The 125,392-nt window shown below is 50.5% G+C and overlaps 3 protein-coding genes across 5 annotated transcripts in view; 1 reads left to right on the forward strand and 2 right to left on the reverse strand.

Moving 5' to 3' along the window:
• ATP5F1D (ATP synthase F1 subunit delta) overlaps positions 1-4,312 on the reverse strand; it is a 5,874-nt gene extending 1,562 nt beyond the window's left edge. The window contains exons 1-3 of the mRNA XM_030540641.1: positions 4,160-4,312; positions 1,577-1,730; positions 755-843 (exon numbers count right to left, since the gene is read on the reverse strand). Of these exons, the coding sequence (XP_030396501.1) occupies positions 755-843; positions 1,577-1,730; positions 4,160-4,297 (381 nt within the window). The 5' untranslated portion in view covers positions 4,298-4,312. The remainder of the gene's footprint in view (positions 1-754; positions 844-1,576; positions 1,731-4,159) is intronic.
• A 9,762-nt stretch (positions 4,313-14,074) lies between these two features.
• Positions 14,075-41,482, forward strand: CBARP (CACN subunit beta associated regulatory protein). Of its 3 annotated transcripts, none has more exons than XM_030540692.1 (10): positions 14,075-14,162; positions 24,495-24,567; positions 29,350-29,495; positions 31,323-31,384; positions 32,053-32,218; positions 32,531-32,705; positions 33,128-33,280; positions 34,119-34,326; positions 34,937-35,120; positions 36,534-41,482. In XM_030540692.1, the coding sequence occupies exons 1-10, from the start codon at positions 14,158-14,160 to the stop codon at positions 37,660-37,662; spliced, it is 2,301 nt and encodes a 766-aa protein (XP_030396552.1). In that variant the 5' UTR covers positions 14,075-14,157; the 3' UTR covers positions 37,663-41,482. The 3 variants fall into 3 exon arrangements, with proteins under 3 accessions (XP_030396552.1, XP_030396554.1, XP_030396553.1); XM_030540694.1 differs by having other exon boundaries at positions 32,612-32,705; XM_030540693.1 differs by lacking the exon at positions 14,075-14,162 and adding an exon at positions 23,978-24,082.
• Positions 41,483-42,149: 667 nt separating this feature from the next.
• On the reverse strand, positions 42,150-117,323 carry STK11 (serine/threonine kinase 11). Its single transcript, XM_030540871.1, has 10 exons — positions 115,660-117,323; positions 92,856-92,939; positions 86,623-86,712; positions 84,512-84,644; positions 83,581-83,717; positions 82,952-83,079; positions 68,883-68,940; positions 58,281-58,474; positions 46,489-46,723; positions 42,150-42,821 (listed from the first exon to the last, which is right to left on the reverse strand). Exons 1-9 carry the CDS (start codon positions 115,947-115,949, stop codon positions 46,515-46,517), a joined length of 1,323 nt encoding a protein of 440 aa, XP_030396731.1. The 5' UTR covers positions 115,950-117,323; the 3' UTR covers positions 42,150-42,821; positions 46,489-46,514.
• Between the last annotated feature and the right edge of the window lie 8,069 nt (positions 117,324-125,392).

Raw genomic sequence — 125,392 nt, forward strand, 5'->3', positions numbered from 1 at the left:
CTCAGCCAGGGGCATTGTCTGGGGTGTCCCAGGGCAGAGAATAGACAGGACCTGCTGCCCCAGGTCAGCCAGCCAGGCCCCTTTCCCCAGGGCAGCTGTCACTTTAAAAGAGTCGGTAGAGCTGCAGTAACAAACAGCTCTTAGAGGGTAAGGGCGTACTCAGCAACGCCACAATAGGCAACTGCTGAGCCAGCAGCACTAAAAGCCTTCGTGTGAGGGCACCAGAGAGGCTTGTCCTTGGAAGCTGGAGCAACCCCCAGCAGCCCAATTTTGCAGCCTTTGCAGTGTAGGCCAGTCCTGCACATTGGCACTCATCCATATGCAGGGTGCGTAGAGAGGCTTGTTCTGTGGGTCTGAGGCCAGCCTGAGCATTTGGACAGCCTATTGAAGGGCCCCATGGTTAAAAGAGGGGCCCCCAAGACTTCGACGCAGGTGTGGAGTAGCAAAAGATCACTAAACACTCCAGGACAAAGGGATGCAGCCTGCAGGGAGGGCTTAACTCAGCTTCTTTCCCCTGTATCCTTTAAAGGAAGGTTTAACTCTATGATCGTGGGCAGTGGGTGGAAAGCTCAGGGTCAGGAAACAGACCTTGATCTGGGAAAGCCTTCCTCAGCCACAGGAAGCTCCTGAGACAGGCAGCCCACACAGGAGGAATAAGGAGTGAATCTCCCACAGAAGATCTCAGCTATGCCCTGCTAGCAAGCGGGGCCCAGCCCTGCCACCCAGCGCAGGCAGGTGACCGCAGGGTACTCACAGCGAGATCCAGCATGTCCAAAGTGGCCACCTCTTCTGCCAGCAGCTGTACCGAGCAGTCAGCATTGACTGTGATGGAGCCACTGCTCACTGCAAACACAACAGCAGGGGGACTGAGTCAGTGGGTGCGGTGGGCAGCCCACGGGCCCCGGTCCAGGGCAGGGCTGTGAGCTAAGCCTGGTTTGTGGGGCCAGGTCACAGGATAACAGTGGTGGGAAGGAGTCACAATGGCTGGTACCCCCATCTGTATCTAGTGGAGCTTATGCATTCTTAGCCATCCCCCGCAAGCAGCATTGCGAGGTCAGGTCTGTTGTCAGCTCTCACTGCCCCAGGTGTCAGGTGCTCTAGTCACCGGACAGATGACCTGGACCTGCCAGGGGACTGGCACACGCTCCAATGGTGAATCTTCACTTGCCACTCACCCAGTTGTAAGACTCCTACAGCACCATCCAGCTGAACACCTCAATGCACTTTGCAGAGGTTTTGTAAGCCTGCCAGACTCCCTCCGCAGCCCCAGGAAGGAGGGATGATCCCCATTTTACTGACCGGAGGGCTGAGGCAGAGAGATGATGTGGCCTGCCCAGACTCACACAGTGCTAGAGCCATAAACAGGACTCAGGAGTCCAGATTCCCAATCCTCCATCCATTGGACAACAGCCCCCTCCCAGACCCACAGACAGAACCCCGGAGTCCTGGCTCCCAGGATCAAGGGTGAAGCAAAGATTCTCCCCCACCGTAACCCTGAAGGGGAGTCCTTTCCAGGCAACAATTCCTCCCTGCTGCCTCCTCTCACGCTTTCAGGGCCCCACCCAGCTTCACATACCAAAGTACTTGGTCGCTGTGCCGTCCTCGGCAAAGACTGTCACAACTCCAGGTTTCAGGACCTGCAGGGTGGGAACGTGAGATGCCAAGATGCCGAAGGAGCCGCTCAGCGTGGGGACGTCCACCTGCTTCACGGTGGCGCCATTGTACAACACCTGAGAGAGGGGAAGGGCAGTTAGGAGCAGTTCTCTACCCCGACAGCAGGAGGCAGTACCAGGCAAGGGTCCCTCCCATCCTGCAGCTCACTGGCAGAGCAAGGGCCAGAAGGGACCCAGGAAATCTGCTCTCACAACATGGGCACAACCTGCTGAGTTAACAGAATCCCTGCCCTGCCCTCCCAGGCTGAAGGGACGAGTAGGTTCAGTGTCAGCATACAGCCAGAAAGCTTCAGAAGGGTGGGACTCGGGAGGTGGGGAGGGAGTGGGCCTGGCAAACAGTGACTGTGAAAGCGCTCCAAGCACAGGGGGGTGGCCTGAGGAGTCATGGAGTCAGGAGTGGGCGAGAGAGACAAAGGGAGCGGTGTGAAGAAGCTTGGGAAGAACGTAGGGAGCCCTTAACGTGAACCCTAGCCGAGGAGGCTGATAGGAGAGAGATAGTGAGGCAGGCTCCTCACAAGCTTCCCACGCAGCTCTGCCAATGCAGCACAAGTCCTGCCTTGCAGTGCTAGTGCTCTGTTCCAGCCCTGGGCATCCCCCCGCCCCAGCGCTCTGCCCATGCAACCTCAGACCTGAACTGCAACACCCCTGCTGGCTCAACACTTGGGCTCCCACTCCCCTCCATCCATGCAGCTCAATCCTAACCTGCAGCACCCCTTGCTAGCCCAGCTCCAGGACACCCCTCCCACAACTCTGCCAGTCCACCTCAATGCCAACCCACAGCACCGCAGTTAGCCCAGTCCTGAAGCCCCATGATAACCCTGGGCACCTCCGTAGCAGGAGACGCAAGCCATGCCAACACATTCACAAAGAGGAATCTGATAGACCAAACATCTTGCCTGTGAGCCAACCCTGACCACACAGGTACAGGGGAAACAGCAGCCACAGCAGCTCCACAAAGGCAGGATGGGAGCGTCAGGAATGCTGAACATAAGGGGTGTGGCAGAGTGGAGAAGTGTGGGTGCAGAGCTGGCATAGCAGGGGGTGCTGCAGGGTCGAGAAGGTACTTAGGCTGTAAGATCCTCAGGGAGGGGCTCACCTTTTCATTGTGTGTGTGCAGTGCCCCAAATCCTGGGGTCCTGATCTATGCCTGGGGTCCCCAGTGCTACTGCAGCACAAACGAACAACAGAGCTGGGGAGCTTAGAACTGGGTGCTGCAGGGTCAGGTTAAGGTGCACTGGCTGAGCTGCACGGGGGCCCCAGGATCAGGCTAGGGGTTCAGGCTCAGGACTGAAGAGCACTAGCAAAGCAGCCTGGAAGATTAGGCCATAATCTGATAATCCAGTGTATTCTGCCTGAACTGCTGTGTCCGTCTCTTAAAATAAAAAGATTTCTAAATCCCTTCCATCCCCAATAGCTGCGCCTTTAGGGCCTGATCCCTGCCTTCCCCCCTGCTTGCGCTGGGCAGCCAGGGCAGATAGTTTGCCCAGCACCTACTCAGGCATTTCTCCCCCTTTAGCAGAGAGCTTGTGCTGGATTTAACCAGGCTGTGAACAACGTTTCTCTACCAGTTGGACACTTGTCAGGGTCTGTTATCACTATGTAACAATCCACAAACAGAGGTTAGCTGCATAAATGGCATTTCATAGCTCCCATCAGAGCCTCGGGATGCCCCCCCAAAATCTTGCAAGAGCCCCTTGCCCTCACAGGGCTGGCACCACATCGAGCTTCAGAGGGACCAGACACAAAAAAAGTTGGCATCATACAACACCAGGATATAACATTCCTGAAACCACCTGCATTTAATGGTTCTAGAGCCTCCTGCCTGCCGTGGAATGAGCTGTACCGTCAGACAGACACTGGGCCAAGGAGAGGTGCCCTGCACCATGCTCTGAAGGTCACTACACCCAGGTTCCTGATTGTGTGCGCGTGTGTCGGAATTCCACGTGTGGGGACTCTTCCTTGCCATCCCCACGTGGCACAGCCCCCGCACGCTCTAGGATGGGGCTGTATGTTCAGGCACAGATCTAACTGGCCCATATCAGCACCCTACAAAGAACACCCCTGTGCCACATCCCTGGTGCCCCCCAGGCCCGGCCTAGGACCCCCCCACCACACACACCCCTGGTGCCCCCCAGGCCCGGCCTAGGACCCCGCCCCACACCCCTGGTGCCCCCCTAGGCCCGGCCCAGGACCCCCCCCACCACACACACCCCTGGTGCCCCCCAGGCCCGGCCTAGGACCCCCCCCACCACACACACCCCTGGTGCTCCCCTAGGCCCGGCCTAGGACCCCCCCACCACACACACCCCTGGTGCCCCCCAGGCCCTGCCTAGGACCCCCCCCCCACACCCCTGGTGCCCGCCAGGCCCGGCCCAGGACCCCCTCCCCCAGACCCCTGGTGCCCCCCAGGCCCGGCCTAGGACCCCCCCCCAGGCACCCCTGGTGCCCCCCAGGCCCGGCCCGGGACCCCTCGTGTCCCCCGGCACCTGCGTGGGCGAGGCGAAGGTGAAGCACATCTGGGCCGGGCCGGCGGCCGCCTCGGCGTAGGGGCGAGCCGGGGCCCGGAGGCCGGGCAGGCGCAGAGCGCGGGGCCCGAGGGCCAGGAGGCGGCGAGCGGGCAGCATGGCGGAGCCGGGGCGGGCGCGGAGCGGGCAGGCCACCAAGGGCAACGGGGCCAGCGCGGGGCACCCTGGGAAACGAACGGACTGCAACTCCCACAATGCACCACGCGGTGGGCCGCAAGAGCTCGTGGGAATCGCAGGCCTGATCGCGCTAGAGACCACAAATCCCATAAGGCACCAGGGCAAGCTGGGAGGGGGCTGTCCCCGGGGTCTCATGGGAATTGTAGTCCTGATGGCCACGCAAACTACAAATCCCATGATGCACTAAGGAAGGGGCCTGCAGCCGCGAGGCCTCGTGGGAATTGAAGTACTTACCAAAATAAAACTGAGGCTAAGAATCCCACAATGCACTGGGGCAAGCCTCCGCGTCCTCTAGGACTCCTGGGAGTTGTAGTTTTTTCTCCTGCGTCCGACTATTTACTTCCCACCTGTTTGTTTATTGTAAGGTCTTTTTTCCTCCTATCGCCCCACAAAACCACTCCATTGTATTTATGACCAGTGCTTCTTGCCCCAGCACACCTCATCACTCGGTGGGTAGCTGCATGCATGGGGCCAGATTCATGCAGAGCACATCCCATTTTATTAATAAAAGCAGGTATTGGAGTTATGTATAAAGAAATTCTGTGACTTACAGCCATGTAACAGGACTCAGCCAGCTTGCCCTGGCCCTCCCAACTCTCTTGGGAGAGAAAGTCCTTATGCCATTGTTTTACATTCATTTTTAGACAGTGTTAATAATAATAATAATAATAATAATAATAATAATAATGTAATTAATTAATAAATATACTTAGCTCATGTCCAGTGCTTTTCATCTTTAGTTCTCAAAGCCCTTTACAGAGGAAGTCAGTCAGTATCACTATCCCCATATTATGGATGGGGAAACCAAGGCACAGGGAGACAATGACTTGCCCAAAGAAAAGTATCTCCCTCTTGTGAGGAAAGCTTTTTCGTTTTCTTTTCCCTGTAGCTTGTGTGTGTGTGCATGTCTGTAGGACACATAACATCCCTCCGGCATATTTAAACCTCACTGTTTCTGTCTCTTACATCACAACACCCTTGAAACGCAGCTCCCCATAACCAAAAAAGTGCAGCGGGGGAAAAATTGTTTAGTTTAAACTTCACCATTCCTTTGCTATTGGTCCAATATTCTCTGGAGCCACCATGCCACTAACGGTGCCTTGAGACTCAGCAGCTGCCATCTATCTGTTCAGAAACAGCCACACAGGGACTGTGCTGTGTGCATGTTATCAGCTCTTAGCATGGAGGCCTGAGAAATAGCAGTCTTTATGCCCAATTTGGAATCATGATAGAATGAATGGAGGGGAATGTGAAGAGGGCCTCACAAGGATAGTGTGTGTGTGTGTTACCTTGCAGTGTATACACAACCACCCCATGGCACCAGAAGAGGGCACTCCATGCATGGAGATATAATCCATTCAATCTTCTTGCCCAGTGCCAGGTATTTTCATACACCACAAGGAAATATTAACCGGAAAAGCTCCATCTTTAAAAGGAAACCCAGTTTACCTATGCATGACTGACTGGTGGGAGTGTTTGAGGGCATGTCTCTAGGTACGAAGGAATCATAGAAGAATCATAGAAGATTAGGGCTGGAAGAGACCTCAGGAGGTCATCTAGTCCAACCCCCTGCCCAAAGCAGGACCAACCCCAACTAAATCATCCCAGCCAAGGCTTTTGTCAAGTCAGGCCTTAAAAACCTCTAAGGGTGGAGATTCCACCACCTCCCTAGGGAAACCATTCCAGTGCTTCACCACCCTCCTAGTGAAATAGGTTTTCCTAATATCCAACCTAGATATCCCCCACTGCAACTTGAGACCATTGCTCCTTGTTCTGTTATCTGCCACCACTGAGAACAGCCTAGCTCCATCCTCTTTGGAACCCCACTTTAGGTAGTTGAAGGCTGCTGTCAAATCTCCCCTCACTCTTCTCTTCTGCAGACTAAACAAGCCTAGCTCCCCCAGCCTCTCCTCATAAGTCATGTGCCCCAGCCCCCTAATAATTTTTGTTGAACCTCATCAGATTTCTTTTGGCCCAATCCTCCAATTTGTCTAAGTTACTCTGGACCCTGTCCCTTCCTTCCAGCATATCTACTTCTCTCCCCTAGCTTAGTGTCATCCGCAAACTTTCTGAGGGTGCAATCCATCCCATCATCCAGATCATCAATGAAGATGTTGAAAAAAAAATGGCCCCAGGACTGACCATGAGGCACTCCGCTTGATACTAGCTGCCAACTAGACATCAAGACGTTGATCACTATCTGCTGAGACCAAAGATCTAGCCAGCTTTCTATCCACCTTATAGTCCATTCATCCAGCCCATACTTTTCTAACTTGCTGGCAAGAATACTGTGGGAGACCGTATCAAAAGCTTTGCTAAAATTAAGGTATATCAAGTCCACCACTTTCCCCATATCCACAGAGCCAGTTATCATAGAAGGCAATCAGGTTGGTCAGGCATGACTTGCCCTTGGTGAGTCCATGTTGACTGTTTCTGATCACTTTCCTCTCCTCCAAGTGCTTCAAAATGGATTCCTTGAGGATCTGCTCCATGATTTTTCCAAGGACTGAGGTGAGGCTGACCGGTCTGTATTTCCCCGGATTCTCCTTCTTTCCCTTTTTAAAGATGGGCACTATATTTGCCTTTTTTCAATCATCTGGGACCTCCCCCCATCGCCACAAGTTTTCAAAGATAATGGCCAACGGCTCTACAATCACATCAGCCAACTCCTTCAGCACCCTTGGCTGCATTAGATCTGTCTTCATGGACTCGTGCACATCCAGCTTTTCTAAATAGTCCTTAGCCTGTTCTTTCACCACTGAGGACTGCTCACTTCTTCCCCATATTGTGCTGCCCAGTGCAGCAGTCTGGGAGCTGACCTTGTCTGTGAAGATGGAGGCAAAAAAAGCATTGAGTACTTCAGCTTTTTCCACATCATCTGTCACTAGGTGGCCTCCCCCATTCAGTAAGGGGCCCACACTTTTCCTGACCACCTTTTTGTTGCTAACATACCTGTAGAAACCCTTCTTGTTACTCTTCACATCCCTTGCTAGCTGCAAGGACAGGCAGATGGGATGATTCCCCAGGACAGTCCCAGCCACTGGGTCAGATTTGTATGAGTACAAATTAGATTTGAGAATTTCATATGAATTTCAGATATGTGGCATAGCCTCAGAGCTGGCCCCCATGCTCCCTCCTGCCCCCCTATCCTTGACCCCAGAAAACCCCATCCAAGTCTTCATCAATTGTCATCTGCTCCTAACCTCATACCTGGGTCCCTCCAACTCCTTAGCACCCTCCCTCTGCACCTGCCAGTGCATGGGTTTCTATTGGTATTTGTTAGATACAAAGAAAATAGACGCAGTGTTTCCAGTGAGAGAGAGAGAGAGAGCGCTACAGATCCATCAAGGGAGTTTAGCTGACACCATGGAAATAAACCAAAGCCCCAGTGGCTTGCAGTGGCATCAGAATGCAGAGCTGTTTTCCTAGCCTGATTCACAGTTTTCTTCCCTTGCTGTTGCATTCTGAGGCCGTGCCCAGCCCCCAGTAGAAGTTAGAGCAGCCTCAGGGCTGCTCTAACTTGTACTCTGCTTCCCTTTGTCCCTGGGAAGCAGAGAACAGCTGTAAGGTAATGCGCTCTGGCCACACACCCTACATGCACCCCACGCCAGGGCCTGGGAGCAGGGACAGTGAAAAACCCTTGTGGCCATTCTACACTGGCTGGAGGGGCCCCTGCCTAAGAGGGCTGGTTCGGGACATTCTGTGCTGTAAAGGTACCTTAGAGTAACAGTGACTCAGGCCCTGGATGTTTAAAGGAAATCCCCAAACACCAGATTCAGAGAAACCTGCCTGGGCCCCAGCCCCCTACACCTTGACTCTCCCATGCGGACAGAGCCAGTCCCTAATGCCAGCCGCTGGTGGCCCCAGGCATCGAGGCAGTCCAAACCCAGATCCCAGTCTTTGGTGAGACTCCATTGGAGTCATTGGGGTGGCACCAGGACCAACAGGAGTAAAGGTTGCAGGGAGTTAAGTGTTTAGACCGTGCTGGGGGTGGGGGGAATTGGGGTTTCAGAGGGGACTCAGCCAAACGTGCAGTGAGACCTCAGGGTGTCTGAACAGGACTGGCCTCTCAGGGCTTGATCCTGCAAAGTGCTGAGTGCCCTCGACTCCCAATAACTGAGGGGAGTTCTCGGCGCTGAGCCCCTTGCAGGACTGACCCATGTGCCAGGCAGAGGATTCCTAACCCAGTTATAATCCAGAGGAACAAATCACTTGATCAACTCCCTCTATATTTAACTGAGTGTAGGAGGGGGGCAGGGTAAACCAACTCCTATCCCTAGAACCTCCAGGATTGTCCCTAGAACCAGCTGGGTGCTACAATGGTGACACTCAACTGGTGTCTGCCTCTGCCCTGTCCTGCCACCACTGCCTCCAGCGGGCAAGAGCCTGGATCTGTCTCCCAGGCCCCATCCTGTCCATTGCAGGGTATTCCTAGAGGTGCCCATCACCAGGGTATCTGGCCTCTAGGTCTGTGGTAGCCTGGGCCTCTCTGCAGGGGCGAGAAGATGGAGCTGAGAGAAGGGAAAGGAAAGAAGATGCCCTGGGGTCTCCTGGGAGAGGGTCTCTGCCCCACTTCTGCCAGCTCTGCCCCACCACTCATGTTCTGGCTGGTTCCCCTGAGAGCAGCAGGCTAGAGGGAAGGGGGGCTCTAGGGACAGAGACTAAATCCATTGAAGCCAATGAGAGTTTTGCCAGAGACTGCACTCAGGGGCAGGCGGGATGCTGGGGGCTGAGCAGGCTCCCCAGGGGGCCTGGGGAAGGAGGCGGCTCAGCCCAAGGAGGGGTTTATTTCCCCCGGTGGGAGGCTCAGGCTTTGCCTCCCGCCTGGGCTCCCTGCTGAAGCCAGCCTCTGGCAGCCTCTTAACATTCTCCTCAGCACCAGCTCCTCCATCAAAGGCATCTGGAGATGTCGGCATCACTGCGTGGGCACCGCACGTCAGCGGGAACCAGGGGGGAGTGGGAGCCAGGCTCAGGGCTGCCCACCCCTTCTCATTAATCCTCTCCTTCCAGCGAGCCCCTCCCACTACCATTAATCCCCTGCCACCTCCTCCTCTCTCCATTAACCCCCTCTTCTTCCCTCACCCCTTGGCTCTCCCATTAAACCTCCTTCCCGCTCTCCCCAGGCTCTCCTTCCTCCCCTCCCCCCTCCTCTCCCCTTTTCATTGAGCCAGGAAGCCAAAGACCCCCCTACTCCCTCCAGCCCCACTTGGGGGCACAAACACTCAGCCTGCTCCGTCAGGCTCCTGATTTATCAAAGGACTGGGGGGGGGGGGTGATTGTCTCCCCCCCACCCCCACATGCACTCTGCTTTGGGGGCTGGGAGCCCTGTCCCGGGGAAAGGGGCACGGCCCAGCAGGACAGCTCCAATGGCTGAGTTATGTGCTGCCTCCAGCACTCTTCGAACCTGCTGTTTTCATTCAAGAGCACATCGCCACCTAGTGGTCAAGCTCACAGAGACGATAAAGGACCTACTACGACTGCCAGTGCAGGGAGAGCTCCTTTTGCTCAAGGAGCCGACGCCTGAGTTCGGAACTGCAGATCAAGGGCTCTTGTCTCAGCTCCCATGGGGAACGGGGGGCTCAGTGGGAGGGATGACCTGGGCCACTTTAACCAGCGCTGTGCCTCACTTTCCCATCCAGTCCAGCCCTTGTTATCTCTCAAGCCAGGCCCCACACCTTGGCCAGCCGGCTGGGACAAATGGAGGAGGAGCCGGTGATGCTGTTGCTGCTCTGAGCAGGGCTGATTTATTTGATGTGGGACACAGGCTGCAGAGCTGGAGGGTGGGAGCACCCGGTTTGTGGCTGGACCATTTTTTGGCTGGGGTAAACTGCATGGCACTGTGACCCGGGCGCCAGGTGACAACGTCACTCACACTGATTTTGAAGGGGCAGGTATAGGAGCTCATAGGGTGAGACTACTGGTGGAGGGCACCTGTGAAAGGAAGAGAATGGTCAGTTGGGGGATCCCAAATCTATGGCTTCCCACTTTAAACAGTGCTCCACAGCCCCTGTGCTGGGGGCAAGCGTTCCCTGCTGAGTGCCAGGGCTCAGCTCCCATGGGCTCCCCGTCCTTCCGAACACTGAGGGTGGGCAGCGAAGGGGCTCCCAGGGACTGGAAGGCTGCTTCCGCTCCAGCTGGCTGGCAACGTATAGTGAGTGATTCCCTGAAGCAGGGCTCCTGCAAGCCCCTGGCCAAGCGGGGCTTTTCCTCCCCAGGACAAGGGCCTTGCTAGCAGCTTCCTGCCCACTGTCTCGCACTCCCTCCGGGGCAGGATTGGCTGCCTTGCCGCATGCAGGGGAGCGGAGCTGCAGCCAGTGGCTCTGGGCCGCACCAGGCTCCCTGGGGAAGGGGGGTGATGCAGTCCACGTGATTGGATTTAGCCACAGGGCTTCCAGTTGGCAAAGAGAGGTGAGCCTGGGTGGATGATGATGATGCACTCATTGAGGGGGATGCTGGAGCCCTGCCCCCTCTCCAGACTGTTCAGTTACTTGTAGGAGGAAATGTGACCTTGGGCATGCCCCCCTGGGAGTCATTCTCTTCCACCAGGGATCCTCTCAGTTCAGCCTGTAATCGCCATGTCCTGACTGCCCAGGATTGCCAGTGGGGCTAGAACTGAGGGCTGTTGGACCTGAAAGCCCAGGCCTCCCAGCCCTTGAGCTAATGTAAGTGATTTTTCTTCATCTGACCCGTCTACATTGGGTGTTTTGTGCACTGAAGTAGCTACACCCAGTGCCAACTCCCAGCATAGACAGGCTTGCACAGGTGTGAGATGGGGCTTGCACCGACACAGTGGGTCCATATGAGGGGTGTAGTAGGGAAGGCACAGTGACATAGTCACACCAAAGCCAGTTCTCCTAGTCTAGACAAACCCGGGGGTTTTCCCAGCAGCCAACACACCTCCCCTAGGGATGGAATCAAATGTCCCTGTGCTGGAGCTTAACCCCTGGGACGGGGCAAAGGGAAAAGCAGCCAGTTCATGTTACACAATTCCAGGTTGGGATACATTGCTGGAGCTGTGCCTAGGTTTGTGCCGATGTCATTCACTCTCCTTGACGCCCCTGGAAATCCCAGGATCTGTGTCCCAGGGGAGGGTTGGCTCAATGTCTCCTGGAGACAGACATATACAACCCATGCCATTATATTCCCAGCACTCACATAGAGAAATTAAATAAAACCCTACACACCTCTTGCTGGAAGGGTGGGATGTAACACAACTTTATTTCTTAGAATCCAGAATGATAACACACAAGAACCTAAAAACAGAGAGAGAGAAAGCAGGCTGCTCCCAAAAACAGAGAGGCACAACCCACCCCCACCTTACGCTAGTCTGGCTGTCTACAGACTAACTGCTGCTAGTTGAGACCCAGATCTCATGCTTCCCTACAGAGCCCCTAGCTTGTCAGCAGGACCAGGAAACCCCCTGTCACTTAAAGTGATAGCTTAAAAATGTAACAGTTTCTATACTTCCCATTCCCAGCTCTCTCTGTGTTCCCTTTTTGATTTCAGGCCTGGTCTACACCTAAACCATAGGTCAACGTAGCAATGTTGCTCAGGGATGTGAAAATTCACACCTGTAAGAGCCATCGTTAAGCCAACCTAAGTCCTGGAATAGACTCCTCTGGGATGACTGAAGAATTCCTCTGTTGAGGGGGTGGATTTACTACAGCATTTGAAAAGCCATTCCTGTCTCAGTAGTGTTTATAACAATGCTCCAGCGCTCCTCCCTTGCTGCAGCCCCCCCAAACCCCACTTCATGTCTGTATCCATGGTTATTAATGATCGCTGTAAGAGTTTGCCCTGCTGTCCTCTCCTTGCACAAGCTATGTGCCTGTTGGCTGCCGCACTCCTCCCTAGAGACAGCCACTTATCCCTGGTGCTGGAGATCCATATAGATTAGGAAACACTTTGGGATCCTTCTGGGTGACAGGTGCTTATAGAATATTGTCGCCCTACTGAGAGGGTCTTCTTCGGCCCATTGCTCAGGGGATCTCTGCAGGTTATAGACATCTAACCGGTGAGATATGGTCTGGGCAAGGAAGTTTGCAATCAAGGGGAAACAGCTTCCAGACTGCCTTGCCCCTGTTGCACTTTCAGCCCCGCTAGCTAGTGCAGCAACCACCCCAGCGCTGCCATTGCCTTTTATTTATTGGGTACCTGCAATCTCCAACACCATAGCGCAAGGCATCATCACTTGAGTTAAAGGCCAAACTCCGGGAGCCAGCAGCAGTAGAAGGCTGTTATCCTCTGTGTAGCCCACCACACCCACTCGGTGTGGTACCTCTAGCAGTGGCTGGGATGCGTATAGAGGCTGAGGGGCCTGCTACCGCCTTGGCCCACAGAGATGGCGCTTTTAGCTCAGGCAGCAAATGCTCATGCACTTAGATCCAGAGGGCCCCTGTTCTATCCTTGCTACTAGTGTTACAAGTGGCGGCCCGGACGGGGATGAAGCCATGAGCTGTAGGCACCCAGCCACTAGGGACATGGCTGCCAGGGAGTCGCATCATCCGTCACGTCCTCATAGCGTCCCCTTGCAAAGGTGATGCTATTTTTGCAAGCGGCCACCGAAAGGCCTCCTTCCCGCAGTGCTCTCTTGCGGCTGAGGAGATAAAAGCATTGGCGGCTGCTGACATCCACGAAGAGCCCTGGCAGCTGGCAGCCCCAGCCCAGCATCAGCAACTTGTCGCTGCTTATCTTGCAATAGAGGAACCAGAGTCAGCAAAGATTCCAATTAAGCTCTGGCGGCCTATGGTCCCAGCCTAGCCAGCGCTGAAAGAAAACTCAAGGCACATCTCCTAAAGGGTTACGTCACGCTGGGAACACGAAGCCTTCTTGAAGCCACCTGTGCACTCTCTATATTCAGGGGCCATGCAGAGCCCTGCCTGGCTTGTGGTGTAAATCACAGCTGCTTCAGGGCTGCTCTAGCTTATGCTGGGCTTCCCATGGCACCCTGTGGGCACTGGGATGCAGAGAACTATCCCAGTGCAACACACTCTGACCACACACCCTACACCAGGGGCTGGGCACAGGCCTAGAGCAGAGCCTTTGCGCCAGCTGGGGATGCCCCCCTGGGCAGAATGGGCCTCAGAGGCCTGTTCCACCCACAAGGCCTCTTGAGGCTGACAGAATGGCATGCAGCCGAGAACAGGACCCACGGGGGGTGAGGGTTCCCAAGGCAGCCTGTCTCTGAGCCGGGTCTCCTGACTCCGACTGGCACGACAGGACTACGAATAGCAGTGTAGAGGGTCCTGCTTGCACTCCTGGCTCTAATACCCAGCGGGGGGCGGGGAAGGGGGGCTCCAGGGGGATCCCCAACCTCACAAGCCAGAGTCAGATGCCCCATGGCTCTGAGACTCGCTGTCATGGGGTGGTTTTTTGGAGTGTAGACTTACCCTGGGCCTCCCTTGGAGTGGAGTCATGCTGGGGTGAGGGAGAGAGGAGGACCCTGGTTTACACAGCTGGGCAGCCTGGATTGTTCGCAGAGATGCAGAACATCCATCATTCTAGGCAGGTTCTTTTGCAAAACGGTTAGGCTACATGGGGCGGGGGGTGGGTATTTTATATAATTTTCTCCCCCCCCATGAGGTGCAATGCTTCAGCATCCCCCCTCCTTCACCCTCCCGCTGCTGTTGTATGAGCGTTCCATCACGTGACTCCCTCCCCGGCTCAGAGGTGGGTGGGACCCGTTTCATTCATAAATCCTCTGGCTTTTAAATCAAAATTAAGGTGCTGGGGATCGTTGGGAGCTCATTGGTTTTCCCCGTCTATGGAGCCCATGAATTGCAATGAGGTGAGTGCCTCCCTACCCCGTCCCCCCGCCGGGATTCCGGCCCGCGGCCAAAGCTGAGGCCGTGGTGGTGTCTTTGCAAACAGAGATGCCTCGAGACTGTGATTTTTCTCTCTCTTGCAACCATCGGGCGCTTTCCGTGGACGAAACAGAGTTAAAAACAATTGGAAAGGCAGCAGGATCCTCTCTTGCCCGGCTGAGGAATTTTCGGAGCCTTCTCGTGCTGGCGGGGGGGGGGGGGGAGTAACCAGACAGAGATGTTGTTTACAGAGGGGGGTGGAGGGTGCTGCATGCTATTCCTTCTGGCGATCGCGCTTTTAAAAGCTTGATTGGACTTGAGGGTGACCCTAAAAGGGGGGCGGGGGCGCGGCTGGCGCACTCAGCACGCGAACCCGGTTTCCGTGCACACTAGGGAACGCGAGCAGGTGGATCTGACTGACAATGCCCAGGCGGGGTCTTCTCGCCCACCGCCAGACAAAGCAGAGCGGCACGTTTGCAAAGATCCCGGGTGACAGCAGCGAGGGGAAAAGTATCCCACGGGAGCTGGGGTGGACAGGGAGCAACTCGGCTTGAGACAGCTTAAAGAGGGGCGAGAAACAGCAGCCGGGGGGGCGAAGGTGCAGCGGAGCCCCTGGCTGTGTTTGGTTATTACGCAGGGTGCTTCCAGGCCCGGAGCCCAGGGTGAGTTAGCTCCAGGGGTTTAACCGCTGGGCCCGAGGGACCAGACCCAGGTGCAGAAGTGTTTAGTGCCGACCGCCATCATCTTCTTCATCATCATCATCATCCTAACAGGCAGCTGGCGAGGCGTCCCTTAGACTAATACATTAAAGGGGGGGGGGAACCCTCCAAGCCCCAGTCAAAAGAGAGAGCGTGGCTGGAAGAATTAATGGATTAAGATTCTGATCAGCTGATTGTATTACTACTGGTCCCCTGCCTGGGTGATGCAGTCACTTCCCTGTGGGTGGGTGAGAGAGAGAGATGGAAGTCGATCGCTTTTCGGGGGGGGGGGAGAGAAAAAACCTCCAGGGGTCCTGCTGGGGCGAGCTGGGAGGGGGTGGGTGGGAAGCGGCCTTGTTTTCAAAAATTACCTCTTTGAAAGGAGACTGTGCACCAAGGAGGCAGCTCAACCGCCCCATCATTTCGCGATTGATTTTTGCCATCTGGTGAGAGGATGTTTCACTATCTGCTGAAATCAGGAGTACAGAGGAAGCAGCCGGGCAGGGAGTGGGCTGAATGTAGGTGCTGGAAGTAGGGGGGCTCCGCACCCCCTGGCTTGACGTGGTTTCTATCCTATACAGGGTTCACAGTTTGGTTCAATGGCTCCCAGCACCCCTCAGCGTGAGCTATTTCTTATCCCCCCTTCCCCTCTCTGAGCTAGATGCTATTTCTGAATCCTGTCCCCAGGGAGGCGAGATCGCTTTCCCTTTTGGCCATGACGCTAATAGCAGCTTATTATTTGTAATGGTCTGTGACATGAGTCTGTCCACCCCTGTCCTTATTAGCGTAATCGGTTATTTTGGGCTGGTTAAAACAAAAAACGGCAAATACGTCTTCGCCTATATTCCCCGTGTCAGCTGAGCTGGATATCTCTGTCCCAGCTGGAGAAAAACATGAAATGGCAAGTAAAAACCTATCAGGAATCATAATGTAAAAAATAAGAATAATACAGATTTGTATGTGTTGGATTCATTTGCTAACACCGAGAGAAACCCGCACACAGAGGAATACATACTCAGCTGCAGGCACAGAGGGACATATGCACTCAGATCAGCATGTGTATCACACACAATACAAAGAGTCGCTACACACACACACAGATCTGCATGCATATGACACACACAATCTCACAGTATGCACTGAAGGCCATGGAGGCAGTTCCACATTCATGTTACACACATTAACACAATACACTCAGAGGGACACACACAGATCTGCCTGCATAGTACACTTAGTATGCACGCGTATTATAGACACACCCTACACATGCTTACACACATGCATGTTGTCTCTTTACTGCCTGTCACACACACCACAAGCACGTGTCCACGTGCGCACACACACTCCTCCTTTACACACCCCTCCCCCGCCTACATTCATACTCATGTTCTCAGGAAGGAATTTTGCTCCTCTTAAGCCCTGAACTGCTCTGCTGGGAACCCCTTGCACACAGCTCTCCTACCAGACCAAGCAACCCCAGCTGCAACATGGCTGGTGGCACAAAATGGCTCAGAGCTGGCAGGATCAGCCTCCTAGCACGAAGGTGTGTGCGTGGGTATGTGTGCGTGCATTTGCATGTCTGTGACTCCCCCCCTTTGATCTGTCCATGGTTGGGGTTATTTCACACCCCTACTAGCATGTGATGCCTCTGGACAGGAACTGAGGAATCTTCCCCCCTGCCTCTGAGCACAGTCTCAGAGGCAGACTGGACAGGTGAACCAGCCTCTGGGATGAAGGAAGGCTCCCCACACCCACCTCATAGGGGGTGTTAAGTGCCCTGAGGCTGGTACAGGGTGGCGCCATTACTGAGGGAGGGCAGGCTATGAAGTGCCCCCCTGCTGCCAGACATGGGGAGCTTCGGGATATGAGTTGTGTCCCCTTTTGATCCCATTACAATGGAGGTATGGGTGCACAAGCACTGTGCTGTCCAGGCTACAAGAGTAGGTAGGTGGATCGATCCACCCATGACAGGCAGACCCCAAACTCACTGGCCTTGCGTGTCTCCTCTAAAGCCCCATTGCTGGGGATTGGCCTGGTTTTGGAGACCAGTCTCATAAACGCAGCACTGATGCTCACCTGAAGATGATGGGGAGTGAGGTTTGTGCCACCCTATGTCCTCTTAGGAACCAGACCCCAGCTGCCATGCAGTCCCCAGAGAGCCCAACTGAGGTGGCAGCTGGCTTGCTGCATACACGGTGCTTTGTGCATGAAACGGGTTTTTGTAGGCTGGCAGAGGAAGCCATCCAAGGTGCTGGCGGGGGTGGATTATAGGGAATCAAACAGTGCCAGCTGCCTGGCTGGCAGGATGCTCCCACAGCAGATGCAGCCCACCATGGCATGTTTACTTCTGTTTATCAAAACCTGGGTTAGCCTTGGAGAGAGATGGTGGGTGTGTACGAAGGCCCCAGAGTGGGATTATTATCTGCACGATGGTAGCCTCTAACTGTGGCTAGGTGCTGTACAGACAATGTTTTGAGACAGTCCCTGCCCTGAAGAACTGACATGCTCAATAAACTAGACAGAATTATCCCCATTTCATAGGTGGGGAAACTGAGGCATGGAGCTAGTAAGTGACTTTCCCACAAGTGCACAGGGTAGGAACTGAACCCACATCTCCAGAGTCTTAGTCCAGCACCAAAGCCACAGCTTCATCTCCGTACTCAATCCACCCCATCTCTTGCCAGCTGGCCTCAGCCCTATAGGAACAACCAAAAGGCTGGAGTCATGGGCTCTGCCACTGGCCAGTTGGGTAACCTTGGGCAAGTCACGGGCCCACTCCGTGCCTCAGTTTCCCCACCTGTAAAAATCAGGGTAGCGATACTGACCTCCTTTGTAAAGTGCTTTGAGAGCCACTGCCAGATAAGAGCTACTGGATCCTTGGCTGGAATTCTAGGCAGCCAGATTCAGGCTGGGCGTTAATGGCTGACATGCCTCCACGGCAGTTTGGCTCAGGAGCTGGAAGATCCTCTATCCAAAGGATACTGGGTCTGTCCAGCGGGGGACTGAGAGGAGTAGGATTTAAGCAGGATGCTGAGGCTAACACCCAAGAAACATGGGGAGAGATATTTAATTACCATGAGTGGCCAGAGCCTTGGGGCAAGGTCCCCTTTGAAAGAGGGGTGCTGGCCACTGGTGCTGTGTTCATGGAAGCTCAGAACTGATGGCACTTTGCAGAGAGAGCCTGTCGCCAAATATACCCCAACCTTGCCAGCCACAGGAAACAAAGAACCCTTCCAGTCAGTAAGCACCAGACTCCTTCATTCCTTCTACCCCATCCTCCTCCTCCCATTCCTGCAGCTCCATCCAGCCCTCTGCAAAGAGATGCCCAGAGCTGGGATATGCTGGAGGGACTTGAGGTTTGCTCAGCCCCAGGGCTTCCAGACAGGCAATGTATCCCCTGCCCCATCTTGCAGCCAGTCTTGGTGGCCTGCCCTGCTTCAGGCTGAGGGCTGCCCATGCAGCCATGTGTTGCGGGGGGAGAAAGACGCTTTGATGCCCAAAACCCTGGTGATGTGCTTGTTAAAAACACACAGTGAGAAGGAGATGGCCAGAGCTCGTTGTATGTATCATCCAAATGGGACTGGAGTCCAGCCATGCCGCACGCTGGAGTGTCTCTGAGGATCCCCACCCGCCTTGGGTTCCCCAGAGCCCAGCTTGCAGGGGGTCAGCAGCCATTTGCTCACGAAAGGCTTGCTGGGCCTGGCCCAGCCCCAGCCCCAGCCTCCTCCCTTCTTGCCCCACCAGCTCTTCCTTTCTCTCCCCGGCCCTGCAGCAGGGTTTCCATCAAATGTGAAGCGGCCTCTTGCCACGTCCCCTGCTCGGGCCCCTTTCATCTGGGGCCAAACATCTCCCGGGCAGCGCCAGCCCAGGAACCTGTCTCCTTGCAGCGCCCGGGCCAAGACAATGGCGGCCTTGTTCCCCCTTTCTGTCACCATGGAGATCAAATTCCTCCATGATGGGGGGGAAAACAGGCCTGACATTCTTCTCATCTGCCTTCACCTCCCTGGTCACCACAGCCCCCAGCCCTTCCCCAATTTGCAAAGAGAAGTGGGAGGCAGGCCAGCCCAGACCCAGCTGCCACTAGGATTGGGGTGGGAGTTTGGCACCAGCTCAAGATGCCCTGGGCAGGGTGACCTCAGGCCAGTTGAGGCAGGGAGGCCCTGTCCTAGCATGCTCCATAGGACTGGCTTTGCTGTCTCAGCCTCATCCTTCCCTCACCCTCCATTCTGTTCTCTTCCTTTCTTTCCAGCCCCTGATCTCCAGCTCCTTCTCTATCCACTTTCACTGGGGACCCCAGGTTTTGGGGAGAATCTTATTCTCCAGCATAGTCTGAAAGCCCAAATCTCACCAATCCCACTCAGTACTATGTTAACTGGAGCCCAGGGTTGGATGGGAGGGCAGCCAGCCCCTTCCCCAGAAATCTAGAGCCCTGTGCTGGGGGTACCAAAAGGGAACAGTGAGCAGATGCTCCCACTGGCACAAGCCCTCCACCCTTCCCTTGGAAGCTCCCGGCACTAACCAGGATGATGATATGGGCAGTTGGAAGCAGCTTTCAGAGCTGGGAGTGGGAAGCATCTGGGATCTTCCCTCCTAGGGGCATGGGAGGAACTTGCTGAGCTAGGCTCAGGGTGCATCTCCGGTCAGGGATGGGGAAGAAGGAGCAGCTCCCTGATCTGGGGCCTCCTGCACTGGGGCTGGACTCAAGAGGCTCAAAGGCCAGACCTTGATGCACAGCAGCCACCCTCCAGGATGGCCCATTGCTGGCTAGTCAGTGCCTGGCTGGTGGCACTGCTTGGCTAAGAGATTGGTGCTGTTTAAACTCGCTAAACTGCTGCTACCTTTATGTGCACTCCTCCTGCATGATCCCCCTTCCAGGCTAAGTGCTCTCATCCATGCTTGGGGGGAGAGGGGACAGAGGCAGATGGGAAAGACCCAACCCCTGACAGTAGAGCAGCTAGTGGAAGAAAGGTTGGTCCAGTGGCTAGAGCAGAGGGAAGCCCAGTTCAATTCTTGGCTCTGCCACAGATGCCACGTATGACCCTGGACAAGTCTCTTAGCCTCTTGTTGCCTCAGTTTCCCTATCTGTACAATGGGGATAACACCACCCTACCTTGTGAGGGCTGGGAAGGTACATTAGAGGGGGGGAAAAGCACAGGTGTGATAGTAACAGACCAGATAAGTAGCAGAGACAGATACTGATGCTGGGTTGGGGAGGCCTTTTCCCCCCTGTTCCTCATAGTGGTACACAAATAGGTGCATAACTTCTTCTGAAATATCCAGGATTGTCCGTGGGACATCACCACAGCCTAGCTGGTCCAGCTGTTCCTAAACATCTGTGCAATGATGGAGTTGTCCAAGGGGAGGTAAAGGCCTCTGTGGCAGAGAATCTCAATCTGGCTTTACCTGAAGTCAGAGATCTGCCTCTTTAACTGTTACTATTTGTATGACAGTAGCACATGGACACCCACTCAAGATGAGGGCCTCGTTGTCCCAGGTGCTTCACAGACATTCAGAGAGAGTCTGTCCCAGTAGACAGGACACACAAAAGATGTGAGGGGAAACACTGCCACCTGCTCGATGAATATTTTATTCCTGATCTGATTTCAAATGGATTTTCAAATAGCCCTGACCGTCACCAGAGGAGAGCAGAGATGAGGGGAGAATGTCCTGCGGTTTGAAAACTCCTGTGCCTGGCAACAGGCCTCATGGCCGATGAAACAGACCCGTGGCCCCAGAGAGAGGGAGTTTCAAGCCTGCGCTGATTGTTAGAAGACAGTTCTCTCTAGGGAGGAAGGCTCAGGTACAAATTTAACACCCAAAATCCAATTCAATCCCTGCCTCCCAGCAGGCATCTAAATACCCTCCTCAAGTCCCACCCCCACCATACCCACCAAATATCCCAGAGAAAAAATTAACTTTGCAGCATGCTCAGAAGTTTAACAAGAGCAGGCTCCGCTCGTGCGCTGAAATGCAGCTCATTCTGGGATAGAACGTTAACAGCACACAGCAACACTATACATCCACTTTCAAGAAACTAGAGAGGCAGAATGTAACTGCAACCACTGAACCAGGTTCTCTCACCCCTGTGCTTGTAGAAAGCATCAGCAAGTCTTTAATGACCCTGAGCAATCAGAACATCTTAGTTTCCAGTCTGATCCTAAAGAGGGCACCAATATCCCATTGACTCGAAGAAGGGCACCGCTTATTGGTACTGAGTCACTCCCACCACTCCCTTCCTCTGCTCTAGGATACAAGCAACATCCATTGACAATTACAAGCTACAGCAGGAGAAGAGGCTACTGTGTTTCTCCTCTTCCAGATCTGAACAGGCCTGATTCTCCTTAGCTTATGAGAACTCACAAGATCACAGTCAGGTGGCAGCCATGAAAGCTACTGTGCCCCTCTCCCTTCTGAAATGTTGTCTGGTTCGCTTCAGAAGCCGCCATCCAGCAATTAACTGCAATGTTCTTTCTTAACATTGGCTGCAGGCTCGGGAGAGGCCCGTGGGGTGGTGGCTAAAACACTGCCTGGGAACCTCATGGCGATGACAGCAAAAGCAAAGTGCCAGTGCTTCAGTTTAACCAGTTGCAGTGCAAGCCAGAGCAGCCTGGCTAGCTGCACTGGAGGGTGACTCTCCGGAGAGGCAGCCTATACCGCTGACCCATTGCCCCAGCTGTGACCCAGAAGGTGGAGTCCAGCTGCCACAGCTGCTCTCCACTCAGTGCTCCTTGCAGTGGGGGCTTTGGAGAGGTTATTCCTGGAGACTCTATTGTGTTAGGTGCTGTACACACACACAGACAGACACAGTGTCTAGACCAAGGGCAGCTAAGGCCCAGGGAGATTCAGTGACTCTCCGACAGTCACACAGAACTGGTGGGAATCAAACCCAGTTCTAAGTTCCAAGCTGGGACCTGAAGCACACGGACAGTTTTCCTCTCCTAGCTGGGACTCCTGAAAGCCTTTCCCTTACACTACCCACCTTTGCTGAGCCGGAATGGCTATAAACCAGGACACCTGAAAATGAAAACTCCATGGACCATCATGGATACTCTGAGCCATCCAGTTCTTTCCTTCTGAGCAGCTGACAAGAGATGGCTGGAGTGGTTCTACAATCACCCACTGTTTCAGCTTTGCTCATGGTAGTGTTGAGGGGACCCCTACTGAAGAGAGGGCTCTGGGGGCAGATGATGGGGCTCCATGCACCAGGCTAGGTTGTTTCAAATGCTAGCGCCTTGTCTACTGGAGGGCTCCTCCCAAGGCTGGTGCCACTGCAACTGGAATGGAGGCTGATTGGGGAGCATGACAAAAGTTCCTCCTCTACCTTGGTGGGTCCTGCATTTATTGGCAGATTTGCTCAACTCACAGATTCACCCTGTGGGTCACAAAACAGCCCAGACACCTTTCCCTCTGGTAGAAGCCATAGTCCAGGTCAATTCCTCCTGTGTTGGATCTGGAGTTGGGAGGTTTGGGGGGAACCCAGACCTGCCCTCTACTCTGGGTTCCAGCCCAGGGCCCTGTGGATTGCAGCTGTCTAGAGTGCCTCTTGCAACAGCTGCATGACAGCTACAACTCCCTGGGCTACTTCCCCATGGCCTCCTCCCAACACCTTCTTTGTCCTCACCACAGGACCTTCCTCCTGGTGTCTGATAACACTTGTACTTCTCAGTCCTCCAGCACTAAACCTGCTCACTCTCCACCTCCTATTCCCTACACACACTACTTCTCCTCTGGCTCCCCTTAGCCTGGGCAGAGTGAGCCCTTTTATAGCATCAGAGGGGCCTTCATTAGAGTCAGGTGCTTAACAGCTTTACCTGACTCTTAGCAGGTTAATTGGAGTCAGGTGTTCTCATTAGCCTGAAGCAGGCCCTGCTCTGGTCACTCAGGGAACAGAAAACTGCTTATTCACAGGCCAGTATATCTCCCATCGACTGCTCTGCTGGTCCCAACTGGCCTGGGTCTATCACAGGGCAAAAAGCCAAGTGCGGACAAGACTGGAGAGGGAGTTGTGTTTCCGTGTGTTGCTGTGTGTGAGCATAAGGAGGTGACCTCACCATGTGACTCATCTTAATCTTTGATCATCCATACCTGGGCTGTGGCAGGTCTACCCAGAGTGGGGGGCAAGTGGGGCAATTTGCCCCAGGCCCTGGGCCCCTCATGAGAGTTTTTTGGGGCCCCTGGAGTGGAGTCCTTCACTCACTCCGGGGGCCCCAGAAAACTCTCGTGGGGCCTGGGCCCCTGGAGCTTCTTCTGTTCTGGGTCTTCGACGGTGGGGTCCTTCTGCCCTGGGGCGGAAAGACCCCCCTACCGCTGAAGCGGGACCCGCTGCTGAAGACCGCAGGTCCCCCTGAATCCTCTGGGTGGCCCTGGGCTGTGGAGGCTGTTGTTTGTGTGAGTAGAGCAGAGTTGCAGGGACAATGTGGGGATGAAACATGAAAGAGAACTGGGAAACTTGGTATGCCCCATACAAAGGAGAGGAGGCCATGTCATCTAGTGGTTAGCACCTGGGGGGGAGGGGGGGGGCTGTGTCAGGACTCCTGGGTTCTACTCCAGCCCTGGGAAGGGCGTGTGGCCCCACCTACCTGCTATCCATGGCACATCTCGCTCCCATCCCAAAAGGAAAAAGGTGGCCCCAGGACCAGTGAGACTGGCTGAAGGAACTGCTGGCTACTAGGGACTCACCGGTGAGATGCTGCATCTCCTCTCCCTCCACAGGGCGGATTGCTCTCTGGGAGGAGCCAGGGCAGAGTGGGGGCAGATTTCCCCAAATCCATTCATTCCCATATGTCCATCCACCCCTCCCTCAACGTATACACACCATCCATTCCTCCCCCCCCCCCCCCCCCCCGTCATCCCTCGGGCTTTAACCCATCAAGCTGCCTCTGTGCCTGCCGCCCCCAGACATGCCCCCGCCCTGGCCTTGCCCTTAGGCCCTGTTTAACTCCACCCCACAAGCCCCGGGGAGGGTGCCGGGACTAAGCGCCACCTGGAGTCACTTTCACGCGTGGGCTCGAGTCAGGGCTCTCGGCTTGCAGCGGCTGGGTGGGCGGGTGAGCTCATGGAGCCGCGTGGGGAGGGGACGGCTTCATTCCCCGGGGCTGGAGGCGAAGGGGAGCCGGTGTCTGCGCCGCAGGAGCCTGCAGAGCACAGGGGCTGGCGGCTTCCCTGCCGGGCAGAGGATGAGCAAAGCCCCCAGCGGTCTGGAGCAGGCAAGAGGAACTGGGGGGCAGGGAACCGACCCCATCACACCCCAGTGTTAGGAGCCCCCTGACTCCTACCAGCCTCCGGACGATCCGCCTCGGATCCGATTCTTCCTTTTCTAATTCGATTTACCTGGGCAGGCGCTAGCCGAGAGGAAGTGAAGGAAAGGGAGGAGACGGTGTGTGTGATGGGGCGGGGGCTGGACACCGGCAGCATCCGAGCCCCCCCGCGATTGGTGCTGCCGCCCCAGCCCGTGTGAACGGGGGGCGGTGAACCGGGATCAGATCCGGAGCGAGGCGGGGACGGACCTGCCCAGCCCAGCCCCAGCGCGTTCCCTTCACTTCTCGCCTCCACGTGCGGGATTTTCATTCTTTTGTTCCCGGGGTGTCATTTCTGCCTCTTGTTCTTCCCGACTCCCAGGAGGACTTTCCAGCTGGGACAGACCATGAGCAATGACTTGACTGCCTGGGACAACACGACCGAGAGCACAACGGTACGTGCCCCAAGAGGGGGTGGGGGTGGGAGCTGGATTCCCCCCATCACTCCTGGCCCCCCCTTGCACTGGGCTCCCCATGTGAGTCTTTGCACCTGCCTCTTTCCCAAGCAGGAGATCCAGGTCTGAGCTGTTTGAGATCCATGCAATAGTGCTGGGTAGGACATCCAAAGCCCCCAGCTTAGCTCAGTCTTTCCCCGGCACCTCCTGGGAAGATTTGCTGCTCAGGAAGCTGGAGGGGATCTTCCTCTTGTGCTCAGGAATAGGGGGGAGACAGATCTTCCCATGGGCATCCCAGCAGAAATCGCTCCCTTGCAGTTCTGGCTGACATGAAGTGGGGCCGGCTGCTCAGGGTGTGGGTCTGAGAGCAATGGGAGAGAAAAGGCCCAGGGACAGCAGCAGGCTGGGAGTTTTGATACCTGTCGATATTATTCTTTGAGGGTGGGATGGGGGGAAAGGGACAGGTCATTTAACAAAGCTCCTCCGTCCGTGATAGACACACCCCTTCCTCTGGGGGTCAGTGAGTCACACACTCGGGGAGGATTATGAAAACAGGGCAAGGTCACTTGGTGATTGATAGGAACATCAGCAGCTAAGCCACCAAATGACAATCAAAGTTCATGCTCCAGGGCCTTGGATAGGCATTTGTCCACAGGGGTCAGGAACCCCTTTAACTCTTCCCCGCCCCCCCCCCCACATGTGCAATAGGCCTAGTACATTATGGGAAGTGAGGGCCTTTCTGTGATGCCCTGGGTACTGTCCTACCAGACGGAAGTGGCCAAGCAGTGGGATTCTGTCCTTCTGTCTAGCCAGGTGCAGTTCCCATGTCCCTCTATCCATAGAACTTAATAGCAAAACTCCCCCCCACTATACCAAGGCCCTGATTCAGCCTCATAAGAACGGCCAAACTGGGTCAGCCCAAAGGTCCATCTAGCCCAGTATCCTGTCTTCTGTCAGTGGCCGATGCCGGGTACTCCAGAGGGAATTAACAGAAGAGATGATCACCAAGTGATCCATCCCCTGTTGCTCATTCCCAGCTTCTGACAAACAGAGGCTAGGGACACCATCCCTCCTACCCTGTATGAGGATGGCACCAAGCTGAGGCAATCTCTACCTGCTTCTGGTACCTGCTGTTAGTCTCACTTGCACCATGGCCTGGTGCTTAGGTAAAGAGGAAAATAAGCTTAAAATCCCCCAGCCCACAATACCTCACCCAGGTACATCCCACAATCAATGGCCATTGCTGGTGAAAGGACTGCAGGGCTGAGCCTTCTACCTTCCATCCTGGGCTATGTCGGTCATCACTCTGATGAAGGACTGGGCATGCTGCCCCAATGGTTTACAGACCCCCAAGGCTGGGATCAGGGGAAGGATTGATTCTGTGCATGGTTTTGTCAGCTCTGCTGGGTCACAAAGTCACGCTGTGAATGGAAACACCCCACATCGGGTGTTCTACACCTGCTTTGCTGCTAATAATTGCTCTGTGCTCATGGAGACCAGATCCTGGTCTTTGATCAGAATAAATCCAGATTGGCTCTGATGATTTTAGTGAGGTCACTCCAGATTGACCCTGATGTAGCTGAGAGCAGAGCCTGTCTTACATGAGTGTTAGTCGAGGCAGCAGCCAGGGGTCTCCAGATGAGGGGGCTATTCCAGCTTATGCTGGAGTCCGGCCCCTGCTCAGATCTTGAGGGGGCTCCAATGTTCTGTATCCAGCCGGAGCCCCTAGGGTTTTTCCACCCTTCCCTTCCCAGGGCTGGCCCACCCACCAGGGTATTGGGCACTCCCCTGCCATGACATCAGAGCAAGCCCGAGAAAGCCAGTTGGCTGCCTGTGTCATGTCACAGAGCAGCTCCCGCCCAGCTCAGAGTGCCACCTGCAAGTGGGCATTTCCAGGGCAGGAAGAATTTGTGTAGCCAGATTGGGAGGTGGGTGGCGCATGGTACTGGGGACACTGACTGGTCTGGGAAAGAGGGAGGAGAGGCCAGACTCTGCCACTGAGAGAGAGACTTGGGGGGAGGAGTGAAAGACAGTGGAGCCAAGGCAGAGATGATGGGGGTGAAGATACCCAGGGCCAGGCGAGTGAGAGAGGGAGCCGGAGGCTGTAAGGCACAAGGGAAGCTGCAGCAGCAGCTGCCCACTCAGCAGTGGACATCTGCTCAGTGACTGCAGCGGGGAGTTTAAGAGCTTGCAAGCAAAGTCCGTGAGTCATCCACCTTCATGCTGGGCCCTGGGGAGATGACTCTGCAGGAGCCACGGAGGAGGGCTGGGCCCAGATGGGTTCCTTGAGCTTAACTAGATAGATGTGTGTCTATCACTACGGATGCATGGGTGGGTGGGGGAGGGACAGACTGAGGGAGGGAGGGGTGGGCATGCGGGGAGATGGATGGATACGCAGATGGGCAGGTGGGTAGAGGGATGATTATACAGATGGGTGTGTTGGGGAAGGGAGGGTTGGATGGATACACAGATGGGTATGTGGAGGGAGGGATGGACTGAGGGAGGGGTGGGCATGTGAGGGGAGGGACAGACCAAGGGAGGGTGGGGTGGGTATGTGAGAGGACAGAGCGAGGGAAGGAGGAGTGGGTAAGTGGGGGGAGGGAATGGACAGAGGGAGGGAGGGAGGGAGGGAGGGAGGGGTATGTGTAGGGACGTGTGGGTGAGTGGCAGGAGGAAGTGGTGCATGGATACACAGATGAGTGTGTAGGGGGAGGGAGGGGTGGATGGATAGATGGGATGAATATCCCATCATGCCTTTCCCCGTCTCTGCCAGGGCAGGGGCTTGAGCGTCAGGCTGGCTGGGCAGGAGGCCGGTGTCCCCTCACCCATACCATGTGTGATTCCTTGTCCCCCCGAGAGTCTCCCTTGCACCAGGGCAGCTGATTGAAAGCTAAGCCTGGCCCAGCTTGCGCAGAGTCCCCCGGGCAGCAGCGAAACCCTCAAATGTCAGGATTGGAAAGACAACAGGAATAGCCAGGGTCACCCTCAGCTGTCTGCTCCTGAGAGCACCGGGATTCAGTTACCGGTCCCCCTCCAACCTCCCCCCGCTGCTGCCACCAACTGCCCTCGGCCCAGGGGAGTGGCTCCCGGGGGCAGGGGGCACGCGGCTGAGGCTCTATCTGTGGCTGGTTATCATCCCATTTTCCAGCTGAATTAAAAAATAGTCACGTGACTTTGGTTTCCTTCTGACATCACGATGCGTTGCCATGGCAAATGCTCCCCTGTCACCTGACCAATGTAATGTTACATTCCTCTCCCCCACCCCCTCAGCCTCCCCTCCCCTGACAGCCCCAGCGCTCCCCCTTTTCCCACCCCCCCGCACCTCAGCTGTCACTTCCGTCCAGGAAGAGATGCCCCAACTGAGGCACGCAGCAGGGATGGGCTGAATGGGGGGAAGACCCAGTGTCCCCCTACCCCCTGGGTTTGGATTAAGGGTTAATGGCCTTGGTCTGGGATGCAGGACTCCTGGGTTCTATTCCCCGCTCTGGCTCTGTGGGAAGAGTGTGATCTAGTGGTTGCAGCAGGGGGGTGGCAGTCAGGACAGCTGAGTTCTAGCCTTTCTGCCCATGTGCCCCTCCCTACCCCACTGCATGCTGCCTGCCCTCAGTGCATGCATGTCCTTGGCTAGGGCCCAGAGGATATGGGAGGGAATCTCCTTCCAGGCAGGGCCAGCGCTATCATTTAGGCAGCCTAGGCAATCGCCTAGGGCACCAGGATTATTCGGGGGGGCGGCATTTTGCTGGGGGGGGCGGCAGGTGGCTCCGGTTGACCTGCCGCCCGCTGGTCCACGGCTCTGGTGGAGCTGCCGCAGTTATGCCTGCGGACAGTCGGCTGCTCACGTGGCTCCGGTGGACCTCCCGCAGGCATGCCTGCGGCAGCTCCACCAGAGCCACGGACCAAAGGACTCTCCGCAGGAATGACTGCGGCAGCTTCACTGGAGCCATGGGATCAGCGCGGGGGGCGGCGAAATGGCCATGCGCCTAGGGTGCGAGAAACCCTAGCGCCGGTCCTGATCCCAGATGAGGTCCAGCCAGACTCTGTTCCCAGGAGGGCACGTGGGGACAAAGGAGAGAAGGGAGGTCAGTAGGGATCATTGGGGTGAAGTCAGGTCAAGTGAATGCTCCCAGGATCGTGGCTGGGGTGAGACTTTGGCCCAGGAGGAGACACTGTTTCCTAGGAGTGTGCTGGCTGCAGCCCAGTGGTTGGGGGGCGGGGGAGACACGGAGCAGGGATCAATGGATGAGACCCCTGGGAAATAGCAGCCATTGCTCTATGGAGCAAACATGCCAGGTTCTGGGGGGGACGGTGGTGGAGCAAACTGGGCTTCTCCCAATGCAAAAGCATCAGCTTTCCAAGCGTGTGTGGGATAAAGCAGCCTCTAAGCCCCTGGGGAAAGAAGATGCCTCCAGCAAGCAGCTCAGCGCAGAATGGTCCATGCATGACCAGCAAGGACTGGACACTGTCAGAGATGGGCCCTGCTCTGCCTTCCCAGCTGCCCCCATGAACCCTTCCACGCACACTTGCACACTGCCATCTGCTCGTGCCACAGGCGTGTTTCACCCACTGCTGCCCAGCTGGGGGGGAGAGGGGGCGAGGAGCTGTCTGTGCTAGCTGTCAGAGCGTGGGCCCTGCTACCCTTGCATGCCCCAGGCCTATGAATGCCTTTCCCATGCAGCCACTGGGGAGTGCCTGCCTGAGCCCAAGGGAAAGCCCCTGTGCTGGGCTCCCCTGCACCGCCGGTGGGAGTGCGCCGGCCCCATGCTCAGTCAGCTCTGCCCACAGACCGTGCCCGGCGAGGTGAACACGCAAGATGGGTATGTGCTGCTCCTTGTGCTGCTCTCCATCTTCATTGGAGGGACCCTGGTGCTGCTGTCCGGGATCCTGATTATCTGCCGCCAGTGCTGTGAGACAGACCGCAGGCACTCCAGGTAAGGGGTTGGGGGGCTCTGCCAGGCGCTGCACCACCCACAACCCCCGGAGCCCGTCTGCTTGGTACCTACAGTGCCCCCTGCTGGGAGAGGCTGGGACTGGCGTAGCTGGGAGCTTGGTAGCTGAGATCCCATTTTCTCTATAGTGACTGGTCCAGCGCCAAACATCTGAGTTCAGCAATAGCATTACCATAAAACTGTGTGAATGAAGGGGCTTCTGATCAGGATCCATCATGGCTGCAGAGACGCCAGTGGAGCAGAGGAATTTTATTCCCATGATTAGCAGCTCCGTTTCGCCCAGTGACAAGCAGCCCTGGCCTCTGAGCGGGAGAGACAGGGAAAGCACCTCTCCCAGCTGCCAATGGCTTGAAACCAAGCCCCATACTGAGCCGTCCATTGAGCCCAGTGCCTATCCCTGCACCCAAGCTGGCACCCTTGTGCCCCTGCACTGCATCCACCCAGCCTAGCATCCCGGACCCGGGCCCTTGCACTGCATCCACCCAGCCTAGCATCCCAGACCCGGGCCCCTGCACTGCATCCACCCAGCCTAGCATGCCAGACCCGTGCCCCTGCACTGCATCCACCCAGCCTAGCATCCCGGACCCGCGCCCTTGCACTGCATCCACGCAGCCTAGCATCCCGGACCCGTGCCCCTGCACTGCATCCACCCAGCCTAGCATCCCGGACCCGTGCCCCTGCACTGCATCCACCCAGCCTAGCATCCCGGACCCGTGCCCCTGCACTGCATCCACCCAGCCTAGCATCCCGGACCCGTGCCCTTGCACTGCATCCACCCTGTCTAGCATCCCGGACCTGTGCCCTTGCACTGCATCCACCCAGCCTAGCATCCCAGATTCGTGCCCCTGCACTGCATCCACCCAGCCTAGTATCCTGGACCTGTGCCCCTGCACTGCATCCAGTTCCCAACCCAGGTGCCCCTGCATTTCTGCTCTGCACCTGACCCAGCACCCCCAGGCATGCACCCTGTACCCAGCCCAGCACTCCAGTTCTCTACATCCAACCTGATCCCCATGTCTCAGTCCCAGCCTGGTTCCCATGGACCACAGCCATCCCAGAGACAAGCGGGTTTTCCTAATACAGATTAAATCCCTGAGCAAAGGCCTGGAATCTCCCACTGGCTCCTAAAATGAGAGACCCCCAGAGTTGCCAAAGTGAGATGCCCCAGAATAGCCGCCTCTCTCAGGGACAGCTGGACTCCAGAATCCAGTCCTAAGACCCTGTGCATGGTGATGTATACATGATGTGTGTGTCCTGTATAGACCGGAGCATGGTGTGCATGTGTGTGCCATATGGGCTGGTGTGGGGTGTATGCCATACAGACCAGAATGTGCGTGCAATGTACAGACCAGCACACTGTACGGCCTGGTGTGGACCAGTCTGGGGCTGCTGTGCAGCCTGGTAGTGGGGTATGTGTGCACGGTGCAGACTGGTGGTGGTTTTGCACATGGTATGGACCAGCAGAGGTGTTGGGGTGTGCGCCGTATGGACTGGCATGGGTGTGGGAGCATGGATGTGTCCTAGAGACTGGCGTGGGAGCTGTACCAAGTGCACCAATCTGTGAATGTGCAAAACCAGCCCAAGTGCTGCACCGCACCCACTCCCCTGCCAATAGGGCACGTGGCCCGTGTCCGGCTCCCTGCCTGTGTGTGCATGCTAGAGCAGCCCCTGGCACCATTGGTTTGTGGGTTGGGGGACAATGAATAACCCGTCTCCTCTCCTTTCTGTCCATCCTTTGCCCCCTCCTCTCTCTGGGCCCTGCTTCCTCTGTCCCTCCCCATGCATGTGTCTCTCCCCTTCTCTTTGCAGAGCCAGTGATGACCCTGAGAAAACCAATACCACCTACCTGGATGACTCTCAGCCTCCGCAAGGTGAGCGCCCCCCAGCCTGCTGGCCCGGCCCCAGCCCTGCCCATGGAGATCAGCAGGAGATGGTTGCTAGGGCTGGCTATGTGTTGTCATGGTAACCGTTTCCCTACATCTCAACCCCCATCCCGTGCAAATATACCTGCTGTTCGCTGCAGGGGGTGGGGGTGTAGGAGGCTTTGGCTGCCCCCATGGCACTGAAGGACAAGGGTGTGGGGAGTCCCAGGAGCTGCCATCCGAAAGTCACTGGGGCCTCCATGCCTCCCCTTGCAGCCCAAATGCCGCGGCCAAGCCATGGGGGCTGTTCACTCCATTCAGCTGCCTAGCGCTATTACTAAATACCCGCCATGGTAGAGCAGTGCCCCTGCCGGGAGGGGCCGGACCAGGCACGTATATTCCCTGCCGACACCCCCTGCCCAAGCGCTGCCTGCTTCCATAGCCAGGGGCAGGAGATCCTGAGCCTGTCCCCTCCCGCTGCTGGCTGGGACCCGAGGGCGCTGGCTCATGGGCTGCTTGAGTGCCCTGGGTGAAGCGAGTTTGCCCAATCTCAGCCCAGGTGCCCATGTCCCACACCAGCCTCCCAGCCGTTGGCACTAGCTTGTGCTGCTTCTGCCCTGCGGGCTGGGGGCTGCCAGGCTCTCACCCCCTTCTCTCCACATCTTGCTTCTCCACAGATATCACCATCAAGGTGGACGACCCAGACTGCCTGTCGGCCTCCAGCTACCGGGATGTGGAGACGGAGCGTTTCCTCTCGTCCAGCTCCTCCACTGGGCGCCGGGTCTCCTTCAACGAGGCCGCGCTCTTTGAGCACAGCAAGAAGACCCAAGAGAAGGGGAGGAGGTATGGGTCGGGGGAGGAAAGAGGGGTGCAGTGGGGAAAGGAAGGGGGTAAAGGCTGGGGGAGGGGAGGAGTGGAAGGGGTGGGATATGGGTCAGGTTTGGGGTAAGGGAGTTTGGGGGTATGGGCATGGGAGGAAGGGGTGTGGGGGTATGGGTCAGGGTTGGGGTGAGGGGAGGGTGTGGGGATGGGATGGGGAGGAGAGGAGTGGAAGGGGTGGGACATGGGTGAGGTTTGGGGTAAGGGGGTGTGGGGGTACGGACGAGAGCAGGGGCCCGGCTCCGGCAACTCCCCGTCACCCAGTGCCCGTGGCAGGTACACGCTGACCGAGGGGGATTTCCACCATCTCAAGAACGCCCGGCTGACCCACCTCCACGTCCCGCCACCCGCCCTCAGGATCATCACCATCCACGAGTGTGAATCAAGCGAGAACAGCCTGGCCATGTCGCCCCGCCTGCCCCCGCCCAAGCCTGGCCTCGCCATCTTCCAGGTGAGCCAGGGCTGCGGGCAGCACCTGCCCCCAGGGGCAGTGAGGGCCCCTCCTGGGGGGCAGGAGAGGGGAGGTTCTAGGGGCAGTGAGGGCCCCTCCCGGTGGGGGCAGGAGAGGGAGGGTTCTAGGGGCAGTGAGGGCCCCTCCCAGTAGGGACAGGAAAGGGGGCCTCTGGGTCCAGTGGGGGCAAGAGAGGGGGGGCTCTGGAGGCAGTGAAGGCTCTTCCCACGGGGGTAGGAGAGTGGGGGCTCTAGGAGCAGTGAGGGCCCCTCCCAGGGGGTGTAGGAGAGGGGGGCTCTGGGGGCAGAGACGGCCTCTCCCGGCATGGGGTAGGAGGCACCTTGGAGACAAAGACAGCCCAGTCCCACCCCAGCTTCTGCCCTCTGACCCCTCAGTGGTTTCTCTGTGTCTCTGTCCCACAGCCTCCAGGGGGCGCCCTGCCCCAGACAGCCCTGACCGCCCACGCCATGTGCCCCAGTTCCGCCCTGCCTGGCGACACCTACAACTCCACCGTGGACACCAGCTTTGCCGAAGCCAGCCCATCCATCTCCTCCTCCTCTGGGGAGAGCCCTTCGGTGAGTGCCTCCCCTTCCCCCCCGGACTGGGAGAGAGATCACAGCACCCGTGGGTGCTGGGGGAGTGGGGGAGGAGGGTGGAAGTAGTGGAGGTGGGGACTCTCTCAGCCCCTTTGCACCCCACGCAGACTCGGCGTGCCCTGGAGGGATGGCTTAGCAGGCCCAGCATCGGGTGCCGCCCCCCTCGTTTGTGGATCCCAGGCAGGGCCAGCTCTGGCGACCGTGGAACCAGCCCAGGAAAAGCCAATGCCCCTCTGGCACCATGTGGGGGAGCCCTTGGCCAGATCCCCCCCTCCCCCTGCCTGTTGTGCTGGGCACTGTCTGGCTCCCTCCCTCCCCAGAGGTGGCTGCATTTCTATAGTTATGTACAGAGTTAAGCATTTTGATGGTCTTTGGGAGGCAGGGGCTTTAGTTGGGGTAACCCCCTCCCTCCGCAGCCTGAAGGTTGTGAGACCATCCCAGTCTTTATCGCAGTGTATGGACTCCCCCACACACACTGGGGGAGCCTCGCTCTGCAGCAGGGTGAGCTAAGACCCCTTTGCTGGCGCCGAGGGGACCTGGGAATAGACCAGTGGGCTCTGCCTCCCACTCCCCTTTGTAGGCCTGTCCGGGGTTGGAGACTCCTGCACTCAGCACACTCCGGGAGCGGGACGGGGCAGGCGGGAGCTCTGAGGGCATTGTTCACGGCTGGCTGCCCAGGCAGCCCTGGCATTGTGCGTGTCCGCTGTGCCGTGCATGGCTGCCTGCCGCCCCGTCGCCTCCAATCGCTCTCTGCGGTGCCCATCCCCAGGAGTCACTCCTCCCCCCTCCCGCTGTCCCTCCCTTCCCCTGCTCCCAGTTTGAAGGGGCCGCCAGGAGTGTGAAAGGCACCGGAGCGGGCAGCGCCGGACCCGGGGAGCCCCCACCACCCCCTCCCCAGGGCACCGTGCTGCAGTTCTTCACCCGCCTGCGGCGTCACGCCAGCCTCGAGGGCGCCAGCCCCTACTTCAAGATCAAGAAGTGGAAGATTGAGAGCAACCAGCGGGCGTCCAGCCTGGACACCAGAGGTAGGTGCCCTCCCCCCTAATCCTTGCGGGAGTGAGGGTCAGTCCTGGACCCCGGAGGTAGGGGCCACCCATCCCCCACCCAGTTGAATCCAAACTCAGTGGCCCCGCTGAGCCTTTGGCTTCTCCCCAGCGGCTGCCAGCCACAGGGGCCGGTAGTCCCAGAGGCAGGGCTGCTCGCTTCTGTGCCCATCTGCCCAGCCCCTCTGGGGACAGCAAGAGCCAGATCTCCAGTGGGTATAAATCTGCAGAGACTCCACTGAGGCCAATTCTGATCTGCCCCAGCTGGGTCCCTGGCACATTACTGAAGGTGAGTGAACAAGTGGGAGGAGATCGGCCCTGTCCAGAGGGGTCAGAGTGGTTAGCCTGGGCAGGCTCCGTTACCCAGCATGCTCAGGGCGCGAACCCCATATTTGCCACGGGAGGTGCTCGGGGTGGGGGCTGTAGGATTAGAGCAGTGAGGTGATCCCTGGAAATGGCCAACGAACGCAGCAAAAATGACCCAGAGACCATTTTGCCTTGTAATTACGTCCCCCTTGCTTCTGCCCCCAGCCCCTCCCCTCTCCTGGCGCTCCCCCCTAACATCCCCCCCTTGCGTTTGTCTGCCTTTCAGGCTCACCCAAGCGACGTCAGTTCCAGAGGCAGCGGGCGGCGAGCGAGAGCATGGAGCAGGAGGACAGAGATGCCCATCAGACGGGCATCATCCAGTACATTGCCCGGACAGACGACATAGCCTTCTGCCCCATGGCTGGGCCCTTCCTGCCATCCCCCTCCAGCCCCCCACCCTCTCTCGGCAGGTATTTTTCAATAGATAGAGGGGATAGGGATGGATGGGGTGGGGCACTAGCCCAGGGGGTGGGATGGGTGGTCTCATTCCCAGATGTCAATGTCCACCCCAAGAAAACTAGGTCATAGGTGGAGAGAGATTTCAGCCCCCATTCACAGTCTCCTTTGGAAGGGCCCTGTCATAGGGCGCTCCTGCCTCCCCCGCCCCAAACTTCAGGCACCTTCCGGCATGACAGCAGCGCCTGCCTCCCTTTTCCCTCATTTCAGCCATAACAAGCACGCAGTCTCGCAATGTCCCATGCAAAGTTGCACCCCTGGGCATATTTTATTCACAGGCACGTACAATCGTCGGAGAGTGCTCACTTTGGAATCGCTCTCCCACTTCCCACAGTAAAGCAAAGGAAGACACTGCAATTTTCCACACACCCTCTCCAGGGCCATCACTTCCAGGTTCCCCCCGCCTGAGAGTCCCCCATCGCTCAGTGCCCAGTTCCTTTCTGCCCTTGTTCCAGGGCCCCCCCCACCCCTCCCTGCAGCCCATCACCCTCAGAGTGACCAATCTCATGACTCCTTGCCAGCCCCCTGGCTCTGATTCTGCAGCTCAGGGAGGGCACAGACCACCCCCTTTGCTTTGCTCCTCCCATCTGCCCATGCCTGCCTCTGTGTCTCTCCCTTTGCATGGCCCACCTGGTGCACTGGCCTCTTATTTCTTCAAGAGCCAGTGTCGCCCCATGACAGCCACCCCCCCCATAAGTCTGAGTGAGACTCCCAATCCACCCAGGGAGACCTGGAATTCTCCCTCAGCAGCTCTGGGGCAGCAGCTGCCTGGGAGATGTCATTCTGGGTGCAGAGCAGGGGAACAGGCTTGGCAAGGAAAGGGACACTGGCCAGCACAGGGTGGGCAGCAAGAGGATGGAGCCGGACACCACCCTCCCTCCGGGGGGACTGCCCCCGGTGCTCTTAGTGCCATCAGAGCCAAGCAGGGCAGAGACGGTCACTCTTTGCCCGGCTGTAAATGTTGGCACATGAAGTTGTGTGGTGGAGAGTCAGTCCTGCCCCAGGCCAAGGCCAGGACAGATGTGGGATTGGGGATGTCTCCTGCTGCACCTAAACCCCAGGGTCAGCTGGAGAAATACCTTTATCCTCTGTCTAGGCCTGGATGGGGCAGCAGGGTCAGAGAGGGAGGGGGGAAGGTGGGGTGGGGGAGATGGGGATAGGGGCAGAGGGGAAGGGGGCTGGTAGTGGGTGTGTGAGGACCAAGAGGGGTGGGAATTTCTGGTTGCAAGGACTTGCAGTTGGATTGTAAGAAAGGAAAATGTCCCTGGAAGGTGCCAGCTCAATGCTGGTCCGGCGCCTGCCTGCTGCTTCCCAGGGCAGCCCCTCTGCCCTGCCTGTGCTATAACATTAGTGGGTTCTGCCCCCAGGTTAGAGCCAGCAGAGGCGGGCGGGGGCAGTGTCCCCGAGGCGCCCAGCACAGAGCAGCAGACCATCTACCACGACATCTGGAGCCTGCGGGCCTCCCTGGAGCTGTATGCCTCGTCCGAGCAGAGCAACGACCGGGACTCCGTGCGCAGCGACGGGGGCGACAGCGTCTGCTCGGCTGGGGGAGGCATCCCCAGCCTCCCCTCTTCCCTGGAGGAAGCCGAGGCCCTGGATGAGCAGCCATGGGCCCGGCCCAGGCAGGAGAGCGCGGAAGCAGAGCCAGGCACACGCAAGCTGCTGCAGATGGACAGTGGCTACGCCTCCATCGAGGCGCCGAGCCGGGCGGGTGAGGACGGGGGCCCCAAGGACCAGACGGCCTCAGAGAAGCGCATCTGCTTCACCAGCGCTGGGCGCAAGGGCACCATCTTCGAGAGCTTTGAGGGGCACGAGCCTGAGGAAGAGGAGCAGGAAGAGGGGGCAGTAGGGGGGCCGCTGCCCCACAGCCCCCTGGCCTGGTCCCCCTATGGGCAGATGTTCCCAGCCCGGGATGCGCTGCCCCGACGGGACTACAGCATCGATGAGAAGACGGACGCCCTCTTCAATGCCTTCGTCCGTCACGACCCGCAGTTCGACGACTCGCCCCTGCGTGCCAAGCACCGTTCCCGCACCCACCTGCGCAAGCAGTGGCAGCGCTCCAAGCAGTACAGCGACCCTGGCGTGCGCTACCCGCCCGCCCTGGAGCGCCACCGGACCCCGCTGCGCCGGGGAGACAGCCTCAACTACCCACCAGACAGTCGCTACCACGGCACCCTGCTCCGCATCGTCAGCGCCGAGGAGGCGGGCGAGGCTGGGGACGGCTCCGCCGTGGCCGACGCTGATGCCAAGATCCAGGTGATAGAGGAGGAGCCGTCCGAACTGGCTGGGGACCCCAAGCTGGCTTCCGATCCCTACGACCAAGACTGCCCTGGCAATGGCCAGGGCCCGGGCTGCGTCCCCCAGCCCCTAGGGGCTGAGCTGATGGACAAGATCATGGCGGGCCTCGAGGACAGGCTGTACGGAAACTTGAGAAAATCGAGAGAGAGTCCGGAGTGTCTGGTGGCCGTGGCCTCTCCCGACCATAGCCCCGTCTAGGGGGCCGGGGAGTAGACCTAGCTCGCTCATCCACTGAGTCAGGCTTCAGGGCTACAACCCCTTCCACAGCTGGCAGTGCCACCACGTTCAGGGCGTTCGAAGGGTGGCGGGGGGGTACGGATCTGCCTGTACAGACGTGCCCCATTCGAGGAGATCGGGCTCTGCCTGGACGTTCCCGTCATCTTAGAATGATCCAGGGCTGGGGGCAGGCTCAGCCTACCCTGTTTGAGTCTGGAGTGGGGGGGTCCACTTGGATGTACCCACTGCATTCAAGGGCTTTGAGGGGCACAGATCTGTGGAGAGGTACCCGCCATGTGGGCGGGGTCCTGGGGGGCACAGATCCACCCAGATGTACCTGCCCCAGGGTCGGGGGGGCACAGATCCACCCAGACACACTTTGCAGTGTGGGTAGGTTCCAGGGGGCACAGATCCTCCCTGACCCACCTGCCCCAGGGGTGGGGGAATCCCCCGTGAAGCAGCCCCTACCCCCAGGCAGGCCTGGCAGCCGGAAGGGGTTGTTACAGAGGCGAAGAATGTTTGCCAAAGCAGGCGACTCTTGCACGGCCAGCAGGTTGGTTTTAAGGAACCTGTACTAATAACCCCCAAACTCTTACCTCACGCCGTACAGCTGTGTAGCACATGACACCCCCCCAATCCTGGGTCACGGCCCCCTCCCCTGCACACCCCACGCCCCCCAGCCTCCTCTCTCTCTCTCTGATTTTTTACAAGCAATAACGTCTCTGTCCGGAATCATCCTCGCAAAGAAGGGACTGGGGCTGGGATCCACGGTGCTGGGAGTGGAGGGAAAGGGGAGATGGGCCAAGCCCCCCCCCGAGCTGGCAACAGAGCCACCCTGGGCAGGTGGCCTTCCCCTCCTTTTGATTTTGTCCACACTGAAAGAGGGGGAGGGCAGCTACAAAATTGCTCGTGGAGGGAGGTTGCTGGGGGCAGCAAAGCATGGGGGGGGGGGAGTTTGAGGGCTGGAAAGGTGCTGCCCCCTTGTGCCAGTCACTTCCCTCCTTCCACCCTGGGGAAACCTTGACCCAGGGCAGGGCTCATGGGCTCTAAGCTGGATGCTCTGGTGCTAGGACCTATGGGAAAGGAGGTACATGGAGCAGCTGGAGAGGGGGCCCAGGAGGTGATGGTCCATAGGGGAGGAAGGGGTGGGGGTGAAGCTGAGGCTTCCAATTGGACAGGCCCTTCAGCAACTGCTGCTAGAAAAATCTTGTTCTCCAGGTGCCAAATTGAGGGTGGGACAGACACCCATACAGTGCCATGAGGGGGCAGGAACTAGAGCCTATCCCAGATGTCACTGCTTCCTCGGAGGGGATGCTTGTTTCCCATTCCCCCCCAAAACTAACCAGCTCCCCCTCCCTATATTACTGGGTCCAAATGGGAGAAGGGCCTGGAGCTAGCATGCCTGGGGGTTAGGGGCAGGGGTGTGGTGGCAAGATGGGGCAAAGGGGAGTCAGATCTCCTAACTTCCCTTCTGCCCCCAGCAGCCTTATACCTGGAAAGTCAACCCCCCCTGCCCCTTGAACTGCTCCCCTCCATTCTCCCCCAGGGAGCAAAGCAATGGGCTTTATTTATTATTTATTGATTTTTATAGAACTGGATGGATTTGCTGCTCTGCGAGGGGCGGGTTCAGCTTTTTATTGGGTTTAGTTCATGTCTCAAAGGATGAAAAGCAAAAAGCTTTATTATCCCTAAGACTCGGTCAGCGCAGGGCAGGGTGTGTGGGGAGGAGACGCCAGCCACATGTGTATCCCCCTCATACACCTTGGTGCTCTCGTCACCCCCGTTCCCGGCTGCGCTTCGACACTTGCATGCGATCAAAGAAGCCGGGTCGTTCCTCTGCAGAGTCTGTCCAAAGCACTAACATGAAACCACAACTCAGCCTTTTTAAACCTATAAAGAAAGACCAAGTGTCAAGAGTTTGCCACGTTTTGTTATTGCCTAAGTGCCTTCCTCCAGCCCCCCAGACGCGGCCAGGGCCAGCCCCTCGTTGGGCCATTGTAAATGACATGGCCCATGCTCCAATGGCCTCCTGGGCAGCGTGAGGGGCACTCGATGGGCTCCCAGGGCAGGGAGCTGATGGCAGAGGCATTCGAGCTAGGACTGAAGAGCCAGGTTTTGACAGGAAGGAGGGTGAGTCTTGCCTGAGGCGACTTCCCCAGGGCTGGAGTCCCTGGAACTTTCCAGCCTGGAGGGTCCATTTGCTCTTGCTGTCATTTACCCCACTACCAAGTGGGGGCTGTTCTGCTGTGGAGTGAACGATGGCACAGCAACTCTGGCCCCTTAAATCTGAGGAGAGGGCTGCTTCCGCGAGACCTATTTTAGCACAACCCCAAATTCCTGGGCCAGAACCAGGGCTCTGGCCTATGCTCTGGGGTTCAGACTAGATGAGCACCCCAGGCCCTTCCAGCCAGCAGAAACTAGGGCATGCATGTCCCCTCTTCCCTGCGACCCCTTCCAGAGCAGAGAACACCAGCATCGGAAGCAATCCCTGCAATGGGGGCCTGGGCCTAGGCGCACAAGGCCTCTGTAGTGGCTGAATCTGCCTTTCTAAGGCCGACCCATCCTAGCAGAGCCCGTTTTGACTGTTGGAACGGAGCCCAGCGAGGCTCAGGGGCTGACAGCTCCTTCCAGGGCTGGAGATGAACGCAGGGCCCTCCACTGTGGGCCCAGCTCCCCTGGGCTGGGGAAGGGGCCACCCTCTCCAAGAAGCTGGTGACTGCTGAGCACCATAACAGGAGCTAGATGGGCAGGACGTGCCCAGCACCAACCCCTGGGCACTAGCAGTGTAGCTGCTGAGGGAAAGTGGAGGGTGGGGACAGGATTCAGCAAAGGCACCAGAAGCCTAAATTCAGCCATTGCATTAACACATGGAGAGAAGGGCTCTCCGCCTCCAGGAGGATGGAGGACACACAGGTGGCCAGAACTTGCAAAGGGGGGGGGAGGGGACTATTTACATTGTGCTAGACCAGGGGTTCTCTAAAGGTTATTGCACCACAACCCCCTTCTTACAACAAAAATTACTGCATGACCCCAGGCAGGGGGACTGGAGCCTGAACCCACCCAGGTCCCGCTGACAGGGCCAAAGTTGGCCCTGGGCACAGGGGCAAGCCAAAGCCAAAGCCTAGGACCAACGCCCCAGGGAGTGTGGCTCGGGCGTCAGCCCCAGTAAGTCTAAAGGCCAGCCCTGGCGACCCCCTAAAAACGGGGTCACGACCCCCAGTTTGAGAACCGCTGCGCTAGGCCCCTCATGCAAGGTGCACGATAGATGAGCAGAATTCCTGCAAAGAGCAAGTACAGGGAGGGCCAGGCCCAGCTTTTAGGGACCAGCTGCACTGCAACCCCATCCCTGATATGGGGACAGCCCTAGGCCCTCAAGGATTCAGCAGCACCACTGCCCCCTACAGCTGGCTCAGGGCAGCTTTGGCATCAAGAGCAGCCACAGGGTGTTCCCTTCGGCACCAAGTGGCCAGTGGGGTGCATTCTGCTCCAGGAGCTCGGGTTGAACGGGGAGACCCACCTGCCACAGCCACCCCCGCACAGACCCAGTCTCAGCCTTGTGCTACAGGCTTCTCCACGACGGAGGAAGCCAGAGAGGAGAGGTGTGTGTCTACTCCGGCTCAGGCCTGGACTCTCCTGGGCCTGGCAGGAAGCAGAGAGCTCCTGAGCCGGGCAGGGCTGGAGACACCATATGCATTTGGGGACCAACCGAGGGCATTGCTAGACCTTAGGGGAAAGCCAATGCTCCACCTCCTGCAGGGGCGGCTCTAGACATTTCGCCGCCCCAAGCAGGGCAGCATGCCGCGGGGGGTGCTCTGCCGGTCGCCGGGAAGGCGGCTCCGGTGGACCTCCCACAGGCATGTCTGCGGAAGGTCCGCTGGTCCCACGGTCCACTGGAGCTGCCTGCCGCCCTCCCAGCAACCGGCAGAGCGCCCCCCACAGCATGCAGCCCCAAGCACGCGCTTGGCGTGCTGGGGCCTGGAGCCGCCCCTGACCTCCCGAGCCTCTGCCTGTGCCACTCAAATGCCTTCAATCTACTCCCTCGGCCCCCTTCCTCAGCTCTGGTGGCAGCAAACTTGGCTCAGCTGCAGTAGGGGATGGAGCCCAGCTCAGCACATACATCGTTTTCAGAATTGCATCTCTATGCACTGGGGCTCGGGCTGGGCCTGGGGGAGGGAGACCCAGCCGGACAGGGAGACAGAGGTACAATCCCCTCACACCGAAGGCAGGAGAAGAAGTGGGGGGGAGGGGTTTCCTGCCATTGAGAAACACCTTCCCAAACCCAGAAGCCTTGACATCTAAGCTCTCCCTGTGCTCGGGCCCCCAGCCTTCCCTGCACAGGGAACAGAATTCAGGAGTCCCCACTCCTCCACCCGGAGATGGACCACCGAGCAGCGGCCACCCCAGCCTATGCAGGCAGGACAGCTGGGTCTGCTGTCAGCAGCTGCCTGCAGCAGGACGACCAAGAGATCCACCTCACAAGATTGGTTTATTTTCTTAAAAAAATAAAATACTAAAAGAAAAAAAGACACCACAGAGCGCAGTCCAGTCCCCCTCCCAAGCCCTCGGGCAGCATGCAGTTCTCGGATGGTCTCACTACCTGGTTCTTTTCCTCATTGGGTTTATTTTAAACACATCACGATGTGTAGGAATCTCTAAATATACCGCAAATATAAACAAAAAAAGAGGAAAAAATATATATATATATGTATATCTAGAACAGTAGTCTAAAACATAAAGTGCACAGCCATGGCTTTACACAATTCTACTCAGCGAGGGTGGGCAGGGGGGGGTCGCCCACACGCCCAGTGGGGAGGAGACCTCCACCCTGGCCCTCCCCCACGCACCTCACCCTCCAGATCCCAAATTAAAAAACAGAGGTGGTGTCTTGATTGGCAAGAGTCGATGCAGAGGAGTGGCCAGCATGGGTGTAGCTGGGGAGAGAGATGGGGGGAGGTCGAGGGCTTCTGCCAGCTTTGGGGGCCTGGCGCCGCTGAGAGAGGGATTGGGAGAGGGAGGGGCAGGCGGTTTTGTTTTCCTCCAGGGTTTCTCTTTTTGGATTGAAAGCATAGTCCGCTCCCGGGAGAGACGGAGCTGGGGCGAGGATGACGGGGCGTAGGCTGGCCCAGGCTCCAAGACAGGCTCTGGGGAAGAGAGGAGAGGAGACAATGTTAGAGGTGGATGGAACATGGGCAGGAGGATGGTGGCACATGTCTGATTTTCCCTGAGAGCAGCTTTGGCCTGGTTTCAAGCCCGGGGGGGAACTGCACCACTGGTGCCTGGGGGCTCCAGCTGACTACAGGTAGGAGAATGATGGGGGTTACACACACAAGGGTAAAGTGCCAGGCTAAGTCAATGGCCACCGCAAGGCCTGGGCAGCAGGTGGGATCTCAGCCTAATGCTCTCCCATCACCCCGGTGAGAGAGGGAGGAAGGGTCTTGGGTGGGACTTAGCAGCAGCAGCCTCCCATCCTACACCAGCCCCTGCAGCCCCTGCTTTGTCCAGCATGTCTTGGCATGGGCAAAGCCCAGCTGTTAACACAGGCACCACTAAGCCGTCAAGGGAACATGGACACAGCAAAGAAAAACCGGTGGCGCTGGGTCTCTGGCTCACACCATGTAGATGTCTGGGCTAAAAGCCAGTGAGAGTCCCAGATCTGAGAGTCCCACTGCCTACACTGCTGGTTTTAACCCCGCAGCCCCAGATAGATTTGATGTGCAGTGCAGAGGTACCCCTAGAGACTCCCTCCAGAGGCCGGCCCTCACTAAGATGGCTCCTGCAGTGCTGAGAGTGAGACCCACGCAGAGCCTGAGGGACAGGGATCAGGAGACCACAGAGCCCCTCCAGGCCAGGCAGGAGCCCCTGCCCCCAGACCTATAAAATATCCTGCCCCTCCATCACACCTTTCAGCCATCAGTTTCTCCCAGCACTTCGAGGTGGTCAGTCTCACTAACCCCTCTGGGAACGCTAAGGCACAGCAAGGGGGAGTGACATGACCAGGGTCACCCAGCAGGCCAGTGGCAGAGTTGGGACTAGCATCCAGGCACCCTGACTCTGTGGCGTGAGCATGGACAAGGCCTGTTATGGCTCTGTGCCTGGTCTGTAAAACAGGGCTAGCGGGACTTTCTGCCTCACAGCTAGGGGGTTAAATCAGATTGGGGGGGATATTTATGACCCAGAATTAGATTTTGTTAAAAAAGGACTCTATGAATACCCCCCCGTCCTGAGAAATGTCCCTGTTAAACCACCAGCAGCAGACACCTTTCCACTTGCCCCCGGCAGCGCCAGCCTGCAGGAGAACTAGAGCAAGGCAGGGAAGGAGCCTGACCACGTGATTAAGGAGCCCTCGGTTCGATTCTGCGACCAGCTCTCCCTGTGACCACTGGCACCACTCTGGCCTCAATGGGGATAACCAATCTTCCTTCCTCTCAGTAGCTGCCTTGTCTATGGAGATCGTAGGCAGGGAAGGAGCAGTGCCTGGCACATCAGGAGCCCCCATCTCAGAGGGGGCACTAGGCCCCTCCCCAATCACACTGATCCACCTCACTGCTCTAGTCTCCTTCTCCAGCACGAGCAGGAGGAGAACGAATTCAAAAAGCTCCCTTAAGGGCAAGGAACGGATGAAGTTGATTTGTTTTGTTTTTAAATGTTTCCAGGTGTTAACCGAAGTGAAAGGACAGCAGCAGCCATGTGCACTTGTAACCTGCCCGAGCCCCTTTGATTAACCCTGGAGAATTATGGTTTGAGATCTGACTGCAAGGAGCGAACCAGGCTGAAGGGTCAATCTCCAGCAAGTGGGTGGAGGGAGGGAAACGGCTTCAGCACTACGGAGAGGAAAACCAGCTGAGGTTTCTCCTCACGGTGCTAGTTCCCCCATCAGGTGACTCACTCCCAGCCATGAATTAGTCGCCTCATGGGCCTGGTACGTCGGCCTGCCAGCTGCAGGGGGAGGAACGGGCTTTTATTCCTGGCTTTCTTCACCCGCCAAAGCTGGTAAGGAGCCAGATACTAGCACCCCGGCCCCATGGAGCGTGTGTGACAAAAGCGAGCAGGGACCAGGGATGAGTCAGTGCTGCCTGCGCTTGTGAATTGGAGCGGCAGCAGAGCTGCCGGAGGGGGTGGAGGGCAGGCAGGGCTCTGCAGCTCTGTGAGTGCCACAGCCAGGAAGCAAGAGCCACGTACATGAGCCAGCTGAGATGGGCAGTGGGATGGCATGGCCGCCGGCCCGTGCACCCACCGCCTGGGATTAGAGATACAAACCCCGATGCTAAAGCTGCTTTCTCAGGGGAGCACCAGCTCACCTTGCTCAAGCAAGTCCTGCTCCACTCCGCCCTCAACCCCTTCAAACTGCCTCAAATCCCATTCAGAAGAGGCAACAGTATGGGAACTTGTGGATTAGAGTGTGAGCATGTGTTAATGGGAGCTGGCCCTGGAGTGGGGATAGGGGTTTAGCATGGCGGGACCTTAACCTGAACCCGGGAGGAGGCCTGGGGCAAATTCTGTGCTCATGCCAGCAGCTCTGGCCTGGCGTCTCAGCCTTAGGGCAAGGCTTCTTCTGACACACCAACTCTGCCGAAGCGTCCTTGTGGAACAGAGGCAAGGCCATGGGGGTGAGGGCTGAGGGTCAGGGCAATGCCCACTCTCTCCCCACAGCCACAGTGCAGCAGCTGCAGCCCCTCTCGGCTCAGCCAGACGCTGTGGGGGGTGCGTGCATTTGGCACCGTTTCCAAAGGGCAGCTCAGTGCTCAAGGCCCACGGAAAGGACAACGAGTGTCTTTGGCATTCTGCCCCGGTCCCCTTCTGCAGCAGGCGGTGGGGCTGCAGAACGCAGGGGATCCAGCACCCACCTTGTCTGAGCCGAGGAGCAGCCAGGGGATGGAGCCCTGCGCCAGGATGACTCAGCTGGGCCCCCTTGCTACACCAGCCACAAGGAGGGGGACTGACTTAACCTCTTCCCGGAAGGGGAACGTCCTGGAGGCGACAGGCACACTCAGCCTGTTCTCCTAGCATCCTGCGGGCACTGCCCATATGCCAGGGCTACACAGAGTGTGGGGACAGTGGAGGTGAATACAATGGGCCTTCCACTGCCCCCCAGGGTCTCCTGTGTACCTTGGGCAACGCTGCTCTGCAGTTGCCTTGAGGCCCATTCACCCTGAGCCTGCTAACCGCAGGCAGCTGAACTGGCCACTTCCTCAGGAAGCAAGGTGGATGGCAGCTGGGGATGTGTGCATGGATGGGATTCAGGTCTTGGGAGACCGACAGTGTGTTTTGCTTGAGTCTGACCCACTGCTCCTAGCCCAGGAGCCAGCAAGAGGCAGCAGGACAGGGAGGCAGGTGCAAATGGAGGCAGGTTCTCAGCCTGGTTCCATCACTGTGGGACCCAGGTGCTGACAGTGAGAGCAGAGTGGTACCATCCCTGCGCTCCCAGCACCCCAAGGGCAATGGATGGAAGCCAAAGGGAGGGGCAGCAACAGCTGTGACCAGCCCTGCGATGGGCAGAGCCCCCAGAGCCCTGGGCTGCCGGGACACAGCTGCAGTGACGGGGCTGGGGTGTCCCTGCCTGGGTGCAGCTTCCCTCAGAGCTTGGCCATGGCAGATGGAGACACCCGCCTGGAGAGGCCCCCCCACATCATTGGAGGAGGAAGCAAAGCAGCCAGTTCCCTCCTCCCACCAGGAGCTGTGCTGCTCGTAACCCCCAGCAGGGTTGGCCGTACTCAGATGGCTCCTCTCTTCCCTCCGAGGACGAGGGGGAGGCTGCAGGGGGGTTTGCTGGTCACCCCCCATTGCCTACGGGCGGCGCAGGCCGCGTACCTGCGAAGACCGTGCACGCGTCGGGCTCACTGCTGCTTGCAGGTGGACAGCTTGCGGATCTTGCTGCTGGCAGAGCAGGCTTTGCGCGAGGGGTTGGACGAGGCGCTCGCCCGCCGCTCTGCTTTCGATTTGGTGCTCAGCTGTCCCGACTCTGTCCCGTTCATGCACACTGGCTTGGGCAGCCCTTTGCCACGGTTCTGCCCGTTTGGCGCGGCCTCCTCATCAGGCACCTGTCCTGGAAGGGAAGCAGGAACCAAGGTCAGACAGGTGGGAGAAGGGTCAGAGGCGGGGAGGTGGCATGCTTAGCTGAACACCAGCTCTGCTCTAGTTCAGGATGGGTGTTGCTTTCTAAGTGCGCTAAGATCCACACGCTTCCTGGGATTATCTCAACATTTGCTGTTCCTCACAGGGGCATTGGGTAGGGTTAGTGGCCTGAGCCTGGGGTCATTAGAGCAAGAGATTCCCAACACACAGATGTTTGCATAACTCACATTGTGTTTTGTTTTGTTTTTTTTGCATACACCTGGAGCTCAACCGGTGCTTCTAACCCTCATAAGAATGGCCATACTGGGTCAGCCCAAAGGTCCATCTAGCCCAGCAGCCTGTCTGCCGACAGTGACCAATGCCAGATGCCCCAGAGGGAATGGACAGGTAATCATCAAGTGATCCATGTGGGATACCTTTGAGCCTGGTCCTGGTCCCCACTGCCCCCTTGGGGGAGGAACACAACAAACTTTCCCCTGAATAACTTTTGTAACTCCCGGTCAGCACAAGCTAAACCAAGGTGCCTAAGAGAGAAATGTGCATGCACAGCAAGGCTCAGGCTGTTACCAGCTGGAGGGGTTCCCTGCAGTCTGGTCTCATTGAACCTGGATGGCTCAGGGTGATCTCCTGTGGCCGCTGAACCTGGGTTACCCCCGTGCCCTGCCCTCACCAGCTTTCACATGTTCCTCCCATCCTGCAGCAGCTCCCTTTGGAAGCTCTGTGCTGAGAGCAGCATTTCGGAGCTAAGAACGCTCCCTTCACTGTGTGTCTCCTGGTGGGTCTGAGAGGAGCCGAACCCCACATCCTGGAAGCGAATGAGGCACAACCAGGCAGCCTTACCTTGCCGCAGGGGCCGGGTGGGTTGATGCACTAACAGTTCCCGCAGCGGGTTCCTTCATCTAAACTGAGCACCACTAACATGATATCTGGGACTCGGGGAGGGAAGCTGCTGACTCCCCTTCTGGAAAAGGGTCTGAGCAACCCAGATCAGGAGAGGCTCGCAGAGGGAAAACCAGTTTAAGCCAAGCAGCAGAAGAGACAGCATGAACTTGAAGCAGGAGCTACTTCAGTAAAGATGCAATTCTCCCCCACACAGCGGCCTCTGTGCCACTTATGATCCGGGGGGGGGGAGCGGGAGGGCTTGCACTGGCCCCTCTGCATGGCCGTGAACTGCCCCCCAGCTGCCTTAGAGAACCCCAACCGTGGATCACCCCCGCCAGGGCCGAGCGACCCAGCAGCAGCTCAGAGGAGTGACTCAGCACTGCAGAAAAACCGTTTCACAGCCTGGCCACATTTCAGCTCAGGAACATGTGTTTGGCAGGGAACTGGGGGAGTGACATTAAACGAGAACAGCAAACACCCACCCAGCTCAGCAGGGCCCAGGACACTGAGGTGCGTACAATGCCCGTCGGCTTAGCCTGCCATGCTGCTCACGCTACCCCCGTCGGATGCAGGGCTCAGGAGAGGAGTTGTCAGATTGCTTGTCTCTCCCTCCTCCCTGCCTCGCCACCAGCCCCATCCAAGGTAATTTCCATCTCACAGGAACGTCATGCTCCATGGCCCTTCAGTTATGACTCAGAGGCCTGAATGGAAGCGAAGGCTGTGAGGCGATTATGTGCAATTTTCTTTAAAAGGATGCGCAGATCCTCTCCCTGCCAAGGCCATGTCACGTCAGCACTATGCTTGCGCCAACCATCAGCCCATCTCTGCAGAGCCCCCCAGTAGGGAGGGGAGTGACACATGGGGGGGGAGTTGTAGTTTCCTTTTGGGGGGGGGGGGGGAGAAGGAATCTCGAAGGGTTCGTCTGGAATGGCTTCGACTCTCCAACAGGGGGCGCTGCACTACAAACCCCGGTCACTGCACGCACACCCCTCCCAGAAGGGGTGGCCCTGTCCTCACCTGGCTATAGCTCCCTCCGAGGCTGCATATCCCCTCACTGGGGCAGGCTGGACAGCTCAGGGATTTTACTACGCCGGCATAGGGCACCCACCAAAGTGTCCAAGCCCCAGAGAGAAGGGTTGCCCAAAGGTAGCACAGTGCATCCTGCCTGCGCCAACCCCAAATTTCCCACAGGGCAACATATTGCCTTATAAGCCTGCTGAGCAGCTTCCTCTACCCCAAAATGTTTGCAAATCCCTCCACCCCTTGGCTTCACTCTGATCTCCCCTGCCTGCCCCCCATTACTGCACAGGCTTTAACATGCATCCCAGTGCATTTCAAATTCTCATGGCAGGTGGAAAAAAGTCATTTAGAAAAGCTGGACATGCACAAGTCCATGGGGCTGGATCTCACGCATCCGAGGGTGCTGAGGGAGTTGGCTGATGTGACTGTAGAGCCATTGGCCATTATCTTTGAAAACTTGTGGCGATTGGAAAAAGGCAAATAATGCCCCTTAGAAAAGGAAAGAAGGAGAATCTGGGGAAATACAGACTGATCAGCCTCACCTAAGTCCCTGGAAAAATCATGGAGCAGATCCTCAAGGAATCCATTCTGAAGCACTTGGAGGAAAGGGATCAGGAACAGTCAACATGGATTCACAAAGGGCACGTCATGCCTAACCAACCTGATTGCCTCCTGTGATGAGATAACTGGCTCTGTGGATATGGGGAAAGTGGTGGACTTGATATATCTTGACTTTAGCAAAGCTTTTGATACAGTCACCCACACTTGCCAGCAAGTTAAAGTAGTATGAATTGGATGAATGGACTATAAAGGTGGATAGAAAGCTGGCTAGATTGTCAGGCTCAACTGGTAGTGATTAACGGCTCGATGTCTAGTTGGCAGCCGGTATCAAGCAGAGTGCCTCAGGGGTTGGTCCTGGGGCTGGTTTTGTTCAACATCCTCATTTAAGATCTGGATGATGGGATGGATTGCACCCTCAGCAAGTTTGCAGATGACACTAAGATGGGGGGGTGGAAGTGATATGCTGGAAGGTAGGGATTGGAGGATTGGGCTAAAAGAAATCTGATGAGGTTCGACAAGGAGAAGTGCAGAGTCCTGCACTTAGGAGGGAAGAATCCCCTGCTCCGCTACAGGCTGGGGACTGACTAAGTGGCAGTTCTGTAGGAAAGGACCTGGGGATTGCAGTGGATGAGAAGCTGGATACGAGTCAGCAGTGTGCCCTTGTTGCCAAGAAGGCTAACGGCATTTTAAGCTGCATTAGTAGGAGCACTGATGGCAGATCAAGGGAAGTGATTTCCCCCTTCTGTTCGGCACTGGAGAGGCCACAACTGGAGTACTGCATCCAGTTTTGGGCCCCCCACTACAAAAAGGATGTGGACAAATTGGAGAGAGAGTCCAGTGGAGGGCAACGAAAATGATTGGGGGACTAGGGCACATGACTTGTGAGGAGAGGCTGAGGGAACTAGGATTATTTAGCCTGCAGAAGAGAGGGGATTTGATAGCAGCCTTCAACTACCTGAAGGGAGGGGAGGGTCGAAAGAGGATGGATCTAGACTGTTCTCAGTGGTACCAGATGACAGAACAAGAAGCAATGGTCTCAAGTTGCAGGGGGGGAGGTCTAGGTTGGATATTAGGAAACACTATTTCACTAGGAGGGTGGACAAGCACTGGAATGGATTCCCTAGAGAGGTGGTGGAATCTCCATCCTTAGAGGGTTTTAAGGCCGGGCTTGACTGGGATGATTTATTTGGGGTTGGTCCTCCTTTGAGCAGGGGGTTGGACCAAATAACCTCCTGAGGTCTCTTCCTGCCCTAGTCTTCTATGATCTCAGATCATCCACTGGTAGCAATACGCCACGAAGCAGGGGAGGGGACGCTTTGCTCCGACACACACACACACACACACACACACAGTGAATTATTTTCTTTCCCTTGAACGTGCATGCAGATTAGTCTAGCTAAACGGCCACTGGCCTGCACACTGCACTGCATCGCTCTCACTGCCGCGCAGGGAACGCATCCAGCCTGCCTTCCCCCAACCCCAGCATTTGCCTTTCACATGGCACAGCATGGGACGGGGAGTGCCCATACAGCAAGGGACAGCAGAACCCACGCAGAGGCTCTGACACAGGAGAGGGAATGTGATAGCATACAAAGGCATGCCATGATCCAAGAGCTGGAAGCACATGATAGCCAAATTCAGGCTAGAAATTAGGTGCGTGTTATCAATGAGGGATATTACCCACTGGAACATCTGACCTGGGAATGTGGCAGATTCACCATCCCTTGAAGCCTTAAATCAAGATTGGACATTTCTTTTTAAGAGAGATGCTTTGAGCTCAACCCCAGGATATGGGCCTGAGGCAGGAATGACCGAGTGAAGGTCCCCGGGGTTCCTTTTGCCGGAGATCAGACTCGAACAGCCTCATGGCCTTACAAATCTACAGCTGTCAGAAGCAGGTTTAGCTCCTTGCTACGAGAGCCACAATAGCAGTTGCCAGAGAGAGTGATGTGGAAACCATAGCCCATGGCTCTGGAAGGGATGTACAGCACACTAACATGCCCTCCAGGGGTGTGTGCATTCTGATTCTGGGCTGGCTGTGGGATCCCGGTTTCAGGCCCAGGTTGACATTTTCAGGGGTAATTCACTACTTTTGGGTGCCCACCTTGACAGCCACTGGGCCCAGCGCTGGGACTCCAGCTCTCAGCTCAGCCCCCTGGGACAATCAAACCCCTAGAGATTCAGGGTGAGCACCCAATCTGAGAGGCCAATTTTGGATCACATTGATTCAAGCACCTTGCACAGGAGCACACAGGGCAGACCGTGAAACCCAGCTGTCCCAGGTCATGGTTTGTGCCAAAAGCAGCATGTGATTCTGGGAGGCCCAGCCTAACACACAACACAAAGTGCTGGGCACCACCCTCTGGCAAATGAGGCCCTTTTAGAAATGTGTCACGGTGGGACCCCCACTCCTCCCCCCCCCAAAAAAAAATCAATAGGCTTGGCCCAACCTGAGAGACAGCGTATAACAGCCGCACCTCCCCACAGAGAATGCAGGATTTTAACTCACTTCCCACCAAACCCTAGTTATGTGGCTGCAGCACCTCAAATAACCCTGCTAAAAGCAGAGCTGAGCATTTAAAGCTCCCCCTCTTCCCTGTTCATCTGAACTCGAGCCAAATCAATTAACACTTCCAAATGGAAAAAAAATCTGACTCATTCATCTGTCTTTTGTGCAACGGCTCCCTGCCCCCCAAAGGAGGATTCCAGAAAGCGTCTCTGGATTTATTTGGGGGGAATGGGGGCACGAACATCCCACAAAGCTAATTTTATCTCCTTCCTCAATAATTGAGCGTCAGCAGCTCTCAATGAAACTAAACATTTAACACTTGATGGAGTTTGAAACGTTCCGACCACACAGAAGCCTGTGACCCACTGTGCTGCGGCTGTTAGAACAAGCATTATTCTGCCTTCCCATTATCAGCAAAGCGGCGGTACAAAAAGAGAGACGACAGCCACTGAGAGCGTGTGTGTTTGTCCTTGCCACCTTGTGGGCTTGCCAATCAATCATTCGGTCCAGCTCACAGACACAAGAGCGGTTTCAAATGAAAATGCCTCTTTCGCAAAGTACTTTTGAACCGGCTGCGCGCACGCACACAAAGGATAGAAATACACTTTTGCAAACACTTGACGCTTATTTTTAGACTCTAGTCTTGGCTTCGTTTTCCAGCCCCTTCCGGGATGTCAGGGAGTGAAAAACAAACAAACATACATATATACAACGGCCATTTGTCTCTGCACGAACCGCGGATTGCAGTTCAGACTGAAGAGGGTTAACAATGGGGGATGGAAGACGCAGGGTGCATCCCTTTTAACCTGAAGTTTTGAGACAAAGCCAGCAAGCAGGATCCCTAACCTCACTTAATCTTGCCCTTGGAGCTGAAGTGATGGTTTGTGATGTGCCAGACACCATAACATGCTCTCTCCAGCAATCTCCTCCGAGGAGACGTTTAACAGATATTGAGCGAGGGACACCATGTTTAAGGCTCTCTGCAGAGCAGCATAAATCTTTAAAGAACCCTTCAAAAATACAGCACATTTTAAAGCCCCTTCTTCCTCTGATCAATATAAGGTTTAATGAGGCTCCCTCCCTCCTCCCCCAACAAAGCTCCCACCCCCGCCTATGAGTCACTTGTTCGCTCGCTCTGCTACCCGATGGGGCCACAGCTCAATTGATCAGTCTCATTTGCAAGTTTTCTATTTTAATGGAATTTCACTCTGTTAAAAAGTGAAGGCTGGCAAAGCAGAGCAGAGTTCAGGAGGCTGGGAAGGGAAGATAATCTGTTCTCTTTGCAAGCTGTCCCTTGATTTCGGGCACACACACACACCCACCCCTCCGCAGAGTTCAGCTTGTCCTCTCACTCCTGCTCCCCAAACATCCGGTGAGTGAAACCTTTCCTAGGAATGGAACTGCAATCTGCATGTTACAAGTTCACAGATGCCACTGCCGGAAGGGACCAATGTGATCATTTAATCTGACCTCCTGTGTCTGACAAAGGCCACAGAACTTCCCCAAATAACTCCCAGGCCAGATCATTTAGAACAAAACCACCCAATCTTGATTTAAAAATTCTCAGTGATGGAGACCGTGGTGAACTGTTCCAATGGCTAATTACTCACAGTTAAAAACTTACATCAAATAGCCAACTCTTTAAAGCAGCTTCCCTGTACATGCAGTTTCACCGTATCCCAGTTCACTGGTACCATTATAATTGCCTTAAGACCCTTCAAATAGGGATGGCTATTAGGGAGCCCTGTGGACTGACTATCCCTCGGACGGACTGATCAGAAGCCATGGGATAAAGTGGGTAGCAGGTCTCTTTAGTCATGTACCCAAACTTGGAGAAAACTAGCTTCTGGCAGACACACGGAGATGGTCCGTATGTACTTTGCCTTCCAATCTTTGTAGGTCACACACACAGGATGAGCCAAGCCATAGCTCAGCTGTTTAATATGGTACAGCCCCTTCTCAAGTCAATCAGGAAGGAACTGTGCCCTTGATTTCAGCAGAGGCATCTCTACAATAGCGGAGCAGTCAGGGATGGGGCGTTTCAGGCAGTCGCTCACACAGCGCTTTCCTGCGCCGGATATCCGATCAGCACTGTGCAACTGTTCTTTAGGTAACTGGGGTTCTAGGAACATCAACACTCAAGTCTTAATACAACAAAAGATGTGTTACCATACCCAGGGAATTGCAGTGAGTGCTGCTCTGTGCAGCTGCTATTAACCAGAGTGCTCTACCCCTTTGAAGATGTACAAAGCGTGCAAGAGAACTCCAAGCATCTTTCAGTAATTTGCGGGTCAGCTTGCTGAATGACAGCTCTTATTTGGGTTTAAATGCTGTTTGCATCAGAAGCACATAATAGCAGAGATGGCTGCTCCAGCTACAATCTTCCCTTGTTACAAAGCACCTGCCTGCCGAGGGCATAACATCTGCTGAGATAAGCGGATGAATGCTGCTGTCAGGACAGCTCTGAGGGAGACTCCGCCCTGCCTAGTGCAGGGTGCTGCATATGCAAGGTAAAAAGAGTGCTGAGCACAGGGACCACAGACCTGAGTCCGTGCCGCGCAGCCACTACATCTACACTTCTACCAGAGATGGAAAGCACATCTCCAGCTTGATGTCTGCATCCTAGATCTGACTGACCTTGCATGTTAAAACCAGAAGTGCAGACACAGTGGTGCGAGCGGATGCTGGGGCTACCTGTGCAAATACCTAGGGGCCTGGGAGGGCTTGTCCTCTGGGTGGCTAGCCCGTCATGCTCATGCCACAGGCTACACTCCTATTTTTAGTGCACTAGCTCGAGCAAAGCTAGGACACGTATGTCTGCTCAGGCTGGAAGTTACACCTCCAGCGCCAGTGCAGTTGTACCCGACGCAACTCCTGTCTAACAGCAGGTAGGAAGCCTAGGAGAGCAGGCAGAACTAAGGGGCAAAATTATTAGGGTGGCAGCACTTAAGACTGCATCTCCTCAGACATATTCTAGGCACGGGGGTTAAGGCTTATCACTGTTCAGTGCAGAGCCTATGCCTGGTGCTTGGCTTTACTTGCCCTGAACAGAGATGACCTTATACACACAGCTGGGTGCCACAGAAGGAATCACAGGACCATGACCTCTTTTGCCTCTGCACATAAAAGGAACTCCGCACTCCAGCCTGGTGTTGCAATGGCTCAGGGAGATTCTGCAGACTTGTGTGTGACTGGAAGCAGAGTATGGGCCATCCCTGTGAACATTTTAACGTGTGATCGCTCTCTACAGCCGCATGCGTACGCAGAGCTGTACCTTTTACAGCTCTGAACTGTAACGGAACGTAACAGCACAGAGTAAACGAGAAATTCTTCAGTACCTCAGCTGGGGTGACAACAGGGAGGGGAACTCGGAAATACTTCAGGGTTGGGCAGTAAGAATTAGTCAGCCAGGGGGCCCTGGCGGCGTGCGGGCTGTACAGAAACCAATCAAAGCAGCATAGGATGGAGTTGCCAGTCAGCGAGGGGCTTGCTCTCCCACTGTGGCCACAGATACCTGGATTAAACAAACCTTTCAGTACTCGACTCCCGATAAACTTTGTTTTTAAAAAAAGCTTCTGTATTAAAAATAAGACTCAAAATAGATAACCGCAGCATTTCACTGTAGCGACCTATCAACAGAACTAAGAGGGAGCAAGGCTGATTAGGGTATGCATCAGTCACAGCAAGCACCACTGGGACCTTCAATGTGGGTTCTCTCTCAGGTCACCTGCACTCTGGGACCTTATGGCTAATCTATGTTTAACAAAAGGAGCAGACTCCCTCCTGGAACAGGTATGTGGCTTTTTTTAAGCAATGGTGCCCTATTTGTGGTGGGAAAGATCCTGTTGGGGTGCAGAGAAGTTAGGAGATTCCAAGCCAACACTATAGTTCAAGCAGAAAACACAACTATCTGTTCTCTCCGGTAGCTGTAGCAAACTAGGCTAAACTTGGAATTCCTCTTCAATGTTCCCGTCCGCTGGCAGCTCTGCTTCTTCTCCAACTGGCTCGGCAAGATCCCTCATCTGCTCTGCTCTGTCCTCTCTAAGCCCTGCCTCAGCTTCCTCCTCTGAACCTGGGGAATGCACAGGAAAGCAACAGAATGTGGTTAGAAAGAGATGCTTATTCTCTACACTGGACCCTGGGCAGCGATGACACAAGGAGCTTGGCACTGTGGGCTCTTTGCTCAGCTGTCAGAGGTGCTAAGTACCACAGATCCATCAGGGGAAAGAAACGCTAATTTAGGGAATAAATTCACATGATTCTACTTCTCTGTTGAGGAGGAAGAGAGCTGGGTGGGAAGAGAGGAAAGTGAGGGCTCCAATTCCCACCATTCACTGCTCTAGTCCTCCAAGGGCTGCCACAGGAGCATGTGGCCCCATCAGATACAGGCAGGAGTTAGGGGGGAGAAAATATTGGCCAAGAATTTCAAACCTGGCTGCCTTGAGTCAGGCTCCTGTTGGAGCTGCTGGGTGTGCCTCAAAAAACAGGTCCCTCATGTAGGTATCTAAATATGGCTATAGGGACCCAGCTTTAGGCTTCCAGGTTTGAAAGCACTGACCGCAGCCCTCATAAGGACCCTCAGATAGACAGAGCAGATGCCAGCAGAATCCCTGTTCCAGGTCCCAGACAGTACAGGAAATATTCTGGCAAATTCTCTTCTCTCCTCCCCACCGCACCTGCTGTTAGAAAGGCTCTAGAGAGGAGGCAGTTTCAGGAACCTGCCGAGTTTTTACACAGAACTAAAGGAACCTCCATAAAGATACCCGAGGAAGCCCTGGCTTAGCGAATGGTCATCTTCCTAGACCCTAAACGTTGGCCGATGGTACGGTGGAGCATGAGGACAAAGGGAGAGAATGCAGCCTTCAGACTAATCAGAACGTCCCAAGGTGTTAAGAGATCTGCGGTTTGTCACAGGGAAACCAGCACTTGGAAAATTTCATTCTGAAGAAACTCCCTTAGTCTTGGAAAACCAGGCTCCAGCCTGCCCAAGTACACGTCCACTTGACTGGATGTTTGCATGGACACTCCTCTGGGGGGATTTTACAAGGAGATAAGACACTGCTGGCTTAGCTCACTTTGATCACTTGCCAAGACTGCAGCAAACAAAGGAAAGTCCTGGGTAGGTAGCTGCCTGAGAGGTCAACCTAAGGTTGGGTTATTACCCTAAGCCTTTAAATGCATAGGCCACTCAAAGCTAAAAGCTACCCGGATTGCCTTCATGGCACTCTGAGCTCCCAGGGATGAGTTCCCCGATCACATGAATTCAGGAAGGACCCACAGTCTGATCAGGGAGCCGAGGTACAGTTTGTCCTACGGTCTAGCTTCTGCATTGAGGACACAGATCTCACCTTTATTCATACCCTACTCACAGGCGATGTGGGAGGGGGTGCATGTAGGGTCACGTGCCCCCGGTTCGCTGCTTGGCTTGTACTGAGCATGCTCAGTAACACTGCTGAAGCCAGCTGCCCTCACTCTGTCCCCCCACTATCGGGCAGGCACAGGTTAACTCTGACCCTACTGAAGTCCATGTGGATTTGGCTCAGTCTGGCAATCCTACACCCAGGCGCTGTAAGTCTTCCCAAGATCAGAGATGACCTATCCTCAGACACTTAGGATCACCTTGTCATAGAGGAAGTCATCTCCTGTTCAGCATTAACTGAAGCCTCTCCTTGCAAAGTGACTATCAAACCATCCATACCCGGATGAAGCAGAATGAAGATGAGGGGGCCACTGACAGACATTTATGGTACATAGTTTGTAATCTATTAAGCAGGTAAAGTGGGCGCAAGGAGGTTGAGCAACTAATTTGATCGCTGCTGGTGTTAAGAATGAAAGTGATCAAGCCAAGTTTTTGTACTGTGCCCTCCCGGCACCTTGGCCTGCCGGCTGTCAACACAGCCTTCATTTCTCTCTCTCCAGCCAAGTTCCAGGATTTACATGCACACAGACGTTGACATTTCCAAAGCCAACTGAGGTATTCAGCTACACAATTCCCACTGATCAGCAGGAGTTGCATAGTTAAATTGACTACCTGGCTCTGAAGATCTCATGCTCTTTACTAATTTTTAGAATTTGAGATTTTTTTCCTGTAAGGCAATTCTGTAACTAGACAGTTTCAGAGACGGGGGCAGGGGAAAATAAACCTCAACAAAGCTGAAAGTTAAGCATAACTCTTCTCAACGTCCCCTCCCCCACCCACAAGTACACCATCTGCTAAGAATATGGAGTCATTATACCAGGTTTCAGAATAACTTAGAGATGGTCTTGTAAAATTGGCTGTGGAATGAAGCATGCTGAACAATAAAATCCAGCGGGTAGAGGCTATTACTGGATGCAATGAAGGACATTGGAAAGGGTACCCTACTTAAGAAATAAAGGACCGATGCATCCGGAGCACCATGGCTGGTTCAAAGATTGTGCATCATTTAATAATCAATAGGCTTCTCAGCTATTGAAAGCATTTGGCCATTCAAACCATGTTTTCTCCAGACGGTTTTAAAATTGGCCTGAAACGTTACCTCCCCCTCCCCGATCCCATCACCTTCCTCTTGCTTACCTGGTACTGTGAAGTCCTGAGTGTAGATGATATCATCTTCAATGTCATACAAGTCATCATCCTCTTCCTCATTGTAGCCATGGAGATCTTCCAGATAAGGCACCACCGTCATACTCCTCCATCTGTCCTTTGTCTCTGGGCTAGGAGGTATGGGGACCAGAGCCTCTGCCTGAGTGTGTTTCTTACGAAACCAGCTGCAAAGAGTCCAAGGCACAGAGTTTCAGCATGGGCCCCCTTTCGACAGGAAGCCCCAAGAGTCTGATATGCCCCCTACCAATCATATCAGAGCTATGTTGTTTTTTTTAACAAATGGAAAACATCTTGCACTGTTTGTTCCCCCTTGTAAGCTTCACCATAGGGCAGAGTCTGGAGAGGCCAGTGGCAAAAAGGTGAATCCCGGGGCCTCTTGCTTCCACTGCTCTGCGGCAGGAAATAAAGTACGAGGTGAGCACACCAGTCCTGAGGGCATCCAGGCCACCGACTGCCATTGAGCTACCGAGAACCTCTGGTGGATCTACAAAACCATCCCTAGCGTTATTGCAGCAATGGCTATACACCGCCGGATACACATGACCATGACAATACCCACAATAGGACGGCTCAGGGGACTAGAAATAGGATACGGAACTTTTCACCTCTAGCTCACAGATTCCAGCCTGGCCTGAATGAACATGGAGAATGAATTACTGCCACTGTATATATACAGGGGGCTCCTCAACACAGGGGTGGCGGTGAGCAAAGTGAGGGAAGCCAGCACTCACTGCTGCTCTCTGAGCTGTACCTGATCTGCGGACAGACAGAAGATTTGTCTTTAGTGCTGAAAATCAAGCACTTTCTCCCAGCTTTAGAGAGAGTCATAAAATAGCATAAAAGGAAGAAAAGGGAACTTGCAGCCTATGAGTTTAAGGGCTATGGATCTTGACCCCAATCTCCCCCCTTCATGGCAATATACAGTGGGATCATGGCAAAGTCACTTAATATTTTACCCTTCCACCTCACTCCTGTCTTGTTGGAATTCTACCACCATTTAATCCATCACCCATAGTGCTGTTCTAACTTGCCATCTGCCCAGAGAAGAATCTCAGCATCAAATGCCATTATGAATCAGATCAAGAGTCTAACTGTCTTGCATTACGTCAATATCTCAGGAGCCAGATGGGTGGCCTTTCCCATTTTTCACTGCCCTATAATAGACATGCTCCCGTACAGATCTCAGGGCTGTGCAGCCGAGTTAAAAAAAACATTTCCTAGAGGTACCATTGGAGCCCCTGTACACCTAATCTAGGGTACAGATCCAATGCGCTTGGGTTCTCAATTACATTCCAAATACCATTTGCCTATAACAATTCATGGAGTCTTCAGCATGCAGGTTTCTCTGACATGCCTTACCCAGCCTTCACACATTCAGCTCTCTGTAACAAGAGCCTGTTCCCCCAATCATGCACCCTGATGACCCCACCAGCCTGAAGGATCAATGCCCATGGATTAAACATTCAGAAGGTCAGGCTTTGGTCATCCAATTGCTTCTTCCCACATCCTATGTGAATCATGCTGCTGGGCGGCTTCAGATCTGGCATGCAGAGCAGCACGTCCTCCCCATTTCAACAGGCAGTTCTGTGGGCTTTGCCTAGGAGGGTGATCCCACACACAGGAAGTGACAAAGGAGTTCAAAGCATTCTCACCTAAGGAGTGTCGGTGCAGAGCAGCTGGGTCCCCTGATGGGCTGCTATCCCAGCATTAAATATTAAACCCCTGCTTTTGTGTCATCAGTTGAACTGTAATTAATCCATGAAAGCCAATCCTTCTACACTAGCTGGGAAAAGACAAGTGCGCTGTTTATCAGGGGCTGCCTGAGAATAGTAGGGAGCTGCCCCTCACTTGCTGTGAAAGGACACTTTAATCAATTTGTCATTGTAAGCGGATCCGGTCTAATGAGCCTATATGATTTCTCCTCCAGCCTATTAGCTTCACTTTAGGGCTCATGAAAGGTGTTGTTTTTAGTCAGAGACTATGTTCTCTACCCACAGGACAGGTCTAGAATGGGCAGCATGAGCCACCCTCCCCACTCCCACACTACACCCCGTTTTCCACCAACGTGCCTCAGTCCTGACGTGGAGGGTCCATGAGTTCTGGCTTCGCAGAGGCTGCTGTCCCAAGTAGTACCAGGTGCATTATGAATGCTTAGCTACTTGGTCACATATGTAGACATTAGAAACAGCTTTTGGCTACCACCAACCTGGGACAGATTTGAACTGATCACCAAAGGGGACGGGAGAGATCCAGAATGGGCTCTTGGAAACGTATGCCATCCTGTTTTGTTTTAAACTGCCCCCGCGACCCGGAATTAAGCTGGGACACAGGTCTCTACCACAACACAAAATGCAATCATGATTGTGTTAAAGACTTAAGCTGGTTAGATAGTAAGCCTAAAAATGTGATGTTTTAGCAAACTTGTCCAGTGAAAACGAGCAGTTAATTCCATTTTCACACACGTCTCTCATTCTACTAGGATGGACCAATCAGTATTCAAAGGAGCAGCAAACGTTGTTCAGAACCCACCTTTGTGAGCATGGTTGAAAATAAAGTTATGAAGCAGCCTGAAGGGGAAATGGATTCCAGTTTTAATATGATCTGTCTAGAGAGATTCTTCCCCCCCCCGCCCCCCAAAAAGGCATTTGATCTTTTTGCACCTAAGTCTGTGCTGTCATTTTAAACTGAAAAGATGACATTTGATATGTATGTACCACCACTTCTTATCCAATGGTAGAATCATTTCCTAGTCCCGTTTTTTTTTTTTAGGGGTGGACAAGGCAGACAAGCAGTTATACCAGAGACAGTAGAAACTGCCTCTTTGAAGTGTCTGGTGCACAGGTTCAGCATTTTAAGTAATTCGCACTGGCAGTTTTTCCTGCCAAGAGAGTTTGAAGATGGTTCTCAGGGGAGCAATGGCAGATGTGGGGTTTCACGGATGGGCAACGAAGTGAGCAGCACTCCGCTGCGGGAGGTACCAGCTCCATGACCTCCCAGCAGTGCTTCATGTGTGGGCTCCATACAGTTTTGAACCAATAGCACCTTGAGGGGGACTGGAGACTGGCACTGGCTGCTTAGAAAAGGTAAGTAGCAGCCTATGCTGCCGCTGCATTGTGGGAAAGATGAGATAGGAGTACCAAATGCCGCCAAAGAGTCTGAAGGAGAATTCTTGGTGATCGTGGATGGGAAAAGCCCAGGTTTCATCATTCTGGAATTCTAGATTCTAACTAAACGAGAGAGGAATGTGGAAGAGATGCTCGTGTTCCGGAAGTAAAGGCTTCAAGATCCCACAAGGGCCTGGGAAACCCATACTTCCTGTGAACCTTCAGACCTCTTGCACGGTAGGAAGATTGTTTCAAGATTTCCAGTGTTATATGGGAAGCTGGAATGTAAATACTCCCTCAGTATATTGCCGATTATCTGCTTGGAGCTCTTGGATTTAAGTTCAGCCTCTCACTCCCCCAAAATAGAATCTCATCACCAACAGAAGATACTTAAATTCACTGGCTCTTTTCTGTTCCCTAAAGTGTCGCAGGGAGACTTATCTTTGTTGAACGCTGACTTGCTCGGTGCTACGCAAGGAATAGGATTCCTGCCCTCAAAGCTTGCTATCTGAGTGGAAGAGGCCACACAATACGGACACAAAATGCCCTGGATGACAAGAAGATTAAGGTGTTCCCATTCTGTATTGATGCAGATCTCCAGGTATTTCTACCTTAGGTGGAACAAGAGTAGCAGGTTTGGTGGAAAAGGAGGGATCGAATGCCACTTTGGTTTGTCAATTACAACCATTTGGCCAAATAAACGTAATACAGCTAAAATGAACAGCGAGACTTCCGGGGTGCTGAGTCACCAAAGCAGAAGTGGGCAGGTGCACCCCAATTGCATTTTAATCAGTAGTAATGCCTAGCTCTGGGTATGGGGTCTCTTCAACGTACATGGCACACAGAACCCTGTACTGACTTGGTTGTTGGACTGCCTTTCCGTGGGAGACTGCTCTCATTAAGGAAGTGACTGTACAGATACAACTTCACTCTGGGCTGATATGTGAGGGTCATCTAGCAGAGCTACTGCAGATCCACCACAGTCACCACTGATTTTTGCCGTGGGCGTTGGAGCTGGAGGGAACCAAGATATAAACGCTAGGCACTTCAGGAGAATGGAGAATAGGGGGCAGAAGTGAGAAGATGCTCAAGTCTGCTAATAATGAAGGAATTCTGAAAGAAGGCCTAGAAATTTCTAGCAGCTAGTGATGTTTGTTTTGCTGTATTTCAGCTCTGCCTCTTTCCTGCCTCCTGTCCTACTTTCCAGGAGAGTAAAAATAGGTTTTATTAACAACTGAAACCTGAATCACTGTACTGTAGTCATGTTGATTCCATCCTCTGGGAGATGAATTCAAACATTTACATATGTATCTATGCTAATCAGAATGTAAAGTGAGAGGAGAGATTCAATGAAGTACAAAAGGAAACCAAAGACCTGTTGGAAAGAGCCCCACAAGTAATTTGACGTGAAGAAGCAGACAGTTATTTCCTGTCAAGCCTCAGAAAGGGCAGGGACAATTCTCTGACATGGCTCGAGGTTCCGCCTGTCACTCTGAATTTTCCGCACATCTCAGTAGGTTGGTAGCGGGCAAAGTGTTTTCTATTGCAGGTCAGGCTACTGCTCCATCGAGTCTGAGCCTGGCTCAAGAAGTTATTGACCAGGGCTTTGTCGCAAGGTAACCACTCATTCTGTGCTAATCTAGCTGGGGTAAAAATCCCTGCCTGACTTTGCACTGATCAGCTGACACCTGAAGTGCGAGACTGGATTTGAAAGCTTTTGAGAAAGGAGAAACAGGCTTTATTTCACTGCTTAATCCCAACCACCATTTTACTGCTGCTTTGTAGGGGGACCGCACCAAGATACAAAAGCATTAATTCACTCAGTGCTAAGAGGTTGATGATTCAGTGACAGTCGCATCCTCCCTTCTTGCTAGGCGGGTATAGGGGTGGGGAGGAGAAAAGCTTTTGTTAGGTCTCAGAAGCACCACTCACAGAGAGCACAGTTTCTGGGAAAGGCAGATTCACCTGCTGCTTCTCTTCCCCACCTCCAACAATTTGCAACCAAGTGCGGCAGCAGGAAGGGGAAGAGACCCTTTCTTGCCATTTTGTGGGCTGAGGGGAGGATACATGAAGCACAAACCTGCCGCGGGAGGGGCATTAATGACAAAGAAGCCAGTTATGTGGAATGCTGTTCAGCAGCATTGCTGTAATCTACAGGGAGCTAAAGAGGGCAAGGCTTGAGGACAGAGAACCGAGGCTGGAATGAAGAATAAAGCTCTGAAGGCAGACTGGGGTTTAATGAGCATGCCTGGCCTGCAATCTGAGCTCTAAACCAAGCCTCATTCTTAGCTGACTCATGATTCCCTGCTCCTTTCAAGTCACATTTTATCTTTGCTTGCACCCAGACTTATTAGGCACAGCTGGAGCTTTGAAAGTGCTTCCTGGCTAATGCCACTTCTTCTGGGTCACAAATATTTTAAGCTTGCTTATTTATGATAGGGAAGATACTCTGACAATCAGATGCCTAGCTGCAGGCTATTCAACCCTTATCAAAAGGATAGGTTACTTGCATTTCCCCTCCCACTAATCATATCGGCCATGAACAGAAATTGGGTTCTGAGAAGGTCAGTACCATTGCACAGAGCTACTAGCAGCATTCTGATTTCAGCCCACAGATATTATGCAGGAACTGGATGGAGAAGGAAGTCATACAATAGTTCTCTGCTACGAATGGCACTAGCTATTCCTATGTAACAGCCAGACGACATAGGGGGCAAACCCAGATTTCTCCAGCCTCAGTTCAGTGAGCACTGGAAGTAAGTAGAAAAGAAGAGGTGAGCCATTCCCCTAGCTGATCCTGGACTCAGAGGTCGTACTTCAGACTCCAACACAAGAGAGACACGCAGGAAAAAGAATGGTGCTTAGAGCACAGATGGAGGCGTTAATGCCTTTAACACGCTTGCGTTAAGAGACTCATTTGCAGAGCGTGAGTAGAAGAATTAAAAATTCCCACCTCTGCGTCACACAGCGAAAAATAAGCGAGACCCAGAGGGCTGAGCAGGAGAAGGTGAGCAGGTGCTTTCCCATCAGTACCTTGTATCCAGGGGAGAATTTGGGGTTTGCATCTTCCCACACCACCACAGATGGGAAAGGCCTATTAGACCTCAAGCCCATGGCCCAGCGAGCGCTGGATAGCCCTTTAAGATACTTCAAATATAGACACATGCATTACCAAGTATGCTCAGAGCCTCTGAAAGGTATTACTGTAGCAATATGAAAACAGATTCCTTAGGATTTTAGTCCATGCATCTGAGCAGCAAGGAAAGCCTTTCCACAGACACACCCTTTGCATCTGCTGCCGAGGACTTTTTGGTGAGTGAGAGAAGAGGTGGCCCACTAGCCTCTGCACTAGTGTAACAGGCCAGCTTCACTTCCACCAGTAAAGAGCCAAGTGCTACCTCCCGCTTGCTATGAACCGTTGCAATCATATCTATGGCTGAACAAATTAAGCGTGACGCTTCTGGGGAAGAAGGCAAGATGGTTGCCTTGGAAACGAGGGGCAGAGGTAGGATTCTGCAGCCACTTCTTCACTTTCGATTTTCTTTTTAAGTGCTGCTGCAGGGTCATTGAATTGAAGTTACCAAATGCAGTTTATGAGCATTAAGCCCTTCAGTAACAGTGCAGGGCACAGAAGGTTAGTGATCCACAGGGAACCGAGGCTCTGCCTCCCTGGCTCTGGGCAGCGTGTCTGCACTGGGCCACGTTTCTATACCAGCACTTGTCTGAGAGGCTTACAACAAAGCCTGTTTATGAATTTTTTTTTTAAAGATGCGCTACCAGGCTGGTTTTCCCCAACCAGCAGTGCCCTGGAGGCAGCAGGCTCCAAGGCTCTGTCATTATTACTCATGGGTTGACTGTCGTCAGCTCAGACTGAATAATTTGCCCTGGCTGGTGGGCTAGGAGAATTTTAATTCATTCCAGTTCAGTTGATGGTTCATGAGACTGCAACGGAGAGTGGCTAGTTTTGAGAGAGCTGCTGGAGTGCGGAAAGAGCTGGGAAAGGTTAGCATGTCCCTGCTGAACTACAGATGAAACCAACCCCAAACACTGTGTAAATACAAATGTAATACAAGAGAATTAATTTAGTTTGTGGGAACGAGGGGAAGGCGAGGAAGGCGTCTGGCAGAAACCAGAGAGTCTACGGCAGGCTCCACTCCCATTCACAGACATCATAGGCCCATATTCATCCACTCCAGGTCACGTGGTGTGAGGAAGCTGCCATGTTATGGGGGGAAGCAATAGCCATGGGAAGAAAGTGTGGCGGAATGGCAGCAGCTGAGAGGGTGGACAATAAATCTGCACCAAGTGTTACCAGGCCCTTTCTACCTCCATTGGCTCTGCAGTGTTAAGAGAATAATATTACGCACTTCCACAGCACTTCATTTGATCCATCGTTGGTTCTCACATCTCCGCCTGCACCCAGGAGGTAAGTAACTGCCATTTTGTAGCTGAGGAAACAGTCCCAGAGAGGAGAACTGGCTTGTCCAAAGTAACAGCATATCTGCTGAAGAGCTGGGAACAGATGCCAGGTCTCCCAACTCCCAAGACTGTTCCAACCAGATTGCTATTTCCCATAACAGCATGCAGTTTCCTGCACCACAGAGCACAGAACAGAATGAGGACAAGGATGACTCAGGGAACACTTCTGCCCTCTCACGCACGGATGGGAGCCTTACTCTACCTCACACCTGCCCAGTTCCAAGCTGGAGAAAACACTGGCCTGGAAGCCAGAGGCTATTCCTGCAGTCTTGTCTAGGACCTTTACCTTCCACATGGGCAATCACCAGTGACATCAGTTTAGCATCTCAACCAAAGGATCAAACTTCTACAAACAGTGTACCAGGGATAAGGAGGGATGCCAGCTATCTCAAGCTTGAGTGGGGACCTATTCCCAGATCAGCTGTGGGGCTTTTGGGAAGTCACTTCAATTGCTCTGTGCCTCAGTTTCCCACGTGTAACAAGGGGATAAATATCAACATCATGGGTAAGGGGGCGGAGAGAGGAAGTGTAAATATCAAACTGTTACTGATCGTGACGGAAGGTGTTGGAGAGGGCAAAGTGTTATTCTAAAGGTCCGAGAAGACAGAGGGCTAGCCCTGCCCTGGGAATTAAAGCTGATCATTTTAGGAATGCACTTGAAGAAAAGCTGTCTGCCAATCAATATATGGATGAACACCCACAGACTCGCCATTGGCTGTGGTCAATTGCGTTTAACCTGACTGCAGCTTATTTAGAAGTTGGGATTAAGTCCTTCCATTTAATTTGTTAAAACAAAGCAAGGAGGTGTGAATTCTTTTCCAAGCACATTCTTTGCTGCCATGCCAGCATTCGCAAGAGGGCGATGACAGACCCGCCCTGGGCCCAAGGATGTCAGTTTGTGGCACAGGTGAGGTTTGCCACTGCCATTTGCACCCAGCTTACTCTACTTTCTCCTCTCTCCTGCTTGCTCTGACTATCTGCAGGGGCTCTGAAGAAACATTCTCTTCGCTTGCAGCCTAGCGAGGCAGACTCAAAAGCTCTTTGCCACAAGGGAATCAAGTGTACAGAGAGTCGGATAAGCTGCTCAAATACCTGGCAGCTAGCGACACATGGGAGCCAGCGGCCCAGCCCCACGTCTGAAGGGCCGCACAATCCTGCAGTACAAAGTAGCAGGCACAAGGGCAAGCAGTGCATTAATGCTTTTCAACATATATTAGCCCATTTCACAGACAGCCCAAGACATGCTTCGATGCAGCACTCATTGACTGCAGGAGCCTAGCACCAGCAGTGATGAATTAGCAAGAGAGCAGAACGGGAGGCGTCCTGAGAAGGGAACAGCAAAAGCATTTGACACTGAAGGAGTCAATGGTGGAAAGAGGGAAGAGTGGCTGGCGGCAATATTAGGGTGCAGCAAAAATAAACTAGTGTGGACTTGGAGGAGCCACCAACCCAAGAGTCATGGTGCCATAAAGTCAGATGCTTTCTGCTCATGCAGAGTTCAAACAGTCCCCTCTAGAACAGTCCCCTCTATGGCCCAGGACTAACCCGGGTCTCCTCCACTGCAAGTGCACATTCCTATCTCAGGCCCAGTCAGATAACCAGCATGCACATGTCTCAGAAAGGGGACAGTTTACCCTGCTATTAAAGGGTCAGTCTGCCTGTTAATTTAACTGACCAGATAGCTGCTCTTCAGACCTTTGCTCTTTCTAGGCATTAGGCAGATGAAGCTCTACAGAATACAAGTTCAAATTCCTCTCTGGTTCCGAGCCAAGGTTTCTGCAAGCCGCCTGCAACACACTCCCTCATGACATTCACCAGGAGATCATACGACAGCACCCGAGCTACAGCTTTAGCTTTTCCATAGGAAAGACTAGGAGACACAGATGCTTCTGGCCGCAGTCAATGGAAGCAGACCACACCTAGTGCCTTGCAGGATCAGATCCTGGTCTTCACAGGGTTCCCAAAAGTGTTCTTGGGCAAGCTCATATGCAAGAGCTCTGCTGAGCAGCTGTATTCTAGCCAGCGGCTATGTGTTCCCTCAGGAGCACTTCTTAGTCCAGGGATAGGTAACCTATGGCACGGGTGATGAAGGTGGCACGCAAGCTGATTTTCAGTGGCACTCACACTGCCTGGGTCCTGGCCACCGGTCCAGGGGGCTCTGCATTTTACTTTAATTTTAAATGAAGCTTCTTAAAAATTTTAAAAACCTTATTTACTTTACATACAACAATAGTTTAGTTATATATTATAGACTTATAGAAAGAGACCTTCTAAAAATGTTAAAATGTATTACTGGCACTTGAAACCTTAAATGAGTGAATAAATGGCACACCACTTCTGAAAGGTTGCCGACCCCTGTCCTAGTCAGACAGGAGACAAGCTCTCATTGCCTCCTCGCTGAAGCATCCTTAGAACACTTTTTGTTCTTGTACTTTTATCCAGCCAGGAAATCTCTGCTCAGAGGCAGCACGTTCAAACAATTAGTTAAAAAGGGCAGACAAAATATTCCCTGTCCTGGAATCCTTCCTCAACCACTGGATTCTATATGAAGCAACCACTACTCAGGGTCACTTCTGCCACTACACTGAAATCCAGTTCTGTCTCTTGGACATAAAGAGACAGAAAACATTGATCCAAATCCCTATTTCAATATCCTCAGCTTCAAGGATCCCTCCCCAGCCCACCTCCCCTGACCACGCTGCTACTATCTGGCCCGTGAATCTCATTATTCGTGCTAGAAACACATTTTATACACCTTCATTATTTACCAGTTAACAACTGAAATGCTCCAGCAAGATGCTTAAAGAAAAAAAGAACACCAACTAGATTTAAATGTAAGTTGCCACAGCTCCAGCAGAGCTGGGGGAAGGGTATCTAGTGACTTCCACGTGCGCTGTCAAAAGAAAAAACAAGTTCACAGAGATAGCACAGGTATATTAGCATAAGAAGCAGAAAGAGAATGACTAATAGGAAGAAGCTGAACACTCACTTGTGCTGCCTTATCTGCTGTATTGAAAATCTCTTGGCTGGGTCATATTCAAGCATCCCTGAAAAGGAGGAAAAAAAAATCCAGGTGTGATTCACAGGCACTCTCAGCCAATTTAGAAGAAGGAAGCACAAAACCCCACCCCTCCCTTTCCTCTCCTAACAGCACCCATGGTTTCCAGTCCCCCGGCCATGGGAGTTGAGAGAGGCCTTCCTCTTTAAATGAGAGATAGCAGCATGGGATGGAGAGAGGGTCAGGAAAGTCAGCGTTTAACCCCAACTCCACTGCTGTGCGGATCTGAGCAAGGCTGTACCTCACCTTCAAAGTGGGGCTAACCCTTCCCTCCTTTGCAGTGTGAAGACTGAGGTCAAGTTCTCTCCCCCATCCCCAGCCAGTGAAGGGTTAGGGTCTCTGATTTCACAGATCACCACCATGGGTCAAACTTTACCCAAGAGGAGCCAAAGGCTTTGGAGTGGTGTATACACAACTACACAGCAAGCCAGAGACTGCATTCTAGGCACAGATCTCCCTGAAGCCCCTCTAATTAAGGGCTCTTGAACAATGCTCTTGTTGGATGGATGGATTCCCCTCAGACACAGGTGTTAATGGATTCCCCTCAGACACAGGTTGCCTCCCAACCCCAGAGACTCATTTATTGCAACCTCTGCCCTTACTTTAATTTTTTATTTTATTTTATTTTATTTTTTTTTTAAAAAAAAGAGTCACAGTTCAAGGGGAAGAGAAATAAAAAGTTCTCACACCACTCCCTGGAAACTGGCCAATGAGGCATTAACCAGTCCAGTGCCCTGCATCTCCATTAGCTGCATGCAAGATACAGGCATTCCCCATGGAAACCACCACTAAGTCACTAATCTGGTGAACACCAACAACATGCTTGGCGCTGTACATAGATTACAATACAAGGACATGATAGTCTAGGGACAGAAGCCAAAGGAACTATAAATAGGGTTCCAGGCACCATATGGTGGGGATGCAGCTGCTGCCGCGCTGTGCTTTTTTGGAGTGAGGAATTCCAAACAGTTTTGCTTTCAAATGAATCGTAACAGTTCAAAGAGCAGAGGGTTAACACCAAAAAACCTTGCAGCAGTAGGGCAGGGAGGAGGGATTTCGAAAGGAGGAAAGGACTGCAGAGACCAGTGACTTCAAGCATAAAGGAAAGGGTGGGAGGCGACTTTGAAATATGAGTGGAAGAAGTGATGGGAGTTAGACAAGCAGAGCAGAAAGGGTAAGAGGAGACTGAAAGTTCTGCTCTGGTCTTCTCTCCAAGGCCAGGACAAAGAGTATGAACTTGATGCAAAAGGCAAGGGAGAGTCAGCGTGGAGGGACATAGTCAAAACAACAGCAGAGAAAGCACTTTTGGCAGTAGACTGTTGGGCTGACTGTAGGGGAGTTGGGCAAGCCAGAGAAGAGGCTGCTGTAGTCCAGGTAAGAGGTTGCCAGGGCCTAGATTAGAAAATGGGTTTCTGTGGTACAGGTGGACAAAGGGATGGATTTTTGTGACAAGGTATGGAGGACAAGACACAGGACTCAGCAACAGCACGTACACCTGGCATAGAATGAGAGGGCCCCGAATGACAGATTTTACTGCCAGATTAGATAACACGGAGAATGGTTAGGTTGTTGGCAACAATAGACAAGGTATATTCTGTTGTATCAAGTAAGGGACACAACTGCCTTCAGCCGTCACTTGCATGTTAGTTGATTCCCCTACACACACACACACTTTTAAAGAGAAATAAGACATGTCCTGCGTGCAGGAATTTTTTTTTGCAAGGCTTAACCCAAGAAGAGAGATTTTTCCAGCAACCAGACCAAAGGTCACCTAGACGAGGCACTTGAAACCACAGAATGTCCAGCCATGAGATGACTTTCTTCTTTAGAGGCAATTTCAAATGTGTGTACCTCTATTCAGAGTCTGAAAGTAATCAATGCTGCAGGAGGCCCCCGCCCCTCCCAAAACACCTACCTCTAGAAACACTGAGAAAGGTTAGCAAAATATACAATGAAAACTTAATCCACTGCTTCACAGCCAATTAATGTGATTTTAAACAAGGTATACACGGTGGCCAATCCCATTACAGTTTTTGCTAGGCCTGACAGGTTCTCTGAGTAAGAAGGGCACTTTATGCAGAGAGGACAGGCTAGTGGGTGGGTGGGGGAGATCCTAGATTTACTTTCTCCTCAGAAATTGCAAGGTAGCATCGGGTGACCATCGTGCCAGAGCCACGCTGCCATAAAGTTTATTCCAAAAAGATGGGGGCAGATCCCCATAATTAAAAGTGCTCCTATATGCCAACCCCCCACCTCCCCTCCCCCCACTCCAAAATATATATAAAACCATGAATCTCAGCTAATCCCATCAGGGTTCAAGGCTCTAGATGGAGCAGGATGAGTACTTTTCATTTGCTCTGCTAAGACAATAACCCTGTGATCAGCAGTAGGGTTCCCCCCAGTCAGTAGAGCAAAGCTGAGGGGGAGCTATGCTAATTGCTCCCCGGCATGTGGGAATGCACATTTGGAACAGACACCTCAGATCAGTTTCTACTGGGCAGGTGTCAGCCTAAGACAGTGTTTCTCAAATGCAGCCACTGTTGTCACATGCGGCCAACAGGGGTTTTCTTGCAGGGGCAGCCTCCCGGTCTGAGATGTGTGTGTGTGTGTTGGAGGGGAAGGGGACAGGAGAGGGGAAACTGGCCTGACCCGCTCCCTGGGGCTCCTAGATGCACAGCCTTGGTGTTGGCTGCTGGGGCTTCCAGCTGGGCCCTGCCCTGCTCTGGAGACACCTGGCGCACAATGCTGGAGGAGCAGGCAGCTCATGAGTTCCCCACTTTTCTAGGGGTGGTGGGGCTCAGGCTTTGGATGTCAGCCCAGGGGTGGCATTGAAGGCAGGCTCTGGTTGGGGGGCTTTGGTCTTCAGCTCCAGGCTCTGGCCACACGTATTTGGGTTCTGTCCCCAAGCCATGGGGCTTCAGACTCTGGCCCCCCACCTCCTCCCCATACAAATCCCCTGCTGCTTCCTCTGACCCCCTCATCCAGGGCTTAACTGATCCCCAGACTTGCTAGGGCTGAGTAAGCCTGCTGTGAAAAGTGATACTTATGTTTGTTAGTATCACTTTTCATAGCAGACTTACTAGCTAGCAATAAATAAATTACAATGATTTGGATGTATATTTGTGCATCTTTATTAGTGTTTCCAAAAGGTAATTAAGTACTTTGGAAAAAAATGAGAGAGTGGCCATCAGCAAGAATTGGTGGCCACACTCTGAGGCCACCAAATAATCTATCCTGAGAACCCCCAGCCTAAGAGCTGGTATTTTCTGCCAGAAACAACAGGCTGAAGTCACGCTACGCCCCGATCCCAAGCGCGTTTTGAGGAGAAGGGCTCACCTTGTTCTATTTGGCGATACCTTCAAAGCTCCATTAGCCTATTATTTCAGCCCCTCTCCAGAAGAGTTCCTGGAAATTTAACCAATTCCTTCTTTCGGTGGTACGTGCAAAGTAGTAGGTTTTACTGGCAAAGATGAAAAATCCATTCAGAACCAGCCCAATGGGCTTTTTAGCCTCACTGAGTTACGTTAGCTCTTCCTCAGGTCTGGGAAACGTACTAAGGGCTTGTACACACTAGCACTTACTTCAGTATAACTTAAGTTGCTCAAGGGCTTGAAAAAGCCACCTCCTGAGCAACACAAGTTACACCGACTTAAGTGCCGATACGGACAGTGCTATGTCAGCGGGGAGGTGGGGTAATTATTCCGAAGGGAGAGCTCTGTCCTGTTGGCACAGAGTGTCTGCACTAGCAAGTGATATATCGGTGCAGCTACCTCGATACAGCTGCACCGCTATTGCGATTCCAGTGTAGACTAGCCCTCAGAGTGTCACACCTAAACCCAAGGTGGAACCGATTGTTTAGCACAAGTAGTTAACATATTTCAAGGGATTATCCAAGGTGAAGTGGCCCATTAACCCCCCTCCAGTCATGGGGGGAAAAGCAGCTGGGGGTTGTGTTGATGGGTTATAGATTGTTGTAATAAGCCATAAATCCGTATCTTGGGGCCGACATCTTTAAGTTGTGTCACTTTCCATGATTATTTTAAAGCTGTTGTGGGGCAGTGCCAGAGATTCACAGTCTTCCTGTGCCTTCAGAAGCAGTGTCTCAGGAAGTCACCAGGTCACTTGTTTCATCTTATCACTGCCATTCCAGGCAACAATGAGGCCCTAGAGAACAGCTCCCCCATGATGCGGAGACAACTCCAAGTTCTTAGCTACCGTCAAACCTGTTATCAGCTCAATATTGGATACAGACTTGATATGGGGACTCTTGCCAAACCTGAGCTTCTTCGGGTGGGTATTTCCCCTTTCTTCTACAATCAGACATGCATATGTTACAGCCCAGAAGCTTTCTCCCTCCCTGTTCATCTTACAAAAGTAGTAATTGGAAAAGCCATTAAACCCCCCCACACACACACACCTAATTAAATATCCTATCAGTAAGATTATTAGATGATCATGTCACGGCTGAACTGCCCATGCTATTTAAAAAAAAATAAAATGATTAGGGAAAAGGCAGATTGTACGCGAGGACCAGAGACACTGAAATCTGATACTGGCTGTCTTATTTTTTTAATGAAATCAGAATAGGGTGACCAAATGTCCTGGTTTTATAGGGACAGTCCCAATTTTGGGGTCTTTTTTTTAATATAGGCTCCACTTACTCCCCACACCCATCCCAATTTTCACATTTGCTGTCTGGTCACCCAAAGCCAGAAGGGGATACGGTCAGCTAAGGCTCTCTCTATAGTGGAGATTTAGGGGGAAAAAAGAACAAAAAAAAACAAAACAAAACAAAGGGACCACCTCATTTCAGGAAGGCGTTTCTGGAGACTGGTCTGTCATCAATTTCAGCAGAATTTTCTGCAAGCCAAACCATGCAAAACTGCACAGGACAGCACATCAAAGATCCCAGAGACAGTGGGCTTGTCTCAAAGCTGCGGTGCTTTTTCAGAGCATCTACGTGTCTGAGACGGTTTTGCTGGGGTGCTGTGGCTTTCGGAAGTAAGCATCTTCAATTCCAGCCTGCTCAGATCTGAATAATGCACAGGCATCAACTCAAAGACTGCTTAGAAAATGCCAGTGCTTGCCAAGAGATTTACAGCCTTTACTAGATGGAACAGGTACAGGAGAGGATGTGGGCAGGCAAAAGAGGAAGTAAGTGTCTAAAACAAGTTATAAAAAAGGGGAATAATAGCACTCATTACAAGCAGCTGTGGCACAATACATTGTTCTCAGACAGGGTACAGAAATTAAAGGAGCAATGAAGGTAACTTGAGCCAAAAAGTCTTATGTTAAAGGGCAAGGACTGTATTTTGGGCAACGCTAGAAGAAGAAAATCTGATCAGTGGAAATTAAAACTCATGGATTAATCTGTACTCATATATAGCAGTTGTGTCGCTAAAGCCCAGCACCGGAGAGAGACTCCATAAAGGCAAAACATCATGTACTATTCACCAGTCAATTCATCTAAAAGTGTCTGCCCACAATAACCACACAGATATTCTCTACCATTTACGGTAAAGATTTCCATTTATTTGGGAGGAGAGATGAAACACTGGAACAGTGAGATTCTTCGGATGGATGCCCAGCTCTCAGACATCTGCTCCAACAGCATTTCAGATGAGTTAAGCGCGCCCATACCCAGGTCATCTCTGATCCCATGCCCAGCACAAAATACAGAACTACAGGTAGCATGAATCCCCTTTCCAATAACGCCAGGGACAACCAGAGCACATAAGACCTTAAATCCATCCTGCCTCCTTGCCACTGATGACCACCAATGCACCTTTATATGGTCCTGGACAAGCACAAAGACCCAGCAGGATGTGGCTGAGTAACTTCAGACAGCCAGGAGCCTCTTCAGGTACATGTTAGTAGGCAAAGAAGGCAACAGCTGTAATTCAAGACTCCTATGTTCTAGCCAGGAGTGCCACACCCTGATGAGGGTGATGACTCATCCAATTCCTCTGTCTGTAAAATGGGAACAATAGTATCTATCTCGGAGGTATTGCAAGGGTGCTCTCTGGAGTACACGCAAAAGTATTAACCCATTAATGCTTAAGGGCCCTTTTTGTGAGGGAGCATGAAGAGAAGAGCACTGCTCCCTCCACCTCCTGGGAACACCTCTAGAATCATCTCTCCTCAAGCACGGGCTCCCCTCCTGCACGCGGTGAGGCCAGCAGAGTCTCTCCAATGACTAACACAGGGATCTGACACCAGCATGTCAACTATGGACTCTTACAGCCCACATTTCTGTTGTATTCAAGCACCTCAACTTCTAATGCATTTACCCTCTCACCACCCTTGTTATGATCATGTCCTTTTTACAGGGGGGGGAACTGAGGCACAAAGAAACTCGCCCAAGATCACACAGGCAGTCAGTGGCTGACCTAGGAATTGAACCCACATCTTCCAAGTGCCAGGCCAGTTCTCTAACCACTGGGCCGACCTTTCTTTGCGGCCTGGCCGTAGAAGCATATTTCAAAAGAGGATTTGGCACACAGAAGATTTTTAAAACCTCATTTTTCTTGCCCAGAAATGAATCTTATTGGGACACAAGTTATGCAATGGTGATGTCAGAGCTTAAGGTCACTTGGGGAGGCTTATACCTTGACGAGCTACCCCCACGGACAATGGGGGCCTACTAGCTCTCCGATTTCCATCAGTGAAAGTATGACAGATTCATTCCCCTCTTGAAAAGCAGCATCCCAACTAACCTGCACTAAAATACTACTATATTACATGCATCTGAGGAAGTGGGTATTCACCCACGAAAGCTCATGCTCCAAAACGTCTGTTAGTCTATAAGGTGCCACAGGATTCTTTGCTGCTAAAATACTACAGTACTGCTCTTGCTAGGACTTTGAAACAGGTCAGTGAAGGGGCTAGAAGCCCCCGAAACTCTTGGCCTTTGGCAATCTTGCCTCCTCTCTGGAAACAAAGGCTGGTAAACACAAGCTCAAGGGGTGAGGGGAAAAACCACAGAACAGCTTGAGCAGCTGCAAAAAAGTAGTCAACAGAAAAACAAAGCTTTAAAAAGCATCTTCTTGTATCTGCTTCCCAACCAACCGGCACCCCGTTCAATGCAGCACTTCCAGCCAGAGAGGAAACAAACATTTTGCAACATACTGTAGCCTTCTTTACGATGAAAGCAGGATGAGTGCTCGTGGCTCTGCTATGTGCTAGAAGAGTCCTCTTGAGGCAATGGAAGGGAGAGTGAGCCAAGCTACGGGTATCTGTGCTGTTCATTCCAAAAGCTATCAGACATGAACTGGCAAGCCTGCAAACAGAGTACACTTAAGCTCAATTTCACAAGCTGCAGAAGATGCAGGAGCATAGCAGGAAATGGGAATTACTGCATAGAAAAATAAAGGCCCGTGGCAAAAATCCTCTGCCTTTGTCACCAGTGATACCCACGAGGGGATGTGGCAATGCTGAACACTTGGATCCCTGCAAGCTGGGTTACACTTTATGCCTTACTACTGCAGTTTGTGATGCCCACGGTACCCCCACACCAAAAGTGGGAAGGGAAACCACAGAGTTAAATCACCTCATATCTATTTAGTACATGGATCCCTATGGAAAGGGAAGGGGCTAAGATGAACTCAAAGGCAATGTTGAGAGGCTCTAGCCAGCTCTCTTGCTGCAGGGAGTAAGCATGTGGAGTGGGAAGGGTGGAAGAAAATTGAAGAGGTCCCCAGGACTTCATCAAGAGGACAGAGGAAGAATGCTTGGTGCAGACAGGCAGTACTGCCTCCTGCACAAAAAGCTTATCTGCTTGAGCAGCTGCCCATTAGGTAGCTTACAGATGCCAGTAACTGAAAACAGAAGGCAGCAGGAGAGGCATCAGCTAGGACAAAGAGAGCAAAGAAAATAGGCTGCCAACCTAAAACAAATCTTTTGAGGTCATGGGACCTCAGGGATCAAGATGCCTCTGCTGTTTAAAAGTACCATAAAGAAAGGCAGGAGATCTCCAAGAGCAATGACAGAACAGATTAAAAGAAAAAGGCAACTAAGCTAGGACAAAGGTTTAGCAGTTATTCAAGCCACATGCTTCAGAGCACAAGTGATTTGCACCTGGACTCAGGAAGAAAATGCCACACCCACCACACTGGAGTTCAATACCAAGGGCACTTGAGAGGCTTAACTGCTGGATGCTTCTGAGGTAGGCATTTGAGATCCAGCTAGTATCAGACTGGACACAAGTCTAGATGGGCCAGTGGCTTTGCTCCAGTTGGTCAATTTTCATGCTCCTATGAGAGGGGCTTCTTTTCTGAGTTAGCATTTGCTGACCAAAATGCCACGTATAGCTCTGGACATCACTCACCAGCACATGTGAACATAACACGAGACATGCGTCAGTCACTAGCTCCAAGCCTTAGACAGTTGCCCCATTAGTCTCAGCAGCATAGCCAAGATGCCAGCTGCGCTGACAGCAATCTAGGAATGCCTTACGTAACTGTTTCTAAAGCTATTACAGCTGATTAATGCTTTGCAAAATACAGGGAAATAAAACTTATTTCACAATCAGTATGGAGCAGAGGAGTTAAAATCGTCTCCAGATTACTTGGATGGTGGGGGTCAGTAACATCCTAGAAAGGAAGATAAATAGGGGCTGTTTGAAACAATGGGGGAAATCATCTCCTCAAAATGCATTAAAAGCTACAACCTATACAGATAGCACCACCTACTGCATCACTACCGAAATGCAGCTCAGAACAGCATGCTTAGGTCACTGAAAATTTCAACATTATTTGGGAGTTTGGAACTCGAACTTTCAGGCCCAGTGAAAGGTGAATGCTCCATCATGTAAGAGATTCAAGTTTGTTTTGTAGATGTCTCTTGCAGCAGATGACCTATCCACACCACAGACACAACCAAGTCTGGGAACCTGGTTACAACACAGTGGGGGTCCCCATGACATGGTTACAATTTGTAGCACTGATGACCACAATTATGAAGTGGTTCAGAAGGCAGTTAAGAGTCCATCTAACTACAACAGTATTGGAACCAGGTCAGAGGGGAACAGTGTTGTAATCCAGTCCTCCGGCTCTGCGGTATTTGTAGTGTGGGCAGGCTTGCAGTGCTCAACTACTAACCCACCCATGCTTTCCTTCTAGGCTACTTCTGGGGTTTGCGCCAGAGGAGCGCAGGCATCCAAGTGTGATCAGAGTTGTGTCTGGGGTTCGATCACTGTTATTCTGCGTCTTTCCCATCACTGACTACTATCAGTGTCTTTTGTATAGTAAGACAGAAGTGATGACAATAAGCCCATCCTATGGAGTGAGTGGTGTCCTGAGACGTTGCTCATTGTATCGTGGTAGCACCCAGAGACCCAGTGCCAGACCAGCACTAGGCACAGGCCATGCTGCTCCTAAGCAGACACCACTGATTCAGCTGCTATATTAACATGCAACTGCTCTCCATGTTGGCATCCCATTTTATGCAGGAGCAAAAATATCAATGATCATCCCAACCCTCAAACAAAGAGGTTACACTCACCTTGTGCAGTAACTGTGGTGCTTCAAAATATGTACCCCCATGGCTGCCCCATTTCAGAGATTTTCTCTTAGCAGTGTCTGTTGGGTCTGTGCTCTATACAACCTTGTGGAACACGCCAAGGGGCTACTGGATTGCATGGGCACACTGCCCTCAGTTCCTTCTCTATCCAAACGTCCAACAAAGAACAGTCCAAAGAGGGGGATGGAGGGTAGGTAGTAGAATACCCATGGGGGACACATCTCAAAGAGCCACATTTACTGACGTCTTCTATGAGTCCCTGTGGGTGCTCCACTTCAAGTGATTCCCAAGCAATATCTCCCACTGGGAGGAGGTAGCTTTGGAATGGAGTCTAAGACCGAAGACAGTACAGCAGGACCAAGTGCTGCATCAGATCTGATGCCATGGACTGAGGCGTAGTGTTTAGAAAAAGTATATGCGGAGGCCCACATAGTATCTTTGCATATCTCAGACACTGGAATGTTCTTGACTAGAGCTGTGGCAGCTGCCTGTGATCTGGTAGAGAGCTATTATCCTTTTGGGGGAGCGGGGCACCAGCTGCATCATAGCAAGCAACGATACGCCCAGAGCTCCAACTCGGAAGTCTCCAAGTAGAGATCATGGACCACGGTCCCATCTACAGAAAAGGCCAATGACCGTGATACATCTAATGTACAAAAGGAGGTTTCTTGCTGAGATTGACGTGGTTTGGAGATAAATATTGGTAGATGAATGGACTGGTTAAGATGAAAATCTGACAGCACTTGAGCTAAGAATTCTAGCTGAGGCTGTAAGGAGACCCTGTCCTTGAAAAATACAGCAAATTGTGGTGCTGTCCAGGCTCCAATCTCCCCAGTCCTGCAAGCCAATGTGATAGGCATTTAAACGGCCGTCTTCACAGATAAATGAAGCAAGGAGCAAGTGGCTATAGGTTCAAATAGAGGTCCCAGGAGTGGAGGTTCCCTAAACCCCTAATAAGTCTAGAGGACGGAGCGAGCAAATATTGAAAACCCTTCTAGTGGGGGATGAAATGCTAGTATCACAACCAGATTAATCCTAATAGAGCTAATTAATAGCCGCTGGATTTGAAGAACACATGGTAATTCAAGAAGGCATAGCCTTGGTGTGTGGCACTGGTTTGCACAGAGCGCATGTGCAGGCCGAACAGACACTGAGAACCCAAAATTTCTGATCAAGCGCTCAAGAGGCACATGCACTCCTTAACAGGGGCACTACTCAATGAACACCACTCTTGCCTCAAATGGTTGGTGCAGTGAGAGACTAGGACTCCCAAGTCCTGCTCCTAGTTCTTCCACTGATTTGCAGTGAGAATATGGGCACATTGCTTTGCCTCAGCTTCCCCACCATTACTCCTGTTTCCTCTTCAGGAAACAGGCCCAGGGAGGCAAAGGGACTTGCTCACATTCACACAGCTAGTCAGTGGCAGAAGTGAGAAGATGAAAAAGCTTTACACAAAGCAGAGATAGTCCCCACAACAGAAGGTCCAAGTATTAATCTCAGAATTTATTTTACATAGAAGCAGTGCTCTAGAAGCAGGAATATCCCACAAGTCAGTGGATTTGAAGCCTGCACACACAACTACTGTTTAAAGTTGATTCCCATCTGACATAACCTTATTCCCAGATTTGGACCTTAGCGTCCAAAATATGGGGGTTAGCATGAAAACCTCCAAGCTTAGTTACCAGCTTGGACCTGGTACTGCTGCCACCACCCAAAAAATTAGAGTGTTTTGGGGCACTCTGGTCCCCCTGAAAAACCTTCCCTGGGACCCCAAGACCCAAATCCCTTGAGTCTCACAACAAAGGGAAATAATCCTATTCCCTTCCCCCCTCCAGGTGCTCCTGGAGAGATGCACAGACACAAGCTCTGTGAAACTACACAGAGTGATTCCCCCTCTCCGTTCCCCCGTCCTGGGAACAAAAAGGACTTTCCTATTCACCCAGAGGAAATGCAAAATCAGGCTAGCCAATTCAACACACACAGACCTCCCCTGATTTCTTCCTCCCACCAATTCCCTGGTGAGTACAGACTCAATTTTCCTGAAGTAAAGAAAAACTCCAACAGGTCTTAAAAGAAAGCTTTATATAAAAAGAAAGAAAAAATACAAATGTTGTCTCTGTATTAAGATGATACAACACAGGGTCAATTGCTTAAAAGAATATTGAATAAACAGCCTTATTCAAAAAGAATACAAATCAAAGCACTTCAGCACTTATATTCATGCAAATACCAAAGAAAAGAAACCATAGAACTTACTATCTGATCTTTTTGTCCTTACACTTAGAAACAGAAGACTAGAAGATAGAACTACTTCTCCAAAGCTCAGAGGAAACAGGCAGACAGACAAAAGACTCAGACACACACTTCCCTCCCCCCAAAGTTGAAAAAATCCGGTTTCCTGATTGGTTCTCTGGTCAGGTGTTTCAGGTGAAAGAGACATTAACCCTTAGCTATCTGTTTATGACACGCCCCCCAAATTGCAGACAGTGGGGAAGCTCACTGGCGGCAATTTCCTTCTAGAACTTGAAAATAAACAGATTAATACAACACATGCACCTTTACATATACTACTAAGTATATAACTAACAGACTTTTACATGTTAAGAACACTTTTTAACTACTGGATTCTGGATTCTGTCTATATCCCGCCGCTGCTACACCATGACATAACCTTATTCCCAGATTCTGGACCTTAGCGTCCAAAATTTGGGGGTTAGCATGAAAACCTCCAAGCTTAGTTACCAGCTTGGACCTGGTACTGCTGCCACCACCCAAAAAATTAGAGTGTTTTGGGGCACTCTGGTCCCCCTGAAAAACCTTCCCTGGGACCCCAAGACCCAAATCCCTTGAGTCTCACAACAAAGGGAAATAATCCTATTCCCTTCCCCCCTCCAGGTGCTCCTGGAGAGATGCACAGACACAAGCTCTGTGAAACTACACAGAGTGATTCCCCCTCTCCGTTCCCCCGTCCTGGGAACAAAAAGGACTTTCCTATTCACCCAGAGGAAATGCAAAATCAGGCTAGCCAATTCAACACACACAGACCTCCCCTGATTTCTTCCTCCCACCAATTCCCTGGTGAGTACAGACTCAATTTTCCTGAAGTAAAGAAAAACTCCAACAGGTCTTAAAAGAAAGCTTTATATAAAAAGAAAGAAAAAATACAAATGTTGTCTCTGTATTAAGATGATACAACACAGGGTCAATTGCTTAAAAGAATATTGAATAAACAGCCTTATTCAAAAAGAATACAAATCAAAGCACTTCAGCACTTATATTCATGCAAATACCAAAGAAAAGAAACCATAGAACTTACTATCTGATCTTTTTGTCCTTACACTTAGAAACAGAAGACTAGAAGATAGAACTACTTCTCCAAAGCTCAGAGGAAACAGGCAGACAGACAAAAGACTCAGACACACACTTCCCTCCCCCCAAAGTTGAAAAAATCCGGTTTCCTGATTGGTTCTCTGGTCAGGTGTTTCAGGTGAAAGAGACATTAACCCTTAGCTATCTGTTTATGACACCATCATTACTTTATCTGTTCTACAGTAGTGCCAGAACCCTCAAACGAGGTTAGGGCTCCATTGTGCAAGATGCTGGACATGCAATAAGAGACCATCTGTGACCACAAAGCTTACTGTCTAAACAGATGACAAAGGGTGGGAGGGGAAACAGAAGCTCACAGAAGGCAAGTATCTTCCTCAAGGTCAACCAGCAGGTCAGTGTCAGAGCTGGGAATGGAACCCTGGTCTCCTACACATTGAACAGTGCTACCCCTCCCCGGTCTCTGTCACAGGAAGCTGCGCTGATGACTATACTGCTCACAAAGTTCTTCCAAAAAAGCTGAGCAGTAGAAGGAAGAGCAGACTCACTCTTCAGGCCTGTATGTTGAGCGCCAAGGAAACCCTAGAGGAGCACAGCAGGACGCAGCTCCTTAGAATTAGTACACTTAATACCAAGTGAAAAGCCACAAAAGACAGTATCATTAACACCCTGTCTCAGGCTCCTAGGAAGGAAGTTCAGAGCAGACACCGAAAAGAAAGCGAGAACAGAAGCTGTGTCCTCAACAGGCACCATTATGCTTATGTCCTGCTTCATAAGGCTTGGGCAAGGATCTTAACTGAACAAGCTTGCTTCAGAAGAGACTAGCATTAAAGTGCTGATGCTGCTTTAAATCCACCCTTTGGTGGGTCGGCCCTCAAGGTTTTAAAATCTCTCTAAATTGGAGTCATAGTATATGACTTGTTGCTATAAAGGAGATGCTTGCAGCCCATTACACAGGATTAGTCTATAGTACCACAGAACATTCAAAACCTTCTCTTAAACTCTGAAAGGGGCAAAGGCTGATAAACAGACTTCTCTACATTCATAGAATGCTTTGAGTGGGGCACTTCTCCATCAGTACTACATCTGCTGGGTATTTGTGGCATCTGCAGTTTTACCTCTTTTCCTTCAGGTCATTTGAAAGAGATGCTCACCTCTAAGTAGGTCTGAGAGCGGAGGACCACAATCCTCTGGAATCGTGTAGTCCCCTTTCCCGATGTTTTCAAATAGCTTATAGATATTATCCCCCTCAAAGGGATAAAGACCCGTTGTAATGTTGTATCTGTAAAATGCAGAAAGAACAGCATGAGAACAACTATACGGAACAAGTTCTAGTCTTCAACAAGCAGATAAGTCAGGAAAACAAGAGAAGCTGGCTGACAGATGCTGACCCGAATGCATTCCCAACTTCTCTCTTGACACAGCTTTCTTTCCGTAGCTTCACACATATACACATGAACCAGAAACTTACCAACCTATTTTTCCTACAAGCTGGGGAGGAAAAAAGACTTTTTTAAGCAAATACTTGTGAGGTGCTCAGATACTGCAACAACAGGAACCCCAAACACATCCGGACAGACAGAGACTGAGAAATGGCTGGCATGGAACTACAAGCAGAGAGACTGGCTCAATTTCTCCAGAACTCTGGGCATTTGCTCCTGGATCTACCCACCATTCGAAAGGGGTGGTAGCCCCAACCACTCACACAGTACCCCCAGCTGCAAGTCCCAGAACAATATTGTGCCCGAAGCAAGTCCCCCAGGGTTCCTGTGCAGGTACTTACAACGTAACCCCTGCTGACCAGATGTCCACTTTAAAGCCTGAAAAGGTATCAAGGCCATTGGCAATTTCTGGCGGCTGGAATGCTGGTGACCCTTGGCTCGTTCTGCACGTATCGTCCTCTGCAAATGGATGCAATGCCTGTGGCAAGAGGCCAACATTTTAGTGACTCTCATGCTACTATCAAACTCTTCAGAGATCAAGGATTATATCCACGATAAAACCTTTACCCTTGTGAGACTCCAGGCGAGTCTTTGTCCATCTCGTGGGTCTAACTACAATATACCACAAATAGTATTGTATTGTACAAGCAGAGCTGGTAGGGTCACCTATAGTGAAGATAGGCTAACACTTCCTAGTCTAAAGAGATCATTTTCAGTTGCTTATAACCTTGCCCGACGAATTGCTTGGAACAAAGTTTTCTACACTGTATGTTTTTCCTAGTCTGATTTTTTAAGTTTCAGGTAAAACAGTTCAACCATTTCAGAGAATGAGATTGTTTTGCCCATGTTAAAAATGTTCTTACAACTCTTTTGTTGAGAAACTCTAGTACCTGGATTCTTGGATGTGCCTTTTGCTGTCCCTGTGAAAAGTCATCTAAACTCAGGCCAATTATCAAACTCTGAAAATCCCAGTTTTCACCTGGTCTAATGTGGAAAAAATAGTATGCAATCATGTAATGAAAGTCTATTGTAACTATAGGTGAACCAATAATGCATAGCACAAGGAGTTGAACTAAAGTGGCACAGGCAACCTCAATTCTGGAATTTCTTAACTTCTGAGTACTTGATTTTTGCAATCATAAAGTTCTTTTGACGTACCTTTTTTGGACACACACACATGCTCATGTCCCTCCAAGTCTCCAGAGTGTATGTCTATAGCCGGTATGCTATAGAGGGAGACGGGAATGGGGTTCACAAGCCACTCTCACATACCTCTGCCACTCCTAAATCAGATATTTTTAGTGTCCCATTGGTTGTTAGCAGGAGGTTCCCCGGTTTTATATCCTTGTGGACAATCCCTTGGCTGTGCAAGTACTCTAAGCCATCTATGAGCTGGCAAAAGTACCTAGAAAAAGTCAGAGGGGAAGAAAAAGATACCGTAAATGATTCAAGTGACTAAAGCTCCATACGCGCTATTGCCAATATGCATAGTGAGGAAGAAGAGCAGTGCTCCAGGACCACATAGGTTGGGCCTACATTAGCTTTTGCTGCTGGGAAACTAGAAATTTAGGTCCATTGTCTGTTTAGCACAGAAGTGACTACCTGCTGCAGTTAGGCATCAAGGCACCCCTCCCCTCCACTCGGGACACTGAATTGCTCTAGATTAAAGCTCTCTTCCCATTCTCTAGATTGTTGCAAGTTCACCGGACTGGCATCACAGTACAGTTGCCAAGAATTGTTTTTGCTTTGAGGCAGCTCAGCAGTGTTTAAACACACACAGTTCCACGTGGTGCGAGCCGTGCTGGACTCCTACCTTCCTTACAAACATTCTTAGCAAACAGCGCCCTGTAGACATTACAGGTTGCACCTCATGGGGTCTCAAAGTGAGACACAGAATTGCGTTCCTTGCCCTTTCATGCAGTGGGTTATCCAAAGCAGAGCACACAAGCAGGTGTCCTTTGATCTGACATCCACAGATGTCAACTCTTTTTAAAGTATATAAAGTGACAGAGCCTATTCACCTTTGCTGCTGGGGTGCACGGGGGAAAATGCACATCCAACCTCCACAGGAACTCTGACCGGTAAGTGCTGCACCGAGGCAGTCCACTTCTGCATCTAAGCACAAACCTGAGGTGGCTTCTCTCAACACGTCGCTATTTTGTTTAAAGTCAAGGTACTGGGCGGAATTACTCGCTGGAAGCTACAAGGTTTGGCAGAAGCAGAACGAGAAAGAAAGGGAAGTATAGGACTGACTGTTAGGAGAGTCTTTAGGAGAGTTCAGGGCAACTGAACTGTGCCTCATTTCAACCCCTACTTCGCCCCATAGCTGACGGTGCAGCAGCACCTGGCAAGGTGCAGACAAGCACTAAATACTCATTAAGTTTTAAGGTTTCCTCAGCTGTGAGCTTCAAGGGAGCATGGAATCTTAGTGTGCCTTCATCAAAATACACAAAACAGCAGATCAGACTGGGTACTGGCCAGATTAAGCATCAGCAAAGATCAGTAATTTCTTCTCTGGTATTTAACCCTATATCTCCCTTCTCAATTCAGAAGACATCAGTCTCATTAGTAAAGTGCCCCAATTTTCCTCATCCTTGGCTGAATGGCTCCAAAGTCTTTCCTTTTTGTTTTCCATACTTGCCAGAGCAGCCTGAGAAGAAAGGATTTCGCTTAGGTTCCAAATGCCCCATTCAGGTTGTGCAGGGCAGGATATTAGAAGTCACACTGTTGCTGCTCTCCATTTTCTATCATACTCCCGTAACACGCCCCCCCCCAATAAAACAAAGCCACCATGAAACAGCAGTAGGATACATTTTACCTGCTGCAAAATCTGGGTCTAACTTATCAGCAAGTTCAGGTTTAATTGATTAGCGATGGGACTTTTATTTCCCTTCTCCAAACTGGAATCTCATTTTCAGAGGAAAACTTGATCACACCAGAAAGTGTTCTGAAGGAATCGACCTCTGTCAGGCCACCAAGATGCAACAGGGACTTCCACTAGGTGCAGCTCGACACCACCCAGCATGGCCTCAACCATCTCTTTGTAGCTGCTAAGGTGCACGCTAGGCAGAGCTTCAGAAAGGGATTAAGGAGGCATTTTCAGGCTAAGGCACCCCCCCCCCCCCCAAAAAAAAAACCCAATCCACAATACAAAAAAAAAAATTTGCTTCCCAGAACCTCCCCCATCCCAGCCACCCATCAGCTTTTAATCTTCTCCATGGATGGTACCTGATGTACTCTTTGCTCATAACAGGTTTGCTTTAAAGTGCAGCCAGCAGCCTAAGTGACAGAGCAGCAGAACATCCACTTGAATTCAAGAGCTATAGCAAGGGTGGGAGAGATTGATGGACACAACGTGGGTTAAGAACTGAAGCTGCACTTACCCGTGAGCCTGAAAGACTGGAAACCTTTTTTCTGGGACACTGTCAAGCATCTCCTGCATCCCACACACACAATATTCCATCACCATATACGTGAAGGCAGAGTTAAGGAAGCACCGACGTTAAATGCTCACCCAGGCAAGCACTGTGTTACGACCACAGTTCCGATTCTGTGCTACTGGAGAGCAGCAGTACAGGTGCTATCCTTGCATGGTACATGCACAGTTCAGCCACAAAACCCATGTTTTGTTGGGTCATCCCATTCTGCCTTTATTAGGACAGTATTTAAAAGGTCGCCAGGGTCCAATTTTGAAGCTGAGGAAAGTATTTCCTCCTTTTGCTGCTTGCCTGTTTAAAGGGAAGGCTCACAGTGGAGGTGGCTCCATGCAACAGTAACATTCCTTAGTTAGGTCTTGAGGCATTCCCAAAGGAATGGCCTCTCCTGCATTTCCCTCGTCCTTTCCCTCCAGTTCTGATCCTAGGGAAGAAGACGTATTATCATCTAACCCTAATACTGGTGGCTATGTCTGATTTTTGCCTCTCTTTTGAGACCAGCACTTTTGATGGGGCCCCATGATTCCTAGAGCACCTTTGGCCATGCTGAAAGACAGCTGGGCTCAGATTAAGAGACACAGAATTTGGGGTGGAGGGGCGGGGAGGATGACGGCATTGTTTTAGGAAGAAACCAAGCATCGTTGCTTTCACCTTATGGCTTTTGTCCAAACCCAGAGACAGGGATATCAGAAACAGGGCTGAGCAACTTTTTCCAGAGTCAAGGTCTGGGTTTCCGTGGGATGATCTTTCCTTTCATTTGCCCCACTGCTCCTTTGATCTCCAGGTCCGGGCACTCACAGGCCAGGGCTGGAGGAGATAAGGCTAATACGTGTCAGGGTTCCTCTTCAGCAATTTCTGTCCAGAATGGCAAATCCCAGGGAATCAATGAGGGAGAGGGGAGTGCAGCTGCCACGGAAGAACCAGTCTCCACCACCTAGTACCCCACAAAATACCCAATGCCTGATGGACAGGAACGGCTAGTAGGAAGTCTTCAGAGAGAAGCAATGGTCCAGATCCCTTTCAACGGGGCATAAAAGTTTGGGGCTGTTGGGTGCTAAATGAAATAAGGCTGGAGATGGCCTTAGAAAGGAACTGCCCATACACCACTGCTTCACATGCTCCCCACCATACGGGGAGAAGGACTCTATCCAGCTAACTCAATTTTCCCCGGCCCAGGAAAGGTGGGCCTTGGCTGACTATTCTTGTGCTGGGCGGATCTCAGTCTTGAGCACGAGCTGCAGGACCTGCATGTTCTCTCTACCAGCCTAGTAGCCACACTAGGATCAAGCAGGATACATGCCGCTGCAGTGCTCATGAGGGGAAAAAAAGCCAAGAATCAAGTGACTCAGCCCCAAAAGCCAGCCAATAAGTGTCTCAAATCCAGGCTAATTAAAGCCCAAAATACACTAGAAATTTCACATTGTAGGGGGTGGTTTAGAAAAGTTTTTGAACCAAAGACCAGGGTGCTCTGCAGTGAAGAGGTCTGTCCACCCTGTCTGCAGCTGCAGAGGCAGAACAAAACTGGCAGGTCTTCACCTGAAGGTGTGTATCCCTAAAGCAGTGAATGACAGGTCTAAAAATCTGCCAGTAGGCTAAAGTCCCAAAGGAAACACTGTGGAGTTCACTATGCTGAAGAAGTTAGAAATCCCAGGACACCTTTCACAGGTCTAGGAGTGGTTATTCCCAATGCCCTGGACAATATTCCCTCTTGAAATAGCAATGTATAAAAATCAGCTATGCAATGAATGTAGTATTCTTCATTTCCTGTCCCAAATTTACAAGGTGGTGCCGTGAGCTGTTTAAAAGCGGCAGCTTATTACCACAGAGGTAGTAGTGTTTCCGGGATGGGAGAAAGCTGCTTTGGGAGCCTCTAGATATTAAAACATCAGGCATTATAAGTGGCTTTTGCCACACAGCCACTTTGACATTTGTTCCTCTCTCCAGCACTAGCTTTGCATTTGTGAGTTACCTAGAGGATAAACAACTGAAGCAACATTCACCTTTTCTTTTCTCCTCTCACCAGACTCTCAGAGGCAAACAGAAAACCCTATAGGTGCTTGCATTAAACCCACAGGTAACCCGAGACATCGAGTGGCTATGCAAGGGCATAGCATCTTTGAGATGCAAACAAGGAAGCAACGTAACTCTGGGAACAGGGGCTCTACGAGTGCAGAGCACTAATTTCACCATTTTTATCACTCCTGGCAGATGTTTTTTGGCCTAGGCGGATTGCCACAGATGCCATGACAATTGTTCTGGGGATACTGACGGCCACAGGAGAGACTGCTTGTTTTAAATGGGATCCTTATGAAGTTGCACTTCTGTAACACTTTCCATCCTAGGATCTCAAAGTACGTTGCAAGCTTACGAAATCAGCAGTACTGCACATCTCATTCAGGGCTTTTTTCCGAGAGAGGGAAACTGCAATAAAGATGATATGTTACTGACCCTCCCAGCAAATCAGTGGCAGAAGTGGGAATAGAAATCAGATCTCAAGTTTCACTCTCTTGTTCTAACCACTGAGGAAGCAACCGGGCTGGCTGCATCAAAGAAGGGAATAAGCGGAAAGACAGTAACTTTCCCACCTTCAAATGAGTAATGCTAAAGCTAGCTCTCACTTCATGGGAGTCTCCCAGAGTGAACTCCAGCTATTGTTCCTTTCTAGAAAGGACAATCTACTCCCAGTTTAACTAGCTACCAGACTGTACCTTCTTTTCATCCCTCCCCCCTTACCTGGAGCTGATCCTTCTCTGGCTGACTAACTAGATTAGAACCCAGACATCATTCAGGCTGGAAGGTTTTACTGCGTATATCTATTACAGGCAACCATGAAAAGGCTGAAGATCTCATTTCTTCCACTCAGTAGGGCTCTCCTCCCACACACAGTTGCATTTATTGATAATAGAAGTCATCAGGAGAGGGTGCCAGCCAGGAGTTTACTTATTAAATTGGGTTTATTTTCTGCTTGAATGAGGCTCTCCATTCATCTCCAGTGCTGTCCTCCCATCAACAGCAGATCTGCTCAATGGTGTGTTAAATGCCAAAGTCTTTTTTTAATCCATTCATCATAGCCTTCCCGGTACCAAAAATCAATGAAACCTGTGACCAGCCAAGCAACTTGTTAAATGGTATAGTGCCAAGCTTAAGCATGGCTGAAGTGCACATTTCACTTCTTCCACCTTAGTGACCCCAAAGATGAGTGACACTGGCAAAGCCATGGTGGAGCAGAGGTTCAAAGTAAGTCTCTGCTGCTCTTCTGGAAACTCACTTTTCAATGCCGAAAGCTTTCGCTTCAAGAGACAAAGATGGTCTTTTATAATGGCAGGGGGGAGGTGAGGGAAGGAGGAAAGAGATACCAAGAGTTGCTCAAATTCTTAAAAAGATTATTCTGATGGATAATGTTTGTAGGTATCACATCTAACTTAAATCACTCCCTCCCTTCAATCCAGTTTCCCAAAACCTCCAAAACCATGATGAGGCTTTGTTCACATGAGCTGAGCCACCACCACGTTCAGACAGTTTGTTCTAGAACAACAATTTCCTTGACCTGAGCGATCCCCCCATCCGACTGCAGTCAGAGAACCATGCTAGAACCCTGCTAGCAACAGCCATGGATAAAACGTGACTATGACCTGGTCTACACCTAAAAAGTAGATCGGCCTAGCTAGATCCCTCAGGACTGTGAAAAACTTTGCTCTCTGACCACGTGAGTTAGGTCAACTGAACCCCCTTGATGTAGGCACAGCTAGGTCAAAAAAATAATTCTTCCACTGACCTAGCTGCTGTCTCTTGGAGATGTGGATTAACTACATCGACAGAAAAAACCCTCCCACCAGTGTAGGAAGCATCTACACTGTATCGTGAGGCTGTGCTACTACAGCATTTGTAAAGCAGATCTAGCATACCTGTCATGATGCTAATTCCCTTGTGGACAGGCCTTAGTAGGTCTTGCTGTAATGTGGACCTTTGGAGGCTGTCTACACTGGGAAAATTTTATAACTGGTTTTAAAATTAGTTCAGCTACTTATCTGGTTAGTTCACAGTAAAATCCTAAGTAGAGAAAAGGCACATGTACTGTTTACTGGAAGGTATCTAGGAGAGGCTAGCACTATACCCCCATCCATGGCTGACCTTGCTTAACTTATACCCCAGTAAAACTTAAGTGCTTTCTCTCCACTGTGTTTTCACAGTGGGATAGCTAATCCATGTTAGTTATCCTGTGATAAACACATGCCTTTGCCAGTGGAGACTTTACTTCTCCAGTGTAAAGACCCTACCTGCGACATGAAACTTTGCCCAATGGCTGCCCTTGCTTAGTCTCTCAATGTAGCTGTCTACACATGGAGAGTAAGCAGGCATGAGAATAAACTCAGAAGCCTCACAGGAATTTAGAAATGGGAGAAAAGCAAATCCAGTGGACTGAACAAAAATAAGGCAGTTGGAGCTTGGAAATTAAACAGTCGATTCCAGTGTTACCCAAGAGCATAGTGCTGGTGGAGAGAGGTTTTCAAAGTTTATTAGGGAACAGAGAAGAAGGAAAGCAAAGGGGGAATAAAATCACCCTCTCTGGCTTTGCTTATTGACACAGGCATTTCTGAATGACAGTTATAAGCTGTCAACACCTTTTACAAACACACGAGGTCTCCCTTGGGCTCTTTTTCCCTTCTCATTCAGAATTTCAGCTTATTAAATTAAATGGCCGCTTTCTATGGACACTAATTGAATTATACAAAAGTAACTGACCAAAGAGATCATAATAAGGGCAAAAGTTGTGATGCAGTTTTTAATACTAATGACTTGGTTGCAAAGGCTTCAATCTAATTAAGTGCAGGATTAAATTAGCTGGCTACTGATGTACTGTAAAAGGGAGCACTCTGTATGTAGAAGCCACTGTTGAAAATAAAAGCAACCATTTGACATGGAAGACAACAATGATTCGCCTCAATAAGGTCAAATTGGTTTAAGTTAAAAGGCACTTTGCTAGAGTGTAGCAGCCTCATTAGGAACTGTCTGGCTGCTCATTTTGTTTTGGTCTCTTTTTCAAAGTAAAAGACCAACATATTTAATTAGTTAACGTTTTCGCAGTGCATTGAGGATGCAGCAGGCCATGGAAGTCACAACCCACAGCTCGGTTTCAAAACCAGAATGGTTTGGTCTTGAAAAGTCAGGGTGCAAGTTTTGTAGGAGTGGTACGTTTCCCATCTCTTGTGTCTATTATCAGGTTTAGTCTGTTTAAAGCTTTGTCTACACTGTGCACCTTACAGTGGCCCAGCTGTGCGGCTCCAGCCGTGTCACTGTAAAGTACGTAGTGTAGCTGCTCTTTGTTGGCGAGAGCTGTCCTGCTGACAAAATAAAACCATCTCCAACAAGGAGCAGTAGCTTTGTTGGCGGGAGAGTGCCTCCCGCTGACAAAGCAATGTCCACACTGGTGCTTTTTGCTGGTAAAACATTTGTTGGTCACCGGGGTGTTTTTTTCACACCCTTGACCAACAAAAGTGCAGTGCAGACATAGCCTAAAGCAGCGTCAAAGGACGTTCAAGGGATCTGCAAAAAACACAAGGTGGCTTTAATCAGTCTGGGAGCTAGTTCTGACTGACTGCCTCTAGAGAAGGACTCCAGAATTCAGTAGTACACACTCCTGCACAAGGAAGGCAGAAGTGCTGACAGGCATCTGTACTCTAGAGAACAACTGGATGATTTTATAAAAAGGAAAGAACCCCACACCTGAGGCCATGAGGGAACAGCTTTACAAAAAGAAATTACTCCATTTTGCTGCACACACAGGGATCTGTTTTCAAAGAGGAAGGTACTGTTAGTTAACAAAAAGGGCAGGAGGTTGGGAACTAGGACATCTAGCTTCTATTTCCAGCTCTGATTTACTGTGTGACTGTCAACAAGTTCCAGTCTTTGTGCTCCATCTGTAGACAATACTTCTACTTGACAGGAAACGTGGAGAATGTGAGCAAATGTCCTTGGATGGAAAGTGCTACTGAGATGCAGAATGTTTGTTAATACTAGTGAATAATTTCAAGCCCAGGAAATACTCAAATGGGTGTTAACTAACTAAAGCAGAATCCTTTAGAGACACAACATCAAAGCTATGAGGATTTAGAACTATCACAATCTAAGTAACAAGCATTAAAACCTTCATATCAACACCTGAGTGAAAATCAAAAGGATATATTTTCTGCTTCTCTTCATTATATAACACGTCTACCAGCTGGATGACATTTTTGTGTCGTAATCGTCGCAGGAGCTGAATTTCCCTAGAGGAAGAAAGAAAAATAAATAAATGTATTTCCCTATTGAGTGAAAATGATATATATATTTTTAGAGTTGCTTGAATTGTAAAAGTAGCTTTACACCATGCTAATCCCAGCTGCTTCATCCAAGATTAGCAAAAAATTTTGTTTGACAGAGAACTTTGAGCTTGTTTTTTGGGTTTTTTCACCCAGGGTTAGAACCTAAATGTGTGTGTTAATTGACTAGAATCAAAGGCAGGCGTCCTTTTCAGTTGTTGTAGCCTGGCCACTCAATACTCCTGCTACAGGCATTCTAGTTCACCAGTGCACAAAAACAGAACTATTCCCAAGGAACAACTGCAGCTGCCCCGGTGCACCAAAATCCAGAAACTCCACGAGTGCAAGCTCCAAAGCTTAGTGTAGTGGCTGGACCTGGCTTGACCTTAAAACACCAATAATAGAATTCTGTTTAGCTGTAAATGCGATAGAAAAACAGTCAGTTGCAGACATATGCTGCTTTCTTCTACATTTAAATAGCACAGTCACTCATTAGAAGTTGGGAACCCAGATTCCAGCCCCACCTTTGGCTGGGTTTCAAAATATAGAAACTCACCACCACCACCACAAATGTTGTACCACATCACCCATCCCATGCAAAAAGAGCCACATTGCATACACCTGACCACCCATAGTCCCATACTTTCTTCACAAACCTTGGAGAGGAATTAAAACAAAGCCTGAGGGAATGACAAGTAATACGTTGAAGAGCTGACCCTGCCCAGTACCTATATATTCCAAAACTTTCAGTTACAAGTCAAATGATTGATTCAATTTTGATAAACATTTAGCTTTCTTTGCAGATGTAAAAGAAAACTCTAGTCATGCAACTTCACCCTGCTACTAGATCTAACAACAGATCAATCAGGTGCTTCTAGGGAAGGAATTCTGACCTGAGGAGGGGCATTGTCAAGATAAATCCTAGGTTTAAAATAAGCTTGTGTTACTAAACACCAGAGTTCATTAAAACAGATTTTTTTTTAAAATCTCATTTACTTTCACCATCTATTGTTATGTATTAACTTTCAATTTCCACACACAGAGTAGTCCAGATTTTGGTCTAAGTAACTCCTGCAAGCTGTAAAGCTATAGCTAAGTGCAAAAAAGTTAACTTGCTTAGGCAGGATCATGTGCAAAGATGGAGATCGGCATGACTGAGGGCAAGACACCACCTGTTTGGGCCTCAGTTATCCCCTCCCCTCTTCTGAAAAACTAAGATAATACTTTAGAGTGCTTTAATATTTACAGACGGCGTTTTACACAGCATACTCCAAGTATGTGCATTGTTTCTAGGTAGTTTCTCTTGCATCACATGCACTAGTCCAATGCTGTTGTGTTTGGCTCCCAACATAGCAAGAGGATGTCTAATTGAGATTAAGGAAACGGTGGAATTGTTCACAAGATCCAGTTGTGCTGGCACACAGCGTTGGGATGAACTGCAGCATCTGTCAACCTAAAGGCTCATTTTTCATTGCAATTTTCTTTCCAGGGTACATCTGTTAGCCAGGGTATCCATCAAGTTTGGCTAGGCTTATTTCACTCAATGTTTTACAGAGAAACACCGAGGGGAGGTCCTCTCCCCATTTGTCAAGTAAGGAACAGCTGAGCAACTGCAAGCTCAATAACAGGAAGCACAATCTAATGCTGTGTCATCCCACATAGGAAGCTGATGAGAGGGTTCCACTGGCATGTCATCCTAGATAGAACACTGCTTGCTAGCAAAGGAGGACAGCGCACAGGGACATCCACGTCCTGCAGACTGCTTGCCTTTACAGGATATGTCTTTCTCCAACCAGTGACTACATATGGACACTGCATCCTTTCCAGTCAATAGTTCAGGGTAGAAGTCACAAAACTACCCTGAATTCTATAATATGCAGGAAGCAGCTTCATGGAGTTTTTCCCCAGATCAAGCACTCTTGCTAGAAATGCTAGAAGGCTAGAATTCACAGCAGGCCTCTGCATCTGAGCCCCTAGAGATGGGCCATGAATTTTACATAACATCTACCAAACTGTTTGGATGCCCAGTTCTAATAAAACTTTTATCTCTGCACTTCATGATTCTGAATGTATGAACACCATCATCTGTGGTTACATGAGCTAGGATAACATTGCTAGGGCTATCAATGCATTTATCAGCAGCAAGAGAAGCAACAAATACAACTGTGCTGTGTCACAGCATAAGGCAACACTGCATAATTAGGTGCATTACTCCATTTGATGCATTCTACATCAGGCACTGTAACAAACAGAATAATAGACTAGATTGACCATCATTCTGTTTCAGGGGAACAATTTTTATGTTCCTCATTTAAGTGAGCATCAACTTGAAATCTAGTGTTTTCCAAAAGGAGTTAAAAAACCAATTCCAAGTCCTATGCCTTACCTTAATTCCTATGGTCAATTGCTGTTTTATAGTCACTTTTAAGACTACTCTTTCCTTGTTCATCATTCACACAAGGCTTCCACAAAACACAGGAAACTAATCAACTGACTGCATGATTTCAGGCAGATGCCAAAAATCAACTAAAGAAATTCAGTCTCATAAAATTTAAGGCCAGAAAGGACCAATTAGATCATCTAGTCTGACCTCCTAACACAAGATCAAACTGGAGTAAGATATTTTCCCCTCTAATATGAGAGAGAGAGAGAGAGAGAAACAGCGAAGATCACTGTAACAGTAAATAAAACAAAATTTCAAAATGCAGGGATGACTACGGAGTGTCCTATAAGGTGTCTTGACAAAACAAGAATACTCCATTAGGAAGTTATACAGTACCGAGCGCAACATGAGATAAATCATTTGCAAATAAACATTCTATACTTCAGAGCAAGATGTCAGCACCTCCACAGCATCCTTCCCAGTCACTGCCGAGGGTACTCACATGCACTGAATACATGGGGAAGGGATGAGGACTTGTTATGTCAACTCAAGCTTTTATTGGTTACTATTCCACATGAGAATTAGTCAAGGAATGTTAATTATGCAAAGAGAAAGCTTACATATGCTGCCGCTCTTCCTGGAGTGGTTATTCAAGGAGAAACAAGCAATCAAGGCTGCGTCTATAAAGGAAATCTATAGTTCTTCTGCATTACCGTAATTCATTCCCCATCTCCCTCCTTGCTTTAACACAGGAGAGTCAGTTATCAATGGTGCCTTGAGACTGAGCAACATCACCACTGTCCAAGTGCATTACATCTCACACCGCGCATTGGATCCATACCCATACATGGGAAGACAGATATTTCAGACTGCCGGGGGAGTAGTGAATCACAACATCACTGCAGCAGCCCAGCAAGAGTTGTTTAGTGTTCAGATTGTTCCAGGGGTCTCCACTGGACTGGAATCACATCCTTCACCTGTTACTATCTATGTACTGAAACTGCAGATTCAAGAATTAGGTACAGGTGGATTGTGTTGAATAAAAATCTAAATTCCTCTTATGAAACAGAAAACTAATCTGGCTCGGCTGAAGTTTCGATTTGTTCCAAATTAATGTCAAACATTCAGATGAGTTTAAAGTGTTTAAAATGTAGTATTTTTTGCAATAGGACGCTGGTATCTCAAGCCCTAATTTTAGTTTCTGAAGACAAAGATTTTTTAACAAAAACATTAAATGGCTAAGTTTGTTTTTTTTTAAAGTAGGTTTGTTTCCATTCAGACATAACCCTCCCTGCGGGTAGCATTTGCAGCCCACACAGGGAAACTATTGTGTTAACACAGGAGGGTCTGAAAAGTGAAACCAACTAGAAACAGAGTGAATCTGACTGACCTATTTTCAATAGCCACAGCAAGTGAAGCACAACAGAAGATATGTACGATTTTTTAATGTAAATACATGGGAAATTGTTTTAGAAGTCTAAAAAAAACAGAGCAAGAAGATTGCATTCAAATTCAGTTTTCACAAGCTACAGGGTTAGACAGGAAGCAGAACTTTTAGCCTCAGGCAGAATCTGACACTCCCTTTCAATCAAAATATTTTCCCCATATTAGAATATAATCCATGTGGCTTGGCTTTTGTACGCCAAGTACACATTTAAAAAAACAGTTGTCAGCATAACCAGGAAGGCAAATACAACTTCAAGTCCTTGGGTTTCTTTTCTTTTATGCTGTAGAGTTATGTGCAGAGTTCTTATTACAAGCAATATGCTAAGATAGCAAATGCTCAACAGCCACAGGCTTTCGGTGCTCCAGAACTGCATAACTATCTGCAGAGGACGGCTAGACATTTCTCAGAAGTAGGAGATAATCCACCCCCTCTCCACAGCAGTAGCACCAGCAAAATATCCTTGGGTGCCTCTCCCTGCCCTCTTATCAAGTGGATACTAGTTAGAGATGGACTCATGGGACTGCATCAGTGACCCCCGCCTCCACCCATTTCTACCCTATTCTATCTTTTGCTCCCTAAAACCAGCAGAGGGGAGGGGGCTTTGTGCAGGCAGCTTGCTGTGCAAAAGGTTTAACCTCCAATCACCCAGTAGCAACACCTGCTGGCAGATAAGCTGTGGCTTTAACAGTGCTTTGAAAAGGTCCAACAGCTCCAAGCCCAGAAAAAAAGGTGTTACAAGCGAAACAGACATATGGAAAGTAGGGGAATAAAGTGAACAGTAAAGCCTATCTAAAGAGCCTCAAGGTTAGCCTGGATTCTGTCTGGAAAGAACAGTTGTTCTGCTAACAAGTGGAACTAAAGCTATTATTCTATTCCACATTCCCCAGGTTCATGGAGCATCATCTTCTCTGACAGGGGGAGCCAGCCACCCATGTCTCCACTGTGCATGGGCTATTACAGTTCACAAAGTGGACTTGTACACTGAACCAGTTTTCAGCACAAAGGGATTTAAAATGTACCATTCAGGAAATGCCATGTAAACTAGATACAGTACTTCGAGAAGAGGAGCAGCCCACTTCTTTCTGGTGTTTTCACTGGACTACAAAGGGGACCCCCTAAGTTGGGCTAAGGGCTCCACAGGCAACTTGCTAGGAAGCAGAGAGCCAGATCCAAGCTGCAGTGTGACAGTCACCCTGGGAAGAGGTGCTGCCTGGGAGGAGTAGAGAATGGGACGCCAAGTACAGCACTGCATGCTGGGATATGGCATTGCAAACCACACCTCCATAGCCACATCACAGGTTTCCATGGCCTCTTATTTTAAATGGGCAAGTTTTAGTTTGGCCACTTATGGCTGAAGTAAACTACCAGCTGAACAGAAGTACCACAAGTTCCACCCAATCTAACTGTATAGCTAATGTCAATGAGCCTCTTCTGGAGTGATCCAATGAAGCCAATGAGTTAAATGTAACAATTCAAGCTCCAAATCTAGAGCATGGGGCGTTGATTTGTGTTTTTCCACCCAAACTAGATGACAAAGTTATGCAAAATGACGTTTGCCTTCTCTAGAAGAAAATAAGCTTTTCCATTTTTGGATATTCCGCTGCCATCTGCTAGTGAACATTTCCGGTGAACCTGCACAAAGGCCCACAATATGCCACAAATTCTAAAAAGGAAAGCAAATCTGCAATAAATTGGAACTGACACAAAGATGACATTATCCTCCCGTGCATTAGACAAGTTGCTTGAATAGCTCCAACTAAGTCACAGAGACAATATGGCCCTCAAGCTGTAGACAGAAGTTGACAATACAGGGAATTTTCTTTAAGTAGTCTGCATTAACCTTTCCAAGTCTATACATGGTAATGGTAAAATGAGATAGCCCTTAGTCCTATTAAAAGTTTGGAAAGCAGCAAGTTAAGACTTCTCTGGACATTTAATTTCACTTGCTGTATGGGATATTGGGTAGAGTCAATAGACATTTAAAAAAGTCTCCACCAGGCAATGATTTAGAAATCGTAACTCAATCACCCCTTTCCCTCATTTAAGAGTCAAGCTCTTTCACCCCACTCCAATACTAGTATTCCCAATCAGTGTCCACTAACATGGCCTACAGCTAAATGACCCTGTGCTTTGACCCTGCCAAATGTCCCAATGAAGCAAGACTGGATCAATATTTGGATGAGGATAAACAAGAACAAAGAACAAACAGAGATTTACGGGAGGTGCTTAATAGCTGTCAACTCACTCTCAGCACTGAAGTACCCTGGCATGGTGGTCTGGGAGTGTGCACACAGGTGGGAAGGGACTCCATGCTACTTAGAGATACATCAACCAAAAATCTGCAGGCCCCTATGTCCAAAGTTAGGCACCCAAATCAAAATCTGGGAGCCTAAATAAGTGGCATTATTTTCAGTGGTAACTAGCACTCAACACCCAGGGATGATGAGGGTTTTGTGGGGGCCCTGGGCCAGAGCAAGTGGTGGTCCCACTCCCCAGCACTCCTGCTGGGTAAATGGGGTCAGGGCACAGGGGCTTGCTGGAGTGCCAGGCAGGCATAGCGGGACAAGCCCCCAATCTCCAGCCTCGCTCCCCAGCTGGAGTACCAGGCAGATGGAGCAGGTCGGGGCGTGGGGTCGCCCATTTTCCCAGGGCCTCCGGGCATGGATCTTGTTGGCTCAGTGGCTAATCCACCACTGTCAACACCACCTCCTTTTGGATAATACACAACACAGATCCTGATCACCCGTCACTGTAATCTGCAACCATACAGAGGTCTGTCTCTGTGGAGTCATTTGCAGACTCTGGGCCTAATATCTCAACAACGCACTTTTAAAATAAAGTAATAATACCACCACCACCACTCGCTAGCTCTTATAAAGCACTTTTCCTCACTACAGAATAAAGAAATTAGTCCTAGTGTACATTCTAACATTTCTAGTTACATCCTGCCTAAAATTCCCCAAGAGACTTTTGGATACAATATTCTTTATATCCCGTTCTGACTCCTGTGCTCTGTCAAACAGCTAATGGGTTCCGCCCCAGCGGTGACTGCACTTCATTAGCAGAGGATGCAATTCTATGTTTCTGTATCAGTCTGAATTAGTGCTTTGGGATCTTTTCAGAAAAGCAATAGAGTTAAAATTATGAACAGAAGTTTTCCTTTTCTTGACCAACCTAGCTGTAATGCAGCTCTTTCATTGACAGCACAACTCAGAATTCAACAAGTGGCTAATGGACAGTTACTATCCTGTAGGTTTAATTAATGGGCAACTGGTTTAAAACAAATACAAGGAAGTTCTTCTTCACACAGCGCACAGTCAACCCGTGGAACTCCTTGCCTGAGGAGGTTGTGAAGGCTAGGACAATAACAGGGTTTAAAAGAGAACTGGATAAATTCATGGAGGTTAAGTCCATTAATGGCTATTAGCCAGGATGGGTAAGGAATGGGGTCCCTATCCTCTGTTTGTCAACGGGTGGTGATGGATGGCAGGAGAGAGATCACTTGATCATTACCTGTTAGGTTCACTCCCTCTGGGGCACCTGGCATTGGCCACTGTCGGTAGACAGGATACTGGGGTGGATGGACCTTTGGTCTGACCCATTCTCATGTTCTTCTTATGACATTTGCCACAACTTTGGAAGCTGGCAGCCCAGGCCCCTAACACACATTTAATACAAAATGTTTTGTCAGGGTGTATTTAAGCCAGGTTCAGATTAGTATAAGTCCTCCTTTATGTATTTATGTAGCTTCCCTCCCTTCTAGAGTTCACAGTAGGTTTCTGATCTTGCTCCCCATTTCCTGGGCTCAGCAAAGACAGCCAGTTCCAGGACCAGGGGAAAAAGTGCCTTCCAGATCTCCCTATTAAGTTCTTCACAGCTAGTCTGGAGTGACGTAGCAAGTTAAATTGCAGAACAATGCCACGGTCTTCACGTGACAGCTTAGTGCAAACCTTTATTTTCTACAGCATCCATTAACTTGCCATGTTTATCACCTAGTTTTATTTCTTTATACTGTACAATGGCCAAAAGACTGCCTAACTTATATAAAGTTACAGCCATATAATAATAAAGATGATAAAGAATCAGGTTGTCAGTCACTAAGTAATCAATGTGTTAATGCTTAAAGTCAAGTTAAGACTAGTAGCTACTAATATTTCATAAAAAAAAATAGTAATCCAATGTATGTTACCTGCAACTGACAGGCTTTAGGGCTAGTCTACACTGGCAACATTAAACCACCCCCACGGGGGGTGTGGCTCCCAGCACTAGTGCACTGTCTACACTGGTGCTTTACAGCACTGAAACTTGCTGCGCTCAGGGGAGTGTTTTTTCACGCCCCTTGCAAGAAAGTTGCAGCGCTGTAAAGTGCCAGTGTAGACCAGCCCTTAGAAAGGAAACCTAAAGTACCCCATTCCCCTCTCTACTGCTATTCAGAGACAAAAATCTCAATGCTAATGCCCCAGAACAATCCTGAAAATCTCTCAAGGGTTCACAAGAACGGAGCTGCATGACATGCATGGAGATCTTCACATGGAAGTTGCTAAGAAAAGGAAGACTATTTTTTACCTTGAAAGGGTTATAGCACACAGTGCCTAGCAGACCTCAGATTCTCTCTTTCAGGCAAATATGTAAACATTGCAAGATGCCCGACTGATGCAAGCATGCAGAGAGGCAATGCATGGTGTCAGAGCCAGCTGCATTCCAGCCACCTAGGGATTGCTCACTGAGATCAAAAGCCAATATGAAAAAAAAAAAAAATCTTCTTCCATCAGATAAGACAGGTAATAGCACTGAAGACTCGAACTGTGCTTCGGATGCCTGCGCTGATCCAGAAAACAAAGCAGCAGAAAGGCATGAAGGCAGATATTGCCAAGGAAGTTTCAACAGCTCGGGGGGCAGACTTTCTTTGCTCATATTTAAACCCCAACTGCACAATACCCAAAAGGAGTCTAAGGCCATGTCTACATCTAAAATTTTGCAGCGCTGGTTGTTACAGCTGTATTAGTACAGCTGTATAGGGCCAGCGCTGCAGAGTGGCCACACTTACAGCAACCAGCGCTGCAAGTGGTGTTAGATGTGGCCACACTGCAGCGCTGTTGGGCGGCTTCAAGAGGGGTTCCGGGACGAGAGAGCAAACCGGGAAAGGAAACCAGCTTCCCCGCGGTTTGCTCTCTCGGTCCCGGAGCCAGCCAGCAAACCGCAGGGAAGGAGACCTGCTTGCTCAGGGTTCCGGGACCGAGAGAGCAAACCGGGAACGCCGCGGTTTGCTCTCTCGGTCCCGGAGCCAGCCAGCAAACCGCAGGGAAGGAGACCTGCTTGCTCGGGGTTCCGGGACCGAGAGAGCAAACCGGGAACGCCGCGGTTTGCTCTCTCGGTCCCGGAGCCAGCCAGCAAACCGCAGGGAAGGAGACCTGCTTGCTCGGGGTTCCGGGACCGAGAGAGCAAACCGGGAACGCCGCGGTTTGCTCTCTCGGTCCCGGAGCCAGCCAGCAAACCGCAGGGAAGGAGACCTGCTTGCTCGGGGTTCCGGGACCGAGAGAGCAAACCGGGAAAGGAAACCAGCTTCGCCGCGGTTTGCTCTCTCGGTCCCGGAGCCAGCCAGCAAACCGCAGGGAAGGAGACCTGCTTGCTCGGGGTTCCGGGACCAAGAGAGCAAACCGGGAACGCCGCGGTTTGCTCTCTCGGTCCCGGAGCCAGCCAGCAAACCGCAGGGAAGGAGACCTGCTTGCTCGGGGTTCCGGGACCGAGAGAGCAAACCGCGGCGAAGCTGGTTTCCTTTCCCGGTTTGCTCTCTCGGTCCCGGAACCCCGAGCAAGCAGGTCTCCTTCCCTGCGGTTTGCTGGCTGGCTCCGGGACCGAGAGAGCAAACCGCGGCGTTCCCGGTTTGCTCTCTCGGTCCCGGAACCCCGAGCAAGCAGGTCTCCTTCCCTGCGGTTTGCTGGCTGGCTCCGGGACCGAGAGAGCAAACCGCGGCGAAGCTGGTCTCCTTTCCCGGTTTGCTCTCTCGGTCCCGGAACCCCGAGCAAGCAGGTCTCCTTCCCTGCGGTTTGCTGGGTGGCTCCGGGACCGAGAGAGCAAACCGGGAAAGGAAACCAGCTTGATTACCAGAGGCTTCCTCCTTCCACGGAGGTCAAGAAAAGCGCTGGTAACTGTCTACATTGGATTACCAGCGCTGGATCACCAGCGCTGGATCCTCTACACCCGAGACAAAACGGGAGTACGGCCAGCGCTGCAAACAGGGAGTTGCAGCGCTGGTGGTGCCCTGCAGATGTGTACACCTTCAAAGTTGCAGCGCTGTAACTCCCTCACCAGCGCTGCAACTTTCTGATGTAGACAAGCCCTAACAGTGGCTCACTCCCCACCCCCCAAAGCACAACTGCACAGTGGAGGATCATATCTTAGGGCCCGTGCAGCTGCCGTGCAGACAAGCAGTGCAACAATGGAGGAGACTTGTCCTTGATGTCCTTCAGCACGATAAAGTAATCGCAGTGCAAACCCTGGGAGTCACATTCCGTTCGGGTTGATTACTAGTGATGTGTTAAGCAAGAACACAGGAAGGACAAGTGAGGGCACTGGTAGCCAGTAGTTACTTCGTTCCCTATACAGACCCCCTCAGTTACGAGTCATTAACCTCGGGCTAACGTGCAACACAAGTTAACGGTGATTTACAAAGACTGGTTTGTGTCTTTTTTTTTTTTTAAAGACACCAAGGCATCTTGCAAACAGAATATTTTGAAATAAGTCACTTCTACTCCAGAATAGTGTTCACATGGGGGAATTATACTGGAATAATTACAGTGCAATAGTTATTCAGCTACAGTGACACTAGTCAATTTCCCCATGCAGAAAAGCCTTAAGATTTTATCCTCTCTCACCTTCCAAACTTCTGTGCTTAGTTACAGTAAATGGGCCCTGTTTTTGGGACACAACACAACCAGACTATTGCTTGCTCCAAAGCCAGCTACAGAGAAAAGGCATCTCCAGAGCAACATTGTTTACTGTAGCTTTGTTGAAACTAGAAAAGTGAGTAATTTGTAAAAATCAAAATGTTGCAATGAGAACAGGAGTACTTGTGGCACCATAGAGACTAACAAATTTATTTGAGCATAGGCTTTCGTGGGCTATAGCCCACTTCTTCGGATGCATGGAATGGAACAGATATTGAGGAGATATGTATACACATACAGAGAGCATAAAAAGGTGGGAGTTGCCCTACCAACTCTAAGAGGCCAATTAAGTAAAGAAAAAAAGCTTTTGAAGTCATAATCAAGACAGTTTGATGATTATCACTTCAAAAGTTTTTTTCCCTTACTTAATTAGCCTCTTAGAGTTGGTAGGGCAACTCCCACCTTTTCATGCTCTCTGTATGTGTGTGTGTATATATATCTCCTCAATATCTGTTCCATTCCATGCATCCGAAGAAGTGGGCTATAGCCCACGAAAGCCTATGCTCATATAAATTTGTTAGTCTCTAAGGTGCCACAAGTACTCCTGGTTCCTTTTGCTGATACAGACTAACACGGCTGCCACTCTGAAACCTGTCAATGTTGCAATGGTTTCCTAATCATTTTCCAGTGTCAGAATTTGCCTGTATAAGCCTTGGGTAGGTTCCAGTGAAGAACAAAGAGGTGTACCAGGACTACTCGCAGAGAAGCGGGAACAAGTGAGCCTGAGTGTTACACTTCAGCTTTGGGGGTTGGATAGGAGAAAGAGCCCTGTTTTTGTTATCTGGGCAGTGTCTAGGCCAGGCTTGAGTTGATCAGAGCTGTAGGCCATGTCCCAACTCCAGTTCCTATGAGATTTAGCTTTGCTAAAACAGTATATCCAGTAACCAACTTTTTTAAATTGTGAGCACTGCCAAGAGCAAACCAAGGTCAAGTATCATAGGGCACGTCTTCAATGGGAGAAGAAGTCTGTTCTTGGGTTGATGTAAAGAACAAGGTAACACTTGCAAAAACTACAAACTGCCTTGGCTTCACTAGGTTTTTACCTCATGTTAGTTATCATGCATTAGCCAGCATGAGGAAAAATAAACCCCCATACCTTCATCCCCGTCCCCAGTGATGATGTACCCTTACTTGCAATAGTGATTTCACATTTTTGCTTCGATCTTAGGGTCTTATACTGCTGTCCATGACTGTAGTGTGAAAGCATCTTCCACATTAAAAAAAAAATCAGTAGCAACAGCCAAAGCCCTAGTGGACTTTCAGAGTCTCTCCTCACTTCTCCCATTTTCCTCCTTCTCACAGGGAGGCGGTGTCTGGTTAATGCTTGCAAAGCACAGATCTCCTCTGACAGAAGTCATTCAAAGGCCGGAAACAGTTTGTGATGGTTGTGGAAAGGCTATACAAAATACCTTCTGTACCCGTCCTGTAGCCTCTACCAAACTGTCGTATGTTTCTCCCCATCACCAGCCACCTGGAACTGTTAAAAATGTGGTTATATTTCAAGTGTCATGATTCTGAGGATGAGTATTGTAAGGTACCCAAGCAACCAACCTCAAAAGCCATAAGCTTCTGCCTGAATACTACACCTGCACTAAAATGTGTAACTCATCAAGAGCTTAGGCAGCCACTCTCACTCCTTACTTGCAATTAGCCAGCTAATAATTGCAATGACCCATCAACAGTGCAAATGAACCACTTAGACCTATTAATGACTCAGATGCTATTAAGGTACACCATAACTGCCCCTAACAGATTTTTCCAAAAAACCCTAAGAATCATAAGTGGAATCAGCTCTGCTTAAGCAGCCCTTCTTCTCAAAATCATGTATTTAACAGAGACATTTTCCTGCAATTCCAGGGCACTTATGGGAATTCCATCTGGGGCCCTCTGTTTTTTGCCACCACTACTTTAAAAAATATATAATATATTAAAAAAAACCCAAACAACTAACCCATGACCACAAGATAACAAGGTGAAGCTCAGAAGAGTCTGTTTAGTTTACATGTAGATAGATTTGAAAAGTGATTTAGCAGCTCTAATTATAGTCCTGACCAAAAGGCTGAAGTAGATTAAATTAGCATGGAAACTGCAGTCAGCATTAGTGTATGTCTAACAAGTTTCTTCATAATGAAGGGAGACAGGTTGAGAGCTTAGAATAAACAAGTGGAGAAGAGGGAGTGAAGCCACATTTAAAAGACTGCTTGCTGGGAAGGTTAGAGAAAACGATCAATATTGAAGAGGCTCTTAAATGCCTGACCCATGCGATTCATTCTCTCATACTTTCAAGTACTGCTACAAGTATTAAATAAGCCTGCTTCTATCAGATTAATAAATATGGTACATTCCTACGGTGCCTTGCAGCCTGAAGCACTCCATGAACTGCACAATAAGGGCATGCCCATACTGCATCTAGGAGAGACAGTCTCTTCTCGCTTGGGTCCACAGACTTGCATTGGACAGGCTCAAGCTAGTGCTCTAAAAATAGCTGTGGAGACACTGTGGGTCAGGTGGGGAAGCGGGGAGGGAGAGAGAGAAGGGGTGGACTTGAGAACCTGTGCTCCAGCCCAAGCAGCAACGTTTATGGAGCTATTTTCTTTTAAAAGTACTGAAATGCAGCCATCTCTGGAGTGGAGACCAATCAACCAGGCCACTTCCCAGAGGAACAGTTATTCTTAAATTTAGTTAGTGGTGTGATCCAAAGTAGTAAGAAGAGAAAATTGCCAGACTCTGATCAGCTCCAAATCCACTTCTGTTTCCAAACGTCATATGGGAGAAATGTCAGTAAGGCATCTGATCCATCCTAGCAATGCTTGCACACTTCATAGAAACAGCTAATGGCAATGGGAAAGAGCGTTAGGGAACTGCAAGATCTCTGTACCTGAAACTCCCACCAATGACAGGATGGGCCTAGCTCATTCTGCCCTGCCCAGGGCAGGGCAGCAGAGTTCCCTACTCTATGATCTCCTTGTGCTTTTACATTAGTTTTAAAGTTTCCAAGCTTCCCTTTCAGTTGCTCTGGCTCCATGTCTCCCTCATTTGCATGTTAAAATATACATATATTTTTAATGGTAGCAACTTATATGCATCACATAAGTTTTAAGTTGAGACCAGAGATCACCACCAATGTTATCTGAAGTATGTGCGTGTGGGGCGGGATTCCCCTCCTCTATGGATATTAACTAGGCCAATCTGACCTAGGCTTATGAAGAAGGGAGAGGGTGAATTTTTGCTTTTGGAATGAACCAGTGGCATATATTTTTTAAAAAAGGTATGAGGATATAACCAGACCATCTTAAGAAGAATTTACACACCCCTTTTCCTCCATCCCTGGACACCAATTAATGGGGCTGGGCATTGTTCAAATCATAATACAGAGGTCCCTTCAGTACGCATCTTTTTTGTCACTACTGCATGGGAACGGCAGTTTATGTCACAGAATTTCCTCTTTAGTGTCTGATTTCCTGAAACCGGTAGATTTGAGATAATTCCCTCAAGCTGTGAATCTGCTTTGTTGCTGAAGAAGTTACACATGCAATATCCTTATACCTAACAAGTTCATGTGGGGGTCATCTCTGCTTATTGTCACCATGACAAGGAAGGCTGCAAGAGTATGGGTTCATGCCAAAATCTAACCAGGGAAGGGAAAAGACACTGTCTCTTCTAAAGGTAAGATTTATGCTATCCCCAGCCAGACTTTAGACTTGCCCAAATGGATAAGAACACTGACCCATCTGTCCAGTATCATGCTTCCAGCTGTAGCAAGTACTTGATATTTCAGACAAAGGGAAAAAACCCAGTAATGCAACTAGCTAATTGTCTAATGTACATGATGGGAGAGAGAAGGGGCAAGGTGGTGGTGGAAAGGGCAAATTCCTTCCTGGCCCCATGCTAGTGAACAGCATAAATCTTTAAGCATGAGATGTTAAGGTTCACTCTACAGTTAATCACAAGCAGCTAATATGTTTTTAAACCCAAATATCCCTGACCACACTAAGAGCAAAAATCATGAGAACAGGAAAAGATTCTGATGTAAGCTAACAATAGTTATGATTCAAGGTTCTTTTGAAGTCCTCTTTGAAGTTTTATTTCAGCATTAACATTGGAATGAACATACACCTGCTAAAACACGGTAATCAAATATATGAAACATCTTTGCAGCCACAGTTTAGACTAGGCACCTGAGCCAAAGTCCAGTGGAGTCAACGGAAAGGCTTCCACTGAAGTCAATGGACTTTGGATCAGCCCCCGTAAGCATTACTGAGCATTGCCATGTCCTAGAGGAATAAAGAGCGAATCGCTCCATAGAGTTGCAAAACTGTCCTCAGAATCAGGAAAAAAAGAAAGAACCGCATTTAACCAGAAGTGTCTAGATGTAAACATATAGGAATCATTTCTTAAATTAAAGAGCAAAACAAGTAAAGAACCAAAACTAAATTTCTAACCTATTCTCCATTTTCCTTTACAGCTCTACCTTTATATTTTTTCTGGCTACTATTAAGTTTTTCTTGTCAGCTGAGTAAGAAATGGACTTTTAGCAAACATGAACAACCTTATGCAGAAGATGAGTGAAGAATCATACATGTTACAGATGCAAGAGACTTCTGATCAATACATCCATATTCCTGAAAATGCAGGTAAAATCCTGATAAGGTCTGTATTCAGACACTTCACTTGATCTTAGTCAGGCAATACTGAAGGGTCACAGCAGAGCTGCACACTGCAGAGCTTGGCAGACTGAGGGTCTATCTACGTTCTAAAATTGCATCGTGCTTGAACACTATTGTGAACAATCCACTTAGTGGTCAGCTCAGACCAGAACAAATCACTTTCAGCATAGCATTCTCTCTCGATCAGAAAGAAAAGTTGTTGAATGCAATACAACTTTTGTAATCTAGACCGTTCCAAAGAACACATTTCCACCAGATTTAGAATGGCTTTGCATGTGACTGTAGTGAGCCTCAGAAACTCAAATTCTCCATTTATCCAAGGAAGAAATACAGCTTGATGAGGGCAGTGCAAACTTTCTCACACTGCCAGCTGCATGCCTCAACCCGATCTCAAGGTGCGTCTGTGAATGAGAGGAGAGTTCAGACTCATTAATCCTTGGCTTCTCCCAAAAATCGCTAACAAGAGGAGTGGAGGAAACAATTAATAACAATTGTGGAGATAGCTGGTGAGACATGGGACGTTTGCCTTCTAGACAGCCATTTGGCCAGTGTTTACATCATAAACACATTTTTCCTCCTATTACAGGAGCTTCCAGACAAGATTCAATGTGACTAACCAGGCTGCACACCATCAGCAGAGCAGGATCAGTCAATTCACAAAAGCTGTTTTTTAAAAAGTCAGTTACCATCATACACAAGCAGTTACACCATAAAGGATTTCCCCTCCAACCAAAGCAAAGTGCATCTGCAGCAAACTGCTTTTACCTATACCCAGTGAAAACCTCAGCACTGAGAAAAGCTAAACCTTGCAGATATTGACATTAGCCCCCCTTTTTGGTTGCTGCTTTTCCAAACCCCCAAGTCATCACTGGGAGCTCTCTCCTACTGCAGCTCACTACCCTTTGCTTTATTGAGTTTCTGACCATTTTTTATGCTTCTAACATTTGGATAGGACCAATCCAAAGGCAAGATCGTTCAGTATACAAGGAGCCCACGCTTGCGGACAACTGCAGGAATATTACTGCCTGTGACAGTGGGGGCTCAGAGCCCTGCAGAAAGAGAAGTCCCCATCCTTCAGGAAGTGCACATCAGAGCCTGCTCGATGACCAGTTTGAAGCTGCAGAGACCTCAGAAGCAGCTGTCAGCCTTCTAGGCCCCGGGCCACACTGCAGTACAACTGCTATTCTTTCTTCCTCCCAAAATGAATCAGAAGAGGCAGCTCAGGAACAACACTGCTGACCTAGGAAACTTTGCTCTGGTTGAATAGGTTTGCCTGATTAGCCCCCTTTTGGAGATGGGAACCCTTATCACACAGGTTCTCATGAGAGAGAGGGGATAGGACAGGCTCTATTAATATAAACAGATTTAGCACAGGGGGATACTGTTTTGTATTGCACGGTCAATATGGTCTTTCCAAGCTTTAGTCCCTCACATGCTCCCTCTCCCCCAGCGGCCCAGGCCACGTTGTTAGTATAGCGCCATTGCCACCATCTCCACCCTCAACTGGGATATCAAGAACTACTCAAGGCTGTTTCTGTGCCTCTGTACCGAGCTGTATTTGGAGGCCTCTGAGGGATTAACACTGAAATACAGGTACAAAGTGTTCTAACAGCCACTGCCAAACACAGCGACCTGATCCCGACAGCTCCTCATCTTCCCAGAAGTTTAAAGCACCAGAAACGCACTAGGACAAACGCCTGCACAAACAGATCAGCTATTCAGAGCTCGACAGATTTCTCCCAGCTCTAACTTCTGTCTGCATCTCTGAGAGGAATCCTAGAGAAGGGTTAAGACAGTGGGATTCTTTTTCCTTACTAGCTGCAGGCATTGATAACACTGACAGAGGGTGTGGGGTGTAAGTGTCTGATGTTACAAACATGCTCATGGAGCTACCACCCCCATGAGTTCTTCTACAGACACACTAGCTAGAGGTTCCTGCTACTTCACAGCTGAATCCAGGCATCTGGCTTCACATAGGTTGACAGAGTAACACATGCAGGTCAGGCACAAAAGCCTTTTCTTACTTACCTAAAGAACGAAACTTGCAATTTGATGGTGCATTACAAGCCAGCTTTAGACAGCCACTAAGTGCAAAATGCATGACCTACTGCAGGACGCTAACAGGTGTTATAGGCTGCGGCCCACAAGACAGGGTTGACAGGCTCTTGATTTGTCAATCAAAGCAGCAAGTGGTCACATCGCTTGCTGACCTACCCATTTCAAACCCCGAGGGGTTTGTAACGAGCAAGGTATTCAAACCAGAATGTGATTGCTGAGAATGGTAAGTACTGTACAGGACGCCTGGGACATGCACAGAAAGTCCCAAGCACTTAATTAAGTGAGAGACTATTAACATTTAGTTTTATTAAACTTGCGCTGCTGAAGACAAATAAGAGTCCGGTTTTCTTTCACCTATTTTAGCATCCCTCCTAAGCTCACTTTTTCTATTAGCTGGGGTAGCAGCTAACCACAACACTGTCTGGCAGAAGAGGCCACACCAAACCTTTCCCCACACAATATGGGATGCCCACCATTACCCAGAGAGACAACCATTACATACAGAGGAGTTGAGACCCTCAAGATCCCCACCAGGATTTATAGGAACCTTAAAAGATCATTTGCCATGAGCAGAATGATAAACAAGAGCAGGGGAAGGGCAAATTGCTCACAAGACTCAAATCAACATTTGAGGTCACAACTTCCGGGCCCATGAAGCTCCTGTGGTAGGAGACAAAATTAAGAGTTATTCTTGCCACAGAGATGAATCAGGAACATGTATTAACCATGCTACAGCCTTGGACATTAGCCAGGAACCATGAAAAAAACAAAACAGAGTGTAGACAGGATTAAACTGTGTGTTAACAGTCATGGACTCACATGTTGTAACCAGGTTCCTCTGCATCATTGTTTTATGATGGGATTTCAGAAATGGCTCTAACTTTACCCCAACTGCAGCCATGCTAGGGCACCAGGTGACAATATAATTGTGCCCAACTATAACAACATGGTTTGATTAGAAGTATCATGGCTCCAACCAATATTAGAGAACAGTGCTACGGCTAGCAAGAAATCAGGGCTGGAGCATGGTCATTAGCATGGTTGGCTTACTCTTCACTGAGGGCAGTGCCTATATTGCAACTTGGTGCCCAGAGAGCATATGTAGGACAGATGGGCCTCTTAAGACTCAAACAAGTGAGGGTCTCTTAGCCCTGACAAGTCAACCTTACTGCAGGAGTGTTCTGTACAGGATCCCCAGACACCATGCCAAGGCACTTTCACCCTCACTCGCAACATCATACATTTAGAGTCCTTGGTCTAGCTGGAGCAAAGACCAATAATTGTGCCATCATACAGTGATTCTGTGCTGGGGCCAAACACTCAGCAGAGATTCCACTGGGAGCACCACACTCATTGACACTTCACCTCCAGTAAACACAAGAATGTATGAACAAATGCAAGGTTTCTACAGTTCTAAATCTCCAACTTACTGTTTGCGTCACTCAGCTATTACTTTGCCATCCAAACTCAGCTACGCTTAAATTTGAAAGCCAAGTTGCAAAGGGCCATATTATCTGCTAAATGCAATACATCCGTGTCAACCCTTATCTTGCTTGAAGGAGCCGTCTGTCTGCATGCACCACTGGGAGCATAGAAAGGGAGAGAGTAGTGTGTGGTGGTCTGGTCCTGATGGCAGAGGAAGAGAGAGATTTTGCTCTCAAATGGCATTAGCTAACAACCAGGATACTTTAAGGTTAGATAACTAAAGTCACAGCCAGATCAAATTTTTGCCCAGCAGCAGAATGCCCTATGGTTAAAGAGACAAATCAGGAACCTCACCATGTACATTCGCAATAAGATCTGCAAGCCATTCACAACCCTTTGACACCTCCTCTCCAAAATAGAAAGCAGTGTTGTAGGGGTGAGGTTGGAAATACAATCCCTGCACTCTATGAACAGCGCATGTCTCTCATTATGACAAACACAAGAGAAATCTCAAGGCAAGTTAATTTTAGACACCCCCCCCCCAAGGATTAACAAGTCATATCTCCTTGATCTTATGGGGTCACACACTACAGCCGCCTTTGACAACCGGTGTTTAAGGACTATTTCTGATATTCTTTGACATTTTGGGAATCTGATCCACTATGCAGAGAGAGGCAGTGCTCTCCACTGGGATCGGTTAATTACAAAAAAAGTTGTAAGGAATTTTAAGTATTAACTTTTTAATGACTGCTGTGCTGGTGAATGGTGTTAGATCAACATTTATCCCCACGGCAGGTAGAGTACAAGAGAGAGCACGCCAAGCCTCCCTTCCCCCCAGTTATGTGCCTCAACCTCATCTGGAGGGTGCCATATCTCTAGGGAGAAGGGAGTTCAGTCCCTGTAGCCCATTCTATCTTGGGCCTCTCTGGTGAGGCCAAAGAGATCAGCTAATGCTAGTCACAGACGTGACTTTTGTGATGTGGACACCTGCCCAATGGGAATTAGGCCAAGACCAAACTTAGGTCAAATCGGCCACTGCGCAGCGATCAGGCAGCAGAAAGTTTCAGGACATACCAAAATGAACCACATGCAAACTGCTAATCAGGAGGTTAGAGGCTCTGTATCCTAGGTTAACTGCTCAAAGTGATTCAGTCCTTTTTAAGCATTGTTGGCACATATCCAAAGGGACAATTACCCTTCAACTCAGAGCAACAAGGGGGAAGTCTGACTATTAGCTATGGGCTGAATCACAAAGGGCCTGCAGAGCAAACTGCACGTATGCCAACAACACTGGGCCAATCGTGTTTCACTGAAGTAAACTGTGCAGGATTAGGAGTAGGCCCTAATATCTTTGAAGTTACAACTCACACCGTAGATAGCACACTCATTCATTCTGATAATCTTAGAGTAAGGAAGCTGAATCTTGTCAGGTTGTGTCAGAGATTAGTTTTAGTTCAGAATGGGTATTAGTCCACTTTCCATAACATGTGAACAGCTCACTGGGGTAATGAGTTTAAATCACATTTAAGAAAGACTGCTCAAATATGACTGCAGCAGACTGAAGTTTTAATGGAGTTCGGCTGGACAGCATGACTGGGACCAAGCCACATTAGAACAGCGTTCAGATGCAGTGCTATCTGGGGTTAGGTCACTACTGGGATTTGGTCCCCATCCATGATGCTCAGCCAGACCATTCCATATCTCTGTATGCTGCCACAACAAGCCTTGGGCACAAAGTTTAAATTGGTGGAGACTTATCACTTATATTGCAGTAGTGCCTAAGTGCTTCTACTAGGGCAGGGTCCCATGGAAAGCTATGACACTGACTCAAAGTTTGATCTAAAAGACAAGATGCAACAAGCAGATGAAACAAATGAATGGAGGAGGGAAGAAAAGGTGATAAACACAGGCCATTTTAGTACAGTTAGAGCTAAAATAGACTCTTGCTAGAAGACTGAAGTGAAAACCTGACTCCGATAGAGTGCTTTGGAACTATGGCTAGTAATAGCCAGCTGCAACTGAATAGACAGCCCATGCTGGTCTCAGAAATTAAAATATCTCTGGCTAGACTGCTCTGATAACTAAACAAGCTAGATGAAACAGAACAAAAACATTCACAGAGAAGCTAAAAACAGTAAACAGGACACAGGAGATTTCTACATCGAAGTTCCTTTCAGAACAAGACCTCTTCCATAGTCCATCCTCCCCTCTCTGCCCATTAAGCTGATAGGTTAGTTAAGGGAATTCTTACGAACTTAGAGGGAGGAGCTTCTAAAATAAGTTTTAATTAAGGAGAAGGCAGCCTTTCTGATCTTTTGGAGACATTCTTGATGTAACAGTAGAACTTGGGGCGGGGGGTGGGGGGAAGAGAGAAGGGGACAAAGTGACACATGCCTCTTGGTGGGGGGACGGGACAAGAAACACACTGCATGAAACATTTTATTACACATTAACCAGCAGTTTACTTTTATAATGAACTGGACCCAGCACAGCAAAGTCCCCTGTTTGATTTCATTATTATGCTGTAGCTGAGCCAGTTCACTCTGTACTCTCAAGGTTAGAAGGTAAATCTGGAGAGCTAATCAACAGAAGGCCCAATACACGATGAAGCCTCATCCAGCTAATCTTAAAAAAAAACACAACACAACACAAACACACATCCCTCCAAACCAAAACATGAAGAGTTCACTAGGTCAGGGCTCTGCACGCAGCATGCAGCCACTGCAGAAACATCACAAGAGACTTCTAAAACATCTTGCAAGTGTTCCTCCTGCTTCAAGACAAGCTGCTGCAATTAATTAATTCTTTTTGGCAGCAGAAGAGTCCTGGTTACTCCAGACAAACAATCATATCTTGCCTGGCTATACTGAGCAGGTTGTTGCAGAAAATGCAATGGTCTCTGAAGGGTCATTGCACATTAAGTATAACATCAAGAAATGGTAAGAAAAATGAAGAATGCTTGCTAACGAAACAGAACAGGTTTATCCCTACAACATACTTTAACTACTTTGCTGGACTGAGCTGTTTGTGCACAAACATCTACAAACACAACTTTGCTCTTGCTTAAAGTGCTTTAACTATAAATTTTGAGTGATATTAAAAAAAGGTGGGCAAGTATCATCCCATTTTACAGATCAGAAACGGACTGAGACAGAGAGAGAAGCGGCTTCCCAAGGTCAGACTTATCAATATTAGATCCAGGACTAGACCCAGGTCTCCTGATGCACACTAGGTTCAAATGCACTGGATCATGCTGTCACCTATGTAACAGGTACTTAGAATACACGGTCCCTAGGGCACAGGCTATTAAGAGCAACATACACTGATAATACTGCATAAGTACATGACTATGCAGAGTCTGTTTTAATTATACAACCTTGGTCAGATCAAGTGAGCACAAAGCAATTAGCCATGTGCCTCTTTTGTATAAGACTTTAGAAACTGAGGTTCTTTCTGCTCTGTGACATTAGGGAACCCCTAATGTGCCAATTTTCACACAAGTAGAAACATTTCCTCCACCATGTCTCTAAGATGAATTTTTCTTTCCCTGTTCCCCACTGTTGAGTGGTTCTCAAATACCACACTTCACCCCAGAGTTGGTTGCATTTCAAGGGGAAGCAACTCTCGCATGTATATAGTTCATAAATCTCTTTCCAAACATAAGATGACACACAGTGTTGTACAAAATACAGAACGCCAGCTGGAAAATACTGACCAAAGTTTACCTTTTGATTATTAGCTACAGGAATCTCGTACTCACTTTTTAACATTTGCCTCCCCATTGGGGATCCTGCGGAGTTTCTTCTTCTTCAGGATTTTGACAGCTCTCCTACAGAGGGTTTCAGAGTCCAACATCTCCTTGACTTTGCCATAAGACCCTTCTCCAAGTAAGTCCCCCATCAGGTATTTGCCAATGAGCTTGGCTCTTTTGCGCCGTGGCTGGTAGATGACTTCCGTGGAGTCAATGCGATGGATGAACGTGTCCATCCCCACAGACATCAGTTCACTCTCTGCAAACATACTCAACTCCTGCGGCTCCTGCACATCCATCCTGGATTAAGTTCCTTAACCTGTTTTCCTTAAGTGCTCAAGGTTTTAATCCTGTTTTTTAGTTTCCAACGCTCCCTTTTACTCCTTCTTGAAATAAAAGTTATCCAGAAGATTGTACGAACGTTAATTTAAAAAAAACACTATGAGCTGCTTCCAGTCAAGGAGGGGCCTACAAATTCCAGTGCCTGGTTCCAACAACTCAATGTCTCGTTAATAAAAACAAAAAAGTCTCACCAGGTACTCTCTCAGTTTGGGATTTGTCTTATTTTTGACCTGATCCCACCACTTGTGTTCTTTCAGGTCAGCTTGCTCTCGCCTGACCTTCTACTGGGTTGCAAATTGGTTCTTAAGTGCTAGGTCATCCTCTAGGACTTTAGAACCACAAATAAACAAAAGGATGGTCAAGTCTCTTTCATGACTTTCCATTACTAGCAGATCATGGTTCCCAATTCCAAACTGCGAATTGCAGGGTCATTTACTCGCCCCTGCCACCCTCACCTCCCAGGCATAAGCTTGGATGATCTTCTCAGCTGTTGGGTAGCTGGAATGAAGTTTCTTGGAAGGCGTTTTAAACACTTATTCAAATTTCTTCTCCTTCCCCCCCATGAAAGTTTGAGGCCTTGTGCGCCTATCAAAATCTCCTAGGGGCATCCTTCACCCACTTGGATTGTGCCTGACACATGATGTGTCACCACCACTGGTCCAGGTGTCAGGTAGGCAGACAACACAAATCCTACTAAAACTTCACCCAGCCCATCCACCCCCCCTTAAAGTGTGATAGGAGGAGCGGGCTCTTTCCCCCTTACAAGACCCCGAAACACACCCTTAGTGAGAGGTCACTCAGGAAATGCTAATGCTACTGAGGCTTTTCTTCCCATTTACAACCCCCCAAGCCTCCCCACAGGTGTCAATCAGGAAGAACTAATCCACCTAATTTCTTTCCCATCCCCCGCACTATCACCACACAGAAAACACTCCCTCCCCCCCCCCAAAAAAAGGGGCAAAAAATGAACTCCCCCAGTACACCCAAGCCAACAGGAGTCAAAGAGAGCTGACCTCCCCCAGCCAACCCCAAGAGGAAGCTGGCCCTTACCCCTCCCTAAGGCACCCAGCCTCTCGCCGTCCCAGGGGATCGGGCGGGGGGACCCTCCCCCGGCAGGAGATCAGTTAAAGGGGGAGCTGGCCCAACGCTGACCCAGAGGTCGCAGGGAAGCTGCGATCACTTGTTCTGTCCCTCAGCGGCCTCCCCTGACAGGGGGCCCGGCTCCCCCTGCCCAAGCCGGAGCTCTGCCGGGGGGGCCCGATCCCCCTGCACGGCCCAAGGGGACCCCCCTCAGGGGGCACCCCGCAGCCGCCTCTCCCCCCCGCCCTGTCCCTGTTGAGGGGCCCCGCTCTCCCCGCCCCCTCCTCACTTCCGAGCGTTCCGGGCCGCCTCGCCCCCGCCTCCTCCAGCCGCCGCAGCTAACATGCCGCCGCCATTTTGCTTACCTCCCTCCCCCCCTCTAGCTCCCGTCCCGCTGCCTCCCCTCCCCGCTCCAGGGCCCCACGCCTCCCTAGCGACCGACGTGCCCGCTCATTGGCTACGGCCTCAGCCCCGCCTCCGCTCTCCCCTCCTCTGATTGGCCAGTGCGGGTAAACCGGGTTTCCTTGCTTCCGATTGGATCGTTTCATTTAGCGTTCGCTCCCCACCCCGCCTCCGGCTGCAGCGGAGGGTTTTAATAGGCTGGGAGAGGCCTTCACTCATACCTGTGGGGCGGGGTCGTGTGGTGGCCCTGTGAAATGACAGAGCGCAGAGGGTAAGGGTCAGAGGGCAAAGGGCAGAGGGCAAAGGGGAGAAGGATGTGGGTATTATCTAGGGAGAAAGCTGGGCTGTTCTCCCCAGGGGGCTGCCTGTAGGCGGCTGGGCTGGGCTGGGCTGGGCTGGGCTTTGCCAGATCCCTGGCCTTGGGCCACTGGCCCTTCCCATCCCGCCTCACACAGGCCTGCCCCATAGCCAGCCACCTTGCCTGGTCAGCTCCAGGGGCAGGGGCAGAACCCGAGCAGGGCCAAGATGGTGCTGGCAGGCAGAGGGAAGCACGTGGAAGCATTTGCGGCCTCTGAAGATGCACACCCTCCGTTGGGAAACTCAGCACCTGGGCTAGGCGCGCTGCTGGATGCCCCGCTGTCCTATCGCGTAGCAGCATCTGCACATAACACTTCCTACCATCTGCAGTTGGCCAGCCTGGTGGATGATGGCCAGGCCTCTGGTATCCCACCTACCTCTGTCTGGACTATAGCAATGCAATACTTGGCGTGAAGCCATCAGCCCTTAGGAACTGCTGGTTAGTGCAAAACACTGCAGCACATCTGATCAACATGGGCTACTGCAAGCACCTCAGACTTGTTCTCTGCTTTCTTTGCTAGCTTCTTATAGAATATCAAGTGAGCTTCAAGGCACTCCATGGTCTGGGCACAGGGTAGCTAAAAGGGCCTAAAGCTCTGGAGTGAAAACCATGGTAACACCTCCGCTCCTGTGGCACAATGGAACTTTCCACAATAAGGGTAAAGCATGTCTGTGCAGGAGACAGAGCTTTCTCAGGGCCCAATCCAAGACTAAATTGTAGAACAAATTCCACCAGGAATTAATAATCATCACAAACATCACCACCTTCTGTTCCAAGTGTAGAGTGCACTTGTCCAATCTGCCTTCTTTAACACAAACTAAGAGCAGAGTGTATGTTAAAAAAATATCAGAACCCTACCAAAACAAAACCCTGGATTGCACACACAGTTATCTCCATGAGAAAAGAGCAAGAACAACTCACCTGTCAGATATTAGTCATACCACTTAATGCATGACTAAAAAGTGCTCAGGTACTAGGGTGAAGAAGGTGGTATGAGAACCTATGTAGAATAGATAGCCTCTCTAAGGGTATTCCTGTGGACTGCCTAAGGCACTTGGATATGTGCCTCCATGTTGATGATTTGGCAGGAGTCTGGAAGCCAACCTCAGCTTTGATACAGAGGGGACAACAGGTCTCAGCATGAAATGTATCATCTGCACAGAACAAGATACAGAGTTACCAACTCTTGGCATTTGGGTGTTTTTCTCAAAGCCCCTGCTCCTGGAGTCTTGTGATTACATGAGAATCTCAGTTTTCCTTTTTAAAAAGTAAGTTTGTAGCCAGAAAAAGTCTGACAACATGACTTCTAAAGGCTACGACACCAGAGGAAAAATAACAAGAACCCCACTATTGTTAATTTTAAAAGTCTCTATTTTTCAGGCCTAGCTGATGATTTTTGAACACTTGGGATTGCAATACTGAAGATATAGCCCTTCTTGCTGGGATCTGCATTGCCTCCATGCTATAGATGAACATCGTTCTCTTCTTATCCTGACTACTCTCCTGTGACTCCATCCTCTATGGTCTCCCTGAGTCCTAGCTTCCCAGGCTATGCAGGATGCTACATCTTACCTTCTTGGATGCACCAAGAACAATAATTCCATCATCCTCAAACTCAAGCCAACTCCACTGGGATCACTGCAGCACTTAGTGCCTTGTTTTTAAAACCCTCCACAGAGTTGCTCCAGCCAACCCTACAAAGGTTGTGTCTCTATATTTCCTCCTCTTTTCCTGCTGGCTGGCTAAGATTGATCTCATCTGTACCTCCAAACAATCTGGCCACTGTTGGTGTGAGAGCCTTCTCTGCATATCTCACCATCTGACACACCCCATATGCTGTTGCAGTAATTATGCATATGAACATAAGTGCACAATGGAACACACTTGTAAGGCACTTTCTTTTTTAAATGTTGTCCTATAAACATCCTAAAATGTCTTTGGGACCAATGTGATAATATCAAGGTACAGTGTGTAAATAGGATGGCCAGCCAGCCAGCCAGCAAGTCTTTCAGTAGCACAGTCAGTGTTGGTACTCTCAGGCTAGGGCTGAAAGCCTTGTGTCATTCAGCTCAGGGAAAGCTTTGTTTAAGTAACGTCTAAAGGCCTGATTCTGCTCTCATGCTGCTGTAGGTTAGGAGTAACTCCACTGAAGTCAGTAGAATTACATTGGCATGACAGGGGAATCAGGCCCTTAGGATGCAGCCAATAAAATGCATTGTGCTGCTGGCATTTTTGTCCTTTATCATGTGCCTGATTTACATATGTAATTAAAATAATGGCCTGGCACTGTAGCCTAGAATCCCTCCATGGACAACCTAGGGACTTCCACTCTTCTGACTGCTGTGCTCTGGCTCAGTGGTCTGTAGATTGGTCTATGTCCTGCCAAGAGGGAGAGCCAGGCACTCTGGCTTCATGAGCTACAAGAAGGTGGGGAGAGCAAGAGTGCTGGTACTGAGTCATCCAGGAAGGAAGAGTGCTTCGCGTTGCTCAGGAAACATCACTTGCTGGCTGCTCAGGAGCAGGATGAGTTCCTCCAGTGCTCCCAGGTGAGGGACAGGTATGCTGAGGTGAGGGTTTTATACAGGCAGCAGGAGGGCAGACGAAGATCATCTTCAGGCAGGGCAACTTTGACCCAGACCCCAGATTTCATAGTGCGAACAGCACCTCAACCTCCATGGAGTCCATCCATACATCCTCTAGCTACCAGGCACTCAAATAAGAATATCTGACCAGGCAAGTACAGAGTCGGGCTGAGAGAAGAAAAAAGTTGAATGGCTCTCCTCATATTCTTTCTCCCACTGATAAACCCCTCTAATCCTTTTCCTTTGACAAGCCCTCTTTTAGCCCCTCCCTGGTGAAGAGGGATCTCACCTCCCTCCTCCCCACCCGAACAGCCAAAACCATCCTAACTGCCCTCCCCAAGGTACCCCTGGCCCTCTCTTTACTTTGCCTGTGGTCATTGACAGTATTACGCACACAAAAATACCCTCTCCTGGCAGACGTTGCATGTCACTGCTCAGGAGCAGTTGGCATCAGCCACGTGAGTCCCAGCTAGAAGGACCGTTAGCATGCCCCGATGTGGTAGTTTCCTTGTTCAGCACCAGTTGGTACTTCTCAGCACTGGTTTATTGCCTGGACCACTTCCCTTCCCTTCCCTTCCTTCCTGAGGCATTGTACTGGTTGGTCCTCGGCCCAGCCGCCTGCAGGGAAGCTGCCCTCCAAGGTGTGGGGTCCAGCTCTTCCAACACCCTAGAAGGGAAAAGCAGGTGAGAAGGCTGCTCCCCCAACCCCACCCGTTAGGAATGGCTAGCGACATGGCACTGCCTGTTTTAAGCATGATGCAAACTCCCTCAAGTCCAACTGCATCTTCCCCAGGAACCTGTTCTGCTGAGCTGTACGTTTGGTACTAAATTTAACCTGTGTAAAACCTCAGCAATGCATGCAGGGGATCTGGTTACAGCAGCTCACTGAAGGAGGATACACTTTCCCTCCTCTCCTTTCTAATTTCTGGCCTGTCCTCTTCTTTCTGCTATTCAACCAGATTGATCCTTCTTTTCCATCTCTCCCTGCTTCACTTCACACCTCCGCCCATTCCCTGTACTCTGCTATCTCTACTCTCTGCCAAATACTCCTGATGTGGCTGCTTCAGTTCCAGCTCACTCAGCCTAGTATTTTGCTCAGGGCACTGTCTTTTCACGGCATCTAACTGTCTCCATTCCCCCTTTGGGATAATCTTGGATGGTGAATAATTAAAGTATAATAATAATAATGACAACAGCTCAACACCTTTCGACACAATGCCTTCCACAGATTACATGCATGCAGGGAATGCTTCATCAGCATCTGAAATGCAGCCACATTTGCGGTAGAAGGCAGCAGCTTGTTAACAGCATACAATGCTGCACAACAGGAAGTGAAGAAGAATTCTATATCTGATTTTAAATGCAAATGGGGAAGGATTTAGGTCAGCAGAAGTTAGTTACCTAAGCTGGAAACTGCCCTGGGACACGAGAGCTCATGAATCATAATCCTACAGTTCCCAAAAGCTTCTGGTGATCTTTATTACCTTCACATGCTTGGGACCTTGGTTTTAAATTTCATTCAAAACCATGCGCCTCCTAGCCCTGTACAGTAGCATTGATTCAGCACAGGCAGCGGAAAGAGCATCCCAGGCTGCATCCCCCACACCACTTCCTACAGCACCTTCTTTAATTAGTGGAGGTCTACTGTCCTGGCCTGACCCTTCTCAGCATGGGAGAGCTGTAGTGATCCCAAGACATGGTGTTACCTCTGCTGGCTCTGGTGGGTGGGCTAGTTTTGTTAGGAAAGTTTGAGGGTCATGGGGCAGCACAAAGAGCCAGCCAACTTGCATGATTTTTACCATGAATCACGCTTTTGGGGGGTTTTTCTTAAAGCCGCTAGCTGATGGAATTGGGTGATCTTAAGAGCTCTCAGTATCATTGTAGGGCTGGGATGATGGACCAGGAGCAAGATGACTGCTTAGAGTGCCACTACTTTATAAAGTCCTTTGATTGCAAGCTCTTTGGGGACAGGATCACCTTTCTGTTCTGTGCCTGAACAGCACCTAGCACGCTGGGGTCTTGGGCCATGGCTGGGACTCCAGATGTTACCGCAATAATGTAAGACAAAAGCCCTGTGTATGGAAAACAAAGCACTTACTTCCTTATCTTTATCCTGATGTCCACAACAATGAACATCTGGATTAACCCTGGCTCAGAGACTGATGCCTAGTGATGGACATTATTTAGCAATCAGAAGAGACTGGTGGGGGGGATCGGATGGCTCAGGGATGCTGATACTAGGCTACAGAGAACTTCACCTCTAAGTCACTACTTCAACTCCAGCTCTGTCAGCACTGATCAAAAGTTACTGTCATCTGAAGGCTGCCTTGGGAAATTCCAAGGGATTGTCTGTATCTCTTTGATATTGATTAGCTGCTTTTAATACAGGGGCATCAGCTCATATGTCATTGGGATCTCCTTAGCTATTTCCATCTGGGTCAGTGTGGATCAATGTTTTTGGAGTCTGGTTTGGAGAATGACTACGAAACTACATTTCACATGTCTAACAGCTGCAAAATGCAGACAGGATCTGAAATGATGTTAACTTACCATCTCGAGACATGGTTCTGAAGTTATATCGTTTAGAAGATACATGGGTTGTGCTTTAAGATTATTTACAGCTGCCATTACTCTGATATTTTTGAGTCTCACTGCGTGCTGCTTCATTAAGAAAATCTCTTATTCAGCAGGATCTTCAAATGTGTGGATTTTCTTCTTTCTATTGTAGGTGACAATCTGCCATCATTGGAGATGAAAGCGATTCTGTGGTGACAAATGCAGTTATTAGCCATGTTACTAATAACACTGAACTTATTTATTCAGGCATTTTAAAGAATCACATTTACTTTTCATTCTGGATGCCGTTTGTCTATTATTTTTATAATGTTCCCAGCCTCCTCACCCATTTGTCAGCCTCTCTTGCAATCTCATCTCCAACTTTTTTTGTCATTAAGCATGTTTACGGTGTGCTGAGGGGTCAACCAAGATCGGGACCCCGATGCATTAGGCGCTGGACAAACACGGAATAATAGATAATCCGTGTCACAAAGCATTTACAATCAAAATCTTGTTCAGTGTTTGTACAGGCCCAGCACAAGAGGTTCTAGCCCATGGCCAAGGCTGCTGGGCACTATGATAATACAAATAATAAATAATCAATATTTAAAACAGACACAGGGTGGGGAAAGGGATAGAATATACAAGCAGAGTGGTCAGTGGAATGGCAGCAAATACAAGGTTAGTTCCATGATTTTTTAAAATATTTATTTCATACAGCCCCCCATGCATGGTCTGACCTTCCTGACCTCTCCCACAAGGCTCCCCTTCATTCACATTTAAGCCCTCTTAAAGACACACTTCAGCCAATCATGTTGACATAAATAAATTGCCTATTGTTGTTCCCTTTCCCCCCAACCCCTGTCTGTTTGTCCCTAGATTTTGAGATCCTTAACACAGAAGTCGAGCCACCCCTTCTGGAGTGTTTGGAAAGTGTCTGGCACACCCTGGATGCAGCTGTAAGTAACAGTATTACTACCTAGCTCTTAACTAGCACTTTTCATTCATTGATCTCTAGGCCCTTTACAAAGGAGGTCAGTATCATTCTTCCCCATTGTGCAGATAGTGAAACTGAGGCATAGGGAGATGAAATAACTTGCCCAGTTTCTCTCACTGCACTCAGCACAGGCAACTAAAGTATACAGTTCAGTTTAATTTTCTGTTCCTAGTCAGTTTCACATCCCCCACCCCTTCTGTACTAGCCTGATGGTGGATTCCTAGTCAGTTACAGACACATATATATCCTGGTTCTCCCTGAAGTGCCCAGGTGGTAATGTATTTGAGTTCACAACACTAGGAGGAAGGTTTCAATAACAAAAAGAGGGATTTAAATTTAAGCAAAACATTCTGAAACCATTTCTATCACTACTGGGTTTTTGTAAAACACTACCCCCCTTCCAGTCTCCCTAAGCCAAACGAAGAGTGGCCTGTTCATTTGGATGCTGACTGAGGCCCGATTGGAGCAAAGCACTTGGGCGTGTGCTTAAAGATAAGCATTGAAGTCATAGAACTTATGCATCTGCTTAAGTGCTTTGGTGAACTGGAGCCTAAGAGGACAGAATCCCATGAATTTGGGTGCTGGCAAAGTCAAGCTCAGGAAGAGAGAGTGTTTGTATGAGGGTTGGATGGTCCCTAGCCTCTGTTTGCCAGACGCTGGGAATGGGCGACAGAGGATGGATCATTTGAGGATTACTTGTTCTGTTCATTCCCTCTGGGGCACCTGGCATTGGCCACTGTTGGAAGACAGGGCTAGATGGACTTTTGGTCTGACCCAGTCTGGTTGTTCTTATCTTCTTGTGTAGCTTGCTTAGTACCATATTGCTGACTGCTAACAGCGTTAGAATAGGGGTAACATTTTTATAAAAACCTACGTGATACAGGGCCAGATTTTTAAAAGTATTTATGCACTTAAAGATGCAATTGGGCACTTAGTGGGGTTTACAAAAGCATCTGTGTGCCTGACTCCCAGAGAAATCAATCTTTACAAATCTGGCCCCTTCTGCTTATATTTTAATGAGGGGATTTGCACCCAGGAAGAACATTCATTCAAAAAGGGGTATAGAATAAATATCGTCAGGAACAAATTCTTCCACAGTGTAACTCTTTAGTGGAATTACACCAGGGATGAATGTAGCTTATGTGGTTCTTTTAAGGATGTGTTGCTTATTCCACATTCTTTCCAGATGCTATCATTTGCTTCTGGTCAGTGGTTTACAAAACGCAAGAAAAAAATGTTGAAATCTTCCCTACTTTGACACGCACAATAGTTTCATTTGACATAGTGAAAGACTATTTTAGGCTTTTAGGAGCCAGTTCTAAAATCCCCAAGTAGATTTCACACTGGGTTTGCTTTTGACCATATAAGCAAGATCGGCTTGTATTTACTTTTGTAAGGGATCTATCCGCTCAGATTAGATAGCTA

This window comes from Gopherus evgoodei, chromosome 22 (assembly GCF_007399415.2).
Source record: "Gopherus evgoodei ecotype Sinaloan lineage chromosome 22, rGopEvg1_v1.p, whole genome shotgun sequence".
In the NCBI taxonomy this organism is placed as follows: Eukaryota; Metazoa; Chordata; order Testudines; family Testudinidae; genus Gopherus; species Gopherus evgoodei.

Coding starts and splice junctions, on each gene's coding strand:
- CBARP (XM_030540692.1), top strand. Junction 24,568..29,349: donor ACACGACCGAGAGCACAACG/GTACGTGCCCCA, acceptor CTCTGCCCACAG/ACCGTGCCCGGCGAGGTGAA. Junction 32,706..33,127: donor CTGGCCTCGCCATCTTCCAG/GTGAGCCAGGGC, acceptor TCTGTCCCACAG/CCTCCAGGGGGCGCCCTGCC.
- STK11 (XM_030540871.1), bottom strand. CDS start 115,949: ATGGATGTGCAGGAGCCGCAGGAGTTGAGTATGTTTGCAGAGAGTGAA. Junction 92,940..115,659: donor GGGGAGGCAAATGTTAAAAA/GTGAGTACGAGA, acceptor TTCTTCCTCTAG/GGAAATTCAGCTCCTGCGAC. Junction 84,645..86,622: donor CCAGTCTTTCAGGCTCACGG/GTAAGTGCAGCT, acceptor GACTTTTTCTAG/GTACTTTTGCCAGCTCATAG.